At 41.8% G+C, this 144,179-nt stretch overlaps 5 protein-coding genes across 5 annotated transcripts in view; 2 read left to right on the forward strand and 3 right to left on the reverse strand.

The window, feature by feature from the left end:
• lman2lb (lectin, mannose-binding 2-like b) overlaps positions 1–9,554 on the reverse strand; it is a 16,266-nt gene extending 6,712 nt beyond the window's left edge. The window contains exons 1-4 of the mRNA XM_072433657.1: positions 9,323–9,554; positions 8,544–8,662; positions 3,133–3,250; positions 1,720–1,802 (exon numbers count right to left, since the gene is read on the reverse strand). Coding sequence (XP_072289758.1) covers positions 1,720–1,802; positions 3,133–3,250; positions 8,544–8,662; positions 9,323–9,518 — 516 coding nt within the window. The 5' untranslated portion in view covers positions 9,519–9,554. The remainder of the gene's footprint in view (positions 1–1,719; positions 1,803–3,132; positions 3,251–8,543; positions 8,663–9,322) is intronic.
• A 15,604-nt stretch (positions 9,555–25,158) lies between these two features.
• Positions 25,159–34,676, forward strand: LOC140347373 (uncharacterized). Its single transcript, XM_072433799.1, has 7 exons — positions 25,159–25,468; positions 26,386–26,653; positions 27,990–28,136; positions 29,391–29,467; positions 29,744–29,841; positions 32,911–33,215; positions 34,176–34,676. The coding sequence occupies exons 1-7, from the start codon at positions 25,194–25,196 to the stop codon at positions 34,509–34,511; spliced, it is 1,506 nt and encodes a 501-aa protein (XP_072289900.1). The 5' UTR covers positions 25,159–25,193; the 3' UTR covers positions 34,512–34,676.
• A 1,556-nt stretch (positions 34,677–36,232) lies between these two features.
• tm2d2 (TM2 domain containing 2) lies at positions 36,233–39,769 on the forward strand. The gene is made up of 4 exons (XM_072433304.1): positions 36,233–36,647; positions 38,148–38,235; positions 38,335–38,450; positions 39,091–39,769. Exons 1-4 carry the CDS (start codon positions 36,361–36,363, stop codon positions 39,302–39,304), a joined length of 705 nt encoding a protein of 234 aa, XP_072289405.1. The 5' UTR covers positions 36,233–36,360; the 3' UTR covers positions 39,305–39,769.
• An 11,253-nt stretch (positions 39,770–51,022) lies between these two features.
• On the reverse strand, positions 51,023–62,861 carry LOC140347470 (myosin heavy chain, fast skeletal muscle-like). Its single transcript, XM_072433908.1, has 41 exons — positions 62,803–62,861; positions 62,593–62,638; positions 62,280–62,505; positions 61,761–61,904; positions 61,527–61,683; positions 61,428–61,455; positions 61,223–61,334; positions 61,049–61,141; positions 60,888–60,951; positions 60,546–60,644; positions 59,819–59,922; positions 59,592–59,730; positions 59,404–59,522; positions 58,802–58,951; positions 58,556–58,726; positions 58,173–58,479; positions 58,006–58,076; positions 57,852–57,939; positions 57,665–57,782; positions 57,460–57,583; positions 57,237–57,373; positions 56,905–57,160; positions 56,599–56,841; positions 56,339–56,515; positions 56,124–56,269; positions 55,951–56,041; positions 55,482–55,871; positions 55,276–55,402; positions 55,096–55,214; positions 54,839–55,035; positions 54,564–54,747; positions 54,321–54,486; positions 54,082–54,206; positions 53,518–53,826; positions 53,239–53,442; positions 53,040–53,165; positions 52,797–52,967; positions 52,628–52,732; positions 52,329–52,424; positions 51,143–51,279; positions 51,023–51,062 (listed from the first exon to the last, which is right to left on the reverse strand). Exons 1-41 carry the CDS (start codon positions 62,825–62,827, stop codon positions 51,023–51,025), a joined length of 5,931 nt encoding a protein of 1,976 aa, XP_072290009.1. The 5' UTR covers positions 62,828–62,861.
• A 17,411-nt stretch (positions 62,862–80,272) lies between these two features.
• Positions 80,273–112,208, reverse strand: htra4 (HtrA serine peptidase 4). Its single transcript, XM_072433848.1, has 9 exons — positions 111,761–112,208; positions 97,871–97,970; positions 97,184–97,388; positions 89,553–89,747; positions 88,134–88,166; positions 86,245–86,359; positions 86,117–86,174; positions 85,945–86,040; positions 80,273–80,909 (listed from the first exon to the last, which is right to left on the reverse strand). Exons 1-9 carry the CDS (start codon positions 112,164–112,166, stop codon positions 80,744–80,746), a joined length of 1,374 nt encoding a protein of 457 aa, XP_072289949.1. The 5' UTR covers positions 112,167–112,208; the 3' UTR covers positions 80,273–80,743.
• Between the last annotated feature and the right edge of the window lie 31,971 nt (positions 112,209–144,179).

The raw sequence follows: 144,179 nt of genomic DNA on the forward strand, positions 1-144,179 counted from the left end.
AACAATGGATTTGTCAACGTATTTTTAGAGCAACAGCAGTATTTGGAAGGCTAAGTGCAATGAATTTGAATATGACTCGTTCAATCTTTAACATCTTCTCTTTCTTTCATTAGTTTGTCTTTTTTTGCATCATTTTCCTTGTCAAAACCTGCAACAATCAGGCCGTATCAAATCAATCTTTTGTGAATGAAAAAGTACAGATATTGTGACATAAAAAGCCGGATATAAAAAAGCACTTAATATGCTTTGATGATGTAATATTTAGGGGCCAAAATGAATAGAAGTTACAGACATTCTTTTAATTGAAATGCTCTTTCAATGTGTATTCAATGTGTTCTTTCGCTTTTATTTAGGCCTCGTTCTTGTCTGTGAAGCTGTTGTTTCCCTCAAACAATTGCGTAACCTTTTTTTTTCCAGCTAAATTGAAATTGAAACTTGGCTCAGTTTGTTTGGTAACAGTTAATTTCCTCAACACGACTGGGGATGTCAAGATCATTCGGTTAATCGATGACCTATAATTCAGGTCACAATATAAATCGTAAGAAGCAAAAAATAATAATAATTGTGACAATTTAGAAGCAAAATTAAGTCTGTTTAGTTCAATCTATTGTCCAAAAATAGACTTAAAAGGAAAGAACTGTTTTTAAATGGTAATTTTAACTTGGAAGTTGACTTTATTTGTCTTTCAGAGAGTTCAGTTTGGTGACAAGTTTGAGGAATGGTAACATCTCAGACCACGAGAACGAAGGAAAATTAAAGATGTCACTGGTGTTTGTTCAGTGTCAATAATCGTGAATAATCGTGAATAATCATCAAATCAGAATCTTTATTTGCACAATAATCGCAACACTAACATTTGATATGATGACATCCCTACATGACTCAGAAACATATTTAAGCAGAGAAAGGTAAAAGTCTGCAGTGTTCCTGTTCATCTGCTTTCTACAACTGTTTACTCGAGTTTCTTCTTCTAAATATTTCAAAGAGTTGAAGAACTTTACATTTGTAACTAGGCAGTAGCAGCTCTTTCACATTTTAGCTCTGCTTTGAGCTTTGAGATTTAATTGCATTTTCCCCCCAGAATGCTGTGATCATCTGCATAAACTCTACTAGAACTGAAAAAGTGACATTTCAGCTCAAACGGGACAGTTTACAATGGAAACAAGTTGGAAAAAAATGCTCTAGACCACGCATAATATGTCTACTTAAATGGCATGCTTATTGTGCAACTGTTACCGACACATGAAGATGGAAAACAAAGGTGAGGCACATTTGGGTTGAATCTGCCACTTTTTTTTTGAAATGCAGAAAGTGAAATGCAGGTGAAAAAATTAAAATAAAATTATTATTTAAAAAAAATATATAGAAAAGCAGGCAACATTTTTTAATTAAATTAAAATCATTATCCAAAAAGAAAGAAAAAAAGATAAGAAAAGCAGGTGAAAAAAAATATTTAAAATTATGATTTAAAAAAGGAAATAGAAAAAAAAGGAAAAAAAATAAAAGAAAAGCAGGTGAAAACGATGAGATAAACACAAGACACTGGACATGCGCCATGACCATCCATGTAGTAGTGATTCTACCTGAGCTCCGATCTGAAGTTTCTGCTCAAAAATCACGATGCAGTAAAGAATAACAACAACAGAAGTTTCCAAAAAAAGTATTTCAACACTCTTAATCCAACGAAATATTTTCTGATCGTACTCGGACTGTACTCACGTCGTGTTGCTTCTCCGCGTTGGGGTAGGTGTCCACAAAAATGGCCAGTCCTGTGAACTGGTTAATGTTTCCAAATACAGGACCTAAAAATATTAAAGACGGTAGAATTACAAATCTAAGAAAATGTATCGTGATGATTACTATATTGACATATATTGTTTGATAAAATAACCGCTGCGACGCCATTTTCTGGATCTCGACAGCTTTCCGCTTTCCACAGGTTCAGTTTTGTGATTGTAGTTCTTCATTAAACCAGTAGGAGTGCAGGCTACACATGGTTACGTACTTTAAATGTTGTGGTGGAAAGTGAAAGTACTGCAATGAAGTAACATGTCACATGTTTAAAGGTGGTATGGACAATTTTTTTCAGCAATTTTTTTGTCATATTTCCTCGTGGCGTGGATAAATCATTAGTCCTGCCACGTATCAATCATAAAACGCACCTACCGCTCACGTGCAGCCGCGTGCGGTTCGTCCCCACGTTTCCTCGTGCCTAAGTGCATGGATCTATCATAATATAGTTCCCTCAGTGTACGGGGCAAAATGAAGACAGAGAAAGACAGTTCGAGCTGACGCAGAAGTGGACAGAAATCTACGGGAGACGAGAGATGCGATGCGCTCCGTTGTGCTAATAAACAAACGCACGTGTGTGTTGTATCAGTCCGCACGATGCGTTCTCAAATCGCCGAAAAATCGTCCATTGCGCCTTTAACTGGACTGAAAAGTAAAAAAAAAAGTGTGTTCTATATCAGACAAATTTGACAGACTTTGGACCTATTCCTGTGCCTTAAGTTTTATTTTGAAGCCTTGATGTGTTTTTCTTTAGACTTTTTCTCTCTGGTCCTGTTCTGTGTTCTTGTATTTGTCAAGTGTTCGAAAAGAAACAAAAAAAAGAAAAGAAAATTAAGATTGTTTTAGGTTTGACATTGTGTATACCCACCACACCTTTGGGGACATTCATTTAAGGTCTGTTTGCCAATATTTCTGTAAAAACTACAACTTTTGGTATTCATTGGTCCAATTCTGCTCAACATGGTTCTATACGGTTTATTTTTTTAGCACATCCACGGTGACATCTTTCCTAAAGCTTGAGTTCAAGTCGTAACTCTTTTGCTGCTGTATTTGTACTTTTACTCAAGTCACTGGAGTGCTTCTCACACTTAAGACGTGTGGTTAAGCTGTTGCTCTGGATTGTGGCTTTTCTACCCTCTACTTCCTGTGAACCTGCTAAAACCTACACCAAATGCCTTTGATTCCAACGCAGCAATGATAAGAATGCATAACTGACATATTCTGAGGGCCTTAATCCTTAAGTTTGTCATTTTGTGCCATATTCAACACAAAGTTATGGATAATGTGTATATTGCATGTTTAATGATGGTCCAACAGCTTATCCTGGTTAGTTTAACCTACCAATTTGCATTCGCTCCTTCGTCAACCAAATGGCAAGACCGTCGCCGTTGAAATTCTTCTTTCCTTGTCCGTGGACTTTAAAATGCACCTTTAATTCCCAGTCCCTCAGGTAAAACGGCTGCAAGATGAAAACAATTGGTTATTTACGTGAAAACAAAGGGGTAAAAAGATCTCCCTGAAGTTAACTCCCTGAAGCAAATATTTCAGTTATTTAGGGTATGTAGCTTATATTTGTGACTGAACTTGTCACTTCAGAGCTTCACAAGTTCAGATATTGCCTTTAAGTGAAGCAGTTTCCTGATTCTAGAAGTATAACACGTATATTCTCCGAGCATATGTCAGTTCTTTTTCAAAAAAAGGTGATAAACAAAACAAAAAGTGACAGTGTGTAGGGTAATATACTTTGCTTATGCATCCTCGCACGGGCTGCACCAGTATATGTAGCATATATTCTTACAAGGTTCTGAATGTCCTCCCACTTGTGAAAGAGCATTCAAGATTGATATTGATTAAAGAATTGTTCAAGAATTCAACATGACCCACTGCATAAGTGTGGGTATGATATCATATTTTAAGAGTAAATTGGGGCACCAGCCGTATATTCAGCATTTAACAACTCTATAATCAACATCTTAATTAATTAATTAAAAATGTATTTGTTCATTGATCTGAAGGTTTGTGAGAACGTAACAGTGACATTGACCCGTTTTCTGGACATGAATGAACCAAATGTGGTATATGAAGATTTAATGACTAAATAATTGAACAGATATATGAATTAGGAATATGCAAATGAGTCGATAACAGACGGAAACACTAGACATGATTGTTCTAGATCTATCTAGTTGTGTGTTAGAGTTAATTCTAAGATGATACTATCAGCCAGCCTGTGAAGTGCATTATACGAATGGAACCAGAAGCTGTGAGGAGATGGGCGGGTGTGGAGTCCAAGAGCCTGCGTGTCCTTGGCTCTGAGACGATCCTCAGAAAAAGGGCCGTTGCGCTGATTCACTAATGAGGCTGGTCTGAAAAGACTGTCCTGGACTTGAAAAGATGCAAAAAGGTCCTTTGCTCGAGTTTGCATGATGTGGTCTCAATCACGTTTAAAAACGGGCACAGAATTCTTAGTTCTGGGGAAGAAAGTTAGCTTCTGCGGGCATGTCTCTTGGAAAGTCTTTGTCCCGTAGCTTAGCTTAGCCTAGCTAGGCCAGAGGCCCTCATTCTCCCGAGATCCGATCTCATGGATCTCCTCAGATGGAACTCCCATGGAGCGCCAGATGGAAACCTGAATGGAACTGAATGGAATCTCCAACTCTTTTCCTTTGCCTGCCTCTCACTTCCCCTTGCGCCAATCAGCATGCAGTCAGAACTTGATAAGGTAAGAGATCTGGAGTAATGTAGACCTTTTGTTTAGCATTAACCTTGGGCAACAATAGTTACAAGTTATAAAACATTTAAATGAACATTTAGAACACAATAACGTCATGTACAGTAAAGTCATCTGATGGACAAATTCTGCAATCTGATGATTGTCTACTAAAACCGCATTGTCTTTTTAGCGTTTTAACTTTTGTCTTGGAGAAAAAATGACTCTCCGAGTTCCTTTTAATTGAAGAAGTCATTCGATGAGAAAGTTATTTCCAACGTTCAAAGTTTCTCTGCTCCTGCAGAGATCATAAATCTCCACATGGGGGTTTGTTAGCTGATGACACCGTAGCCCGCATTCCTGTCACCATGGCAACATGAAGAGGTCATCTGCATATCCTACAAGTGTATAAAGGTGATATTTGAAATACGGTGATCCCTCGCTATAACGCGGTTCACTTTTCGCGGTCTCACTGCTTTGCGGATTTGCATCATGCATTGTGTTCTGCATTCTGATTGGCTAAACAGTCTCTCCACGTCTTCTCTACCTGTGTGTCAATAACGTTATGGATTAATATGCACACGTACGTAAAACCGCTTGCCAAATTGAAGTTTGAGAGGCCGGTGAGAGCGCGCGTGTGAGCTGCGGAAAACGCCGATGAGTGCGGGTTCGTGCTGGAACGTAACCCCTGCGATAAACGAGGGTTCACTGTAGTTTAAAGTACGTTCACTTTTTGTTTGATATTGAACTACAACTCACAGGAACATTTAGCACTTTTTCTGATGGATTGCAAAAAATAATTAATAATAATTAATAATGGATTATGCCAATGTACTCTGATGCATGTTGTATCTAAGGGAAGTGTTTCTTTGCACTTTTACCCACCCACAAACATGGTGCACAACTGTAGTAAACGATAGTCAGGCAGCAGAGATGTCAATGTCAATGGATTTCACAGCTTTACCCAGAGAATAATTTCAAGCCAAACTTTGTAAGCTCAAAATCTAATAAAAAATGTAATTCATATTGACTATTACCACACAAACACATGGACAGTTTCAGTCATTCAGTCAATTATGTTTGACTTGTATGCACACCACTATTTCTCTGACAGGTCGGACGACTCATCCAACTAAAATGCACTTAAGATAAATATATTTACATTTTTTCAAATCATTATTTTTTTAGGTTTATAATTTTGCTTCCTGTTTGTAATTGATGACATCACACTAGGAAATTACCCAGCAACCACTGGGCAAAAACTCATCTAATGTCAGAGTTTTCTTTCATTTGACATACAAAAATACATGAGAGCGACTCTCTAAACTTCATGTTTAGAGAGTCAAAGAATTGTTACTTTGTGTTAATTCTGCGTAAGCATATCCCTAAATCTTATCCGTAGTGTGATGTCACTTCCTGTCATTTTCTACAGATTTTTCAAAGTTTTTCTCACATGTACCTGCTTGATTGGTGTAAAACTACAATTTAAATGTACAACAGGTATAAATACATCGAATAAAGTCAAAATTAGAAAATTGTACAAACCTGTCATAGGCTCTTAAATAATAAACTGTTAAACTGCCAGTATAAAGTGTTAAGATTCTGCTGTACAATACTCCTAATAATAATAATCAAATCAAATTTATTTATAGAGCACAATTCGTACAAAGCGCAATCAAAGTGCTTTACAATGTTAAAACACATTTAAAAAAATAAAAATACACTACAATTTATAAAAATATAAAACAATGTACGACAAACTAAATAAAATAAAATTAATGTGGTATTTAAAATCTTAAAAACCAGGTAAAAGTATTTCAGTCATAGGCGCGGCTAAACAAAACAGTCTTTAGCTTAGATTTTAAACACCGCAGAGGCGTGGGCCTGTCTCACAACCTCAGGAAGGCCATTCCAGACCTTTGTCCCAGAACGTTCCAGAACTGGAACGCAGATTCTCCGTGGCTGGTCTTGACTCCCTGAGGTCCTGAGAGTCTGAGATGGTTCATATGGCACACAAAAGTCTGAGATGTACTTTGGTGCTAGGCCACAGAGAGACTTGTACACGAGCAGAGCTGCTTTAAAGTCTCTTCTCTGAGCCACAGGAGCCAGTGCAGAGACCTGAGAACAGGACTAATGTGATGGTACTTCCATTCACGTGCGGTGACGCCCACCAGGTAGTGGACAGCGTAGAGCATGTTGTTTGTGAGGAGACGGGTTCCAAGTCTATTCGGGTGCAGACCATCCACACGGTAGTGAGAGGGACGATCCCAAAACAGGTTAAAATTGTGAATAAAATTGATGAAGTGGAGCCTACAAACGGAGTCAAGCCAGGCGTTCAAATACAGAGTTCTACTGAATCTGTCAGCACCGCAATTCAGTGTGGGAATGGGTCCGGAGACAAATACAGACATGTCCTGAATGATCCACGGTTTCAGGACATTAAAAAGCTCCACGAAGACCCTTTTCGTAGTCTCTGACTGTCTATATGATATGACGTTTGTCCCGATGTGAACAATAATCCTGTGAACTGTTGAGGGAATGGACTGGCGCAGATCAGGAAGTCTCCACATAATCCGTGAGACCGTGGCTCCTGGGATACAGTGCTTTATGGCGTTAATGAAACGAACGTGTCTGATGATAAGAGTCACCGATGATGACTGTTGTGGGAGAGAAGAGTGGCTGAGGCCGATCCGTGGGTGGATTACGGTGCTGTGAACCATCGCTGGCTGTGGTGGTGGGAGATGTGAACCATCGCTGGCTGTAGTGGTGGGAGATGTGAACCATCGCTGCTGTGAGCGCTCAAGCTGAGATGCTCCAGGCCAGACGCGGCTGTGGACTCGGACCCTTAAGTAGTGGGTCCCTGCTGCAGAGGCGCGTTCTCGGGCACAAACAGCAGTCGTGCCACGGCTTGTTGTGGCCGTGGCTCCACTGGTGACTGCGGGGCCATCGGCTGTGGGACCGTGACACCCCCGATGGCGGCGAGGGTGAACGCAGTGCTGGGAAAGCGGCAAGACTGGAGCCGAGGCCCGAACACCACTACTGGATCATCTCAGGACTGCCTCTCTGATCACATTCAGTCTGGCCGAGGACCTTGTGTGCCGTTTAGAAGTCTTAAACCCGATGGCCGCCCCGGGACGCACCGAAGCCCGTGGCGGGTCCTCGGTCTGCATGGACAGGTGACTCGGGACACTATCCTGGAGCGCCGAGAAATCAACAGACAAATTCAATCTGGAAAGCGTCTAAACTGGAGCGGCTGGAACAGGTGAGTCATTTGCCAGTGCAACAAAACGGTTAGTGAGGCTTAAAGTGGGGACAATTGTAGCTCCAAGTGTGCGTCTGCGTTGTTTCTTTTGTATTGTTGAATTATTTCTGGCAAACCTGGAGCGAGGAGTTGAGCAGGAGGGCTGAGGGGAACCATGTGGGTCCCACACCACTGTGTCTATGAGGGCGCTGTTGAGTGATGTAATTTGTGTGTGCTGTCCGGTGGCAATGTCCATAAGTTTGGATATCAGTTCTTCTTTAATTTTAAGTTTGTTGGATGTTGATTGATCTCTTCTTCCAGATGTTGATGATGAGATTTGAATGGAGACTTTGTTTCTCCAGGTGGCATGGCTGGCAGTGTACGCCACCCCGGGCCTATGTTCAAGTGGGGCAATAAAAACCTCTAAAAATTATAAAAAATGATGAGCACTGTAGCATAAAATAATATAAAAAGTGCTCAGTAGTTAAAAATGCCCCATGGAGATTTTGACAGATTAGTTTAAAATGACTAGTTTAAAAATAATAATCTGAAATTTGAGCAATTTATGCATATTTCCTTTAGAGTTTACATTAGCTGCAAGATACAACATGACGACGGGGGAAGTATTTGTCACATTATTGGCAAAAAACATGGAGCAAAACACAAATGCACACTAAAAGGTTTTTTTTCATCAATATTGCCGCCTGTCAAATTGTAAATGCTTATAAGATTTAGCTGTACAAACACAAAGTGGAGAGATCATTTTAACTTATGCTTTGACTTTTGGATTCACACAGAACGTACGATTCGGCTCCACACGGCGCCCTGCCTGCTCTGGGAGTCGGGGGTCAGTCGGATATAGTCGGGCGTGATCACGGCGGTCCCCATCAGATCCCACTGAGACGAGCTGGAGAAACCTAAACCTGCAGAACGACAACACACGACAGTTAGAACATGAACTGACAATGACTCGCTTGTTTTTTTAACGTGAGTCAGCGGAGTAAGAGGATCGTTTTGGGAGTGAACAGGTCGGTTAATCTTATCTGAACATGTTTTGAGTGAACATTTTGAGATGGTGACATAAGAGTGTTGAAAAGCAAAAACATGTGATTATAGAAGGTGTACGAGCCTGAAAAACCGACAGTTTATGCAGGCACTTATTGTATGTTGTGCCTGGGGGTCATTTAAGTACAATAAGGCCATTTCTGAAGATGTTGCAAATTATTTCTTCAAAAATGTATCTCACTATAATATAGTGAGATACATTTTTATGTTTTAGGTGATCCTGGTGACAATGTTTAGACAATATTATGGAAAATGTGGTAAAACAAGCTACTTATCAATGCTATAACTAAAAAAAATTAAAATAAAATCAAAAAATTTAACTGCAGCCAATTTTCACATATCTGAATATGACAGGAGCTTTTATTTCTCGTATTGTGAAATGAAAGGAAGGCACACATTTCTGCGTGGTTAATTATGATAAACGTTAATGTAACTATACGATGTTCTCAGACGATGATCGCGTTGTATTTCTGATGTTAAAAGTGTGCTAATTACACAAGTGCATTACAGGTACTTACCTCGATAAGGCTTGATCAGAGAATATTCCCGTTTCAAAAACTCCTCCGGCTCGTATTCGTCCGCTCGCGATGTTCTCGTCATAAAACACACGATAATAAACAAATATGTGCATTTTCGGAGGGTTTTCATACACGACATGCTGATTAAAGGCTGTAAACTTCTGTTCCGATTCATACTGGAGACGGCGGCGTCCATCTTTACGTCTGTTACGTCAAACTCATCACGTGACGCAAGGCAACGGTGATACTTCCGGTAGAGTGATTCAAAATAAAATGTTCAAAGTGAAACTGAAGCGAAACGTCCACTCACTCTCTAGTGACCCAAAAGATCTATTCAATTGAGAACGGAGATATCGTTTGAAGTGAATAATTTTAAAATAATTTTAAAATTAAAATTGATGGTCTGCATGCAAATAACCAAGTCTGCATGCAAATAACCAGAGCTATATTTAGGGCATCATGACATTTACATATGCTTTAGTTGATTTCTACTGTAATTTGTAAGGATTATATAGATACAACAAATGCTTCCGTTCATTTTTAAATGTATAACTAAGATTTTTCATGATTATTCAATATAATTATTTTTGTACAATCTGTCAAAATATATATATACTTTTGCTCTAAGAAAACGCCCTTTGAAGTTACAATGTCTCATATGGATTCAGGTTTATTAAACTGAATTGGACTGTTTTGTTTCCAGGTTTCCATGTTGAAAGAGCAATTTGACCAGGAAAACTAAAAATGTTAAAACATAAAGAAAAAATAAATCAAACGTCAAACACATGATATTGTTTGTTTTTGTACTTTGTGTTTTTACTTTTAAAATATTGCCATGATCACTCATATTTGACTTAACTTAACTTCATCAAATTAGTTAGAAATTACGTTGTAAAATTAGGTTGTACTTTTATTTTGGAAGATCATGGGATGTACTTCTATTCTTACCGAAATGAAAGTAACTTTCTGACCCTTCACTTGTTGTCAGTCTCTGATTGGTGGAAAGAGGTTACCAGATTTATCAGTATTCATTAGTTAACTGCAGCTACCAAGAAGCACTTTTCCAGAAATCCAAGGTCAAAAACATACAGGACATCGCACTGTCCCCTGAAGACAAATGTGTATCCTCCATCATCTATTCACATTACTATTCACTGTAGCAGACTTTATTTAGCTCATTTTAGTTCATTCATTATACTTCTGTGATAAGCTTTTTCGTTACTTATTTATTGAAATTTCCCCATGTGGGACAATAAATGAATATCTTATCTTATCTTATATTTGCAACATTTACAATATATATATATATATATATATATATATATATATATATATATATATATATATATATATATATATATGCACATTTGATAACATATTATTTTTTAAATTTTGGCATCTATTTTTTTTTTTTTTTAGTTTTGCATGAACTTACAGAACTTAAAATATGGCATTGCTATAAGAAAGAACATGCCTTTTAACCACTCTAAGTGAATAGTGTGACTAAACTGTAACTCTAGTGTACTTGCGGGACCAGACAAGAGCAAACAGAATGGCATTTATGAGGACCTAGAGACCTCTTTTACTCATTTATTTGCCCCCTGAGAAACATATCATTCACTTACACTCAGAAAACGACAAATTTGATCTGAAACTCGAACCGTCTGGTCCCTCTCCGCCCGCGTGTTTCCAAACGTCGCCCGTTGTGCAGCAGTAAATTTGTCCCCGGCTCAAGGCACATCGACGGGGCAGGGCAGACCCCCTCCCCGCTGGGACAGACAAGTGGCGTAATCCTTGTTTGCAAGGTCACGGGATATTTTTTTTTTAATGTCCCGTTCGATGGTCGTGGGTGTGTAAAGCCGTCCGCACCTGTTTTAGTGTAAACAAGTGTAGAAGTCCTCTGCCTCCCGGGGGTAACAGAAGGTCCACAATGCAGCGCACAGAATAAAACACATCAAAAATAAACCAGCACTGTATAAAAGATTAAAGTGCCTATGACAAGTTGGACTTCTTATTATACTAAAATAGGGTTAAGATAAATATAAATAACACTTGGCTAAAAAATATAAAAATTGTATCCCAAAATAGCACATTTTGCGGTTTATAATTGTACTTCCTGTTTGTAATTGATGACGTCACACTAGGAAATTAGCTTGCAACCACTGGGCCAAAACTATTGTAAAATGTTTGAGAGCACCTTTTATTTTGTAAAATTTTGTTCAGGGGTAAAAAAAAATAAATAATTTGTGTAAATTAATTTTATTTTTTTTCTCTCTCTCTATTTCTTATTAATAATATGAGAGGTTCTGTCTATTGGAGTTTTGTTTATAAGTGTTTTTTAAAACTTTCTATAAGTTATCTGTTCTTTTCTTTTCTATCTACTTGCGTTGCAACACCCAAATTTCCCCATTGTGTGGACAAATAAAGGCATATCTTATCTTATCTTAAATTCTGCATAAACTTTGGATTGAATGAGTGTGATGTCAGTTCCTGTTATTTTCTACAGATTTTACACACTTTTCTCCACAAATAGCTACTTGATTGATGGAGAGTGTTCCAAGCTGTGGGAGCAGCATAGCTAAAGAAGTTCGAACCAGGGAGACAGACAAGTAGTAAACATTATGTCAGAGTCAGAATCAGAATAAAGGTTTATTTCCATTGTCAGTGAACAACATTCCCCAAACAGGAACTTGTTTCGGCGTTAAGGTGCAACATAAAACATACCGGTACACAAATTAATCATAATAATAATAGCAAAGTATATCAAATCAAATAAGGCAAGCATAAATTAAGAATGTATTAATAAGATGAAAATAAAGTTGGTCTCAGTATGTACACAACGTTTACAGATGGTCGTGAGAGCTGGACATAGTGATAATAATAGTGTTAATGATTATATTACATTATATTTATACAAACCATATTAACACCAAGAATACTTAGCACAGCATAAACACAATAAGGGATCATCTCAAAATGGGTTGAAGCTGAAAAGACGTAATATTTTTCGTCTTGGGTTGGGGGGGGGGACATTTAGTCTTTTTGTTGCTTTGAAGCTTCAATACATCGTTGTGGCAGTAATTGTTTTGAAATGCTAAAAAACTCTCTCCGCAACGAGCATTAGGCCAACATTAGGCGACAGGTGCGGCGCGGAGCACGGCGAGTGCGTACGGGGGAGCACGGCGCACCGCGGCATGGTGCGTTGTGATCACGGCGCGCAGTGGCCCGTGTGAGAGAGCACCCGCCCCGCTCCCCGCGCTGGCCACGGCGCGCCGTGGACCATGTGGATTGAGTAAACAAACATGCGCGACAGGTGACATTATTTGGAGAATTCATAACTTCTACTGATAAACACATCAAAGAATGTTCAAGGACTAAAGGTGAGCAGGGTCTATCAAGCTACTATCGTTTTATCAACGCGTTAATATTTTATGTGAAGCCAGTCTTTCGTCTTTTGAGGGGGGGAGGGGGTCCAGAGAGAGATGAAAAAAATTACATCTTTTCAGCTTCAACCCATTTTGAGAAGATCCCTAAAAACAACTTCTTATGTATGTATGAAGTATTATGCATTTGTCTGCTGTTATAAGCTGTGACATTTGTTATGCATTTAATCAGCACTTTGCTGACTCTGGGAATATCTTTGATGCTGCTGCTCCATCTGCAGCTGTTTCCCCCAATAAATGAGAATAGACCTAATGATGAAGTATTCTCCCTTAAGCCTTTTACACAGTATGAAGTATTAGATATTTTGCTCTCTATAGATCCTAAAAAGTCCACTGGAGCTGACACCTTCGAACCCAAGTTACTTTTGTGATCAGTCCACTAATAGTAAATTGTATAACTCTTGCTTTTAATCTCACTATTTAAACTGAAAGTGTCACATTACTATATTATTATGGAAAACTGATTTTGTTCTCCCTTTGCACAAAGGAGGCCAGAAAAATTATATGAACATTTCCGTCCAATCTCAAAACTATCCTGCCAAGCAAAACTCTTGGAGAAGCTGATAAGTACCAGGTGTGAGCTTTCTCAACCAAATATTACATTTTAAATAGCGACAGTCTGGATTTAGACCAGGGCATAGCATTATCACAGCTGCTGCCAAAGTTATAAATGATATTGTTATTGCATTGGATAATCATGAAGAATGTGCTGCTGTTTTTGTTGATCTATCACAGGCTACTGTGGATCACTGTATTCACTTGGATCAACTGGATGTATTTAAGTTCGATACAAATCTAAAAAATGGTTTGCAGATTACCTCACAAATAGAGCTCAAGCTGTTTCTGTTGGTGGCTTTCAATCTGAATTTCTTATCTTAACAAAGGTGTTCCTCAAGGGTCTGTCCTTGGACCACTGTTATTTACAATTTATATAAACTCAGTTGGGCACAATCTAAAACACAGTAGCCTCCACTTGCAGATGATGCCATTCTTATGCACAAGTGATTCAAAATATTCAAAATTGTTTTCACTCCATCCAAAAAATTCTGTGTTAATTTAAAATGATCAATGAATTCATATAAAAAATGTATGCTATTCTCCAAAAGACACTCTAGTGACCCAAAACATATATATTTATTCTTGCCCTTAATGGTAATATGATTGAACAAGTACTCTATTACAAATACTTGGGCAAGAGCTGACAAATCATCTTAAATCCAGATTGTCATTATTCTTTAGAAATAGAACGTGTAGAAAACGTTTCTCTCAGTTCTAGATGATGGTATTATAAATGTGCATTCTACAGCAGCAGTGTTACAACCTCTGAACTCAGTTTATCATCCAGCTCTAAGGTTCAGCTCTAAGGCTCAGCTCTAAGGTTCAGCTCTAAGGTTGAACTCTAAGGTTCAGCTCTAAGGTTGAACTCTAAGGTTCAGCTCTAAGGTTGAACTCTAAGGTTCAGCTCTAAGGTTCAACTCTAAGGTTCAGCTCTAAGGCTCAGCTCCAAGGTTCAACTCTAAGGTTCAGCTCTAAGGTTCAGCTCTGAGGTTCAGTTCTAAGGTTCAGCTCTAAGGTTCAGCTCTGAGATACAGCTCTAAGGTTCAGCTCTAAGGTTCAGCTCTAAGGTTCAGCTCTGAGGTTCAGCTCTAAGGTTCAGCTCTAAGGTTCAGCTCTGAGGTTCAGCTCTAAGGTTCAGCTCTAAGATACAGATCTAAGGTTCAGCTCTAAGGTCATTACAGGAGAAGGAGACAGAACTCACCACTTATATTCTAGAGTAGAATGTGATCATTGGATGCAAGACGAGAACAGCTCTGCCTTTTGTTTGTGTTTAAGGCTCTAATTTGCATTTTGCCAGATTATTATCCAGTTTATTGCACTTCAGGTCAAGTTTTCACCGTCTGAGGTTTCAGGACATTTTTATCTTACAATCCCATCGTGTCGACTCAGAGAGAGGAAGAAAGGCTTTTGACAACTTTGCTCCTGTGAAAATGTTTAAATATTTTTTTTGCCTTTTAATGATTTTAAAGAACTGGTCAAGGCAGATGCACTTGTTTTATATAATTGTATCTCATATTGTAAGATCTTTTTTATTAAATGTTTATTTGTGTTTTAGGATCCTGTGTTTGTTTGTGGTTTATTCTGTGTTTTAACAGGGACAAATGAAAAAGAGAACTTCTCATTGGGTTATCCCAGTTTAAATAAATAAAATGAACAAATTAATGACACTCAAGGATTATTTTACATTTCCGACATTTTACATCACAATATTTACATGAAACAACTTGATAAAAGAAACAAGTCAAATTCAAAAACTCACGGATTTCCAAAATTTGCCCTAAACATAATCACAACAAAAGTCGGACCAGTTAAATTTATTTAATTTTATTTACACATAACCGCACTTATACAAAAACTCCTTCAGTAGAACACTTGCTTCACAGTCGCTTGTTCTCCACGACAGAAATGAAACAAAGCGAAGCGTGGGTGAGCGTCCCCTCTGAGCGCGTGAAAGTGTTTGAATAATGTCTGCGTCTAATGCTTCCTCTGCGGGACAGGTCTGTAGACAGCACTTCAAGCAGCTCGTAAATGTCTTTGGGATCGAGAGGAGCGCACATAAATATTCAAACTGTTAAACTCAGTGGCAGTGAGAGAATACGACCAGGGTGGTAAAGTACTGTCAGCGATGGTTAGACGCACCGCTTTAACGGGCTCTTTACCTGTTTGTGCTGACGGGAGGGAAAGGAACGTGACGTGAGGCGGAATAAAGCGCTTTAACCACTTTTCACACAAAGACAGTTGATTAAAGCTTGTAGAGGTTTTAATGCGGCGCGGTGTAAGAGTGGATGTCATTTTGCCGTCTGCGATTCAGTTTGTGTTCTGGGTGGAAGTGTTCTCTCGTGTCTATCAGGAGTTTCTTCAGGCACTTCCATGTTTTTAGGTTCCTGTATCGACTTAAAACAGGCGCAGACTCATCCAACCGGGTTTTCCAGATCAGCCCCGATCAGATTTCTCGATGCAGACAATAATAACGCATCCAAAATGATCAGATATCTGTTAAGAATGTCAATTGAGGGATCAGTTTTTTTTAATAACAGACATGAATTGATGCAAAATGCTCTCCCTGCTCATTGGTCACTTGTTACGTCACATGAGCTACAACAGTTCAGGAATGAAAGGTGAAGCCAGTTTGCATATTAGAGATTATAATATGTATAATTCAGGTTATTTATCATTTATCCGGTTTCCTCACCAGGGACATGTAAGAGGATCAGAAATATCAGCTTAAAGTTAGGTAACCTTTAGCTCAGATGCCACTCTTATGCGCAAATTATGATCTGAAATGAGACCCATTCTGGAATATTCACAGTGATGTTTGAGGCTGTTGCAAACAACGATATGAAAAGGGACTGTCTTTACGAGCGCATAATAGAATGAGCACCGAACGCCGCGTCGACTCATTTATACGTCCATAAGTTTGATGAGGTGTGCGCGGTCTGAAAGTGTGTGTGTGTGTGTGTGTGTGTGTGTGTGTGTGTGTGTGTGTGTGTGTGTGTGTGTGTGTGTGTGTGTGTGTGTGTGTGTGTGTGTGTGTGTGTGTGTGTGTGTATGTATGTATGTATGTATGTATGTATATATATGTATGTATGCGTATGTATTTAACCAGGTGAGAAGCCACTTGAGACCGAACCTCTTTCAAGGGAGACCTGGGTCAAATGCTCTTATCGTGTGCTGTCGTGTTTTTCCCTTTGAGCCAAGTCACCCTTGAAAAAGAGGTCTCTGGTTAAATAAATCAGATTAATCACACTTTTAATTAAATATGATTGATTAAAATATAATCATTTAAATGTCTATTTTGAAGTATTTGCACACATTTTCTTTATCAAATTAAATAATGTCGGCTGATTATTTCACAAATCTAAATAAATGATTTAAAGTATGATTAACTAGAGTTTAAGTCTAGACACGGTATTTCATGTTGAATCTGTGTGGTCACATGTTAGTGAAGGACGATTCAACAGATCTTTTAATATGATTCGATACCAAACACCATCGCAAACATAGATTTTACACTGATACCAATGTGTTTTGTATTAAAATGCATTGAAACTCCTCAACTATGAACAATTTTACGTTGGTTATCATTATTTTCTTTCACCTCAGCTTGAACTAATGTGAAAAGTGTAGTATATGTGCAAGGGCCAAAATCCATATAAATTACATAGTAGTTATAACAAATACTACCAGTAATATGTGAACACCTTTATTTTTGTCAGTTACTTGTAAATTGCTTTTATGAACTTTTCGTGTACTTTTTTTTCTTTTTCTTTACAAACTGTAATTTGACGGATGTAAAACTCATCCCAACAAACTATGTAATCATTTGAAAAACCTGTCTTGCACTTTAACCCATAATAACCTTTACCATGGAGCCTGTAGGTATTTAAGTTGGTCAATCTGAATGATTATACAATATGAAACAGACATGTAAATACATCAGGCTTCAGTCACAAAGGGTTAAATATATGATTATTAACGTGTTGAAACATAGAGAGATTTACGCTGATGAACTGGCCAAAAAACAGTCAACAATTTTCTAAAGATGGACTTTATTTCCTAAAAATATTGACTTAGTGCGGTGAAAAAGTACTTGAGAAAATGAGGTACCTGTGCCAGCCTCAGTAAATTAGCTGTAAAGTGCTGTGTGCGGTTTGGGCTGACTGCAGGCGGATCTGAGCTTAGAGAACAGACATCCATCCATCACCTTCACACTTGAAACAGGCACAGACACGGTTCAACTGTTTGTCACTGGGAAAACCATTCTGACGTTATCTAATGTTATCTAATGTTTGTCACACTTTTAAACTTAACAGCACAAAGTGTGAAATATGAAGTTCATTAAACAGGCCTGTGTAAAAGTGTTCAAAGGTTTTTCATTGACATTGTTTCGTTCACTCAAGAGGTTTTCTCTTGACAAAAGCCTCAAAAGAAGCTTCTGATTAAGGAAGTAATGAAATGTTTCCATTTTGTGCATCAACTATATTTTACAGAATTGCATTGTTTACAAACAAGACACATTACGCTTTTCTTTTTCTGAGTTTCATGTTGAAATCTTAGAGCTGAATTTAGCAAAAAACTAAAGCTATGGTATGTTTTCATTGCATTAACAGAGGGAATATAAATAATAATTATATAATTATATATATACAGTGGTTTTCACACAAATGATAAAAACATTTACACAATTGAGAGAGACATTTAAGAATAAATAAAAACAGAGCAGATTATAAGATTATGTTTTATAGGATTCTCACTTTTTTTTAAATAGCTTGAAAACCCTTAAGACCAACCTTAAGTCCACTTGAAAGGAGTTCCAAGCAGCAGCAGCAGCATAGACGCTCTCTTTCCCAGTCGGTCCTTACATGAGACATGGACATGCTGTAGACATCACGTGTACTGCCCTCCACTCTGTGAGGAACACGCACAGGTGGGTGCACATTTACATACTACTTATACACTAAAAACCTCTCATGTGTGACCTCCTGGCACCCAAAGAAGGCCCTCCAGCCTTGGCACAGGTGGTGAGCCTGGCACAACCTGTTGTGAATCTCAAAGCTCAGGAATAAACAGTCTCCAAGGATTTTTGCATCGCCATAATCCAATAGAGGCATTAATGTGGCCGATACCAGATGTTAACGAGCTTCAAGAAAAAAACACAAGCTTTACCTTCAATTTATGAGTCATTTTTTGTTGTTATCTTTAAAAGACAGCTCTTTTATTTGTATATTTTATAATCATAATACAATCAATTACTGTACAATTCAGCCAACTTTTACAGCAAACTATTTTCTGTGTCAGTCTATGTTGCTCTCAGATTGAACTGAAACTGTGGGACTTCCACTGTTAAAAAACCTTTCCCTAAAGACCACACGCTTTAAATATCAAATAAAACACAAAAAACACCACCGTGTCAGTGTATGAAAGTGTGTGTGTGATTGGTCAGTAAAGTCAGAGAAGCATCGGTAAATCAGAAATATTTTTTATGAAAGAACAAATGCATTAATTTTAGTGTATTTGAGCTAAAAGTATCTGGAAAAGTAGCAGTGAGATTCCATTTTCACAAAGTTCTTCCTGGCTACAAAGTTTACACGTGTTGTGGCCCAAGCAGGGACAGTAACCTGCACACGCAAACTGAACCGGTCGTCCTCTGGCTGATGGGAAAGCACTCAATCGGCTGCACCAGTGCTGCCCTATAAAGTGTAAAAGCCTAACACACCATTAATGTGAGCATCTGTTGGATTGTATGAGAACAAATGAGCGCCACATTAAAGTGCATCTCCTGCTCCGTCCATCGGTCTCCTCCTCTCAATATCCAATACTTCTAATGTGTCACCATTGATTTCCACATCCTACAGCGTGCGCTCTGCCATCCCTCGCTCCAGTCACCTGCACATCCTCCTGACTTATGCTTTTACTGGGACTGGGAAATCCATTCTTCTTTGTTGTATAAAGCTTTGTTTTCCCGCTCCTTGTGCTGTGTGAGCGAAACAAGCTGCACAAAGCTGAGAGTAAAAAGCTGACACCAGGATGAGACTGTTGTAAGTGTATTTCATCAAAATTGGAGTGAGTAGCCAAAACAACTCAATTAAGCGTTTGTGGAAAACTCCTCAAGTAAGAGAAAGTGTAAGAGTATCATCTGACAGGCCTCTGTATTTACTGTCATTCACAGTTTATGGAGTTGGAAGGACAAAAACAAAACATGAAGAAAAGGTATTATTAACATATAACTGAGTACTGTGTATCTGAGTAGCTTTCATATTACATCATACTATTACTCTAACTTGAGTAATATTTAGTTTCTCTTACTTGAGTAAAACATTTTGGTTCCTCTTCCCACTGTGAGTAAATGTACTAGTGACAAAGTGCTAAGTTGGCAATATTAAATGATTTTTTTTATGGTTCTTGTACCGCTTCTTCGGATATTACTTCGAAAATGCATGATTATGTTCTGACTATTACATACGATCAGACAGATTCGCATAAATGTGTCAGAACATTGCGGAATCGGCTCTGTTCACACTTAAAGTCCATATGAAGCAACTCCTGTTTTTCTAATTATTTTGGCGGGATCAAACATGTGGTAAATATTTATCGTAGTTTTACTTCCATTAAGGAGCAATTTGTGAAGAAATTTGAACAAAGTTTAAAATGACAGGCAGAAGGGCTGAGTTCTAAAACAGAATCCTTCTGTGATGTCATCGATGTGCGACAAACCCTTGAAAACACAGAGACTGACACATTTTTCTGAAAGTTTAAACCATCATTCAACAAAATGAAGGTTTTTTTATCGTAGATCATCAATTATTGTGGATTTTAGCTCTTATTTACAGTCTGGTTGCTAGGTAACAGTTGTGGAATTACCTCTACCTATGTCATATTTGTGCTCGTGAGGTTACAATGCCAGCCAGGAAGTACAGGCACCATAATAAACTGAATACAAATGGGCAAAATGTTTAGTCAAATCTGAAATAGATGTTTTAGTTAAATGTGTGATCTAACCCGTCATAGAGACTTTAACCTGACTAATAGGTAAAGACGACATACCACTGTAGACGGAGGACCCCACTGGCCACCTGGAGCATTCACAATTGATGCAGTTTAAATGAGGCGAACACAAATAGCCAAGAAAACTTTGCAAACCGCATCATGTCGTCTGCTTGCTTTTTCAACGTTGACCACCTTTCAATTAAAACACTGCAGCTCTGATTTTCTTCTCCACCATTTGGACCGTTCTGACCCGCCGTCAGCTCATGTAACTGCCCTCCATTCCGTGTCATGTGCCCCTCCTTTTACCGTCTAAAATTATGAACTGGCCCAATCTCAAACCATGAAAGCCTCCAGACCCTTCGCTATCTTCTCGCTTCTGCTGCTGCTGCTGTGGCACGTTTGAAGTCGATCCCGAGCGTGACAGCATTTTGCATTTCTCCCGCCACATTGTTCTGGGAGCGTCACGCGGCGGGGGCTTAAGTTTCAAGGAGGATCGTGCTGTGAAATCGGTAAATACTTCGCACCAAGGCCCTTTGTTGGAGCTGTCTGATCAGAGGCCTAAGTAAGCAGGCGTGTTTGGAGAGGTCGCAGGAGAAATGGCGTGGATGACCCAATGTTTTCTGGCAGAGGACGTGCGGCTAACCCTCCCAAAGCTTCAAAGAGGACAGTAATCTGAAACAGTGGACAGCGGTGGCAAACAAGACGCCGGGCGGGTATTTGTGGTCTGGACAGAGCTGTTGTCGGACAGCCACAAAATGTCAACTTCACTGGACAGAGCTGGACAACATAATCGAGTCGCCTTCTTTTTGCTTTGTATCGATGGAGAATTTTAGCTATTTCCTTGTCAAATTAGGACAAGGCGATCTGAGTCCTGGGACGTTTTTGGGGAGTAATTGTCACAATAAGATGAATTTGTTTCTGTTTAATGCAGCTGTATTCCCCTCATTCAATTGGTCAGCCTCTTGTCATGCTCTGAGTGCGTTCAGACAGTGCGTGAATAAAGTATTAAAGTACCTGTAATAAATGTGCTTTTAAAGTATTTCAGACAGATCTTAAAGACTAAAGCCTCAAAATTGTGCTGATTTTTGTTCAACGGCAACAACTGAATCGATTTCCAAATTTTTCAGCTTTTATTTGTGTATTTTAGTTTGCTCTGAGTTGGGTCGTCGGCTCAAATTATGAATGTGCTAAAACTAACTTCTCAGCCATTTCAGGTGGTAAAGAAAGGTAAAGAAAATTACTTTTTAATTTAAATAGTAATGGAGTAGAAAGTAAGTAAAAGGTTTCAACACCCAGTTATGGGCTTAAACTGTTTTTTTTTTTTTTTCACTTTTCTGAATGCAAATTTTGGTGATATGTGTATTTTTATGAGTCAACGCAACAGATAACATTAACTTGTACGGAGGTATTCAAATCATCTCTAAGATTTCTTTATTGAGTCAGAATGAATGGACCCTTAATCCAACTAATCAGTCAGTCCAGTGAAGCTACGATTTAGCCTCAGGAGTACTGATCGTTTGAGGCAGATGTTTTTTTTGTTTTTCAGCCCAGAATGTGTGATCAGAACACTTTCACACTGACCATTAAACATTTAAACTCCTCAAAAACCTCACAGCACACTGACTGTATAGGACGCAAATCGGCCTCAAGCGCTTCGTTGTATTGGTCGAAGGGACGCAAAGGAGCAAGGACTTTATTGCGTAAGCTCACATTTCTCAATCGTGTCTCAAACAGCTCGACTAATTATCCCATACAGCCTCCAACTCCGCACGTCCAGTTCATTTCGCACAAGTCTATTCAAAGTCTATCCAAAGTCTTTTCCAAACGTTTGTGTGAAGCCGGGGTCATTGGTGCTGTGTCTCCCTCACACCTCCGGGACGTGATGGATGAGCCAGTGGTAACAGGCCGGTGTCAAAGAACATATTTGGCTTCTGGAGGTGGGAGGAATGTAGTTTAGCTCACCAAACGCTGCAGAGGTGCTAATATTGAAAAGGTCTGTTCAAAACGCTTGGACTCGTTAGAGGTAATCAAACAATGTGGTGAAAGTGTGTTCTCGGCGAGTTTTCCCATCCCGAAGGTTGTTTGTGTGTCTTCTGATCGATGGGAGACTCCAGACTCCAGCCCCACCTCGCCCAGTCGGTCGGGAAACGTTTCAACTGGCACCCAGATGTCAATTTCAATCTGAAGGTACCGGTCAGAGATGCTGTAATGTTACTGCCCTGAGCTACATGACTTGTGGAAGGCCGTCGAAAGATCTCAAATTCATGAATGTGCAGATGACTACCTTTGAAACCTTTTCTACCACAAACCATTCTTGGACGAATTAGGGATTACGCCAAAGTTTTTTGCTTGATGTCCTTTTGAGGCTGGCACCGGGTGGAATGTAATCTCCAACAACTAACTAACTAACTAACACTGACAACCCACTTGACCACACATAAGTAACATCAGGGCCTTGGTCAAAAGAATGACTGTGTGTAGCAGCGCTTATGGACATTTATTGACACTGCGATCAGCACCAAAATTCACATTCACACGGCCAGCACATAGTGACATGTTGCACACACAGAGAACGCAGAATGAAAACCAAAGAGTCTAACCTCCATCTCCATTTTCTAAAGGACTTGTTGCCTACTTAATGAAATAAAACTATTGGCAAACTGTGGTGGCCCAGCAATATTAGATAAAGCAAATGTTAATTATGCTTTAGGGTGGGCAAAAGGAGGCAGTTTGGCCAGACATCGGCCGACCAATGAACTAGAATCAGACCTGGTTGGTTTGAACCAATGCAGAATTCAGAGTTTCCTATCCCTCAGTCACATGTCCTAAAGCTGTCGCCGACACTGAATCTTCCCCTGACACTATGGGATTTTCAGCCATAAAACAGGACTGTAACCAAAGCCAGAGCCTATAATCCCAATGGGACAATGGCTGGCAGGACGGGCTCAGGCTGCAGACTGTCCCGGGACGGGGGCTCGCCCACGGCACCACAGGAGGGGTTCACCAGCACCTCGCTCTAAAGAGCCGTGTTACACTGTTAAAGAGACACCCTCCACACCAACAGGGATGACCTCTCTGCTTCTGCGGGATGGAAAAGATCATTTGTTCGAAAAGAATTTAGCGCCTAAAGCACCTGCTACAGGAAAATACTCACACATGAATAATAATTCATATTATGCTCATGTTTTAATGGTTACATTCTTACTGTTATAAATGTAAATGTTTTGTCTTATTTGGTTGGGAGAGTAGATGTTAATGGACAAACAGCTGGATTGAATGGGCAAATGCATTCACTATCCCAAACAGTCTCATACTGCACTGCAAAAACACACTGGAGGCAAATATGATGAAGTGCCTTGCCCAAGAACACAACAACAGTAAACTGGATTTGTGATAAAAGCTGGAGTAAAGTCAAAACTATACAATGCGGAAAGCTACATGTGAAAGAGACATTTAAACTTCAGACTGAACAACAAGAAAAGAAGTCCAAGCTCTTTACTGAGGTGAAGTTAAACTGCTGAACAGTGTGAAGGTAAAGCTCAGCACACACGAGGCACAGGACACTACAGGACAGAACGATATAACACCTGTCTCAGTGTGGAGGCTTTGGCTTCATTAAAGGACACTAAAATACCTGTACCTGTGGTCAGCAGCTGCTGCTATCGATGTGTGAGGCTGGTGTAGAGCAGGGCCAGTGTTGACCTGTTGTATTGACCTGGTCTGGAGGACTGTTATTCTTCAGGACTCTGTAGAATACCTCATTCGTCTGTAATAGTTCTTTTTAAATCCCTATGCATATTGCGCTTGAGACTTGACCCTGATAAACACCAAAATTAGGACAATTCTGGACAATATGTTGGTCAGCTGCAAAAGGCTGCTTCACTGAGAGACACAGACACATTGCTGCTGTTGCCATCAAACTGAACTGTGCTGTAAAATGCTCTTTGTAAAGTTATTGTGCAATACTCAGTTCACTTGTAAACATGTACAGGAAATGATGTGAGGATATAGCCTGCAGTTAAATTCAGATTTAGTTTGATTAAGTTTTTTTTTTTTTTACAGGAGTTTGGCTTTAAAAGACAGATTTATAATATGTTATTCTGACATTTAATTTAAGTTTCTTTATTTGATATGTATTCTGAATGTCTCTAACAAAAAATAAAACTCTGCTTGGGGATGAATAAAAGTTATTCTGATTCTGAATGACCTGAAATTCAATGCAAACTCAGATTAAGATCACATACAAAGTCAATTATAAAATCCAGTCTTTTAGTTCTGGTGTAGGAGCCGGTTAAGACCTGGTTCAGCCTCAGTCCCAACAGTCTTATAATAGCTGTTGGACATTGGGTGAATGAACTGAACAAGACAATCAACACGCCGCGGACAGATCCCGCCCACTGCTGGCTGTCAGTGCGAAGAGCCAAGTGTCAAAAGAGCAAGTGACCGCCACACCGCGCGCACCGCACCGCGCACCGCACCGCGCACCGCACCGCGCACCGCACCGCACCGCACCGCGCAACGCACCGCACCGCACCGCACCACGCACCGCACCGCACCGCACCACGCACCGCACCGCACCGCACCACGCACCGCACCGCACCACGCACCGCACCACGCCCCGCACTAGGCACATCGCGCACCACACAGCGCACCGCGCACGCACCAGGCACATCGCGCACCACACAGCGCACCGCACCGCGCACGCACCAGGCGCACACCGCACCACGCGCACCGCACCGCGTCACACTTCAGGACACGGGACTTCAGCGCGATGCGGACGCGTAAACTCTCCGAGAACTTCCAAGCGCCTCGACAAACTTTGTGAAAAAATAAAAAAACGAAAAACGCTTGAAAACTCGTGCGTAAAAGCGCTTGGAGACGCCATGCACTTGTCTGAACCGGGCCACGCAGCTGTTGTACCGGAGCCTTTGCAAAGCAGAGGCGATAAAGCCCGACATGGACCGGGTCAGACCGGTGGCTCCTCTTCGCCGTTTCCCGTTGGACCGGACCGGGGCTCGGGCGGCGGGTCGGTGACCGCGGCGCGCAGCTTGACGCCGCCGGGAGACGAGGACGAGCCGCACGTTCAGCTGGAGGCCGGGGACTTGTGGAGGCAGTTTCACAAATGTGGGACGGAAATGGTTATCACGAAATCAGGAAGGTAAATGAACACACAAACCTCAAAGACAACATCTTTCTGTTGATTTTGCGTTTGAAATTTGACTCAGATGAACTTCTTTTACTTTGAAGGAGACACTGGAGGCAAAAAGTGTCAAATTGGCTCCTAAACATGTTTTGTTATTTAATTTAACGAACTTTTGGACATTTTGTACTTTTATATAGTCATACATAGTCAGATAACTAGACTAATCGGATAACACAATGATTAGATCTGAGTGTTGGTGCGTGTTTACGTGCAAAAGAGAAATCTGATCATCAAAAACAGAAAACGGATTACTCACATTTCTCAGAAGCATGCACAGAACTTTCCAGTCGTACTGAAATATTTATTGAGATTGAATATTGAAGTTTTATTTTCAAACAAATGATTCAAATGATTTCAGTGAGCATTTTCAGCACAAAAAAATAGAACTTTCTTTATTAAACATTGTGGTCTCAATCTAATTCTGATGAAGCTCACTGTAATATTAAAACCGTTCAGGAAAGGTCAAATTATTTTATTGCTATTGAGATGTTTTTAAGTATTGATACACGTTCATCTAGTTTTGGTACTATTTTTTGTATTGAATATTGTCTGATTTTCAATAAACTCCAAGGTAATAAATATGATATCCAAAATATATTTTAAGGGAAACATTAACGTTATAGGCAACAGGCTGAGTGCGCTTTAATCTGTCAAAAATAAATAAATAAGTTAAAATAATAAATAATCTCAAATAGTCTTAGCTCCAGAAGTCTAAATTGCATACATTTTCATAAACATTTCTTAACATTCTTCACGAGTCAATTTCAAATCTTGTCTCTTAATGTTACATTTTCACCACACCATATTCCATATTATGAATCCGTGTTTTGTATTAGATAAGAGTCTATATAATACTGAATGTGTCTCTTCAGGCGCATGTTCCCTCCGCTCAGGCTGCAGTGCTCGGGGCTGGAGCCAAAGTCCAACTACATGGTTCTGCTGGACATAGTGGCAGCCGACGAGAGCCGCTATAAGTTCCATCAGGGGCGCTGGACGGTGGCGGGGCAGGCCGATCCGGAGCTGCCCAAACGCATGTACATCCACCCGGACAGCCCCTCCACAGGGCAGCAGTGGATGAACAAAGTCGTCAACTTCCACAAGCTCAAACTCACCAACAACATCTCCGACAAGCACGGATTTGTGAGTCACTTTTGTTTTGTGGAGTAAAGGATGAATAATAGTAAGCTACAGAAAAAAAAATAATAATAAAGGATGATCAAAGACTTTATTCATGAACAAATGGTTAATTAAGAATGATTTATGATGATAGTTTAATAACTATTTAATCATTACCCCAGCAGAAGAAAGTAGACTTGTCAAATACAAATACGATAAAAGTCAGTATCACAATAGAATCAAATAAAATACTTTTTTTAATCAACTAAACCCCCGTTATAAAGAAAATACATTTATATTTCTCTTATAAGGTATACAAATAAAATAAAATAAGATTCCCTCACATATTCATAAGAAACTATTTGCTCATTGTGAATTGGGTATTAAGGCTCATTAAAGTGTATATTTTTGTATCAGTGTTTTTATTCTATTTAAATTTAATAATTTATCTGGTATTGATATCATATTTTTTCTGGTAAAACAATTTGGGAAAAATAAATATAGTATATTTCAAACGTCTTTCTTTACTAGCAACATGATTGTGATAAGATGTTTTGCTTAAATCCAAATTCCAAAAACAGGGCACATTTTTGAAACACATCGAGGAGCTGGAAACAGCCAAACTACATGTTTTTGAAAACATGTTTGCAATAGTTAGATAATATTGTTTTGAAGACATACACTGCTGCACAAATAGCAGATATATAATGAAATAAGAAAAAACACATGTTGAAAACTAGTAAATAACAGATATAAAGGGACATTTCTGAGGTTAATTTTACAGTAATTTTACATCTGTCTAACAATCCACTAAAGCATTTAAAGCATTAAAATGTTCAACACACACAAACTTTCTGTTGGACTCGGAATATTGTATGTTAAATATAATTATATTATAGTATTAGTATTAATATTATTATTATTATTATGAAGGTTTCCTAGTCAATAATGTAAAGATGAACAATTTTGTAAATACATTTTCTTCTGACTTGCATTGTGATTGCAAACAGATTTTGTCTAAGTTGTTCTGTTCAAAGTTCAGGGGCATTGACACTGGAGAGAAGAGGGAATCTGCTAAACAAATAATAAGAATCCTATACATTTCAGAACGTGTTTGTAGAGGTCCAGTGAGCAGTGAGTAGAGTGAGCAGGTTTGTTTGTTAAAAAAATACTTAAATAATTGTGTGTTTTTTTTCAATTTCCTAATTTGGTCCATTCAAATTCAAATTGACCTCGCAGCCCTAAAATACAGTTAACTTCAAGTCTGTATGATTCAGTTATTGAAAGATTGCACTTTATACCTTTTTACTTACAAAACAGCAGAACAAAAGGCACAGAAAGCTCTCTTTTCTTCTGGCAGACCATACTGAACTCCATGCACAAGTACCAGCCCAGGTTCCACATCGTGAAGGCCAACGACGTCCTGAAGCTCCCCTGCAGCACCTTCAGGACCTACGTGTTCACGGAGACACAGTTCATCGCCGTCACCGCCTACCAGAACGACAAGGTGAGAAACGTCAGCGTACACGCACGGAGACGGATGTGTGGCAGAAGGATTCAGCTAAAGTGTTATTTGGAATGTGTAAATAACAAACGTAATCGAGTATTTACCTGGGATTGAACTAAACCAGGTCTACAAGCGGACCAAACTCAATATCATGATTTACAGAACTTATATCCATTTTTATGCCTTAACACTCTTATCAAGAACAATGAGACACTTTTGGCAGTACCTTAAACACAATGCTCAACTATTTGAACAAATTGTAGCTCTCTCTTTGCATGTATTACAGTCGGTTCATCTAAAACGGACACAACAGAACACACAAAACAGCATTTTAAGTATACTGTAAATGTAAAAGGCTTCTGTTTATAAAATGTCGGATCCACCAATGCAAGTTAAAGATTGAAAACAATATTTTTTGGGTTACATTAATGAAATGTATTATATGATATACATATTTGCAGCAAATATATATTTAGGTCTCTAACTGCTTCACCAAACATGTCTGAAAGTGTTGTAGCATTCTCTGGAGTCTTGAGGATTAGGCTAGATAAGTTTATCTGATGATTGTGTTTATATTTTAATCACAAATGATCATTTTTACAAGCAGGTTCTGAATTTTTTTGTGACTTAAAGGACACATATTATGCAATATGTTCTATCAATGATATTATTCATATCTGGAGTTTAATTTATCTTCTTCATCAGGAGTCGGCAGACTAGTTTAGAATGTTTCGTTTTTTGTAATTCCCTCTGCAGCCAGTAGATGGAGCCAAAGCTCAGTTACACTTACGTTGATATTGTTTTTTGTAAAAAAAAACAATGAAAAAACATGAAATGCAACAAACATGTAAAGTAAAGGCACTGAAGAGCATTCTTAAGCGCCAATCACAAGACAAATAATGCCTCATGTTAGTTTGGCAAAATGTGCAAAATGTGTGACAGATTTTAGTAAATATTCCATGCCTTCATCAAAGTTCAATAAGTACTTACTTTATAAACAATCCATGTCAAATAAATGTGTTAAGACATTCTGTCATGATTATCTGAAGCCCATATTTTCCATTCAAATCATATTATGCTCCAGTTCCATCAGGAAAATGCTCATATTATTATGGAAACAGGACTGTAATCTATATCTATTCCTTGTTTGTTCCATGTGTCATACTATTACCATGTTATTACTGTGCTGTATGTAATGTAGTTCAAAGCCAGTGCATATTAATACTGCACAATTTATTCATATTGTGTCCATAGATAACGCAGCTGAAAATAGACAATAATCCATTCGCCAAGGGATTCCGAGACACAGGCAATGGCAGACGAGAGAAGAGGTGAGACTTAAATGTATTTATAACTATATTCAGTAATTAAATGCTTAAGTACTTTATAAAAGTACTTAATAAAGTTTTCTCATTTTAAACATCTCAAATAAGAAAGCTCCTCCCACTATACAAGCGACATCTTTAGGCTTCACACTCCACTTTGTGCTTTTATTTTCCCCCTCTCTCGTTGCCATAGCAAGTATAGTTCATGTTGTTGGCTTTTCCATAAATCAGTTTCTGAGAAGTGATTGTGAGTGGATAGTTTTCCCTTCTTGTGTTTAACAGGAAACTGCCACATGCCTCAGAGCAGCGCAAGGAGCTGAGGACGAGCGACAGCCAGGACCCGAGGACTCTGCTGCACTCCGACAGCTCCAAGTCGTCAGGTACAAAGGCTGAGCAAAACACGGCAGAGCTTCACTTTACTTGTAGATGAGGTGCTTGTACGGCAGTGCTTGGTTTGGGTTTTAAAGAAGCTGAGAAAGTTGTGAAACTGTGGTCAAATAAAGGCATTTATGAACAGAACAACAGCTCAAAACCAGCAGCGTGAATAGACAAGTGTTGTTAAGTTATTTCAAGTTCCTATAACCAGGTTGGACGGCTCATTGAACTAAAATGTATATCATATATTTTGAATTTTGCTAAAAAAATATTTTAAAAAAGATTACAGAATAGCACATTTTTGGGGTTTATAATTTAACTTCCTGTTTGTAATTGATGACATCACATAAGGAAATTACCCAGAAAACAGTTTTTTTTTTGACAAATATAAATATATGCAAGCGACTTGATTTTGTTTATTTGGTGTAATTTATGTATAAACTTTGACTGGAATGAGTGTACCTAGTGTGATGTCACTTCCTGTCATTTTCTACAGATTTCTTAAAGTTTTCTCCACAAATACATACTTGATTGGTGTAAAACTATAATTTATATGCACACCAAATAAGTAAAAATGTGAAAATCGTAAAAAGCTGTCATAAGCACTTTAAAGTAATTTATAACAAATAAAAGTGTTCAGGAGAGGCACTTTACCAATAATTTCACTTGAAAGCCCTAGTACGTGCCTATCTGTCTGTGAGGGGACTTTCATCTCCACAAACCTGACTCGTACTTGGCGTGGAGGAGCTGTCTCCTGCTTGTTTCCATGTAAAATGTTGTTCGTTTGGCTCTAATATTCCACAGCATGGAATAAAAGGTATCTAATGTTCAAAAGAATGGTTTTAACTTTTTGATTTCCATAAAATCATGCAGGGGACAGAGCCAAATCTAGAAAGTTACTGTTACTTAAGTGTTTGCCGAGACTTGATTTCAACTGATGGCACGACAGAGACTGAAAACAGCATTGAAATGCACAGTAATTAGATCCAACAGTTGTTCATCATCTAAGTAACTACAGAAAAGCTTTAGAATGTATCACATAAAGTTTTAAACATTATGAGCTGTAAAAAGGTGGTTATGTTTAGTTGTCTATTATGTAACTGTCTGTGCCTTTTAGGGTGCATTCACACTTAAAATACAACATTAAAATAAGGATTAAACAGAGATCAAACCCTAAACTAAACCTAGATTAGACCGGGATTTAAACCTGGACTAGAACAGAACCAAATCAGATCAGATCAGGATAATCCGGGCTCAAACCAGGACCAAACCCCTTAAATCGGTGGTCCCCAAACTATGGCCTTTCAATCCGGCCCGCCAAGCTTGTCCAAGTTATATTAAAAAATAATTTAAATTTTTTATTTATTTTTTTTGTTGTTTTTTTTTGCAAATGTCGGAGTCAAACTCATGATACTGTGGCTGGCCGTTCACTTTACCTTTCGCGTGTAATGCCCACATTTCCTCAAGAGATGACACTGTTCTCTCTATAAGATCTATGGCGAGCAGAAAATAAAATTCACCACTAACGGCCACTGGGGCCCATCAAGCAGGAAGCACAAGTGTTTGACATACTGTAGATCTTATGGACAGTAGAAGCACTGTCCAGGGGACACGTCGTGTTCTCTATATTTTTAGTTTCAAAACGCTGCGTGTTTTATTACAATCAGAATCATATTCACTGAGAAATTAGTCTTATTAGTCCCGCAGCGCAGAGCGGACCGCGGCCCGGGGCGCAGCTCGGGCACGTTCAATAGACACTGGCGTGTCACTATTGTGTAAATGAGACTTTCTTGGCCAGACCTGACTCACGAGTCAAAAGACACATGTGCATCATTATCTGGACCATTTTCTGTGTAAATATCTCATGTCTCAGTAAAACTCACTCGATGAGTACGCGCTCAGGAGCAGATGATCCTGATGTGAAGACACAGGTAAATCAGCCACACAGAGTCTTCAAGGACAGAGGGGACACTAGAGACAGCTGTGATTTGTTCTAAAGCGGGTCTAAAGCAGGACTAAAGCAGGACTAAAGCGGACCGCGGGGTGCGCCGCGTGTGCCACGAGGCCCCGGTTTAAAAGACGCATAAAAACTGTGTTTATTTCTGTGTAAATATCTCATGTTACAACGTGGGCACCTGCGGTTTATGACCCTGTTAGTTTATGAATAATATCATCCAGAAATGGTCATGAAGTGGCACATTTTGGAGCAGTTGATGAGCATAAAGTCAAAGCAAGAAGCAAAAGAAGCATCAACCTGGACAAAGTGTCCAACCACTGGAGACGTGAGAAGGACAGAAGTGCAAAAATGTAACATTCAAGTCAAAATATTTGCATATTCTGGTGACATTTATTAAGATTTTTTATTAATGGATATTAATCATTCCATGCTCTTACTACTAGAACATTTATGGGTAGAAGAAATGCTGATAAAAAAAACGGTCCAACACTCTTAACTTAACGACTTTTGTGCTTCACTGAACGAAACAAAACCTCCGGAGGACGTACAGAAGATGCTGGTCTTGTTCTGCTCGACCTGCTCATGTGAGACATTCAGTGTCATGAACATGAACAAAGCCCGTCACAGATCCAGCTTCACTGACCAACACCAAAGGATCGATCCTGAGAATTGCCACAACAAAACTTACACCAGACTTTGATGCAAAACAGGGAGATCAACAACACTGTTCCCACTGAAACAGAGGGTCAGTTTTCCTGCTGTGTTTATTCAACTGAAATGTAATTCAATTAATCATTATTTAATGCATTTGGAAAACAATGTACATTGAGCCTTGCATTTGTTTGCTTTGTTACAATTTACAGGTCAAATCTTGCGTGTAATTTATAGTAATTCATTCGTTCACACAAACACACCATATTTTCCTGGCCCGGCCAAATTTTAGAACCCAATGTGGCCCTCGAGTCAAAAAGTTTGGGGACCACTGCCTTAAATGAATAAATAAAGTGAAGGAAATTAATTGCAAATATGCTCTATCTTCTGTAACTAATCATGTTTACGATGTTTCATTTTATAATTCTGTTAAAAGGAACATTGATCTGATTTGCTCTGATTGCAGATGCCCGTGAAAGTGACAGTGACAACAACGTGGAGGAAAGTTCTGAGTCCCAAATCCAAACCGAGTTCAAGGATTTCACTCCAGCTTGTGCAAATGAAAATATCTCAAATGAAGCAGAAAGAGGTGGACTGCCCCGCTCTCTGTACCCAGTGTCAGACCCCCACCGACACACCCAGGAGCAGGGCTGCGTGCCTCAGTCTGGGGGCCCGTGGTTGGGATGTCCGGCTCTGGATGGGCCCTGTGCACTGAGGACACTGGGGGGCTATCCCTTTCCCATCAGCCACCAGCAGCATGTGTTTGTGCAGGTACGTCACTCAGTAGAGATAGTAAGAGTTTAAGGGATTTGTCTTCCACATGGTTGTTTCACTCGCTGCATCAGTCGGGTTTAAATACCATTTTGCAGCTGAAAGATCATCATCTGCAGCAGTTTTCCAGACAGAGGCTCGTAGTTACTGTATTCGCTTTTATTCGGATGGTGACATTTATTTATTTTTTGTGAGTTAGGGATCATCTCTAAATGGGAATAAATTGAAGCTGAAAAGACGTAATATTTTTTTTTGTTGCTTTGAAGCTTCAATACATCGTTGTGGCAGTAATAGGTTTGAAATGCTAAAAAACTCTCGTGCGGATGCGTGCGGGGGATCACGGCACGCGGCGCCGAGCGGCGCCGTGGCCCGTGCGGGGCTGGTGCAGAAAAGTTGGAAAAGCTTTTATGCGGCATGACGCGGCGCAGCAAATGATCAAGAGATTACCCTCTAGTAACGTGCTACGCACTGACCGGAAGAAGGAAACAAAAACAAACCCGCATGAGGTTTCGGCCAATCACAGAAGACGTGAGATTCTCACTGAGACAAAAGCACGTGTACTGCTTCTGTCATTCTGACATGTCTAAGGTCTAAACTCAGTAAACAAACATGTGCGACAGGTGACATTATTTGGAGAGTTCATAACTTCTAAATATAAACTTACCAAAGGATGTTCAGGGATGTTCACTAGAGGTGAGCAGGTCTATCAAGCTACTATCGTTTTATCAACGCGTAAAATTGTATGTGAAGCCAGACAAAGTCTTTTTGGGGGGGAGGGGGTCCAGAGAGAGACAAAACAAATTAAGTCTTTTCAGCTTCAACCCATTTTGAGATGATCCCTTAGGCAGTGTATTTGCACTCGATCGCCCCACTGAAGCGCTTGTCTTTCTCATATTGTTGTACATATGCAGTTATTCATTGTAAAAACGTTGAACTGTTGTTTGTTTGCATCTCTTATAGGACCTGCTGAACCTGTCCCACTTCGGCAGCTTCGTGTTTTACCCCTACCCCGGCGTTTGTGCAGCCCCCGCTCACTACCTCCTCCCTCCCCTGAGATCCGCCTTGGATTTAAAGGGCGATCCAAGCGTTCGTGGCTGGGATTACTGCTCTTCTTTCCGCTCTGCATCTCCGTCGGGCTCTTCTGTAACGTCTGCCACTTGCGATGTCGCTAACGGTGCCTTCAAATACCTGTCTTCAGATCTGTTAACGTCCCATCCCTGTAAAACACGAGAGAGCGAGACAGCGGAGAAGGAATCGGGGACGGACTGTGAACAAAAGAATATTCACAGTGATTAAATCAATGGGAAATGTTATTTATTAACAATGCGGGAGGAAACTTAAAGGTGCACCACGTAAAAAAATGAACAAGACACCAACAATCCCACTTTTGAACACCAGAGGGCATATTTTTGTGCATCTTTACTCCGGGGTGCAGACTTGTGAGACTCAGAGAATGGACACAGGAAGCTGATGTGGACATAATAAAAGACAATAGTGAATCTGAAACTATATTTTACAAACAAAAATAAAACAGCGTCCTTATCCAAATATTGCAATTATCTAAATCAATCCATAATCAAAAATAGAAATAAACCATCAGTAATTTTCATCATACTTCCTGAATATTGTTTATTCTTCACAGCTACAGTATATTGTCCGACTATAAAATACATTGCATTGTCATGTAGGTGCAGTACTGGGAAGTGAATACAATGGTCCTACTGGAAATACATGTTTAGAATTCTAATTACGAGTTCCTGTTTCATCTAGTGGTGGCAGAATACAGTTACTTTTATGAAATCAAAGGAATGCGTGTGGTATTTGATCAGGAAATTGACTAACTGGGCTCAAACTGGGCTCAAACTGGGCTCAAACTGGGCTCAAACTATGGTCTTGTTTATGTAAGTATAAGGTATAATGTAAAATGATACAGCCTACAATGTGTTTTAATACAAAATAAAGAGAAAAGTGGATTGATTCCAGCAATTAAAACATATTTTTAATCATTTTTTCACAAATGTATTATTCAGATGGAAATTCAATTAAAAGCTAAGTCAAGAGGATAGTTAAAACCATACCTGTGAATATGCTGATAGGAATGGATGGAATGAGGGGATTTGATCTCATTAGTGCTAAAAAGAAGCAAATACAAATAAGACAAATCTATACAATACAAAACCAAGGCAGTTTAAGAGGGTACACAGTTCATGGACCAGCAGGCACAAAACAGGCTTAAAGTTAGTCAGATTATTTGCAGATTTTGAGAATATGAAATAAATCAGTGTCTCCCATTGATTTTGAGATTAATGTTTTTAGATGTTGTATAAGGAAGACAAATACAATTAATTATAAAACAACTCTCTCAATATTTAACAAGTTCATTTTAATGTGTGAAGCATGTTGTATTTTTTTGCATGATTTTTCTTTTGTGCTTATTTTTTCAAACTTGCACATGCTGAAGTGCACTTGCCTTTTCTGATCGTGTACCTGATCCGGACATCTCGGACCACTCGACTTCTCCAGATGAACCTTGAAGTGCATATAACAGGTTTTTACAATTTGTATTTATACCTGTTCATGTCTTCATATACATTATAGTTTTACACCAATCAAGTATGTAATGTATTTGCGGAGAAAACAGAAAAATCTATAGAAAATCACACTAAGGACACTCATTCCAGTCAAAATGTTTGCAGAATTTACACAAAGAAACTACTTTTTGTCTCTCCAAACTACTACTCTATTTGCATTTGTCAAATTAACTAGTTAGTATTTGCCCAGTGTTTGCTGGGTAATTTCCTAGTGTTATATCATCATTTACAAACAGGAAGTGAAATTATAATCCTACAAAAATTGCTATAATCTATGATAACGTTTTATATGTATTTTTTTTTTTTTTTTTTAGCAAAATTCAATATATGTAGTTCAACGAAACTTTAATACAAAAATAGAAACGTTCACTAGATGGCAGTAAACGTGAAGCTGTGTAATCATGGACGCATGCCAATTGCGTCATAAACGTGAGCCCAGTCGCACCAAAATAAGCCACTTTTTCCTCATCTTACAGCCATGATCGGCTCTTTATTCCGTGGATCTATTAGTTCCACGCTTTATTCATCCAAACTGCTGTGATTTACGACTAAAAATGATCTCCCTGAACTACATCCTTCTGGGTGGACAGTTTATTTTGCTCCTGACCGTCATTTTGTTACAATGTCTGGGAGGAATTCACTCCCAAAACTCGAGCACCACCACAGCTGCAGAGCCCCAGAGCTCCACGTCCACCGCGGGGCACACGGCCACGATGCCCCCGATGTTCAGCGAGCAGCCCTCCGAGGTGATCCGGTACGAGGTCCCCGCGGCGGAGAACAACACGAGCGCGGCGGAGAACGAGTACAAGCCGCCGTCTCCCGTGGTCCTCTGCAGCTACCTGTGAGTGCTAACGCAGCTTTAGCATTAGCATCAACACCTTATAGACCCTTAAATACTATGTTGTCTGACTGTTTACACAGATTGGACTACTCACTAAACTAAAATGCAGACAAGATAAATATATTTAAAATTTGGCTGAAAAAATATATCTGTATACATATTTTTATCCCAGAATATCAAATGTTTTAGTTTTGATTGAAGACGTCACACTAGGAAATAAAATAAGATAAGATAAGATATTCCTTTATTGTCACACATGGGGAAATTTCATTGTTGCAACGCAGGTAGATCCAGAGGTAGATACAGAGGAAAAGAACAGATCACTTATAGGAAGTTTGAAAAACACTCTCAGTAGAAGATCTCTTATAAACAAAAACTCCCATAGACAAAACCTCCCATTTCCCAACAAGGGATGGAGGGGAAAAATAATAAAGATAAAAAATAATAAATCAACCACTGAGCCAAAACTCATCTAATATTAGAGTTTAAAAAAAAAAAAATGACAAATAGAAATATATTTATTTTTCTGAATTCATGTTTAGAAAAAGTAGGGAGCAGCAGGTGTATTAAATGAACCAAGGATTATCTTCTCTTATCTTATCTTAATATGTTGTGATAGTCTGTGATTCAGTTTCTTCATTTTAATCACATTAGACTCTGTTCCACTTCTGCCTCGAGCGTGCCATTCTAGAATTTAGAATGTATTTGTTTACAGACCTTTAATGGATTTATTAATTAGACCATACACTTTAAGTGTTCATCTTTTAGTTAAATCATTTGATAGTTGTACAATAACAAATGGAACATCAACAATGTATTTTATTATTATTATTATTTTAGTTTGGCTAATCAGACATAAGGTCCACACACTGAAGTCACATTTGCAATTATAATGAGTTTTGTCCTGTAAGAGCTCTTTCCTTCCTGCTGCTTTCAAACAAACACTGTTAGCCCTGAACATGTGTCATTCAGCTTTAATAATAGCTTTATAATTCATGTGCAGTAAAACTGTTATACTCATGTACAATAATGTGACATAATGTCAATCAACCTGGTGCAATACTTTCTGTCCATATAACAGCTGTAAATAAGTCATCTGTTTTTACTATTATACTTCTTTATGTTATACTTCTGTGCCTAATTTGTGATGCAACAATGGAATTTCCTCATTCTGTGACAAATAAAGCTTATCTTATCTTATAGAGGGTATTTCAGAATCGGAATCAGATTCTGATTGAACTGGTCACTCCATTTAACAAAAAACGAAGGGGAATGAGAATCCTACAAAATGTTCTGAGCTTTTAAAATGTAGGGTCCGTTTGATTTTTTCTTAAATATCTCTTTTAAAAGTGTAAATGTTTTTAGGATTCGTGTGCTGCTACATTTTCACTTTGCCCCAGGTCACTCTTGAAAAAGTGGTCTCTATCTCAGTGGGTTAATGAAATATATCAAATAACATAATTACTCACATGTAACAGTTTCCATCTTCTCATATCTTAGTCCTGAGGAGTTCATCTACTGTCAGGACCCAGTGGACCACGCAGGGAACTACACGGCTCGAGAGGAACTGGGCCACGGCTGTGTCGGGGTAACGTTCTACTCGTCTCGACTCTGCCTTTATCCTTTTGAATGACCCTTTCGGACCTTCCTGAACTCTCTGAAGTTAAATGTCTGTGTTCTCCTCCAGTGGGGAGGTCAGACTCAGAAGGAGGTGAACCACACGCCTGTGATCTGCACAGCTCTGGACGAGATCGAGTGTGCCGGCCCCAGGGAGTTCCTCCGAGGAAATGTCCCCTGCATCAAGTAAGACATGGAGCGATACATGTTTAAGGCAGGGCAGTGATTAACAATTGTAATTCCAGTTAATAACTGTTTTAATTGCATGTCATTAGGGATGGGTCGATATTGACATTCTTTTTTTGCAATAATTATATTTAGACAATGCATCAGGAATGGGCTGAAAAGTGCCTGTAAATGTTCTGCTTGTGGTTGAAATATCGCACTAAACATGAACAGACCAGAAAATAAAGTGTATAAATATCACTTTTTACCCTTGACATTTCTGTCTCTCTTTGTGCTCATTTTATTTACTCATTTATACATTTATCTTTAGCTTGTCTCTCAAACAATAATGGCGATATCATCCCTTTTTTAAGCTATCTCCCACCTCTACATGTTGAACACTTCTCTTTCCATTTGCTAACAAAGAAGAGAAATACATTTTGATTTGTATTAGATTCCCCCACCTTCCTACTGTCACCAACAGGGGGCAGTGTTTGCTCATGTAAGGAGCGTTGCCAGATCCAGCCAAACTGCCCATTTTTGCCCTAGGTTATTTCAATGGAATATAAGTTTTGGTTCTTTGTTTATTTCTAACGCCTTAACACGTCAGTCCTCTGTAGTTCCAGAATGAGCTCTGTAAGGTGTGCGTTGTCATTGGCAGGTACACGGGCCACTACTTCATCACCACGCTGCTGTACTCCTTCTTCCTGGGCTGCTTCGGCGTGGACCGCTTCTGCCTGGGCCACACCGGCACTGCCGTGGGGAAGCTGCTGACTCTGGGAGGCCTGGGCATCTGGTGGTTTGTGGACCTGATCCTGCTCATCACCGGAGGACTCATGCCCAGCGACTACAGCAACTGGTGCACCTACTACTGAACCCGCTGAGCACCCCGAACATGACGTTTGTACTGTAACCATGGTAACTGTTGGAAGGACGCTTTATTACGGACTGTCTAAAGCTCTAAAAGCCAAGGGACATGTTGAAGATGTATATGTAAGATCGTTGTAACGTAATATAATTGGACTGTAATATACTGTACGTGTTCTTGTTGACTGGCTTGGGACATGGAATCTGATGTTAATTCAATGGTTAAACTAAAAATGGTAGAATAATTCCAAAATGCACATTAAATAACCCAAACTGGATTTTATTTTATTATTATTATTTTTCATTTCTTTTCTTTTTATACGGTTTGATCCATTTTTGTCTTGCTCCAAAAGATGCCAAACGTTCTGTGTGAATATTTTTTACCTTCAGACAAAAATGTAATATATTAAATGTCATTGCCTTGCCTTGAATGTTTCGTAGTTTGGCATTAAACTCATTTTCTTGTTCTTGTGTTTTTGTTGTCTTCAAATCCATTGATAAATTATTATTATTATTATTATTATTTTTCTCTCTTCCCCTCTGTCAGCGAGGGTGTCCTGTCCACAGATCCGACCTATAACTTGGCCTGCTTGTTTCCATGGAGATAGATTGAATACCATACAGTGAGATATTCCAGGAAAAGTATTAATATCTTGATACAGCCTGCACCTTTAAAAGTCAATCTGTCAGTATACTGGTATATTTAACGCGCCGCTGTCAAGAAATACTGTAATGAATAAGAACTCGTGTAGTTGGTCTCCTAAAAAGTATGATGGTGTATTTTGATTATATTTCTTAAACCTGTATTTAACCTGGAACGTTAAATTGAGCTTACTGGCCAAGAGCAGCTGCACAGATCAGCCAAAACATCGTATATAACATATAACACCTTTAGAAAATCACAAAAATATGTTCCCTAAAAACAGTTACATTACATTTAACTGACTTTGTTGAATATACATATGGACGATACTCTTTGTAAATAAACAAAGGTTGGTTTAACACAGGCGCGTCCAAATGTAACGGGTCAAAGAATTCTGTTTTTTATAGAGATGAATGTTTAAACTTTGACTGCCTTTTAAATTATGAATAATGAACTCCTCATTTTCACATGCAACACTGAAATAAATAAAAAACTGATTGCACAATTCTGTTTGAGTTTGGCTTGAGGCGGATAACTGGAGCAGAACAACACATTTATAGAAGTTGAAGTCAGCCATTAATCTGCACAGTTTAGAGCGGCTCCGCGCAGAGAGGAGTCAGGGAACCTCCAGGGAACCTCCAGGGGCCTCTGCAGGGGCGGAGCTAGGTTCAGTTATCAAATGAAATTTCCCCAGCTTGAAAATACAAATAGAAACAATCAAAAGCCCATTAAGTTGCCGAGCGAGCTGGTAACGGTGTGATGGTTTGTCATGGATTAATCCTCTTTCTTCCAGCAAAATGCGACATGTGAGTTTGTGCGTTTACATTTTTTGGTAATATTTTGTTTTTGTTTTCTTACATGAATTAAAAAAAAACATTGTTATTAAAGAGTGTGAAATGTACTGAAGATGAAGTGAAATTAGTTTGTGTTTTCATCCACAGGGAATATCTAATGTATACAAAATGGCAGACTAAGTATATTGAAGATTTAGTTTGGTTTAGACACAGTTTGCATTACTCAAAGATGGAGTCAATTTAATTCAGACCAAAACAGTAAATAATTAACACTGTACCAAATTAAGTACTATTAAGAAATGAATAAATAAAGCACATTCTATATAGTTTTACCAGATAAATAAAAATCAAGCAATGCATGTTCTCCCCTCACTGACAGCACACACATGCAATAGCCAAACCATTGAAGAGCGCGAGAGAGGGGGATGCTGGGTAAAGATGTTAATGCTGTGAGGGGCCCCGCGGAAATGAACAGGATTTCATAGCAGCTAGCTCAGATTTCTAATGTTGACGCTGAAACCTGCGCAGACTATTAGTTCTGTCAACGTCTTCGCTGCCCTCCACACGTTTCATTTACATGCGGGAGAAGCCACGTGTTCAATGGCAAGGCAAGTTTATTTGTAGAGCACAATTCAGACCATTCAAAGTGCTTCACTCAACGGGAAAATAATGCATTAAAATCACAAAGATATGACAGAAATCACGGAACAGTTTGAGATCTAAAAGAGAAGAGTGCAAAGAAAAATCCTTTCAGTCACATGCACAGCTAAATAAAACTGTTTTAGCTTAGATTTGAACATTGTCAGAGTAGTAGTCTGTCTCACATCTTCAGGAAGAATGTTCCAGATTTTAGCTGCATAAAACTGAAACGAAGATTCCCCATGTTTAGTCCTGACTCTGGCACCAGCAGGAGGCCGGTCCATGTTTAGTCCTGACTCTGGCACCAGCAGGAGGCCGGTCCATGTTTAGTCCTGACTCTGGCACCAGCAGGAGGCCGGTCCATGTTTAGTCCTGACTCTGGCACCAGCAGGAGGCTGGTCCATGTTTAGTCCTGACTCTGGCACCAGCAGGAGGCCGGTCCATGTTTAGTCCTGACTCTGGCACCAGCAGGAGGCCGGTCCATGTTTTGTCCTGACTCTGGCACCAGTAGGAGGCTGGTCCCTGAGGTCCTCAGAGTCTGAGATGGTTCATACGGCACTAACATATCCAAGATGTACTTTGGTGCTAGGCCATGGAGAGACTTGTACACAAGCAGAGCTGCTTTAAAGTCTATTCTCTGAGCCACAGGAGCCAGTGCAGAGACCTGAGAACAGGATTAATGTGATCATACTTCCTGGTTCTGGTCAGGACCCGAGCAGCAGCGTTCTGGATGTACTGCAGCTGTTTTACAGCTCGTTTGGAGAGGCTAGTGAGCAGGCCGTTACAGTAGTCTAATCTACTGGAGACAAACACATGGATAAGTCTCACCAAATCTGGTTTAGACACAATATTTTTGACTTTGGCAATGTTTTTTAGATGGTAAAACGCTGCTGATGTTGTTGATTTGATGTGGCTATTAAAGTTCAAGTCTGAGTCCATTATTACCCCTAGATTTCTAACTTGGTTTGTAGGTTTTAGAGCGAGACTCTGGAGGTGACCGCTAACACTTTCTCTTTCTTTCTGTGGCCAAAGACGATGATTTCAGTCTTGTCTGAGTTCAGCGGGAGAAAGTTGTTTTGCATCCACAAACTGATCTGTTGGATGCAGTGACAGAGTGAATCTACTGGTCCATAGTCACCTGCCGACAGTGAAACATAGATCTGAGTGTCGTCTGCATAATTGTGATAGGACACATTTTCGCTGTGTATTAACTGACCTAACGGCCGCATGTAGAGGTTGAACAGAAGGGGCCCGCATGTAGAGGTTGAACAAAAGGGGCCCCAGGACTGACCCTTGGGGCACACCACAGGTCAGGGGCATGTAAAACAAAGTACTTCCTGTCTTCGAGCCATTGATGCCCACCCAGTCCTCTAGTCTCTGTAAGAGGATCCCATGATCGACAGTGTCAAAAGCAGCACTCAGATCTAACAGAATTAAGACTGAGGCTTTGCCCGTGTCAGTGTTCAGGCGGATGTCATTTGTCACCTTGACAAGAGCAGTCTCAGTGCTGTGATGAAGTCTAAAACCTGACTGAAAAACATCAAATGAGTTGTTTATTAAGAGGAAATCTGTGAGCTGTTGGTAAACAACCTTTTCAAGGACTTTGCCCCAAAATGGCAGATTAGAGATGGGCCGGTAATTACTCAGTACTGCGGCATCAAGACTGCTCTTCTTTAGGAGAGGCTTTATGACCGCAGTTTTCAAAGACATTGGGAATGTTCCAGATTGAAGCGACATGTTAACTATGTGAGTGTTGCTAACAAACTGTTCAGCACAGACTTTAGAAATCTGGTGGGTAACACATCAAGGCAGCATGTAGATGAACTCAGACTGGTGATGATCTCATGGACAGTTTTGTCAGTTACTGGTGCAAAGTGAGTTAGCTCTAAGTGTCTTGGTGGTTTTAGGGTAATTTTGTGGGATTTATAGCATTTTTAATGCCCTGAACTTTGTCATTAAAGAATAATGCAAACTCATTACACTTGGATGTGGAAATGAGTTCTAACGGCAGCTGAGCTGGAAGGTTTGTTCATCTGTTTACTATTTTTGTTTTGATGAACATATTTATTGTATTATTACAATGTCTTCACTGTCTCTTTTACCACTTTGAGTGATACTTTTAATTTTCTTCAAATAAGGTCATTCAATTTTTAGATGACCTAATTTTGAGTAAGCCATTATTTTTAATAAGTTAGACTTTTTCTTTTTTGAATAGTCCTAAATTACTACTACTACTACTACTACTACTACTACTACTAACTAGAAAATCTGCAATGGCTTAAGCCATTGCTGGAGTGTCTGCATCTCCCCCTCCCCCTCCCCCTTTATTCTTTAGACTTTATTCCTGTAGTCTCACTCCATTTTTGTAGGCCAAGAATAAATTCTCTTTATTTATAATCATGAATAAACGTGATTATTTTACATAATCACGTTCAGTATACAATTATATAATTAGAGTATATATATATTGCATCGATGTATATAAAACACAAGATAATCTAACCTGTTGATGACAGAGATCCCAAACTACTAAAGAATAAAGCCTAAAGAATAAAGTCTACCTCCCCCCCTCTCTCCTTCCCTCCCTCTCTCTCTCCCTCTCTCCCCCCATCTCCCCCCCTCTCTCTCTCTCTCTCTCTCTCTCTCTCGCTCGACTGGCTCCGTCCCAAAATTCTAAAGAATAAAGCCTAAAGAATAAAGCCTAAAGAATAAAGTCTAAAGAATTCCGCAGACACTCAATGCCCAAATTCATTTAAATGGGGAAAACTAATACTTTTGCAAATTCTTGCAAATTCTGTAAAGTTTCTCAAATGTCAAAAGTAATAGCACACATACTACTGTGAAAGCGATCGTAATGAGGTATAACATGTTGAAATTGGTTGAAGCGTTAAGGAGTTGAAACTGGCTAAATGGAAAATCATGGAAAATATAATAATAAATTAAAGCCGCAAGCGGCATCCAACGGCCCTCGCGGGCCGCCGGCCTTCCGACTCTGCGCTTTCGACTTGATAAAGATGGCGCCCTTATTGTGTGTTGAATAAAAAAAGAACTTGACAGACGGCGACACATTGGACATGGCCAATCCAGTGCAAATGAACACAAGTGTCAGTCAAATTTGCTGCGCCGCCGCACAGAGACCGTAGCACTTGGAATAAAAATATGGATAACTTTTGATGCCGCGCTTGTGTAGATAATTTTTCCCAAAGTAAAGCTTGATCGAGCTATTGCCCACGGAGGAGTTTGTTAAAGTGTGAAGCGTAAATGTGAACATTTCAAGGATTTGGCGTTTTTCCCATTTGTGACAGTATATTTGCAGCTCCACGGCACAGAGACCGTACCACTTAAAATCAAAATATGGATAACTTTTGATGCCCCGTTTGTGTAGATGATTTTCCCCAAATATGAGCTTGATCGGGCAATCGGCCTAGGAGGAGTTCGTTAAAGTGTGAAGCGTAAAAATGTGGTGATTTTAGAGATTTCGCTGTTTTCCCATTTCTGACATATATTTGCGGGTCCGCCACACAGAGACCGTAGCACTTAGAATCAAAATATGGGTAAGTTTTGATACCCCGCTTGTGTAGATGATATTCTCCAAATATGAACTTGATCGGACAATCGCCCTAGGAGGAGTTTGTTAAAGTGTGAAGCGTAAAAATGTGGTGATTTGAGCGATTCTACGATTTTCCCATAAGGATAACATGGGATGTTTCTGTCAACGCTACGGTTACGCCGTACAAAATATGACTTTGGCTCTCATACTTGTATGATCAGGATGGCAAATTAGAATTTCGTTCAAAATATCATGTCATTTGGAAAAACTCTATTGTTTATAGGCCACTCTGAAGGCCAAATAGTCAGAATTCTGGGAAACGTTTGCGGCTCCGTCGCACAAAGACCGTAAAAGTTATCCTTAAAATTTGGATAACTTTAGATACACCACTTGTCTAGAGGACGTACACCGATTTTGAGGTTGGTGGGCAAAACGCACTAGGAGGACTTCGTTAAAGTGTAAAACATAAAAATGTGGTAATTTGAGAGATTTTGTGGTTTTCCCATAGGGATAACATGGGAGGTTTCTGTCATCGCTACGACTACGGCGTAAAAATTTAGGCATTTTTGTGATTGGCTTTTGTGATCGGGACGGCAAAATAGAATTTTGGGTAAAGTTTAGACAATTTTGGTAAAACTAATTTTTGACCTTCAATGTTAATTTAAAGGTCACTCTGTAGGGGGCGCTATCACTGCCATTTCAATTTTGTCAGCCTAAACTGGTCCAAACTAGAAAGTTTAACAACTGATTCAAATTTGGTCCTAATCGGACTGGTTTTGATCAAATGGGAGCAATTTTTAGACCTGCAATATTCCAAAATAAGTTGTCCAACTTTGCGGCTGCGCCGCACACAGACCGTAAAAGGTATCTCAAAAAATTGAATAACTTTAGATGCCCCACTTGTCCAGAGGACGTACGCCGATTTTGAAGTCGGTGGGCAAAACGCCCTAGGAGGAGTTCGTCAAAGTTTGACGTAAACAAAATGGCTAACTCAGCTTGTTTTCATTTTCAAAGGAAGATGGCGGCCATAGGGTAAGTTTGGGGGCGTGGCCACAATGATTTTTTTTGTTTATCCTCACGAGAGGAATGCGTGTCCCGAATTTCGTAGCTTTACGCCAAAGTTGACCTCGGGGCGTCTCCCATAGGCGCAATGTATTTTGACTTTTGTCGGTGGCGCTGTCGCGCCATTTTTTAACGAAAAAAAAAATGGCCCAGAAAAAATAAAATTTTTCGCCGATTCTGAATTTTGGGCAAAGTTTGGTGAGTTTTTGAGCATGTTCAGGGGGTCAAATTAGAGATCAAAGCGCTGAAGAAGAACAAGAAAAATTAAAGCCGCAAGCGGCATCCAACGGCCCTCGCGGGCCGCCGGCCTTCCGACTCTGCGCTTTCGACTTGATAAAGATGGCGCCCTTATTGTGTGTTGAATAAAAAAAGAACTTGACAGACGGCGACACATTGGACATGGCCAATCCAGTGCAAATGAACACAAGTGTCAGTCAAATTTGCTGCGCCGCCGCACAGAGACCGTAGCACTTGGAATAAAAATATGGATAACTTTTGATGCCGCGCTTGTGTAGATAATTTTTCCCAAAGTAAAGCTTGATCGAGCTATTGCCCACGGAGGAGTTTGTTAAAGTGTGAAGCGTAAATGTGAACATTTCAAGGATTTGGCGTTTTTCCCATTTGTGACAGTATATTTGCAGCTCCACGGCACAGAGACCGTACCACTTAAAATCAAAATATGGATAACTTTTGATGCCCCGTTTGTGTAGATGATTTTCCCCAAATATGAGCTTGATCGGGCAATCGGCCTAGGAGGAGTTCGTTAAAGTGTGAAGCGTAAAAATGTGGTGATTTTAGAGATTTCGCTGTTTTCCCATTTCTGACATATATTTGCGGGTCCGCCACACAGAGACCGTAGCACTTAGAATCAAAATATGGGTAAGTTTTGATGCCCCGCTTGTGTAGATGATATTCTCCAAATATGAACTTGATCGGACAATCGCCCTAGGAGGAGTTTGTTAAAGTGTGAAGCGTAAAAATGTGGTGATTTGAGCGATTCTACGATTTTCCCATAAGGATAACATGGGATGTTTCTGTCAACGCTACGGTTACGCCGTACAAAATATGACTTTGGCTCTCATACTTGTATGATCAGGATGGCAAATTAGAATTTCGTTCAAAATATCATGTCATTTGGAAAAACTCTATTGTTTATAGGCCACTCTGAAGGCCAAATAGTCAGAATTCTGGGAAACGTTTGCGGCTCCGTCGCACAAAGACCGTAAAAGTTATCCTTAAAATTTGGATAACTTTAGATACACCACTTGTCTAGAGGACGTACACCGATTTTGAGGTTGGTGGGCAAAACGCACTAGGAGGACTTCGTTAAAGTGTAAAACATAAAAATGTGGTAATTTGAGAGATTTTGTGGTTTTCCCATAGGGATAACATGGGAGGTTTCTGTCATCGCTACGACTACGGCGTAAAAATTTAGGCATTTTTGTGTTTGGCTTTTGTGATCGGGACGGCAAAATAGAATTTTGGGTAAAGTTTAGACAATTTTGGTAAAACTAATTTTTGACCTTCAATGTTAATTTAAAGGTCACTCTGTAGGGGGCGCTATCACTGCCATTTCAATTTTGTCAGCCTAAACTGGTCCAAACTAGAAAGTTTAACAACTGATTCAAATTTGGTCCTAATCGGACTGGTTTTGATCAAATGGGAGCAATTTTTAGACCTGCAATATTCCAAAATAAGTTGTCCAACTTTGCGGCTGCGCCGCACACAGACCGTAAAAGGTATCTCAAAAAATTGAATAACTTTAGATGCCCCACTTGTCCAGAGGACGTACGCCGATTTTGAAGTCGGTGGGCAAAACGCCCTAGGAGGAGTTCGTCAAAGTTTGACGTAAACAAAATGGCTAACTCAGCTTGTTTTCATTTTCAAAGGAAGATGGCGGCCATAGGGTAAGTTTGGGGGCGTGGCCACAATGATTTTTTTTGTTTATCCTCACGAGAGGAATGCGTGTCCCGAATTTCGTAGCTTTACGCCAAAGTTGACCTCGGGGCGTCTCCCATAGGCGCAATGTATTTTGACTTTTGTCGGTGGCGCTGTCGCGCCATTTTTTTACGAAAAAAAAAATGGCCCAGAAAAAATAAAATTTTTCGCCGATTCTGAATTTTGGGCAAAGTTTGGTGAGTTTTTGAGCATGTTCAGGGGGTCAAATTAGAGATCAAAGCGCTGAAGAAGAACAAGAAAAATTAAAGCCGCAAGCGGCATCCAACGGCCCTCGCGGGCCGCCGGCCTTCCGACTCTGCGCTTTCGACTTGATAAAGATGGCGCCCTTATTGTGTGTTGAATAAAAAAAGAACTTGACAGACGGCGACACATTGGACATGGCCAATCCAGTGCAAATGAACACAAGTGTCAGTCAAATTTGCTGCGCCGCCGCACAGAGACCGTAGCACTTGGAATAAAAATATGGATAACTTTTGATGCCGCGCTTGTGTAGATAATTTTTCCCAAAGTAAAGCTTGATCGAGCTATTGCCCACGGAGGAGTTTGTTAAAGTGTGAAGCGTAAATGTGAACATTTCAAGGATTTGGCGTTTTTCCCATTTGTGACAGTATATTTGCAGCTCCACGGCACAGAGACCGTACCACTTAAAATCAAAATATGGATAACTTTTGATGCCCCGTTTGTGTAGATGATTTTCCCCAAATATGAGCTTGATCGGGCAATCGGCCTAGGAGGAGTTCGTTAAAGTGTGAAGCGTAAAAATGTGGTGATTTTAGAGATTTCGCTGTTTTCCCATTTCTGACATATATTTGCGGGTCCGCCACACAGAGACCGTAGCACTTAGAATCAAAATATGGGTAAGTTTTGATACCCCGCTTGTGTAGATGATATTCTCCAAATATGAACTTGATCGGACAATCGCCCTAGGAGGAGTTTGTTAAAGTGTGAAGCGTAAAAATGTGGTGATTTGAGCGATTCTACGATTTTCCCATAAGGATAACATGGGATGTTTCTGTCAACGCTACGGTTACGCCGTACAAAATATGACTTTGGCTCTCATACTTGTATGATCAGGATGGCAAATTAGAATTTCGTTCAAAATATCATGTCATTTGGAAAAACTCTATTGTTTATAGGCCACTCTGAAGGCCAAATAGTCAGAATTCTGGGAAACGTTTGCGGCTCCGTCGCACAAAGACCGTAAAAGTTATCCTTAAAATTTGGATAACTTTAGATACACCACTTGTCTAGAGGACGTACACCGATTTTGAGGTTGGTGGGCAAAACGCACTAGGAGGACTTCGTTAAAGTGTAAAACATAAAAATGTGGTAATTTGAGAGATTTTGTGGTTTTCCCATAGGGATAACATGGGAGGTTTCTGTCATCGCTACGACTACGGCGTAAAAATTTAGGCATTTTTGTGATTGGCTTTTGTGATCGGGACGGCAAAATAGAATTTTGGGTAAAGTTTAGACAATTTTGGTAAAACTAATTTTTGACCTTCAATGTTAATTTAAAGGTCACTCTGTAGGGGGCGCTATCACTGCCATTTCAATTTTGTCAGCCTAAACTGGTCCAAACTAGAAAGTTTAACAACTGATTCAAATTTGGTCCTAATCGGACTGGTTTTGATCAAATGGGAGCAATTTTTAGACCTGCAATATTCCAAAATAAGTTGTCCAACTTTGCGGCTGCGCCGCACACAGACCGTAAAAGGTATCTCAAAAAATTGAATAACTTTAGATGCCCCACTTGTCCAGAGGACGTACGCCGATTTTGAAGTCGGTGGGCAAAACGCCCTAGGAGGAGTTCGTCAAAGTTTGACATAAACAAAATGGCTAACTCAGCTTGTTTTCATTTTCAAAGGAAGATGGCGGCCATAGGGTAAGTTTGGGGGCGTGGCCACAATGATTTTTTTTGTTTATCCTCACGAGAGGAATGCGTGTCCCGAATTTCGTAGCTTTACGCCAAAGTTGACCTCGGGGCGTCTCCCATAGGCGCAATGTATTTTGACTTTTGTCGGTGGCGCTGTCGCGCCATTTTTTAACGAAAAAAAAAATGGCCCAGAAAAAATAAAATTTTTCGCCGATTCTGAATTTTGGGCAAAGTTTGGTGAGTTTTTGAGCATGTTCAGGGGGTCAAATTAGAGATCAAAGCGCTGAAGAAGAACAAGAAAAATAATAATAATAATAATAATAATAATATTTTTAGCAAAAACAATATAGCCGTTTTTACTATAACAACAAATGATACATCGTTTGAAAGCTCTAAGCCTTCCCGATGCCGCCATGGGGTGGAATCATCATTACTAGCGCTTACGCGCTCGTCACTCCCTTTTCCGTCGGGATGCCCCGCCCACTCCCCATAGACTTCCATTGATTTGAGCAGATACAAGCATGGCCCATGCCTGCGGCATGGATTCTCGCGTACGGGACGATGCCAGGAGGGTTTTTGGAGGAATGCAGCGCTTCGCGCTGCTGTTGTCAACAATTAGTGAATGGGCTACGCCCATTCACTAATTGTTGACTATTTCTGTCATAGCAGGAGTAAGTATGCATGATCCATGCCTTCGGCATGGGCTAGTTCACTGTACTTGCCAGGGGCGACGGGGTACCAAACATGCGGGCTGCGCCCGCATGTTTGGTCAGACAGTTGCAACGCTGCCTTCGGCAGCGTTGCGGGAGCAATAGGCCCTCCCCCTGCTGGGGCTCGGGCCTAAAAATACGTGAAATACAAGAACATATAGTGTCTGCGTGACATCACGCAGACACTCAATAATAATAATACTAGATAAATAGAACTTCAGTTATGTCCAATATTAACATTTAATAGGTTTGGAGGTCAACCCTTTAACACATTTAAAGGGTTGAGAATGAATATTTAGATCTGTTATTTTCCAGGTCATTATAATGTCGCCTGGAGAGTAGTTATTCCTTTATAATATAAGAAACTGTGATGTTGGTGTTTTATTTTATAATCTTGTGTGATTTTGAAGTAAGATGCGATGGATAAATACACTGAAGTCAATTGGATTTTTTAAAATTGATTATTCATTGTTATAATCTCATAACCTCAAGGTCATATTTTATGACCTCGGTTTGGGGGAGGATCCGTCTTACTCGCCCTCCGTCTGTAGAATACAAAGTGTTTGTTTAGAGAACAAAATCTAACCAGATAAAACGGCCCTGTACTAGATACTTTACCTTCACGATCTCACGGCTCTTTGCTCGGAGCTTATTGACCTGAGATTCAGATATATCAGCACGCTCCTGATGCTCCTCAAGTTCATGCTGGGTCTTCCTGAGCCTGGACATGTGGTTGTTGGCCTGCTCCTCCTGTTAATGTAAATCACGTTGGTTATGAGGTCAATATAACATGTACTTTCAGCGTCTTTGGGTCACTGAAAAGCGCTATATAAATAAAAGTTATTATTATTATTATTACTTTTCATCATCTACTGTTTTGTGCTTCACAGAGACGTGGTCTCCAAGCACTGCTCTCCTGCTCTGGAATATCTTTTCATGAACTGCAGACCATTCTACTCTCCACGTGAGTTCGCCTCATTCATTCTGGCCGCTGTTTACATTCTACTGAGCGCGCTCTGTGCCTCCTGCAGGTTCACGGACCAGGTTCTGAGTGTGGAGCAAACCTTCCCAGACTCCTTGTGTATTATCCTGGGTGATTTTAACAAGGGGAATCTCAGCCATGAACTACCAAAGTACAGACAGTTTATTAAAGTCCCGAAGAGAAGGTCATTGGCTGCAGACTTCCATCTCTGCAGGACCTGTACGCCTCCAGGGCTCTGGGACGAGCAGGTCGGATCACAGCCGACCCTTGTCACCCTGAACAGGGACTATTTGAGCCACTCTCCTCAGCAGGAGGCCACTCCTCTCAGGCAGGAGGTCACGCCCCTCAGACAGGAGGCCACTCCCCTCAGCAGGAGGCCACGCCCCTCAGGCAGGAGGCTACGGTGCATCCGGACCAGAACCTCCCACCACATAATAGTTTCTTTCCCTTTGCCGTTGGACTCATCAACACTTAACACCTGCCACTTTAACAATTATTCAACCAAAACTAATCACGCACTGTTCACTTTCTGTGCTATTTCCGACCATCTATATATTTTTGTGTAAATATCAGTGTAAATAATTTCTATGCCTGCTGTATTTAACTAGTATAGACATTGCTATATTTATTATTATTATTATTATTATTATTATTATTATTATTATTATTATTATATTATTCATTATTTCATGGTGCCCTTTAAGCCGAGACAGGTTCCTATGTTTTCGAACTGTGTTTGATGACAAAGGCAATAAACCTTTTCTGATCCTGATTCTGATTTGAATATTTTTTATAATTACTGCATATTTTTACTTACAGCGTCCTCAGCCTGTCTCTTGTAAGACTTGACTTTGAGCTGAAGTTTGTCCACCAGATCCTGAAGTCTGCTCACAATTTTCTTGTCCTCCTCAGTCTGGAAGTAGAACAAGTAGGATGGCAGTGAAAGTTATGATCATTTCGGCTTGATACTAATACTTCTACTAATACAACTACTACTACCACTGCTACTATTTCTGCATATCAGACTCTTTTGCACAGTTTATTCTTGCATCATGCAATTCAAGCCTTCAAAGCCACATTTCCATTTCAATTTACATGGAGAAGTACAGAAATTACCTGGTAGCTCAGCTCCTTCACTCTGCGCTCATATTTGCGGACTCCTTTAACAGCTTCAGCTCCTCGTCTCTGCTCAGCTTCAACTTCTCCCTCAAGCTCACGGACCTTTTGAAAATGAAGTTATTATCTTTGTTACACACAATTTCAATACACATTTCTGTAGACACACCCTGGACTCCAGTTTCTGGAGCTGCTTCTTGCCGCCCTTCATAGCCAGATTCTCAGCCTCATCCAGACGGTGCTGCAGGTCCTTGACAGTGACCTCTAGGTTCTTCTTCATTCTCTCCAGATGAGAACTGGTGTCCTGCTCCTTCTTCAGCTCCTCGGCCATCATGGCAGCCTGAAATGTTGGTCATTGTACATTTGTTTTGGCATAAATATGTTTCTTTCCAGTTTAAATCATTGAGCTCACATCAGTGATGGCCTTTTTGGCTTTCTCTTCAGCATTTCTTGCTTCTTGAACAGAATCCTCCACTTCTCCCTGAATCTGGGCCAGATCAGACTCCAGTTTCTTCTTTGTGTTTATAAGACTTGTGTTCTGTTGGATAGAGAAATTCATACTTTGTCTTTTCTGTTCTGCACTGTAAACTTAACTCATTCAAGACCCAAACCTGAGAGTGAAGCAGTCCAACGCGCTCACTAGCATCCACCAACTCCTGCTCAGCCACTTTACGTGCTCTCTCCGTCTGCTCCAGAGCAGCTCTCAGCTCCTCAATCTCAGCCAGCATCAGGCCATTTCTGCGCTCCACCATGGCCAGCTGCTCCTTCATATCTTCATGTCCTCTTAAGGCATCATCAAGGTGCAGCTGAGCATCCTGGAAACAGAAAAGGTTTGTGGAGGTCATTTTCAATTTTCAATAGAATAATTGAACTTGTGTGACTTGTCTTACCTTGAGCTGGCCCTGGACGTTCCTGAGCTGTTTCTGGGCTTCAGCCGCCTGTCTGTTGGCATGGCTCAGTTGAATTTCCATATCATTCAGATCTCCCTCCATCTTCTTCTTGATTCTTAGGGCATCATTCCTGCTCCTGATCTCAGAATCAAGACTGGACTGCATGGAGTCCATGATTCTCTGGCTATTTCTCTTGATTTGCTCCATCTCCTCGTCCTTTTCTGCCAGTTTCCTGTCAACCTCACCTTTGATCTGGTTGAGCTCCAGCTGAACACGGAGAATCTTGGCCTCCTCATGCTCTAGAGTGCCCTTTTGAAAAAAATATCAAAATTAAATCAGATGTCACGCCACACCAAATACGTTTTAGATTGGAGTCATATGTATAGTCTTTGCATCATGGAGAACCCCATGTGATCGCTCAAGCAAAATAATATCATTCAAATTCAAATGCAAACATTGGTAGACTAATTGGTGATTAGCATTTCCACGTCCCATGACATCAGCACTAGTATTTGCTCCAAACAATTTCAGTGGGCCCTAATTAACAGTACACTGTATCTGTACCTCGGCTTCTTCCAGGGCAGTCTGGATCTCAGATTTCTCTGTCTCGACAGACTTCTTGGCCTTCTCTAGCTCATGGATGGTCTTTCCTGTCTCTCCAATATGCTCAGTCAAATCGGAAATCTCATCTGAGGGAAAAACACTTTATACAACTTTCTAATCTAGGTGCGATAAATAAGCATAACATGTCCACAGTGAGTTTTGTCTTATTATATTATGTTAAATGAGTGGAGTATACATACGCTGCAGGTTCTTGTTCTCTCTCTTTAAAGTCTCCAGCTGATCCAGGACCTCCTCATAAGAGTTCTTCATCTTGAAGAGTTCAGTGCTCTGGGAGCGAACCTCCTTCTGGGCTCCCTCCAGTTCAGCTTGGGCCTCCTCATACTTCTGTTTCCACTCTGCCAGGACCTGGAAATATTTGACTTGAGTAAGAATGTAGTAAAAAGAAAAGATTAGCATTATATTCATTCATGATGATTGTTCACTTTGTCAAAGTTCCTCTGCTTCTTGTCCAGATTGGCAGCCAGAGAATTAGCTCTTTCCACATCAATCATGAGGTCCTCCACCTCACCATGCAGCCTCTGCTTCGTCTTTTCCAAAGAGGCACACTTTGAGTTCACAGCCTCAATGGATTCCTCAGCATCCTGCAGACGCTGGGCCAGTTTTTTCCTGTGATAAAAGGAATTGAAATACACAAGATACAAGACTCAGATATAACATACACATCTCAGATCTCTGGATACTTAAAAGATTGCCATACTTGGCCTCCTCCAGTTCCTCAGTGCGCTGAATAGCATCAGTCTCATATTTGGATCTCCACTGAGCCACTTCACTGTTGGCCTTGGACATTCCTCTTTGCAGCTCACTCTTTGCCTCCTGCTCCTCCTCAAACTGCTCTCTGAGCAGGTCAACATCATGACGGGCAGACTGGAGACCATGAGCCAGGGCGTTCTTGGCCTGTAGAAATTTATATTTAGTGCAGTGTTATTTATTTTTTTTACAGTACATTATTCATACCTTTACTTCTTCCTCAACGTGTCTCTTCATCTCCTCAACCTGCTGTGTGAAAGCCTGTTTACTTCTGCTCAGTTGGGAAACAAGAGCTTCCTTCTCCTCAAGCTGACGAGACATTTCGCCTGTAATTAAAGCATTGTTTAGATTTTAAACACTGAAATAAAAAAAGGTGTACAGCCGTACCATTTTCTGTTTGAAGTCTAGCTCTCTGAGCATTAATATCATTCAGTTGGCGGACATTCTCATCATTCTTGGTCTTGAGTTCACTCAGCTGATCTTCCAGTGTCCTGCACATTTTTTCCATGTTTCCCTGTCATGATAGAGGTTTAGGCTTTTATTTCCTGGTGCAAACTTTAGCTATGCCCTTTTAGGTTCACAGTAGAAGTTACCTTTGATTTAACCACATTCTCCATGTTGCTAGAGAGGTCATCAATCTCCATTTTGTACTCGCTCTTCTCTTTCTCCAGCTTCTGCTTGACACGCTGGAGGTTGTCGATCTGCTCTCCCAGCTCGGCCACACTGTCAGCCTGCTTCTTGCGAAGGGCAGCGGCTGTCGACTCATGCTGCAGTGTGGATTCTTCAAGATCACGACGCAGCTTCTGGAGCTCAGCCTCACGCTTCTTATTCAACTCAATTTGAGCAGATGTGGCTCCACCAGCTTCCTCCAGTCTCTCACTGATCTCCTCAAGCTCCCTGGAGAGGTCAGCTCTCTGCTTCTCCACCTTTGCACGTGCTGCTCTCTCAGCCTCAACCTCCTCTTCCAACTCCTCAATACGAGCCTACATTTGATCATAGCATTAGAAAGGCATTTTAACTAAAACACTTAAAGACACACACGAGAAGTAGTCCCAGTTATACCTGAAGCTCCTTGATCTTCTTCTGAAGTTGAGTCCCAAGAGACTGCTCATCCTCAATCTTGCTCAGAAGTTGGCTGATCTCAAAGTCCTTCCTAAAATAGTTGAATTCATGAATGCATTTTTGAATTAGGTGATCAATTCATGATTTGGGTTATTTATTTATAAACAGTATACTTTTTGATCTTCTCATCAGATTGCTGCTTGTCATTTTCGAGGTCCATGACAGATTCCTGGGTCAGTTTCAGGTCTCCTTCCAACTTCCTCTTTGCTCTCTCAAGGTCCATACGGAGCTTCTTCTCTTGTTCCAGAGACCCTTCAAGCTAACAAACAACAATATCTAATTCATGAAAAGCTACTTCTTTATCAACAATGCAACAATATTTTCTCACATCATCAACTTGCTGTTCCAGTTTGGTCTTGGCCTTAGTCAGAGAGTTGACTTTGTCTTCCTCTGCCTGGAGGTCATCCAGAGTCTGCTGGTGGGACTCTTGGAGGGCTTTCTTTTCTTTGGTCAACTTGGCAATGGACTCATCTTGGGACGTCATCTCCTCTGTCAAGTTTTTCACCTGTTTGCAATTAAGTTGTATTTTTTATTGGCTCATTTGAATCCCAGCATAATAGTATCACTTAAGTTTTAAATTGTTTTAACCTTGTTTTCAGTGGCATGTTTCTCTTTCTCCACTTTAGCCAAGGTGAGCTCTAAGTCATCAATGTCTTTCTTCAGCTCAGAACATTCATCCTCCAGCTTCCTCTTCTTTGCAGTCAGCTCAGCATTGATTTCCTCCTCATCCTCCAGTCTCTCAGCTGTCTCTTTGAGTTTAGCTTCAAGTTGGATTTTGCTTTTGATAAGTCCCTCACACCTCTCCTCTGCATCGCTGAGGCCGTCCACTTCCTATTTTACATTGCAGTTATATTTGATTTATTTTGCACATATGAATACCCACTTGTTACTTACAGCTGCCATTTGTAGCTGAAGGTCATTCTTCTCCTGCAACAGGGAGACCATTTTCTCTTCCAGCTCTTTCTTCTTGGCTAGAGCAGTTGCCAGATCAATCTTCATCTTCTCATAGTTTTCTTTCATTGACTGAAGCTCTTTCTCAGTCTCAGCGCTCTTCAGGAGGGGCTTGATCTTGAAAAACAGCGCCATCCATGGCCAATTTTTCACATTCATGAAGGAGCGGATGTTGTACTGGATGGCGAAGATAGATTCTCTATAAATGGAAATAATAATGTATTAATATTTCTTAAAAATGCCAGTGTGGAAGTTCTTGGTGTAAAAAGATGTACCTTCTCTCCATCATCTTGATAAACACTCTCCTCATAAGAAATCCTCTACAGAGAGCCTGAGTCATGGTCACCAGAGTAGCTAGTTTCTCATCCCTCATCTCCTCAAGCTGCCCCAGCAGGCCAGCTTTGAAGAACACCTATTTTACAATGAAATACAGATATGTTTGTTTGTAATCTATTATGATAGGACATAAAATTAAACTGGTGTTGGATAAACCAGCACCTTAGTGTGTCCCAACATGTACTGCGTATGATCCACATCGATGGAGCCAAGCAGCTTCTCTGAAGCTTTCTTGTTATCCATGAATTGTCCCTCAGGGATGACACTGGCATTCAATACTTTGTATCTGTGGGAATTTATTTTTGTGAATGACGTTTGTTTTTTACTTTGACCCTTTTTTGACCATGTATAAAAACATGAAGCTAACCTCTGCTTGAAGTCACCGTAGAGGATTCTGCTGGGAAATCCCTTTCTGCAGATTCTGATGCCCTCCAGCACACCATTACACCTCAGCTGGTGGATGACCAGGAAGTTCTCCATGAGACCTGAAGCAGAATGTGTTATATTTTGATTATTTATTTGATTTATATTGGAATAAAGTTGAATCTACTTACCTGGGGTCTTAGATTCATTAGGAATCAAGCAACGCACAAAGTGAGGGTGAGTGCTCCTCAAGTTGGTCATCAGCTTACCCAAGTTTTCCTGTTGATAATAAGACATGAAACAATTGCACCTCATACAGAGCTCCATGCCAAAGGCAAGACTTACTCTAAAAAGGGCAGATACAGTTTGGAACGAACCGCCCTTTTGCTTTTTGCCGCCACCCTTCTTTGCCTCAGCTTTAAAATAAGTATTATTTCATTAATTTTACTAATTAAACTTGTTGAAATACCTTGATAAATAACAAACTAGTTTAAAAGTTTAACACATGTTACCCTCAGCTCCGGGATGGGCTGCATAGAGGAAGCTCATCAGTTTGTTTCCAGACTTCTGGTAGAGCTGAACAACTGAGTCGTTCAGTGGGTCCTTGTTCTTGTCCAGCCAGCCAGAGACATTGTAGTCTACTGTCCCGGCGTAGTGGACCAGAGAGAAGTGAGCCTCTGCCTTGCCTTTGCCTGGCTTTGGTTTCTCAAAGGCTTTGGTCTTGCCCAGATGTTGGTCATACAGCTTGTTCTTAAAGGTTATGTCAGATGCCTTGGGAAACATGCACTCCTCTTCAAGGATGGAGAAGATGCCCATTGGCTGCCAAATAAAAATTAATTTAGCAGTACCCAAAAATATTTTCAATTGTTATTTGTTTATTCATTACAAAATGTACCTTCTCAATAAGCTCAATGCAGGCTGCCAAGTCCATACCAAAGTCAATAAACTCCCACACAATGCCCTCTTTCTTGTACTCTTCTTGCTCCAGGACAAACATGTGGTGATTGAAAAACTGTTGCAGTTTCTCATTGGTGAAGTTGATGCAGAGCTGCTCCAGACTATTGTACTACAAATGGATGATCAAATCTCAAAGTCATATTTTAGTCATAATGCTTTTGTTACATATAAGTATTTAACCTACGTCAAAGATTTCAAATCCGGCAATATCCAAGACTCCGATGTAGTAGGATCGTGCCTGCTTGGTGTCCAGCATCTCATTGATACGAATGACCATCCACAGGAACATTTTCTCATAGATAGATTTACACAGAGCACTCACAGCATTGTTGACCTGTACATTAAGACAAAACGTTGTTTTGTTGATGTTAACACATTTTGATAGAGCTCTGGTTTACAGTCGAGGTGGGTGTGTCAGCTTTTTATTATAGAACGTGTTCAAATGCAGATACTTTGACAAGGTCAATGTTTGAAAATGAGTAAATCTACATGAAACAAAAACAGGCACAAAGTGCAATCTTTTCTCTGTAAGCACAAATACATTTACTTCACTGTAAGTAGGTGGGGGGTTTGGTGAAATGTGTGTGTTTTTTTTTTTTAGTACAGTGTAAAAGAGATGATTCATGAGTTTGTGCTGCAAGTTTCGAAAATACAACAGATTCAACATTTGTGATATTTTTTATCTACGAACACTGCAGAATTCTAGCTGCCTTTCTTGCCATCTATGATTTTGGGCTCACCACAATCTAGTGCAACATACAGTTGTACAATATCAGATTACATTACCTGTGGGACGGTTTGACCTTTGGTTACCATCTCATTTCCAACTTTGACTCTTGGGTAGCACAGAAATTTCAGCAACTCAGCCGAGTTCAGACCCAAGAGGTAGGAGATTTTATCAGCAACTAAAAGAACACAACATTTATTTGATTGTTCCCCTAAAAGCATGTTTAATACACTGTGAATCCGCTTACCCTCATTGCCATCAGGCTCAGCCTGCTCCTCACGCTGCTTCTGCTTGAATTTCATGTTGCCATGATGCACCACAGCTCCAGTCAGCCTGTAGATGTTAATCTTCTCCTCTGCAGTGAAGCCCAAGATATCAATAGCTGTCTGTGAAATGATACACCAACATTGACATTAAGTATTTGTTTTTTGTTTTGTTTTTGCTTTTTTAAATAGTATTAGTTGTTTCCTTTACATCAGTTGCAACGAACTCCTCCACATCATCAATGCTCTTGACAGTGATTTCACCCTGACTGATCATTGGGTAATCATAAGGGTTGGTTGTGATCAGAAGAGCCTCTGGAAGATAGAAAAGATATGCATGTTGATATTATTTTGGATATTCCTATATTAAAGGTTGAATGGACGATTTTTTTGGCACAAATCTGAGTCTTATTTCCTCGTGGCGTGGACGGCCGATTAGTCCTGCCACGTATCAATCATAAAAGGCACCTACCGCTCACCTGCAGCCGCGTGCGGCTCGTCCTCACGTTTCCGCGTGCCTAAGCGCATGGATCCATCATAATATAGTTCCCTCAGTGTACGGGACAAAATGAAGACGGAGAAAGACAGTTCGAGCTGACGCAGAAGTGGACAGAAATCTACGAGAGACGAGCGATGTGATGCGATCCGTCGCGCTAATAAACAAACGCACGTGTGTGTTGTATCAGTCCACACGGGGGAGTGCGCATGCGCACTTCCACCTGCGTTCTCAAATCGCCGTAAAATCGTCCATTGCTCCTTTAAGGTGGTACACTTTAGCTGAATAAGAGAAACAGACTGAAATGACAAATTCCCATATAAACCTACGGGTGGAGGTTGATGCAGTGAATATTTAAACAACTTTAGACATTTAGAACAGTGTTTGTGAAGCTTATGTTAAGAGAGCAGAGGGCCTTAAGGTTTGTTGTGACGTAACTCACCCAGCAGCTCAGGCTTGTGGCCCGTCATGAGCTGGTAGAAGATGTGGTAGCTTCTCTCAGCAGACAACTGGAAGGTCACACGGGACTTCTCCAGCAGATCTGCAAGAGCAAATTTAATCTGATCTAGTATTACAATAGTTTATATTTGTCTTTGTATTAACATTCAAATACAAATATTGCCCAAAGAATAAACATCATTGCAAAATAGCTTTTTTATAACATATTACACCATATTCTTTAAAATTTTACTTTTCTTGCGTTTAAAATTGTTTTAACTTTTTCATGTTTATTTTGACTTGTTTGAAGCTTTTGCTGGACGTTGTTTGAAGAATGATTACTTACATGTTTCAATATCAGCTGAAGAAAGTTTTCCAGTGGCACCAAAATGAATTCTGATAAATTTACCCTGAAATGGAAGAGTGTTTGAAATGATTTCCTCCAATGATGTACATATATGTGTATATATGTGATGTATGATGTACATATTCTGAGTGAATACTCACAAAGCGAGAGGAGTTGTCATTCCTCACAGTCTTGGCGTTACCGTAAGCCTCCAGCAGAGGGTTGGCAGCAACAATTTGGTCCTCCAGAGACCCCTGTTTTACCACATTTGTCATTTATATGATTTGCTTTTAAATCAAATATATGTTCTGTTTATTTTTTTCTTTTTAATTTACCCCCATTTTGTTTGCAGAAGCCTCAACCTTTTTAGCTCCAATTGCTGCAATTGTTGCAAAGTATTGGATGACACGTTTGGTGTTGACAGTCTTTCCAGCTCCGGATTCTCCACTGGTTTTGGACGAGATGTTGTTTTGACATTTAGGTTTACTATTTACTATTTACTATTTAACATATTATGTTAAAAGCTCTTTCTATACTTACGTAATCAGAATAGACTGGTTCTCACGATCTAAAATGATGTACAAAAAATAATATTAGAAATTCTGACGTCTTTATTAGAAAAAACACATTAAATCTCACCCGTGTGCATGAACTGATAGGCATTGTCAGAGATGGAGAAGATGTGGGGCGGGGCCTCAATCCTCTTCTTGCCTCTATAGGCTGTTACACAGATCGCATCGTACACTGGAAGCCACTTGTAGGGGTTCACCACCACGCAGAACAAACCAGAGTAGGTCTGGAACAGATTTGTGACGTGCATAAGTAAATGTTTTTTCAAAGTTAGCAGTGTAGAAGTAGAAAGTGAGAACTCACGTAGATCATCCATGATGCATAACGCTCTTTGAGGTTATACAAAACACAAGGCTCATTGAGGTGGGTCATCATGACCATGTCCTCAATTTTATCATACTTGGGAGGATTCCTTGGGTGAATGTCATCCTCTTTGACTGTTACAGTCTAAATAGATAAAATAAAATAATATTAAGTCTATATTACAGTATAATATTCAGTGTGGCACAACTTGGTTTGAGTAAACTCTAAATAATGTTTTAATTATTCACAATCCTCTCTACCATTGTTAAAATAGAAAGAAGACAGAGAAGTAAACTGCATTGCAGCAATGTAAGCTCCACTGTCATCAGGAGACGACAAGACAAGTGCTTAAGTGCTGTATTCTTCATCCAGAACCTGCTTTGCCTTTATATTCCACACTCAGGTCATCAGGCTTGAATGGCTTTGGGGCTCGACGCCTCTCAACTGAGGAGTGTCTTTGAAAGACTAGGCTAATTATATATAAAACCTGAAACATAATCAAATAATAAATCAACATGCCTTTGAAGGATTTTCAGTCTCACACGTGGCTTTACCACCCTCTCTCTTGACAACTTTACATTTGAGATACATCTCAGCTGGATCTACGACAAAGCAAGCTGTCTTGGCGTCAAAAGGAGCAGCTTGGGCTGAAATCCTCTCCTTCTCTGACTTCCGGAGGTAAATGGCTGCGGCGCCATAGGCCTCCATCTCAGCGTCTGTGCTCATGGTGCCACTGTAGGGGTAGCTACAAGAGAATGCATTCAACTTAAATGAATAAGTAGAGAAATAAGCAAATTGTAATCACAATTGTATCAGAGTCATTTTTATTTACCTTGCTTCCCTATAAGTTTTGTCCTGTTGAAGATGACTAGGAGATGCTAAAAAATAGGACTTTGGTTACAGCCTGCACAAGTCATATTTGTTTGCATTTTCTCATCCACGTGTTAAGTTAATGTTAAGTTAATGTGCATGCATTTTTCCATAACAACAATAATTCTAGACTAGGTAGAGAAGAGAGCAGCCAGAGGTTCAGTGCACTCACCTGTACCCGGAGCTGACCTGGTCATGCACGAGTCCAGAGCTGCCTCTTATAGTGGCTGGAAAGCTGGGTCAGCACTGCCCGTTTCTCTGTTTGGTCATGAACTCTCATCATTCAGCTGCTGTTGTTTTGTATTGTATAGGCCTATTTTTAGACTCTCAAAACTCACACGATTATCCAAATCATAAATATGACATTTCTTGTCATATTTTCTTCACTTAAATATACATATATTGTGTGTGTGTGCTACTTTTTTTATTCATAATTATTATTTTAGATAACAATGTAAGATGCAACCAGGGCTTCAGTTACAGAGCACGACTTGTTGTAATAAGAGATGTGGCAGCATCCATATAACTTACATAGCCTGTTCCAAAAGCCCGTAGATAGGCATGAGAAGTGCTGGAAAGTGCTATATATATATATATATATATATATATATATATATATATATACCCTATATATATATATATATAGGGTATATTTATATATAAATAATATAATAATAATAATATTAATATATTAATATATATTATATATATATATAATTGTGTGGGTGGGTGAAATATATATATATATATATGATATATTATATATATTATATATATATATTATTACATATATTTATATGGTGATATAGTATAATTGTATATATATATATATATATTTGTATATATATATATATATATATATATATATATATATATATATATATATATATATATATGTATAATTATATATATATATATATTTGTATATATATATATATATATATATATATATATATATATATATATATATATATATATATATATATATATGTATGTATGTATATATTAGGGCTGGGCAACGAATAAAATCACGATTAATCACATTTTTACGTGCAAAATTCTAAATGAATTCAAAAGAGGTGTAAAGTGCATCAGCATTTTTATTCAGTAGCAGTTAAATAAAATATTAAGTATTCACTTGCCACAAAATCCTGAGCCACAATCATTAAAGATGAACAGGCCACTTCAGAGGTAACGTCAGAAACATTGTAATCTCATTAAACATTAGACACTCAAAACACATTTTAGGAGCAGCAGAACCAGTCTAGGACCAAATGTCCCTAAACCAGAAAACACTTCAGTACAGTTTGTACATTCTTAGAACTTGACACTAAAGCGCCATAACATTAGTTGTGCAAACAAACACTTAACCAGTTAAATACAAATAAATAAATAATTGTGTACATTTTAACTTAAACAATGTTATCAAACACAAAACTAAAGCTTATTGCCACTGCCAGGGCATTGAAAAGAACCAGAAAAGTTTGTAGATCCGTTAAAATAATTGATCGCGTTAAATAAGTGATGAGTTAACGCGATAATAACGTGTTAACTTGCCCAGCCTAAATATATATATATATATATATATTGACACACACAAATACATGTATACATGGGGGGGTGTTTTTTGTTTTTCAGTTTTTCTTTCATAGCGTTAACAAACCAAGAACATTACACAGAGGGAGAACAAACAAACAGGTTGGACATAGCCTGGAATAATCCCTCAATTTTCAAATATAGTGTGAATTATTGTCCATTTTATGAATCTACCTTGTTTTTTCCATTGAGCTACATACTTGGATCACACCTACAAAGCTCTGTTTTTTAAAGCAAGTACTCTATCCACACTTTTTCAGTTCAATTTATTTTTGCAGGGCCCTAAATCACAATAGCAGTTGACTCGAAGGGCGACACATGTCCCAGGGTCCCCTGTCCTTAGACCCTCCTTCTCAGCTAGGAAAAACTATAAAAACCTCTTTGGGAAAAAGTAAAACCTTGAGGAGTTCCACAGTGAAGGAGCAAGTGGACGTGCAACAATTTGCAGATAGACAGTGGAGCTGGAACCTCTCAGGAGGAGAACCAGTGCTTCGGCAGATAAAGAACCGTTCATCTGGAGTAGAGACTGTTTCTCCAGGCAGTTTCCACAGTTCACTTCATGTGCCTGAAAGAGAACCCCTCCCCAATGGGGAATGGAATACTGTTGATAAGGAAAGTACCGGTAGTCAGAGGCAGAGGATAGTGCTCAAGCTGCCATACTTCCCCCAGCATAGTTGCCCCTAGGGCAGCGGAGCTTAAACTATATGTTTTTATTTCTCTTCCTAACTGGTCTGACCATAAGCGATTTCAAGGAGACTCTTCACTTAGAGACTCTTGGGGCCACCAGAAGGCCAGCATTTTGAGAGTGAAGAGCTCTGTTTGGATGATATGGTCTTGTGGTAAGACAGTGATTGGAGCCTGTGCCGAAAGTGCGTTAGCTCCTGGCGGCGTGGGCTCGTGGGCTTTATAAGCACTCCCTTTCTCTTTGCTCCCCCTTTTCCGCCCACACACATTTCCGGGTCTTGGTGTTGGACGCTCGTCCTCGCGCTCCAGTGCCATCGTCCAGCTACTTGCTCGGCACCAACCTGTTAATTTGCCGATCGCTCAGCGCTTGCTTGTGCGCCTCAGCTGACGGGTCTCTCTGGCGTCTCAGTTGCGCTGTTCGGGCAGTAGATGGCTCCCGTGAGCCATATACGAGGTGGTCCATTCATACGAATTAGAAAAGCTTGTTCTCAGTTGAATCAAACAGCCTGAGCAGTGCGGGTTGGTTGTTCCTGGTCATTTCTAGGTCCGTCTGAACGCCGCCTTTTGATTGGCCTCACGCCGTGGACTACAAATAGAACTTCCTCAAAATTGGTGTCCGTGGTCACTGGGCACAACGCTGTTTGCTCCGATGTTGTTTCTCTGTTGTTTTTACACTGTCGCTCTTCTATGTCGCTACTGTAAGATTATATGTTTGTTCAAATTTGGATGGAACTATTTATGGGGCGGAAGGATATGGCTCTCGGGTGGTCACGTGAGCAGGTAGAGAGGAGTAGTCTATTCTCAAGGTGTTGAGACGGGTTGCCTGTAAAGTTGGGGGCTGATAATAAAAGCTGTCCCGAGGAGCTGTCCTTCTCCTGGTATTATTTCTGTACCCACGATAAACGTACACCCGCACAGAAGACGTGTTACACTACTTTTACTATTGTTCTAGTTGTTGCTTTGTTTCTCTGTTTCTACTAGGCTGTGCTTTTACGCTGTCGCTCTTTACATTGCTGTCTACGTTGTTGCTTTTACGGCTGTTTTCCGCTGCTTTTACTGTTTTTTGACTGTTGTTGCCGCTTTTCCCCTTAACTGCTCTTCACTGTTCTTGTTTCTTCTGTTTGTGAGTGCTGTTTTCTGACCCCGTTTAGTTGTTGGGTTTGCCTTGGCCTTACGTTGGCCCCTCCGTTACCTGGCTTGTTGCATGGCGTCCTGCACCTAGTCCAGCCGGAAGGAGTGGCTCACCTAGCATTTTAACCCTCAAAGTCATTGTTAATTAAATGTGTAGTGTTTTAAAAGTGTCAAAGTAAAATAAATACTCTGTGTGCCTTGGGAATTCCATTTAATAGTATTCTCCCGGTGAATACTATTCACCTTTTAATTTACAATCCATTTTACCGCAGAAGTACTACAGTACAATAGCATATTTGAGGTAGGATGAGGCAATTTTAATTTAATTTTAATGTAATTTTGCTGCTGCATTCTGCGCTTTTCTTTTGATAATTGCAAGATTTTGGTCAAAACGATTTTTTTTTTAATCATTTCAATCATTTGATTTAAGCTCAAAGTATTTCTTTAGAGTGGTATAATGGAGTATAATGGGCATGTAAATTCCTCATGAACCCCCGCCTAAGGCCCAAAGTCACTGGGATAGGCTCCAGTCACCCGCGACCCCGGAAAGGAACAAGCGGTAGAAAATGGATGGATGTAATAGTTTCTGGGTTGCAGTTTGAGTGGGTATTTTGGGGCATCAAAAGAGGTCAGTCAGTCAGAGTTATTTCAGTCGGCTCTGTTGCAGTCATCCATCAGAGTCAAGTGACCATTTTAATACTCGACGTCGGACTATTGTAAAGAGACCACGTATTATTCATTTATAAATTGTCTATTTGGAATTTATCCAGCACTTTAAATGAATAAGGCCAACTAACAAAATCAAACTATTTCTTTCTTTGTTTGGCCGTTTTTGCATATGATTCATGATGTGTAAAGATCGCCTTATGTTGTCTCGTGTTTGTCGTCTCTTAATCATTCCTGTTTGATTGTTAGGAATTATATTTGAAAGTTTATTGAGGTGTTTATAAGATATAAGATAGGCCACATTCAGGATTGAGATTGGTCTATATGAGGCACACTCAAGTCGGGCTTTCAATTATCTCGATATTAAAGGCTTTTTTCCAAGAAATCTGAGCTATTCTGAATGCTCAAACATTTTTCTACCTTTGTATGTCACCAACAGAATGGCTGTAAAAGCAATTCCATGTCGAAGGCTCCTCGTCTAGAGCTCCTCTCAAACGTGATGAAACTCTGTCCGCTGATGACGAATCCCCTCTGCCAGCTCTGGAGAAAAAGGAAATGCAGTGAATTTCTAGTTTGACCATTGGAATCAGCATCACTTCTTTTTTCGCTCCATCTCTTTTGCAAAGGTGACCAGCTTAACCTGAGTCCTCCACAAAACGTTGGAGATGATGCGTTCCAGAAAATCCTCCCTGTCTTCTCCTTCCTTGTCTTCGGCCAATCCCACAAGTCTCAAAATGTTCCAGCGCGATCCAGATTCCAGGTGGAGGAGTTTACTTGTCATGGTTTTGTTTTCTGTCCGTGAAGTCTTCACCGTCGCTCTCAGTTCTTTCACTCTTCTGTCTTGTCTTTGGGATTTTAACACATTTTGTTCCTGTTGTGTGAGACACTTTGAATTGCCTTGTGTACGAATTGTGCTCTACAAATAAACTCGCCTTTCCTTGGCATCTGTGTTGTCTGGAATGTGCTGTTCTGTCTCGGGACCGTGCAGCTCACATCAACCCAGATTCTCTCTCAGGACTCTCATGTCCATCTCCCTTTTGTCAAATCTTGCGTTGAATTAAAAAAAGAACAGAAATAAGGCCCTTAGTTAAGGGAAGTAGAAAGATGAGATTTGAGCTGGAGAGGGTCGACTGCAGAATGAGCTGATTAAAAAGAAAGAAGAAGAAAACATCTACACCTACTAACAAGGGTATTAAGTGATAGATTTCTGCACTTACTTGGGCAAAGCAAGTTTATTTGTAGAGCACAATTTGCACAAAGAAATTCAAAGTGCTTCACACAACAGGAAAATATGCTTTAAAATCTCAATACAAACAAATAAAAACATCAATATTCATTACACAATTACTTTAGAAGAGTGCAGATAAAATCCTTTTGAACCTTGTCAGAGCAGAGGCCTGACTCACATCTGACTGTCCCAGATTTGAACTAAACTGAAACTTTGATAGCAGAAGACATGAACAAGCTGCAGTTACAAGTTTTTATATTTGCACTTTACAAACACTGGCCCCTAGTGACTTAAACCAAGAATATGAGATCAAACAACACCAACAACTGCCTCCTCCTGGTTTGGCCAACCAATCAGTGGGTGTAAGTTATATAAAGGACCAAAGGAAGAGCCATTCAGATCGAAACATTGCCGATTAAATACAGTCTTGGAGTAAGGGATCATCTCAAAATGGGTTGACGCTGAAAAGACGTAATATTTTTCGTCTTGGGGGGGAGCGGCGCGTGCGGCGCGTTGCACGGCATCCGTGCGCGCACCGCGGCGCCCATGCGCGCATCGCGGCGCCCGTGCGGCCCGTCCGCGCACCGCGGCCCATGCGCACGGTCCGTTGTGATCACGGCGCGCAGTGGCCCGTGTGAGGAAGCACCCGCCCCGCTCCCCGCGCTGGCCACGGCGCGCCGTGGACCATGTGGATTGAGTAAACAAACATGCGCAACAGGTGACATTATTTGGAGAATTCATAACTTCTACTGATAAACACATCAAAGGATGTTCAGGGACTAAAGGTGAGCAGGGTCTATCAAGCTACTATCGTTTTATCAACGTGTTAATATTTTATGTGAAGCCAGTTTTTTGAGGGGGGGAGGGGGTCCAGAGAGAGACGAAAAAAATTAGGTCTTTTCAGCTTCAACCCATTTTGAGAAGATCCCTAAGTGTGCTAAGTGTGTTTACTGCAGTAGCCTGGCACCTACAGTGATGTGCAAATACCTATATCATCCTAAAGTACAACGACTATGACATAAACAATAGAATCCTTAAATACTGGACTACAAACTGGTTTAATGGGGAGTTTAGTCATGGTTTGTGCTTCCTGTATTTTCTGGTCGGCTCAGACACAATATTGCCCTCTGCTGGAGTTTAACAGACAATACGTAAAAACTTGCAAATATCTGCCAACCAATTTAACGGTCCATCTATAATAAACAGCTACAGATAATACCAGCTATAACAACAAAACTAACGATCCTGTTTTGAGTAAAGAGTACACATTAAAATGGCCTTCATTAAAAATATAACCAGGAGATTCTTTGGCTCTGAGTCTCAGAAAACACTTGGTTTCAAATTTCCCAGTCTTATGACATCATAGGCAGAGCTTCAAAATCTGTTTTTAACCCATAAATCATCACCAGACTCTCTTAAACTGGAGAGCGATGCGGTTTTGCTCCGTGCGGTAAAACAAACTAAACCGAACAGAGATCTCGAGTGGAACGCCGTGTGCTCCGTGAGGACATTAAACGTTGCGTGTGAGCTCCAAAACAAATATGGGCCAAATATGCCACCAAACTATGACAGAACACCGGTAAATGCCACATCTGTCACCAAAAAGCCAGTTTTACACCTGCAAGTGGCGATGAAGGGCCTAGAACTCCACTAAACCTGTTGTTTGGTCATGTAAATTTACTTATAACACAACCACACAGATTGATTATAAAATAGACTTCAATTATAGCCTTTTCAACAGTAATAATGAAAAAAAAAAGAATCTTAAAGAAAATGTGCAAAAATACTTCAAATTAGAAAGTTTTATGTAATGTTTAAAAAATGTGCAATTAATAGTGTTAAGTCCAATTTTAAAAGTGTGATTAATCTGTTTTTAATTAAAAAAAAAATTGTATTGATTGACAGCTCTAGTTCATCTAATACTGCATTTTGAGGGCCCGATGACTCGCTATAATAATATATCGGAATCATGTACGCTACATTACGGCCAAGCTGCTCAGGTGGAGAGAAGGCTAATATCACACAGTTTAAAGCTGACGCAACCTGAAATGACCCAGCCGGTGGTACAAAAGGTCGCTCACTCTTAAAACAATGCTGGGCCCGGTGCGAGCTGGGTGGCCCGCTCATTAGGCAACCGACGGTCAGAATGACACCGACACCGCGGGGAAAGGGCGCCCAGTCACTCCAATCAATAAGTGTCTTTTTGTAAGCGAGCACAAGGCCACCGCCGTCCTGCGTCCGCTGCGGCAATTAGTTTCTGGACAAGAGCTGCTGTCGGACCCCGGGACAGACTGAAGGGCCGCTGTGCTCATGTGCCACACTCGCTGTAAAGTTAAGCGTACGCTGAGTTTTAAATTATGGACTTGGACTTTCGAGAGTGAAAAGTTTGCACACTAAATATTTAAAATAATCTGACTATGGGTTAAGTACACAACACATTTACCATTAGAATAGCTTTGTTGAGTATAATGATGATTGTATGAAACGGATTTCTATGCACATTTGACAGAATTTCCCTTGTGGGGCAAATTATTGCACGGGTATAAGCTAAATTAGAACTGAATTTAAACTGAGTTGGCTGCGTTGTTTGTGTCTAATATTACTGTAGTTTTTTTTTTTTTTTTTATCACAAACCCAGAGCCAAAGAGAGCAAAAGAGCCAAAATCTGTACTAGGACGTCTGAGAAAAGCTGTTCTAAAGCCCATGCACGCCCAAAAGTGAAATGCATATGGATATATTTAATGTACGGCGCGGTTTGTGAGCGATAGATTATGTATTTATACCTAAATTGGCCTTGTTTGGGCTCTTTGAAAGTGCTGGATCTCAAGTGACTTCCACACATTTTTGTTTAATTCATTTATATTGTTATATTTAATTTAGACAAGGGAATATTGTTCATGACACATTCAAAGTAGTTCTTAAATAATGCAAAAACAAAACCTTTTTATAATGAATATGTTTGGCATATGAACAGCAAACCATTCAATTCTTCTGCAGCTAAAATTTGCATGTGAAATGTTAATATAAACTATTATTGAACCCGTATCTGTCCACCCTCTACCAAAGAAAATAAATCATTTTGCATAGCATGTGATTCATCCACATTTGGGCTGTCTCCACCAGGGGGCAGTGTGTGCTCACATGTAGGAGCCACACTAATTCCAGCAGAACTGACCATTGGTGTCACTTGGCTTCTCCAAAGCTCACAAGGTTAATCTGAAATGAAAACGCAAAGGTGAGAGACAGGGCCCAGAGGGACATTAGAAATGTGGCACATGAAAAAGAGAGGGTTCAAGACAGTTAGGGGGTAAATGTTACCTTTGTGAAGCTTGTAGGAAATCAATGTAGTAGTTTTTAAATGCAACAAAATTACCTGATTTACCTTAAGAGAGAAGGACAACCCACTCATTTGACAAGACACAAACAATGGGTTGAACAAAGTATATAACAGTTCAGTACATATACATTTACCCATCAAATAAAAACTACAAAGTCCACACAAGGTACAGACCGACAAGGGGCGTGTGGTCAGGGCAAGCAGGGATTAACCAATAACAGCTAAATGACCAAGTGTCACAAATAGTTGCTAAATAACCCTGTTTTCCCCTCACTTCTGCTGCTGAAGCTTTGCTGGACGTCACGGTGTCTTTTAGTGGCCTCTGCAGGTTGCTGAGCAGTACTGCAGGAAACTTAGTTCTTCTTCTCCCGCCCCATTTAATTTTGTGGCAGTGTTTAGAGGCTCGTTCATGCTCCGCTCTCTAACACGAGCCTTTAGAACCAGAGCGGACAGCAGCTTGTTTTAGAGGCCTGCACATGTGCTCTGAGGACAAACCACGCTGAATAAAGGTGTGTGGGAATCTTGTGCCGAACTGAGCATGTGCAGAGGAGAAGCAAAGCAAGTGACTTAAAATGTAAACATTCTACCTTCAACAATATGAAATATTATATGTTATTTAATGTTCCACAGTATTGCAATAACGAATCCATCTTGTGCGTGTATGTTTTTATTGCCTACAAATTCCTTGATAGACATGAATTCTTGTCTGTCAGTAGTGTCGCCTCTCCATAGATCTGACATGTAACTCGGCCTGGGGCGACACCTGAGTGTCTCCATGGAGATAGATAACTAAATGCCATACTTTTAGAACATTCTTGGTAAAATTTGATGACGATGAGTGGATGGTGGACCAGAAAAGTTACATAGTGCACCTTTAAAAGTCGATTTATTGTAGCTTATTTCTATATTTAAAAAAAATAATATTCTGTATGACTGAAGCTGGCAATGACAACATAGAGGTCAGAGGTCAGGAGTCTACAAATACTGTTAGGACTGACTCAAGTAGTTGGCTCCCTCAAAGTTATGTTTAATCCCAGAAGCCAAGGCCCACAGACGACGGCTTGAGACACTAAAGTTAGTTCTGTATTATGATACGATGGGATGTTATGAGGTCACAGACTTACATTTGCTGTAAAAAGTACTGCTTATAATCATTTCAGCCAATTCAGCGTGAGGCCTAAGGATCAACAAAACTGGCCACGTTTGGTTGTGATATCACTTTTTTCACATAGTTTGGACGTCCCAGGTTTCACATTTGTCTAACTTCACATACAGTAAAGGGGGACTATCGTACATGATCCTGAGCTCTTAACAAGTCTCTCTTCTTTTCGGTTCAGAACAACACATTTGTGAAAGTTGGGAACAGTTTAAAGTTAACAGTGATTGCTATAACGTACCTCAGTCTATACCTGCTTATCAGTCAGAAAGCATAGGATCTCTGGGACCACTGCAGCCTCTCTCAGCCATTAATCTGCACAGTTTAGAGCGGCTCGGCGCAGAGAGGAGCTGGGGAACCTCCAGGGGCCTCTGCAGGGACTGAGCTGGTTTCAGTTAATCACATGAAATTTCCCCAGTTTGAACATGAGAATAGAAACAGTCAAAAGCCCATTAACTTGCCGAGCGAGTTGGTAACGGTGTGATGGTTTGTCACGGGTTAATCCTCTTTCTTCCAGCAAAATGTGACAGTTTGTGCATTAATACTGAAAGTGACTGCGAATATATATATATATATATATATATATATATATATATATATATATATATATATATATATATATATATATATTTGCAGTTTTGTCTAACAAAACATGTAGACAAAAGTGGAGTAAAGCTAAATGTACAGAATGTGAACTGTACAACGACTAAAACTGTAAAAATTTGAAATTCTATCCAAACACATAAACACAACAGATTCATGAAAAAGTCTAATATTCAGTTAAAAAACAAAGTTATTAAATATTTTTTGACACATTTTGCATTACTCTAAACTAGACCAAAACTGAAAAATAATTATTTGCTAAATTCTTGATTAAACTGAATTTTTGTAAAATGAGTAAGATTCAGCTAAGACTAAAACTAATTTTTTTTTTTTAGCTGCAACATATAAATAAAATAAATAAAAAACAAGTGACTAATATTCTAAACACGCACCCAATCACAATCTTTCAAGCTAAAATCCTACGCTAAGGCTTTCTTTTGAGCTTTTATCAACCAATAGTTAATTAAGTCAATTTTAAAGTGAAATCATCATACATTTTTATACTTCATGCCATTAACTTGTTTTTTGTAGATTATCGCTCCAAATCCTAAAGCTGATACCTGTTCTTTTGGGTTTTGTTTTTTTACGGAAGGAAATAGGATTGAAATTCGAGCAAGCATTAAAAAAACCGCATCAATCAGATCTTTATCAAACGATTCAATGACAAATTTTAATTACAAAGACATTGAGACGTTCTCGGAAAGTTTTAGCGATAAGAACGGAACAAAGACTCTACACGTATTACTTCTTTATCGTGGAATTTTCTCATTTTCTCGTTGACATTTTGGCAACATTTCATTTGTCCTCTAATTATACGTTTTAGAAGTAGAAGAAATGTTCAAGGGCAAAGATTTGAGGGAGTTAGTATGTAAATTGCAAACTGTCAGAATGAAACCCTTTGGAATAGACAGCCGCCTGTAGGAAACGCATGGCCCGACAGATGCTCGAAAACGCATTCCAACGTTCCAGTAACACATCTAGAGAAATGTGTGTCTAGTGTGAGGACGGGAAAATGTACTTATGAGCGACGCAGTTCCCAACACGTCTGATCGATCAAACGCTCAACTTAAATTAGGTGTTGTATGTGTATGTTTTAGTGCGAATGCCAAATTACTAAATATCCTAAACGTCTCTCAGCCTCGTTCGCACTTTTAGTGGTCTGTGCATGTTAATGTGACTGACAGCAACCGTTTCTACCTTTCCACTGTTTAATTCGACGGCATTTGTGCGCAAACTTAACGGTGCCAACAACTTCCCACATCCAGCTAGTGCTACTTTCAAAAGAGAAAACCCAAATACTTCAGGGGAATGGAATACGAGCCAGTATGAAGCTAAGTCAGTCGTCTTTAGCTCTGCAGCGGTTCCCAGTATCTGCGTAGAGTGAAGTTGGCCGTTTATTTCTGTTGTAAATTTGCCCCGTAGCACCTGACCTGCCCCAAAACGTGAGAAGTTAGTTAAAGAGTACTTCAGCAACATTTGTTTTTCCGCACAAGCTGTGATGAGTCATAATTTGCGTTTTTTGCAGGCTAACGCTAACGGCTATATGAAAAAGCACAGATACCAGATAGCTGAGTTGCTAAGTGATCACTAGCATGAGCATTGAATGGCATGTCTACTTATTTATACAGCTGTGGTTAGCATGCTAGTTGTTGTTAGCTTAAAGTGACATATGTTAGGTTTTAACGATTTTCAAATTTTGACTTTGTTTGGTGTATTTATACCGGTTGTACACATTAGTTATATTTTTACACCAATCAAGGAGGAATTTGTGGAGAAAAGTTGAAAAATCTGTAAAAAATATAACAGGAAGTGAAATCACACAAGGGACACTCGTTGCAGTCAAAATGTATGCATCATTTACACAAAAAAAACATTTTTGAATCTCTAAACATTAATTCAACAAAATAAAGTTGCTCTCATATATTTTTATTTGTAAAATAAAACAAAGTTGTGACATTAGATGAGTTGTTTGCTGGGTAATTTCCTAGTGTGATGTCATCAATTACAAACATGAAGTGAAACTATAAACCTAACAAATGTGCTATTCTTAAGATAAGATAAGATATTCCTTTATCGTCCCACATGGTTGGCTAATTTTTAGTCAAATTCAAAAATATATTTATCTTAACTGCATTTTAGTTCAACGAGTTCTCCAACTTGTCAGAGGCACTTTAACCATGACGGCAAAACGGTCATAAACTCATCTCAGTGAATAATTAGGATGCAAAAAGTGAGGAATTTCTTTGGACTGCAGTAAACAGTTTAAATGTTAAAATATTTTTCAGTTCGTTCCTCTATCGCGTTCATTCACTAGTAAGGACCACGCCATAACGATGGAATACGATTTTTTTTTTACAGTGAACCCTCGTTTATCGCAGGGGTTACGTTCCAAAACGAACGAGCGATAGGCGAAATCCGCGAAGTAGAAACCTTTATTTTTTTACAGTTATTATACAACCGGCCTCGCAAACTTCAATTTGGCAAGCGGTTTTACGTACGTGTGCATATTAATCCATAACGTTATTGACACACAGGTAGAGAAGACGCGGAGAGACTGTTTAGCCAATCAGAATGCAGACACACTGCATGTTGCAAATCCGTGAAGCAGCGAGACCGCGAAAAGTGAATCGCGTTATAGCGAGGGATCACGGTATATTGAGAATAGTGATGATGGATAGATGATGGAGCGATGATGGAGCGGTGATGGAGCGATGATGGATAGATGATGGAGCGATGATGGAGTGATGATGGATGGATGATGGAGCGATGATGGATAGATGATGGAGTGATGATGGATAGATGATGGAGTGATGATGGATAGATGATGGAGCGATGATGGAGTGATGATGGAGTGATGATGGAGCGGTGATGGAGCGATGATGGAGCAATGATGGAGCGATGATGGAGCGATGATGGAGCGATGATGGATAGATGATGGAGTGATGATGGATAGATGATGGAGCGATGATGGAGTGATGATGGAGTGATGATGGAGCGATGATGGATAGAAGATGGAGTGATGATGGAGCGGTGATGGAGTGATGATGGAGCGATGATGGATAGATGATGGAGTGATGATGGAGCGATGATGGAGCGGTGATGGATAGATGATGGAGTGATGATGGATAGATGATGGATAGATGATGGAGTGATGATGGAGCGGTGATGGAGTGATGATGGAGCGATGATGGAGCGATGATGGATAGATGATGAAGTGATGATGGAGCGGTGATGGATAGATGATGGAGCGATGATGGATAGATGATGGAGCGATGATGGAGCGATGATGGAGTGATGATGGAGCGGTGATGGATAGATGATGGAGCGATGATGGATAGATGATGGAGCGATGATGGAGCGATGATGGAGTGGTGATGGATAGATGATGGAGCGATGATGGAGCGATGATGGAATGGAGCGATGAGGTGAAGATGATATAGAGACAGGGGGTGGGAGGGTGGGGTCGAGAGAGCAGAGACAACAAGAGATGCTGGGATTGGCCTGTGTATTTATAGGCCTCCTGGGTAATTAGAGGCGTGGTTAAAGAGTGGAGGTGTGGTTGCTGGAGAAGTAAGAGGTTGAGGCGTGGTCCTGCTACACTTCAGATAAAAAAGTGTTTTTATTGCCTTGAAAAACACACATTCTCGGGGTCGCCTCTCCACAGACCTGACTACTCCTGGTGGCGCCGCCGCCTGCTTGTCTCCATGGAAATAGACACGTTTAATGCCTAACATTCCAGGCAAAGCAAAAACATCTTAACCACGACGTAAAAGTTCCACACAGCGCCCTGACCTAACAACGACCTTTCACTGGCCCCTTCAGTCATCGCTCACAATCTTTTACTAAAAGATAAAACCCAACACAAACTGTCACATATTTTGATTTAGTGGTAGATTTAGTTTAGATATTTTCAACAGTAAATTCCTCCAACCCAAAAGCCTCCGCGCGTACCAGATCTTTTGCCTTTTACATTTATGCATCGGACAGGGCCTCATTTGTTCAGCTAAAGCATATTTTGATTCGGCATTACGGCGAGCGACTTTTGCAGATGTCGAAAAGGGTCGTGTATTAAATATTCAAGCCCTCGCCGGCAGAGCCACGATGCCAGAACTCGATGTGCTCTTTTCAAAGACCGGGCAGGGATCATTACCTAAAGATGAATAAAAGGCTTGAGGACATTGGCGTAAAGATGGCGGAGAAGACCTCGTTGTCGAAATGTACTGTTCTGCAGATTTGTATTGTTTTATAACAGACTTTTTTTTTTTTTCATGCAGGGAAACAAACTCATGAGTAAAAACTTTCGTGAGTACCCTGTTGAATACAAAAAACACACAGAACAAGTAGTAATAGAGGGCAGGAAATAAGGCCGTAACAGAGAGGTGGATGACTCAAACATCACCAGCGATCAAAGACTGGACTGGCAAAGTGACGGGCATCAGACAATGACATTCTGACTTAATTTGGAAATGGAAAAATGTGGCCGAATAACGCGATTTAGTTTGTATTTATGCTTGGTTGATGTCTACTTGTGTTTTATTTTGGATTTGTACTCCCTGGTTGTTTTGTGTTTTGTTTTATTTATGTTCTGTTCTATTTGTTTGCCCTAAAAAATGTGAAAAAATGGAAAGTCTGGCTAAATCGTCAATAAGACAATCAGTAAAACAAATTGATAAATAACAAACACAATATGGAATAAAATCATGCAAAGCAAAAGCACTGGCATTGTGGGTCTTTAACCAGTGCTTGTAATGCATTAAAAGGCCCACAATTAGGCTTCTACACCTATTTATTGAAAAGGTTCAGTATATTATTGCGTTGTTGTTTTGGACAAAATGCAAAATTTGAATATTGAGTGTAATGTCTATTTAAAAAAAAAAAGACAACAAAAAGAGCTGATTAAAAACAAATACATTCATTATAAAATACTGTCTGAAAATACTGTTGTGAAATATAGTGAATAAATGATTGCGATATTCATTATGTCAATACTGCCTTATATTATGGTCAAATCTGACTTAACTCTGCCTTGTGGTGCCGCCTGTTTGTTTCCATGACGATAAGCTTAATGCCATTCCATTTAGTAGTCAAGAGTAATTAAAGTGTATTATTTGTGGAAAATTAAATTGTTTATTCTTATTATTTTTGGCGTTTTAACATAATGATCCCACTGTCTTTGTTATATAGTATTTGTTTAGCTTCAGAGTCTGTATAGGCCATGTGATGATTTCGATGATCAAAATACAACTGAAAATGATTTACTTTTATATATATATTTTTAAATCTCGCTTAATTTTCACAGCCCCACGTTCTAGACAAAGTAAGAACTTAGGGTGAACTAACCCTGACAAACGCTGTACTTAAAGTGCCTCTGACAGGTTGGACCACTCATAAAATATATTTTACATTTGACTTATCACAGAATAGCACATTTTTGAGGTTTATAATTTAACTTCCTGTTTGTAATTGATGATTTTTGTAAGGCCCAAAATCACAACAACAGTTGCCTCTGAGGGCCACAGGGAGAAATTAATGTCCCAGAGTGCTCTGTCCTTAGACTCTCCTTCTCGGCCAGGAAAAACTACAAAAAACCTCTTTGGGAAAAAAGCGTAGAAACCTGGAGGAGTTCCAGTGAAGGAGAGATCCGACTCTCACAGACGGACAGACGGACACGAGGGAGACTGGAGCTGGACCCACTCTTCAGGCAGATGAGGGACCGACATCACACTAGGAAACACTGGGTGAAAACTCATCTAATGACAAATATATGAAAGCTCCTTTATTTTGTTGAATTAATCTTTATAATGTCAAAAAAGTTGTTTTTTGTGTAAATTATGCATAAACTGTAACTGGAATGAAAGTCCTAGTGTGATGTCACTTCCTGTCATTTTCTTTTTCGACAAATAGCAACTTGAAAACTATAATTTGTACGTGCATCAGGTCAAAATACACCAAACAAAGTCCAAATTAGAAAATCTTAAAAACCTGTCATACGTCACTTTAAAGTGTACATGTGTTCATAAAGTCTGAATCCTATCCCCATAGTAACAACTGGTGCCATTCATAAAGAATCTGGGTTTCTTTCTGTATTTAAACTTGATCTGTTCAGTGTTCATTGATTTTCAAAACACTACTCAAACAGAATAATTTACCCTTCAGTCTCCAGGCATCTTTATTGTAAAAATAATGCAATATTGATCTGGCAGAAACTTCACGGTTGTAAGTTGTATCTTAAATTATTTACTTTGCTTTATCTGTTTGTGTTGAGCGAGTGGAGAGCACCTTTTTTTTACAATTTCAGCTGCACGTTGTGGAATGATTGGACTCCTGAGCCGCATGAATAATTGAGCATTAAAAGCCGTATTTGAAATTAAAACAATAAATTATTAAATGTCTGGTACAGTCCAAATATATGGCGTCTGAGTTTATTTTGTATTTTGTCGATATTCTGCACTTAAAACATATTGAAGCAAGTTACTGAATATGTATTTCTGTGGGATTGATGTGCAGTAAGTTGTTAAGGGAGTTTTTAATGGTAAGAAATAATAGCAATGATCATAATAATGCATTAAATAAACCTAAATTCTGTCAACTGAACACAACTTTTAGCTGTTTTTAATATTTTTTTTAATTAAAGAGTCAATACAAACTCATCTATGCAGCTTGTTTAACCAAAGTTTCCCGGTGGGTGTTTCTGAACAGACATTACATTACATCCCGGGCTATTTCACACTTAAAGACAAAAAATGGTGCACCAAAAGCACAAACCGCCGAATGACCAACAAAAGTAATGTGGTCTAGTCTAGAGTGGGTGTAGCTGGGAGATACTACACAGACCTGGGGGGAGTGTAGCAGCTTCGGCTCAGGACCCCAGTTATTAAATGGACTTAACTAACAGCAAATACAGATATTCGTGTCTCAGGAAGAGTGGGAGGAAGTGTGTGGGCCGCCCTGCTCAGACTGCTGCCTCCGCCACCCGGACAAGCAGAAGTAAATGGACAGACACTCCTGACTTTGTGTTCGTTTCAGTGCATTTAGCTTCTCCCTTCAGACTGTGACTCAACAGACCCCTTTTGTCCAGTTGACAGAATTACATTTTCTTTACGGAACCTGGACGACGGAGGGATTGAAGACACATTTTAAGGCACAAAAAAAAACAGGACAATTTTTCCATTTAATGACAATACTTTTCCCTAACAGCTTTATTATGAACTAACTATATTGAAAAGATAAAACAGTGGATAGGTAGAAACGCACACATTTTGTACAAAAAACACAAACACAAGTTAAACATTACTGGCCAGTGAGTTGAAAATGCCCTCATTCAAATATATAAAGTCACATTTACACAGATATAAACAAGCTATTTCCACATTGATTGATTCGTTTATTTCGAGCTTATTGCATAGTGTAGGACACCTATGGTTTACAATGATTACGTGTTTGCATACTCCTACCAACACACAGGCGCACACACATGTTCATATGAAATTGCATATATTAATTTGAATGTCCACCAGGTGTCCAAGATTCAAGTCAGTGAGAAAAATACTAATAAAAGACAATAACAAATCGATTTCTTCCATCAAAAAGAAACAGAAATAGTGTAATTTGTATTATTTTGCCCAAACTTTATGAATAAATATGATTATTTCCTTTGGCCAAATCATCCAATGTATCCAAATATTGAAGTAAATGTAGTCTGTATGTTGTATTCAGTCCGTTTGTTCTGGTACTATGTTGAGTGTGATGTGCTCGTCTTTTCTTCTGATGGTGAGAGACAGAGCGGGCGCGTTCTGGACCTTCTCCGTCATGTCCTGTGTGCGGTGGACCTCCTGACCGTTTATGGACACGATCACGTCCTGGTTCAGGACCCCAGCCCTGGACAACAGGGAGCAGAAAGGACCAGGTATGATTTTACGTGGGTGAAGATTACGGCGAGTTTATGATTGCAGTGAGTTACATCATAAAGATTAAAGGCTATTCAATTCTACATTACTTTCATCCACACTACCAGATAATAAACTGCAGCGCGTGTTCAGCTCTATTAAAACAAAAATGTATTTATTTTTGTGTGTGGAGTCGTGCTCAATATACAGTATTATGCTTATCTACTTTGCTTGGATTTGACACTAAATTAATAAAAAGGAGAGAAGCACTTATGTCCTTTAAACAGCAACAACATTATATATATCAACCTTTTACAGTGTAAAAGGTTGATATATATAATGTTGTTGCTTTTTTTTGTCTTTTACAGATTTTGTTTGTGTAAAATTGACACAAAAAAAATCTGTAAAAGACAAAAAAAGTTCTTTCTTGAGTAAATACACAAAATGAATATGTTTGCCCACTTTGGCTACGTAACTTAAAAGAGGGTTTTACATACATACATACATAAAATTCAGGAAGTACAAAAATTATGCATTATTTGTATTGTTCTAGTCTTCAAACACGCTCTTTGTGTTGGCATCTCATGTTTTAGAAGTTAAGATGATGTGTGTTCTAAAACCACACGTCATTTGGGCTTTTCCCACATCAGAAATTGAGTGGGGGCTCCATCTACTGGCAGCAGAGAGAGTTACAAAGGGGAGCCAATTTGGGACCAAGGTCATTTTGAGGCTCAGAGGGAGAGGATTATTGAATGAAGCTAAACACAATTCCATGTAGATTTTTTGATGGTGAAACAATGATATGACATGGTTAAAAGCTAAAAAACACACACACACACACAAAAAAAAAAATACATTTTACTATCTATAATGCACTCATTATAAAATCAATTCCTACACATTTGCGATCCATCATTCACAGCAGAATGTCAAACTGCAGCACAAACACCGGTGAACTTTCCTCAGGTTTGTTCACGTCAGAAGGCTGCAGGTACAAATCCCGCGGGACGTGCTAACGCGGCTAACATTTACACAGCAGACTTATGGGGCTCAACATAAAACAAAAGCGTTATTATTTTTGCATTGTTTCTTTTTTATTTTATTTTTTGGGGGGATTCTTCTGGGGCTGAGTTTCTAAACACCAACCACTCCAGGAAGCAGGCGCATTCATTTGTCAAAACAGCGTCATCAAGATCGTACCTGCCTTCACTAATTCTTCTTTTCCATCTTTCATTCCCGTATAAATTTAAACATTCTGAATCTTAAGGAGCGGTTTGATCCGCCTGGTGCCACATCTGTGTGTTCCGAAGACATTAGCGTCCCAGCGTGACTTACTGAAACATTTTATGGTTGTGTTGATCAAATGACATTCCCCCAAAGCTGTGATCAACCCGTCTGCTCCGTTTTTGTAACACGTGGGTGGTTTTGAGTCAGGGTAAAAAATTTAAACTGAAAATAAAATGTCTTGAGCAATTTTTATGTCACAATCTTTTGACGTGCAATACCACAAATATCCTCTAGTCGAGTCACACCAACACGCCCATAACTAACTTCACTTCTGCACCACATATTCACTCCCTCCTCTGCACAATGTTCATTTTAATCTCTTCATGATGATAATAATCTACCGTGAGAAAGGTAAGAACTACACTGTACACAACTATGAACAGTGATTTATACCCATGCAACAGGTTTTTAAACTCTTGTTGCTTGGAAACAGTGACATTTCACAGATGGCATTCTGGGTAATCTCCTCCTCCAAATATCTTCTGATGCAAGAGATACGCAAGGAAATGTGTAGTGAAAGTACGTTCAAAGTCAAATAGAATTTAAAGACAGAACATTGATCAGATTTAGCAATGAAAACACAATAAATACGTGTAAGCTGTCTCTTTGGAACATTCCAAGGAACCTCTTGCCAGAAAAGTTTCCAAGTGCAACTTTAATGGTATTGACACCGTTTCAAGTGAAGTTTCATCCAAAATTACATTAAAAAGAGGCAATATTTGATTCTTTTGCACTAAAGCTACGTACAGACCGCCGCGGCCTAATCGCGCCCGACGCAGAATTTGAGCGTGTGTACATTTGAAAGGTTTACGCACCGGACGCGCGCTCTGGACGCCCCGGCCACTGTACACAGGCGCGCGTATGGAGCACTCGAGCTCTCTGCGCACATGCGCAGTAGAGGTGTTGTCGCATGAGCAGTGGAGTTGTTGTCGGTGTGGCCTTTCATTGTGTAAAATTGCAGATATTGAGAGTGTTGTTTTCGCATTTTTGTTTTTTTTCTGTCTCTGTATTCCACCGTGAATACATCGTACAGCTCTCTACACAGCTGTTTCTCCCACAAACAGCCACAATCAGTCTTTCGTCTGCCATTGTTGACGAGCAAGGAAAAAGTGGCTCTTCTTGGGGAATTCCACGGGGAATATCGAAAATGCGAGGGGCAATACGTACGTACGTACGTCACTGGAGAGTCAGCTCTGATTGGCTGCTGCGGCGGCTGCGGCGCATCTGCTGCAGAGACCTACCTACCCATACGCACGCTCAAAGCGTCAAGAGCGTAAGAAAACGCACCAATCGCGCCGCAAAAACTAAGAAATCCCGCCGCGGATAACGGACTACGCGCTCGACGCGCGTTTACTATAGACTTTGAATGTAAACTGGACGCTTCGGCCGCGACGGTGTGTAACCCCCTTCAAAGTGCATGTGACACTAAAGCAAAGTGAACATGATTGTATTGAAGATTTTACGGAAAATTACATTTAAAAAAGTACCTAGACGTGTCCAGTTTGCAGACGTGGCATACTAACTGTTACCGAGCAACCATATTGTAAACAAAGGGCCAAAATCCATTAAATTACACAAATTTAAAAATACCTGATAACACCTGTATTCGGTTAAATGGTCTTAACATTGTAACAGTTGTGTGTGAATTGTCAGTTGCAGATTGAGGACATGCAGTAAATTACGACTTTCTGTCAATTTCAACTTTCAAAACTTCACTCGTGCAAAACTATGACAAAGAACTATCCCGCCAAAGAAATCCTTTCCAAAATGTGAAAACCTGTCATATGCACTTCCTAAACCTAACACCTAACCGTAAATGTATTGTCAAGTCAAATATACACATTTGCTAACATAGCCTCTGATGCAAAGTGGCGGTTTTGTTGGGGGAGAAATGAAAGTTCCTCCTACAGGTCAGACAACTCGCTGAACTAAAATCCAGTTTACATACATTTATTTTGAATTTTGATAAACATTTTTTTTGTTTTTTATATTTCAGAATAGCAATCTTTTTAGGTTTATAATGTCACTTCCTGTTTGTAATTGATGACATCACACTAAGAAATTACCCAACAAACACTGGGCAAAAATCTAAAGTCACAATTTGACAAATAAAAATACATGAAAGTGACTTTATTTTGTTGAATTAATGTTTAAAGAGTGAAAAAAGTAGTTTCTTTGTGTAAATTATGGATAAACTTTAACTGGAATGCATGTCCCTAGTGCGTAGTATTTGCGCAACATAGCCAAAATCAGAAGAATCCTGCCTAAAAGTGATGCCGAAAAACTTATCCATGCATTTGTAACGACTAGATTAGACTACTGTAACTCCCTGCTTGCAGCGTGTCCTAAAAGCTCCATAAAAAGCTTTCAACTGGTTCAAAATGCAGCAGCAAGATTACTAACAGGAACAAAAAGAAGAGAGCACATTACGCCAGTGCTGAAGTCTCTTCACTGGCTCCCCGTCGAGTTTAGAATCAAATTCAAAATTCTACTCTTGACCTACAAAGCCATAAATGACATGGCCCCATCCTACCTCAAAGATGCTATAGAACCATATCATCCAAACAGAGCTCTTCGCTCTCAGAATGCCGGCCTTCTGGTGGTGCCAAGAGTCTCTAAAAGTACTGTAGGAGGTAGAGCGTTTAGCTACCAAGCCCCTGTGTTATGGAATCAGCTCCCGACCCATGTTAAATATGCTGACACAGTCTCTTCATTTAAGTCCAGGCTTAAAACGTTCCTCTTCGAAATCGCTTATGGTCAGACTAGTTAGGAACAGAAACATAAACCCACAGCTTCAGCTACGCCGCCCTAGGAGTAACTATGCTGGGGGAAGTATGACAGCTTGAGCACTATCCTCTTCTTCTTCTGACTACTTATGCTATCAAACAATATTTATTTTTTGATTCCACTTGCAAACTGTTCACCACCTTCTTTTCTTTCTCTCACTCCTGAGGACCTGTGGACCCAGATGCCCCTCCCCTGGTGAAGTGGTCCCTGTCCTGTGTGGACGGTCCCTCATCTGCCTGAGGAGTGGATCCAGCTCGCCTCAGACGGTCCCTCATCTGCCTGAAGAGTGGGTCCAGCTCGCCTCCGACGGTCCCTCATCTGCCTGAAGAGTGGGTCCAGCTCGACTCAGACGGTCCCTCTTCTGCCTGAAGAGTGGGTCCAGCTCCAGTCTCCTCGTGTCCGTCTGTCCGTCTGTGAGAGTCGGATCTCTCCTTCACTGGAACTCCTCCAGGTTTCTACGCTTTTTTCCCAAAGAGGTTTTTTTTTGTAGTTTTTCCTGGCCGAGAAGGAGAGTCTAAGGACAGAGGACCCTGGGACATCGTCCCTCGCCACCACAGACATTGTTGATTCATTTCTCCCTGTGGCCCTCAGAGGCAACTGTTGTTGTGATTTTGGGCCTTACAAAAATAAATTGATTTGATTTGATTTGATTTAGTGTAATGTCACTTCCTGTCATTTTATACATATTTTTCAACGCTTTCTCCACAAATACCTACTCGATTTGTGTAAAACTATAATGTATGTGTACATATATTGTTTTTCTGGTTTGAATACACCAAATAAAGTCAAAATTAGAACATTGCATAAACCTGTCATCAGCACTTTAAGCATCTCTATCTTTAAAATCAAACCTGTCCAAACTGACACAAAATAGAGCAGAAAATGAACAAAAGAACCCACGTCGCCGACTGAAAATAGATAATAAGAAGCACATATTAAACAGCCAGACACACCTTGCAGCCGCTGTGCCTGGTATCACTTCATAAACGAACACTCCTGAGTCGACATTTGGAAACGAAGCGTCCCTCTTCTTTAGGTCATCAGCCAGACTGGAAAAAAACACCCAACATTCAGTGATTACGCTGAAAATAACGATAAATGATGTTTGTGTTTTCCTTTGCTTACTACGGGGTGAGCGTCAGCATCCGGACACCGATAAACTTCTTTTTTGAGGGAGCTTTTCCTATGATTACATGAACATAAATTAGCAAAGTCAAAGCATAGGTTTATGCAGTAAAGTTTTTGTCACTCGCCACTGCGTTGCCTGTTGTGCGACTCGGTGAGGAACTGTCGTATCCTGTCTGCTGGGATGGCGAAGGAGATTCCTGCTGCTACTTTCAGCGTGTTCACTCCAATCACGTCTCCATCCTGTCACACACAAACAAAGAAAACGACAAAATTAGGCCAAGGAACGGATGTCTTTTGCTGTTATGTGAAAACGTACGTGGCGTGTTGACTGAGTTTTGGACGAAAGCCGAAGGAGAAGCGCCTTAACAAACCAAAAACACATCGGCGCTGATAGACGTACCTGTGTAACTCTTGTAGTAGAAATACTGGCTATTTTGTTTCTGAAAAAACATGGATAAAGAAGTGCTTTGTGCATTTGCGGAGGGTGTGTGTGCTTTTCTCCCAACTGTATTCAACAAACGTTTGATTTCTCGGTTGTTGTGACGCTTTTGACCAATCCGTTTCAAAAGTTTGTCATGATGTTCTCCCTTTTCTTGCATGTTTGAAAGCGGTTCCAGATTGATAAATGTGTAGAACTTGTATCAGAGTGCTGCTCGTATGAATCTGGAGACGTTCACTGCACTCTGCACTGCTCCTGACGAGTTCTCCAGGTCCACAAGGATGGGTCAAATGCAGAGGAGGAATAGTACCTTCTCCCTTACTTATTGGTGAGTCTTTATTGTCAGAACTGCACATTTGCCCAATATAATATTCAACATTCTGCTGTTTATAACAAAAGCTTTAAAATAAAAAAAATAAAATCATTGTCGCAAAGGAGACTATACTTAGTGTATATCATTTAGACCAGGCATGTCCAAACTAGGGCCCGGGGGCCAAATGCGGCCCTCAAACCAATTTTTTTGGCCCTCCAGCTTCCTGCTATGTTGGCCCAAACTACAAAAAGTTTTACTGTGAAATTGGGAAAATTCAGGCTTGTTGTGGCCCTCTGCCCCGATTAAGTTTCAAAATGCGGCCCTTGGTGAAAAAAGTTTGGAGACCCCTGATTTAGACCAAATGTAAAATAAAACCAGAAGTGATCTATTCTTTGCCCCTTCCCCATGGAACTCTCTCTCCGGTGACATTAGACAGTTTAATTGTCCTTTGACTTTGAAGAAGCTTTTGAAAATATTTCAATTTAAATATTCCTTTTAATTGTGGTTTAGTTTGTCCATTTAATCTAATTGAATTCTTTCGAAACTGTGTTTTAATTCTTTTATTCTCAAAATTCTAAAAGGTCCCCCTTGTAAATTCTCAGGTGGAGAGGTTATTTATTTACCACTGTTGATTTTCTCCATGGTAGAAAGCCACATGAAGCTTACCGTATTTTTGCACCTTTTTTCATAATTTTGGCCTTATATACTCCAGAGCTACTTATATGTGATGCTATTTTCACACTTGCAACCGTATTTCAAACTCCAGTGCAACTTATATATGTTTTTTTCTTCTCTATTATAGTCCGGAAAATACGGTCATCGAATACATTTTAAACTTTAATGCCATACTGTGGAGCTGTCCAGGTAATGCCCTGCTCGTATCTACAGGCACGCTGAATCGCTCTGTAATTGTACTTTAATGCCGCTGTTGTGTTGAACTCTGCCCCTCTGCTGTGGCCAAAGCCCCTGCACCGAGGGACAACGCACCAAACTCACCTTGAGCGCGCCGCGTGTTGTGAAGAAGACACTCAAGGCTACAACCTTGATAAATAAATGTGCAGTGAGGATAATTCAACATTACAGCCGCTATGCAAACGGCCTTTCTAATCAACGGCGAGAAATGCTAGCGGAGAGATTCAAACTGACAAGAAACACGACCTTAGCGTTCGCCGCCATTAATAAAACAAGCAGCGCTGTCGAGCCGCTGCCCAAATGCAAATGAATGGTATTATCCCGCTGACATGCGACATAAATCCTCTTACCAAATTGACAAGCGGGCCGCCGGAGTTGCCATACTGTGAAGACAGAAGACGAGAATTAGGGAGGTTGGGTGTGAATGTTTTGTGAGTTTGTTTGTGACCAGGATGTGACATTAAGGTCTAATATTGTAAATTATTCAGGGTTTTGGAACAACTTTGGGGCATGTTGATGTTGGTATTCCACATTTGAGTGCTTGAAAATAGTTTGTCTTGACATATATTTTGCACAAACAAAAAGTTGTTCCCCACTGCATGTTGACTGAGGAGTGAAGCAGTGCGAATGAGGCTAAAACAACAGCTGCGATCCTCAAAGCTGCATCTTTGGGTAAGCAATTAAGACAGCCGAAATTGCTAAATGAGCCTGAATGACTTCAAATGAATATGATGGGTTAGACGACTTATTTCACAAAAACGTGGCTAGCATAATCGTATATTTAAGATTCAGCTACAAATCGTGCTTGTTTTTTGCCTTGCCTAGTCAATCCGACTCTTATATCGTTCAGAGCAAATCTTTTTTTTAGCTCAGATTTACAGAGTTTGGCACTTTGTTGATTCTGCATTGTTCGGAAGCTGAAGACCAAGAACGTCTTTGCAAAGAACGTTAAGGTTGTTTGGCATACTTTTCCCTAATTTGAATTAGTAGCTGAATTTTAAATACACCATTATGCTAAGTTATAATTTTAACTCCTGTTGGACATTATTTTGTGCTAAAGTAATGTCATAAAATCATGTTCCTTGCGTGTTATGTATTGATGACATAGCAGAAGGGATTCTTTTTTTAGAACTTCCGGTACATTTAAACTTTTGTACATAAATATCTTGATATGCTGATGTAAAATTATGCTAATGATTTACCACAGGGACTGTACCACCAAACAAAGTCATTCACTCATAACATACTTCACACAGTTTGAGTTTTTGGACGTGAGACAGACTAAATTAGCAGGATTACAAATTCTGAATGAAGCGCCACATCCCTAGGCACAATTCTGTTGAAGAAATGACATAACATGGTAAGAAGATATATATATATATATATATATATATATATATATATATATATATATATATATATATATATATATATATATATATATAGATCGCCAGATGTTGAATTTCTCCACTGTGAGACCAACAAACTTTTTGTATTTTGTATTTTTCACGTACTTTATGCATGTTTTCTTTTTCTTTGCGGCCTTAAAAGCAAAAAAAAAAAAACAGCAGAAAGTTGTCAAAAAGACACAAAAATGAGGAATGAACTGGACCATAGCCACTAATCTTTTCATTTTTTAGTAATTTGTTCACATTTATGATTTTTGTTCATATTATCTATATCTGTCAACTGGCATTATGGTATTAACAGAAAATAAACAAGAAAAACGTGAATAAAACAGCCTGAATAATGCTTGATATGAGACTCACGTTGATGATGGCGTCGGTCTGGATGTAGTCCAGGTCCGAATCCTTGAAGCCCAGCTCTTGTCCGGTCCTCTGCGCCGTGCTGATGATGCCTGTGGTCACCGTGTTCTGGAGGGAGAAGGGGGAGCCCACGGCCACCACAAACTCCCCAGGACGGAGGTCTGAGGACTGGCCCAGACGCAGCACGGCCAGGGGGCTCTGCGGGGGGAACGAGGGAAGGTCATCATGGTGCAACTGCTCACGACCAATGTTGTAATGAAAGAATGAAGAGAGAGGGTTGATTCTGCAGTGGAGGAGCAGCAGATCTAATCAAAGATTAAGTACAAACAGGGCCAGAGAATTTATGGATTCGAAAGTTGACTTTAACATGAAATGGTTTATTTGTATTTGTTTATTTGAGAGGTTTCCCTGTCTTAAAAACTTATGTTCACCCTAAAAACAGTTTGGTCTGTATGAACAGACTTTGGATTGTATGTATTGTATGTATGGTCAACAATGTTGAAGTTTTTAAAATGTCTTTATTGAGTGTAAATTTTTGTTTGTTTCACACCTATTACTATAAGAGATTGTATACCTAAAATACCTATGTTTTTACTCATTTTTTTCTTGTTACTTTTGTAAAACATGTGCATTCGATAAAGAAAAAATGTAAAAAAGCAGAATTGTAATGAAAAAAGTCTGGCTTCCTATTTCCCCACCACAACATGGAGCTGGAGATGATAGAAAATCCTCGAATGCCTGTCCACAATACTGTACTAAATCAGGATCAGGACTATTCAACCAAAGGCCCGGGGGCCAGATCAGGCCCGCCAAAAAATCTGATTCAGCCCGTGACCCGTCTTCCAAATATAAAAAACAAAGAAATGTCTTTCTTGTTTTCTGGTTTAATTCTGGGATAATACTAGTTTGAACTTGGTGGGTGCTGTCTTAGTTGTTGTTTAATTATGCTTTAAACCTTGTTTGGATTTGCTTTAAATCTGGTTTGGACCTGCTTTTTTCCTGGTTTGATACTGGATTAGTCTTGGTTCAGCCCTGGTTAGTAGCGTTGGTTAGTTCTGCTTCAGTATTGAAATGGCTAAATAATGTGCAGAGCAATATTTAAATTATTTTCAACTTATTTTTTCACAAAAATCTAAAATAATATTTTTTGCGACCCAAAATGTGTTATTAGTGGGACATGTCCTATCCAGCCATGAGTCAGCCAGTGATGGGACGATGCCTGTTAGAAACAGTCAGACATGTGGCATTGACTTACTGTGATTATGTAAGAATGCTGCGTTATGTAATAATCCAACATGTGATACTAATGTAATAAACCCATCATTTGTGATATTTGCTGTATCATGTAAGGTTACAGAAGTCTATGTTTTGACACAAATCATCAAAAAATGTGGGCAGTAATATTCCCCAGCACAAAAAGTAATAATATGTGATAATTAACCAAAATCGCATTTACAAATGCTGTAAAGATTTTATTTATTACACATTACGTGTTTAAACATAAACAACATAAATACATAACCCTGGAATTTATATTAAACAATGAAGTGACAATTTTAATACACCATAATTCCCATTAAATGATAACGTGATCCGACAGAAAACGTAGGTCTAATGAGAATCCCCTAGAAACAAGGAGCTGTTAACACAAAGCACAAAACTCTTCAACAGTTCAAAGATCTAACAGTCAATTGCTGTTCCAGACACCTAACTTGTTATTTCCACCAAAACGCAATTATCAGCTCTAAGATTAGACATCAACTTCATGGCTTGTTTTTCCAAAGTCTTCTTGAATGAGAGGAATGCATTTCTTCTTGGCGATCTGTTACGTTGGTAGATTTAACACTGGGTAGTTAGTCCAAGTGATCCAAGTAGAAAATTCAAAACGACTACAATCACAACTGAAATTTAGCACGTTTTTTTCCCTTCTCAGTTCATGTTCGGCTCTTTCTCCTCCAGAATCCCTTCCCTGACCTGCAGATGCTAAACCAGAGTCATGACCGGTGCAGGAGCTGGACTTTAGTGACCGTTCAGAACAGAGAGACAACGCGACCAATGAGAGACTCGTGTGAGGCTCATTCTGCTTTCTGATTGGATACTTGTCTGGAGAACCAACATACAAATGAAAAACATAAACAAGTTCAGGTTCGAGTATCACAAAAAACATGAATCGACCATAAAATCAACCACAACAGTGCAGAAATACTGCTTCATATCCTTGTTTGAGATGTTTTTGTCTGTTCAAATAATAGACAATACACTTGATAATCTAATTTTGTAAAACAACGACTGCATTATTATCCATTTTTCGATACATCTCCCGCCAACATCGTCTTTACTTACGTATATCTTGAACATGCCAAGTCTTATAAATGTGTCTAGAAAGTGCAGTAGAACTAAAATAAGCCTCAACAGGCTCTCGCCCGTTTGTTATCGTAATCAGGTTTAATACAGGATTTATGGCCGCCCCATGTCCACGGGTGAAGCGCTGCGTCCAGAGCGCTTATCGTCCAGGAATGTGCCACTTAAAAGATACCACAACATTCTGTATCTGTCAGATTTGTGATTATGGACACATAATAAGTTGGACTAAAAGTGAGGTTCTCAAGCTGTGGTGTGTGTGTGTGTGATATATCAATATGTGGGACTTGGGATAGAGAAACTGGATTATGTTTGGGGTTGAACTGCTTTAGCCACAATGCAAGGCACATACAAACCACACTCCTCCTTGAATAAATAAATCACTAAAAAAACAATAAAGATAGAAGCAAAGTTTTGAGTAAAGCTTTTCCCGATCACACTTACTCGTATGCTAGGTCAGTGAGTTGGTGTCAGTTGGAGGTGTTAGTTGGTAGTGTCAGTTGGTGGTGTCAGTTGGTAGTGTCAGTTGGTGGTGTCAGTTGGTAGTGTCAGTTGGTGGTGTCAGTTGGTAGTGTCAGTTGGAGGTGTTAGTTGGTAGTGTCAGTTGGTGGTGTCAGTTGGTAGTGTCAGTTGGAGGTGTTAGTTGGTAGTGTCAGTTGGTGGTGTCAGTTGGTAGTGTCAGTTGGTGGTGTCAGTTGGTAGTGTCAGTTGGAGGTGTCAGATGGGGTCTCAGATGGGGGTGTCAGATGGAGGTGTCAGTTGGAGGTGTCAGTTGGGGATGTCAGTTGGTGGTGTCAGTTGCAGGTGTCAGTTGGTAGTGTCAGTTGGTGGTGTCAGTTGGTAGTGTCAGTTGGAGGTGTCAGTTGGAGGTGTCAGTTGGTAGTGTCAGTTGGTGGTGTCAGTTGGTAGTGTCAGTTGGTGGTGTCAGTTGGGGATGTCAGTTGGTGGTGTCAGTTACAGGTGTCAGTTGGTAGTGTCAGTTGGTGGTGTCAGTTGGAGGTGTCAGTTGGTAGTGTCAGTTGTTGGTGTCAGTTGGTAGTGTCAGATGGAGGTGTCAGTTGGAGGTGTCAGTTGGGGGTGTCAGTTGGTAGTGTCAGTTGGTGGTGTCAGTTGGTGGTGTCAGTTGGTGGTGTCAGTTGGTGGTGTCAGATGGAGGTGTCAGTTGGAGGTGTCAGTTGGGGGTGTCAGTTGGTAGTGTCAGATGGAGGTGTCAGTTGGAGGTGTCAGTTAGTGGTGTCAGTTGGAGGTGTCAGTTGGAGGTGTCAGTTGGAGGTGTCAGTTGGTAGTGTCAGTTGGTGGTGTCAGTTGGAGGTGTCAGTTGGGGATGTCAGTTGGTGGTGTCAGTTGCAGGTGTCAGTTGGTAGTGTCAGTTGGTAGTGTCAGTTGGTGGTGTCAGTTGGTAGTGTCAGTTGGTGGTGTCAGTTGGTAGTGTCAGTTGGTGGTGTCAGTTGGGGATGTCAGTTGGTGGTGTCAGTTGCAGGTGTCAGTTGGTAGTGTCAGTTGGTGGTGTCAGTTGGAGGTGTAAGTTGGTAGTGTCAGTTGGTGGTGTCAGTTGGTAGTGTCAGATGGAGGTGTCAGTTGGAGGTGTCAGTTGGGGGTGTCAGTTGGTAGTGTCAGTTGGTGGTGTCAGTTGGTGGTGTCAGTTGGTGGTGTCAGTTGGTAGTGTCAGATGGAGGTGTCAGTTGGAGGTGTCAGTTGGGGGTGTCAGTTGGTAGTGTCAGATGGAGGTGTCAGTTGGAGGTGTCAGTTAGTGGTGTCAGTTGGAGGTGTCAGTTGGAGGTGTCAGTTGGTAGTGTCAGTTGGTGGTGTCAGTTGGGGATGTCAGTTGGTGGTGTCAGTTGCAGGTGTCAGTTGGTAGTGTCAGTTGGTAGTGTCAGTTGGTAGTGTCAGTTGGTGGTGTCAGTTGGTAGTGTCAGGTGGTAGTGTCAGTTGGTAGTGTCAGTTGGTAGTGTCAGTTGGTGGTGTCAGTTGGGGATGTCAGTTGGTGGTGTCAGTTGCAGGTGTCAGTTGGTGGTGTCAGTTGGAGGTGTCAGTTGGTAGTGTCAGTTGGTGGTGTCAGTTGGTAGTGTCAGATGGAGGTGTCAGTTGGAGGTGTCAGTTGGTAGTGTCAGTTGGTGGTGTCAGATGGTGGTGTCAGTTGGTGGTGTCAGTTGGTGGTGTCAGTTGGTGGTGTCAGTTGGTGGTGTCAGTTGGTGGTGTCAGTTGGTGGTGTCAGATGGAGGTGTCAGTTAGAGGTGTCAGTTGGGGGTGTCAGTTGGTAGTGTCAGATGGAGGTGTCAGTTGGAGGTGTCAGTTAGTGGTGTCAGTTGGAGGTGTCAGTTGGAGGTGTCAGTTGGTAGTGTCAGTTGGTGGTGTCAGTTGGTGGTGTCAGTTGGTGGTGTCAGTTGGTGGTGTCAGATGGAGGTGTCAGTTAGAGGTGTCAGTTGGGGGTGTCAGTTGGTAGTGTCAGATGGAGGTGTCAGTTGGAGGTGTCAGTTAGTGGTGTCAGTTGGAGGTGTCAGTTGGAGGTGTCAGTTGGTAGTGTCAGTTGGTGGTGTCAGTTGGAGGTGTCAGTTGGGGATGTCAGTTGGTGGTGTCAGTTGCAGGTGTCAGTTGGTAGTGTCAGTTGGTAGTGTCAGTTGGTGGTGTCAGTTGGTAGTGTCAGTTGGTGGTGTCAGTTGGTAGTGTCAGTTGGTAGTGTCAGATGGAGGTGTCAGTTGGTGGTGTCAGTTGGGGATGTCAGTTGGTGGTGTCAGTTGCAGGTGTCAGTTGGTAGTGTCAGTTGGTGGTGTCAGTTGGAGGTGTCAGTTGGTAGTGTCAGTTGGTGGTGTCAGTTGGTAGTGTCAGATGGAGGTGTCAGTTGGAGGTATCAGTTGGGGGTGTCAGTTGGTAGTGTCAGTTGGTGGTGTCAGTTGGTGGTGTCAGTTGGTGGTGTCAGTTGGTAGTGTCAGATGGAGGTGTCAGTTGGAGGTGTCAGTTGGGGGTGTCAGTTGGTAGTGTCAGATGGAGGTGTCAGTTGGAGGTGTCAGTTAGTGGTGTCAGTTGGGGGTGTCAGTTGGAGGTGTCAGTTGGTAGTGTCAGTTGGTGGTGTCAGTTGGGGATGTCAGTTGGTGGTGTCAGTTGCAGGTGTCAGTTGGTAGTGTCAGTTGGTAGTGTCAGTTGGTGGTGTCAGTTGGTAGTGTCAGTTGGTGGTGTCAGTTGGTAGTGTCAGTTGGTAGTGTCAGATGGAGGTGTCAGTTGGTGGTGTCAGTTGGTGGTGTCAGTTGGTAGTGTCAGTTGGTGGTGTCAGTTGGTAGTGTCAGATGGAGGTATCAGTTGGAGGTGTCAGTTGGTAGTGTCAGTTGGTGGTGTCAGTTGGTAGTGTCAGATGGAGGTGTCAGTAAGTGGTGTCAGTTGGAGGTGTCAGTTGGAGGTGTCAGTTGGTAGTGTCAGTTGGTGGTGTCAGTTGATGGTTTCAGTTGGTGGTGTCAGTTGGTGGTGTCAGTTGGTGATGTCAGTTGGTAGTGTCAGTTGGTGGTGTCAGTTGGTGGTGTCAGTTGGTGGTGTCAGTTGGTGATGTCAGTTGGTAGTGTCAGTTGGTGGTGTCAGTTGGTGGTGTCAGTTGGGGGTGTCAGATGGGGGTGTCAGATGGTGGTGTCAGTTGGAGGTGTCAGTTGGTGGTGTTAGATGGGGGTGTCAGTTGGAGGTGTCAGTTGGTGGTGTCAGTTGGTGGTGTCAGTTGGTGATGTCAGTTGGTAGTGTCAGTTGGTGGTGTCAGTTGGTGGTGTCAGTTGGGGGTGTCAGATGGGGGTGTCAGATGGTGGTGTCAGTTGGAGGTGTCAGTTGGTGGTGTCAGTTGGTGGTGTCAGTTGGGGGTGTCGGATGGGGGTGTCAGTTGGTGGTGTCAGTTGGAGGTGTCAGTTGGTGGTGTCAGTTGGAGGTGTCAGTTGGTGGTGTCAGTTGGTGGTGTCAGTTGGTGGTGTCAGTTGGTAGTGTCAGATGGAGGTGTCAGTTGGTGATGTCAGTTGGAGGTGTCAGTTGGTGGTGTCAGTTGGAGGTGTCAGTTGGTAGTGTCAGTTGGTGGTGTCAGTTGGGGGTGTCAGTTGGAAGTGTCAGTTGGTTGTGTCAGTTGGGGGTGTCAGTTGGAAGTGTCAGATGGGGGTGTCAGTTGGGGGTGTCAGTTGGAAGTGTCAGATGGTGGTGTCAGTTGGGGGTGTCAGTTGGAAGTGTCAGATGGTGGTGTATATATGACATTATAGGTAAAAATCCGGAAGTCTCCTGTTTTTAAATCCAAAAATCTTCTTTGTCAGACTTGTTCTAAGCATTTCTGACGTGAAATCGCATTTATTACAAATGCATGCTTATATTAGCATGTCAGGGGAAAGCTAGCTTTTGTTTTACTCCCAATGGTAATTTTACTTTCCTGGAGGGTGGAGCACTAATACAAATCCTGATGAGGGATTGCCAGTCTGACACACAGACAGAAAAGTCATTTTCAATGTTCACACTATTTGAAGTCCTATAACATGAAATGCCAAAAAAGAAGCATGTTTTAAGGCCAATAACGATATAAATAATGCATATGCGTCCTTTAACACTAACACATTTAAAACTAGTTTTCAAAGTCTGAATTCTGCTCCAAACCACATGCTTTTACTGACAGAGGATTGGCTGTTGACCTCTCAAATAAGAAGACTCATTCTGATCATTGACAATTAGAAATGACTGAATGACTGATGAATCTGATCTAAATTGGATTAAATACGAATGGACATTAGCCCTTGAGCTACACCTGGTACAATGCATCTCTCCTGTTACGGCTAATGTATATAGTGCACTGTCCCTGTCTCAATAAATACATAGATTAAATAAGTCCCATAAAATAGAAAGTGGCTTGACTTTTAGTGAAGAACCAGGGCAGATACACTGAATTGTGCAGTGTGCCTCTGAGCGGTGCAAATTGTTGAGCACAAACATCTGGTTAATGTTGGAACATCACCGAGTTCTTGAGTCATCCCAGAAAATTAAATGCCAAACATGTTAGGAGCCATCTGGCACCAATCACCAAACCTGCGGCTTAGTGAGGCAAACATGTCAGCTGGATTACCGGAGAACTAACTAAATTCTAATATTTCTGTGATATTTTACAGAAGTGTTAAGATCCACATCTCGTCTCAGAGCAAGAAGGGTTTCAAGTTCAATTCTTAAATGGCGTGAAGAAGTGTAGACAGTAGATAATGGCCTATAGTGACCCTCTTTTTCAGACTATTTGGGGTTGCCATATCAAAAACACAAATACACCACATTCGTCTCACCTCTGGCTCTATCTTGATGAGTGCAATGTCGATCCTCTGGTCCACATCTTTGACCGTGGCGTCGTACTGCAGGCCGCTCTTCAGCTCCACTTTCACCCGGTGTTTGTTGGAGAGGACGTGAGCGTTGGTGACGATCCAGCCGTCCTCGGATACAATGAAGCCCGAGCCGCTGGACACACGGACTTCGTCTGTGGAGAAGGGATGCCTGGAAGGACACGACGTTAGAGAGATCACTGCATATATCAATGCACTGTATTGAACATCAGCTACATCAGATCAAAAGATGACAATGTGGACTTAAAAACAGAACAGAAGATCTCAGAGCTCCACTTGTGACATTACAGATCTGGTAGATTCAGAATGGAGTGTTTTTGACGCTCGGAGGGAGAGGACTTTCTAACCAGGATTCATCAAACAAGCGTGGATGAAGCTAAATGCAATTTCACATATGTTTTGATGATGGAACAATGTTATAACACGGTTTGAAGCACAAAAAAAGTAAATTTTCACATTTCAGTATGTGTCCTTTAACATTAGCAGTCTTTCTATGGCTCCTGCTTATAAATTGATGGAAAAACAGGCTTTCAACTGAGATTATTAACAGCATTATATAATATTACAATTGCTGCTATGTGGAGGTGGATGGGTATAAAGTGCATTACGGTGAGGGTGATGACTGTTGTTTACCTCTGAAACAGCTCGAGATGAACTACAGCTGGGACGATCTTATCCACCACGTCAGCGATGAAGTTGAACTTGTAGCGCATGCTCAGAGGATGCTGTAAACCTGTACAAGAACACAAGGGAAATGACCTCAGCAGACTCAAATATGCAAAGTAAAGTCCCTTCCGACTCTAGAAGCTTCCTCAATCCGTGAATATAATATTGTTATTGTACATTCAAAACTGGTGTCGCGAAATGGAAAATAAAGTGATGTGAGAACCAACCAAAGCCACTCTCCAAATGTATATATTTTGATTTGTTTAAAAAAGACAAACTGATGAAATATGATTTGAATTACCGGTATTTAATGATTTATTTATTTATCATTTATGTATTTTTTAAAATTTGAATCATACATATTTTTGATACATATGTTATATTTGAGTTTATTTGCACACATGACTGTTTAGATCAGTTTACAGCTTGATGGCCGGACAGTTTCGCGCCGGCCTCACCGCGAGAGGGTCCCCAGTTGAATTACCAAAACCTTCTTCCTGTTCCATGCATGTGAGTTGGCGTGTCTTTCCAAGTTGTCTAACAAACTTTCCACTTCTACTTCTCTCTTTAAAGTGAAAAGATGACAGACCCTTTTCTCTTTGGAAATGTAACAATATATCATTTTAGAGTGTCGACTGAAACCTCATTCACACGTTTTAAAATGACAAGCGGATATGGCTGTTTGAGAATCACCTTCTTTGTCTCCTTTCTACATTATTAATAAGCTCGACTTTTAAGTGGCACATTTTAGGTCAAATACACGTCTTTCTGGTGAGACGATGTTAAAAGCCTTAATGGGCAGCTTAAAGTCGGCAAGGTTATATATTACGTGCCAAAATGTCATAATTGCTATTGACCTGTTTTAGCTGAAATGACAACATAATGGACAGGCCGCCAATTTTGTCTCTTTTACATCTATGTCTAGACTTTGTGTGTCCATGAAGTCCATTTTCCTTAAGAGCATGGGCTGTCGCCGCCTGGGCTTAATGACACTCTTACAAAGAATCGAAGTCAAACCAGGGCCCTTAAAGAAAACCATTAATTGGCCCCTGGCTCGAACCTCCAGTTTCTATAGAGATGAGATCGTCGGACTGAGAATGTTTTTGCTCTTTACGCAGCGCGGACCACATAATATCAGATGACATTTGTGATTGCTGTGACGTGAAGAAGATTTTTAAGGTGAAAAAAAAGAAGAAAAAAATATGATTTTAGTTAATTATGTTATCAAGTTGAGTCGCACTGGGCAATAGTAAAAAACAATTATTTTAAGTATTTTTTTTTTTTAATTTGTGCACGATTATTTCTATAAAGTAAGATTTGTATAACTCATATTAAGGCGATTAAAGTACATCAGTGATAAAAATCTGTGTTTATTCTCTTTTACCATTTTGATTTACCAATGCTGCTGTGTTTTAGCGTATGCACAGTGCACATGACTATTAATAAAATAGTGGATTAGTCACAATAATACCAAATAATTGTTGTAAAACTTTAAATCCGCACTGTATTTTAAACATTTCCAGGAATATTAACATTTGAACTGTTGAAATAGAATCACATACTTTCAGAAGATGTTTGTAAAGGTCTGAAATGACTGAATTACTGAATGGAAATGGGAAATTATCTCTGCAGATGACACTTTATTACCCAGTTGTAGCTATAATTGTAGCGTCATGACTTAGTATTGACAGTGCAGTTTATATAGAATGCAATAAACTTTATAGCCCTTGACTGTTGACAATTATATCTTGCTTTATCTAGACAAACAAGACAGTTTGAACTCTTGAGAATGTAATCTGCAGGATGACTCAAATGTCAAATGTAAACGCTTCTTCTCACAAGCCGTCACAAGCCCGAGCAATGCACTTGAACTATTAGGATCTAGCACTTCTTCTTTAAAATCACGTTCACAGTGTTTTTCAAGGTACTTTCAGTGTGTTGTAACTTATGTCCATTGTTTGTTTGTGTGGTTGTTTTTGATGTCTTTGTCGTGCGGCTTTGGCCCTTTATTGCACACGTCTTTCCAATGTTTTTTAAATGCAAATGAAAAATAAACTACCGTATTTTTTCGGATTATAAATTGCACCTTTTTTACGTAGTTTTGGCCGGGGTGCGACTTTACACTCTGGAGCGACTTATAACCCGGAAAATACGTCAAAAATTGAAAACAAAACAAAAAAACACAAAAATCATACAGTATGATGAGGAAACCATATCTTTAAATTAAAAGTCGATTTAGCCAAAGATGCCCTTTAATATGATACAGATGATGAACTGATACAAAAAAGGCAAGTTTCGAAGAGCTAAAGACTTGTAAACTTCTTCTTTGGTTTTGAAGCCAAAGCAGGAAACGACTGTAATTGTTGTCGATTATTAAATGTTCTGTAGAATGTCTGTTGACCTTTTGCACTGGACGCCTCGTGGACCATGGAGGATTTGATAAATAAAAACTCTCAGTGACAAAGTGGGTGAAATCTTCTACAAAAAGAGCATTGGCATTTTAAAATCTCTGTTGATCTCTTGATTTTTGATTGTAAAGGATCAGGAACAGAATTTGGTCGACTCAGCAACAATCTGAGAAGTTAAAATGTATTACGTAAGTATTATGGGAGGGATCCGGCGACTGTTTTGCCCTGTTCCCCCAAATGTAAAGTCCTGACTATTGGTTTATTATTAGACTACCTGGAAATGTGATCGGGCGTGTCGACACGATCTCCAAATGTATTGATGAATTGATCGGCTTTAAACGCACCTGTAGTTTATCATGTGACCTGCAACAGCTCATTCCCATTAGTCGAATTCACCTTTGGCACACACGCAGCTGCTGCCATAGCGACTCCAGCCCCCAAAGTCAATTGAAAGTAGATGAGCGGGCTTTGATCAAATATTGCATTTTTTTGTAATCCATTTTTTCCTTGGTAATTCCTCTGAAATCACCGCTTCTCTCTGACTGATGTCGTGTTTACTAAGCTGAACAAATAAACTTGTCTCTGCAGCGACGGCTTTAAATGCAAATGATGTGTGGGTACTGCCAGGGGCTATTGGCAGAAACCCAAGCTTTTGATTCCTTTTTCCTTCTCTGAAAGCACTACTGACAAATCAAGAATGCTCTCCTTCCAGGCAGCCGCCCCTGTGGAGTGCACCGTACACCTTCTCACTTTCTGTTTTTTAAAGACAGGCCAAGCCTCACGACTGCAGGAGGAGGCGGGGACACCACATGAGAACTGCACTTAAAGGTACACTACGAGACTCCTGTGGGGGGTCCGCCACCTGCCTTTGCCCAGGGAGATGTTGCTGTGCTCGGAATGTTCCATTAAACATATTCATCTCTATGGAAACCAGCCGGTGACACCACTAGGCAACGTTATGGGTCAGATCTGTGGAGAGGCGACTCCCGCTCACAGTAAAGGCTCATTTATGCTATGTTCCGTGAAATTACCACCAGAGGGCGCTCAAAGTCAGTTAGAGAAAAGACCGAAATGGAAGAAAAAGTGCAACTAGAAATGAAAACATGGACATTTCCTCTTTTTTTACCGTAACTCACATTTGTTGGAAAAGAAAATGATGCATTTAGTCTCATTTTCAAAAGTTGAGCTTCCGCTGAGTTCACTACTGTCCTCAGCGGTCAGCACATGTGCAGCTCCGTTACTACGCAGCCCTAAGATGAGAGCAAACAAATCACAAATGGATCAAATGATGGACAACACAAAGCAGAGGAGCAGATGAGCCTCAGGGAAACATGTTTTTCATTTTTAAGCACCTGTAGTAGATTTAATTCACAATGCAATAGTTTAATGCCATACTGTGTAGCATTTCACCACCACAAAATGTACATAGTGTGTCTTCTTATAAGATGTCTCTGTAATCTCTGAGTCCCAGTACCACCTAAGATAAAATGTGGCTTTCCGAGTACCACCAGATAAACCTAACGTGGCTGGCCTGATCTGTCTCACTCTGAGTTCTTCACATGAATCAATCTGGGAAGGCTCTTTCTCTCCTTCACTGTGGTTCTCCCCGTGGTTTGTACTTTTTCCCACTGTTTTTTTTTGTAGTTTCCCCTCACCGATAAGCAGGTTCTAACTACAAGGACATTTCTCAATTTCAACATTGTTTAACCTGCTAATTACTGTTTGATTCTCTGCCTTTCTGTTTGTTCAATCAACAATTCTAGAAGGCCCATCAAGGCAACTGCAAATCGAATTATGTCACCAGTCTGCTTCTATCTATATTTGGAGGAAGTAATCAGACGATTAGCAGCTGAGCTATTATAGGTTGGAGTTCAAAAATCTACCAAACTTCAACAATCTACTTTTCCATTGGGCATACCTGCTTGCCGATGCCTGATCCCATCAGTTCTCAGAAGCTGAGCGGGTCAGGGCCTGGTCGGTATGGGAGACCTCTAGAACACCAGGTGCCACAATGAACCTGAGCTGGTTTCAATGTGGGGAGGACAGTTGAGCTCCACACCTTTTTACTCATCCTTGTATGAAACTCAAGCAAAGTAGGGCGAAGCTCACGTGGACATGGAAGTTGCAGCCAAAACTGTAACAATCCAATATCTGTTGGAGTTTTCGAACCAAACGAACCAAAACCAGATCAAAGTATTGGAAAAACGACGAAATCTTATAAATCCTCCGGTGAAAAAAGGACTAAAAACCTGGTAAAGAAAGTATGTGATTGCAGCCACAATAGCCCAGACATGGTCGATCAGCCTTGTCTGCACAATCCGTCCCTTCATGCAAGCAATAAAACATGAGTCAACATTTGAGTCAACATTTGAGTTGCTGTGAGGTTGTTTCAAATGCAATGAGAAATATGAAACTGACTTTTGATTCTCGATTTCCTACGCAATATGAAACCTTGTGCCACAAACACGTGTCTCTGAAATAATTACCAAACAACCAAGCAATCAGTCATAGCACAACCTGCACGAGCCGCAATGGGCCGACACCATGGATCGTCGATGTGAGTAACGATCTCGTAATTAAGAAGTCAAACTCAAACCTAGCGTGCAATCTGATGCATTTACTTCTATGTGAAACGAACAAGTTCATTAATCATCTCACATTTGGAACCAAATGAAACTTCTCTCACCTCAGATTAACAGCGCTGTTTTTTTCTTTTGAGCAGACATATTTGTTTTGAGAATGACTGACCTTGCATCTCTCTGATTGGCTAATCCACCTGTCAATCGTGCTCATCTGAACTCGCAGAGTGACCAGACTGATGTTTTCCATATTTAGAGATTTTCCAGGTAAATTATTTTCTTGTAACATGCATGACCTTTCAGTTTGAATACTAATTATGTAGTAACTTTTGTTTAATGTAATGTTGATGAGAAAAGATTGAGAGTATAATATAATCTGAATTTATATTCCATTAACAAAACAAAACTTGGTCTGTGCATTTTAATTATACCTTCATTTTTAGCATACTAACTAAATGTTGTTCATATTTTATTTGGTTTGATTTGAATGAAAATAATGATTAAAAAAATTCTGTTATCATTTCCAAGTGTCTCCAGAAGGTGAACGTAGGCGCACAAAAGCCTATAAAGTAATTTGACATCACAAGGTTTTAACCCTACTGAATATGGAGTGCTTATTCAAAGTGCTGTTTACAAGGCTATGCAGTTCAGAGAATCAACTAATGTCTTTTAAATATTCAAGGACTTTCTGGATGGAAGGACAAACAGTGAACACAATGGAAAGTTCAGAACACAGTGTTTTGAGTTGAGCCGTCTCCCACACAAAAAAGTAAGACTAAGCGACAGTCACCTTTCCCTCTCTTAGTTTATTGTTTGGTCGATACATCTCCAGAAGCTTGTCATTGACATGGTTTTCACAAATCTGCAGGGGAAAGGTAACAAAGCTTACTTCTACTGGTCCTGAGTAAGGGTCAGACAAATTTTGTCTGACCCTTACTCAGGACCAGTAGAAGGCAGTATTGCTCCTTTGAGCAGGTTGCACACATATATAGCATATTTAACAACACAAAGTCTCCACAGAATATTTGATCTATTTCACAAGTAAAATAGAGAAAACAAATATAATAATACATTTATGAATAGGCAAAGATCAAATTAAAAACATAAAAATAAAATTATATAAAACATTAAAACAAATGCCAGTTAAATGCCAGTGAGTAAAAGCATCAACTGAAGGCACAATCTTACAAAAGAACGTTCCAAAGTTTGAGGCCGGCTCCAGAAAAGGCCCGGCGAGCGCAGGAGTGTAGGGAACAATGAGGTCTGAAATGCACGCGGGGCGGGGCCAGTCTGTGAAGCGCTTTAAAAACAAACTAATAACATTTTAAAATCAACTCTAAAATGAATTAGGAGCCAGTGCAGTGAGGATAAAACAGATGTAATTATGTTCTCTACGATGTGAGGAATTTTGAACTAACTGTAAGCGTGACAGGTTAGCTTGGTGATACCAGTGTACAGTCCATTACAGAAGTCAAGACGTGTAGAGATAAAAGCACAGATCGCCCGCTCCAGGTCACTAAAAGATAAAACTGCGAGGCTCAACGGCTGCACAGGAGCAGTTTCACTAAAGGAAGTACTAACAGTATCATAACATGGATATCCAGCTTTATCCAAACTTAGGGCACTGCCATGTTGGTTTGTCTAAACTCCGGGTTCTGAAATGTTGCCTCAGTGGCCATTTCTAGATATGAGGTTCCAGTGTGTTTGTCAGAACTCGTCCTCCGAGGACTGGACCAGAGCTTTATAGATGTTCATCCACTAAATGTTCCCTCCTTGTTGTGTACATGGCAATTCACCCTACTAAGCTTAAATAAAGGTAACTTTAAGGTATTTATGGCTTTCAGCTTCATGTTATACGCCACATTTTGAGGACTTTTGAAATTGTTTAATTGCCATGGCAACCATCCTAATGTTACATAATTGTGAAACCCATGGATACTTTATTATTCCCTCAGGAGACAAATTCTCTGCATTTGACACATTTTTGCTCAAAGTCTATAAAAATACTACATGTCAGGTCAGGACCACCAAGACTTTTAAGAAGAAAACCAGAGTGTACGAGGAAAACCGTCCGGACACAGGGAGAAAGATGAAAAAACCTGAGTCAAACTCAGAAGCTCCTTGCTGTACATTGGCAGAATCAATATGATTTTTTATTATCAAATTGATTCAGCCAATTATTTATGAACAAAAGCAACGCAGAAGATCTCAAAGCTTTGTCTATGACATCACAGATTTGGAAAATTCAGAATGGAGTGTTTTTGACGCTCAAAGGGGAGAGGACTTTCTAAACAGGGTTAATTCATTACAGTGAAGGAAGTTAAATGCAACTCCAGGTATGTTGATGAGGGAACACTCTTATGAAATGGTTAAAAACTCAATATAGTTAATTTAGCATATTGTGTCCGTTATTGTACTGCCGTATCTCACAAACACATCATATTAGACGTGAGCTGGTGTTGGCTGTCTCCCGGTGAGAGCGTTCAGAGCAGCAGGGGGAGCTGATGTAACACACTGACAGTTCTGACACCTCCACATGATCACAGTCACGGGGCGCCCTCATTTTACCCACAATGCACAGCACGCGGGGTGAGAGAGAGAGGAGGCAGGGGGGTGGCGGGGGTACATGCTGCTGCGGAGGTCAGGGTGAGAGCAGATCAGCCCCGTACCTGTCGACTCAAGCAGAGAAAGGGAATCTGCTGAAATAATCAAGTGCAATCATAATAAAAAATGTCTGCGAGTGGAGATTAGGACAATGTGGGTTAGTTAATGCAATACATGCTTTTGTTCAGGGCTATACAAGACTGCTCTAGGCTGTTTTACAAAGCCCTTTAGCTTTAGCCAAATTCATTCCAAGCCGCATCTCCTAACTTTGGGTTTTGAAAAAATATTTTACTGTTTTGACTGTATGTTTAAGTGTTCCTTTCTACTATTGACAATAGGGGTACAATAAACTAATAATAACTGACCAATAATCCTTAATAATCTCTGACAATGAAAACCAGCTGTGTAATCATTATAACCTTCATTAGCTACAACCAAAACAGCATTTGCCCTAAAGTTGTACCAAATTGTGAAATTATCGATTTAACTTAACAAATGCTGTGTTGTGTTAAAAGGTCATTCAAATTAAGTGTGTTGTACCCGATTTATTTTACACTTTTACAAACATTAAAATAAATAAAAAGTTATGGAACACGTTATTGTCTTCTGCATTTGACCCTGGCGCTCACTGAACAGCGCTAATTTCATGTGTGTTCTGAGTGTATAAAAAGAGACAAATGTGCTCCTTGTGGCTACAGTAACAACGAAAAAGCTGCATATGGAAAGTGAAATTAAAAAGCACACAGTTTTCTTTGCTGTCTTCTGCCCGTTGTGCCAGATGTGCATCGCCGCGTGACTCGGACGTGAACGACAGTGTACAAATAAATCCACATCAATGGCTAACATTCCCAACAAAACTTGAATATTAGCGAAACGGCCTAATATTTTTCTAATAAAAAAAAAAAATCCATTATCAAGTCAATGCGATCGGTATCAGCTGATGAGCAATTCTTATTGGGGCACCACTAATAAAACAATAGTCTTAATTCATATTAGAACATCATTTTCAACACAAAATAACAGTTTTGGATTTGGTAAAAACTGTGGCAAAAGATCAACGCTGTTCTAAAACTATACCAAAAATGTTGAGTTTTTGTGATTTCCAGTATCGATACTTCGTCAAATGAGTATCTGGTTATGATGCTGGTTTTAGTGTCAATTAATATTTAATTATACCTTTTTTCCACAACAACAACACGCCCCAAAAAGCACCGTGCACTGAGTTAACCTCGTCCTCACGCTTTGCAATGAAAGCATCATCTATAGACTTCTCGTATTGGATCTGGTGGCACGGTAAAGTTTTAGTGTGCCTTAAACGACATGACAACCGCAGCATGCAGCTCCTAAAAGGGATTTTCCATTTCCATTTTATTCCTCCTCTTTTATATTTGATGCGGCGTGGTGATTGTGTGCACCTGCCGTCTACTATGGATTTGTTCCTGTGTGTGGGAGGACACGACGAGAAGTGAAAATGCATTATAAAAACAGATGGAGATAGACGAGAGAAAAGGATGGACTGAGCAGGAGAAAGGGACAAAAAGCACTGTATGTTTTGTATTGTAATATTAAATATGTTTGGACAATAATACTTTGGAATTGAGGGTTGTCAGGGATTTATGCAAATGTCTCAGGACTGACTTCCATATAATTATTATTTCTGCGGTGTCAGTTATTGAAGATTTTAATAAAACAAATACAATAGATTAAAAAAATACATGAAAATAAATACATTATTACATTAAATTAAAAATTAAGTAAAAATATAATAATGTATTTCATTTACAAAGCAAAATTGAAAACAACAGGCAATATGACAACAATATAATAAGTATGAAAGGCAAAGTAGTACATTAAGAGTAGGCCGGCCTCCTGCTGGTGCCAGAGTAAGGACTAAACATGGACCGGCCTCCTGCTGGTGCCAGAGTCAGGACTAAACATGGACCGGCCTCCTGCTGGTGCCAGAGTCAGGACTAAACATGGACCGGCCTCCTGCTGGTGCCAGAGTCAGGACTAAACATGGACCGGCCTCCTGCTGGTGCCAGAGTCAGGACTAAACATGGACCGGCCTCCTGCTGGTGCCAGAGTCAGGACTAAACATGGACCGGCCTCCTGCTGGTGCCAGAGTCAGGACTCAACATGGACCGGCCTCCTGCTGGTGCCAGAGTCAGGACTAAACATGGACCGGCCTCCTGCTGGTGCCAGAGTCAGGACTAAACATGGACCGGCCTCCTGCTGGTGCCAGAGTCAGGACTAAACATGGACCGGCCTCTTGCTGGTGCCAGAGTCAGGACTAAACATGGACCGGCCTCCTGCTGGTGCCAGAGTCAGGACTAAACATGGACCGGCCTCCTGCTGGTGCCAGAGTCAGGACTCAACATGGACCGGCCTCCTGCTGGTGCCAGAGTCAGGACTAAACATGGACCGGCCTCCTGCTGGTGCCAGAGTCAGGACTAAACATGGACCGGCCTCCTGCTGGTGCCCAGAGTCAGGACTAAACATGGACCGGCCTCCTGCTGGTGCCAAAGTCAGGGCTAAACATGGACCGGCCTCCTGCAGGTGCCCAGAGTCAGGACTCAACATGGACCGGCCTCCTGCTGGTGCCAGAGTCAGGACTAAACATGGACCGGCCTCCTGCTGGTGTCAGAGTCAGGGCTAAACATGGACCGGCCTCCTGCTGGTGTCCAGAGTCAGGACTAAACATGGACCGGCCTCCTGCTGGTGCCAGAGTCAGGACTAAACATGGACCGGCCTCCTGCTGGTGCCAGAGTCAGGAGTAAACATGGACCGGCCTCCTGCTGGTGCAAGAGTCAGGACTAAACATGGACCGGCCTCCTGCTGGTGCAAGAGTCAGGACTAAACATGGACCGGCCTCCTGCTGGTGCCAGAGTCAGGACTAAACATGGACCGGCCTCCTGCTGGTGCCAGAGTCAGGACTAAACATGGACCGGCCTCCTGCTGGTGCCAGAGTCAGGACTAAACATTGACCGGCCTCCTGCTGGTGCCAGAGTCAGGACTAAACATTGACCGGCCTCCTGCTGGTGCCAGAGTCAGGACTCAACATGGACCGGCCTCCTGCTGGTGCCAGAGTCAGGACTAAACATGGACCGGCCTCCTGCTGGTGCCAGTCAGGACTAAACATGGACCGGCCTCCTGCTGGTGCCAGAGTCAGGGCTAAACATGGACCGGCCTCCTGCTGGTGTCCAGAGTCAGGACTAAACATGGACCGGCCTCCTGCTGATGCCAGAGTCAGGACTAAACATGGACCGGCCTCCTGCTGGTGTCCAGAGTCAGGACTAAACATGGACCGGCCTCCTGCTGGTGTCAGAGTCAGGGCTAAACATGGACCGGCCTCCTGCTGGTGCCCAGAGTCAGGACTAAACATGGGGAATCTGTGTTTCAGTTTTATGCAGCTAAAATCTGGAACATTCCTGAAGATGTGAGACAGTCTTCTACTCTGACAATGTTCAACTCTAAGCTTAAAACTGTTTTGTTTAGCTGTGCATATGATTGAAAGGATTTTCATTGCACTCTTCTCTTTTATTTCTTAAACTGTTTTGTGATTTCTGTAATTTCTTTGTGTTGTAATGCAGTTTTCCTGCTGTGTGAAACACTTTGAATTGCCTTGTGTATGAAATGTGCTCCACAAATAAACTTGCCTTGCCTAGGCTTTCCTCATCCAAAAAGTCTTAAGGTAAAGCCCTGAAGAGCCTTTCCGTGGATGCTCTGGTAGGTCAGCGGGCAGAGTTTATATTCAAGGAGGGTTATCAGGAGCAAGCATGAGTTTGGCTACGTTTCACAGATGAAGATGTGCAGTTTTGGAAAGATGTTGGACATCCGAACGAATTTGACTTCCAGGATATCGGCACAAAGGGAAGGAGTGATGGTGTAGCCAGAGAAACATATGATTTACAGATAGATAAGATAAGATAAGATATTCCTTTATTGTCCCACCTGGGGAAATTTCATTGGTGCAACGCAGGTAGATACAGAAAATTACAGGTAGATACAGGTAGATATAGAAAAAATAATAAAGATTAAAATAAATAAATACATAAGAAAAAGATAGGGAACGGAGCTTGTGAGGGGTCCAAATTTGGAGGACCTCTGTTTTGTGCCGTTTAGCTGGAGAACATTATGGAACATTCACATTTATCACCTCCAGACAGGAGATGAGAGCATGTCGGGTCCAGTCTCACATAGCTGAATGCGATGCTTGCAGATGATTCAAAGCATATCATGTTTTAAGCAAAATACCCATAAAACATGAAAACTCTGACATTCAGCAAATGCCCACAATGCAGCAGTGGAAGCAACCACCCATAAATTAACCTCACAAGGGATTAATACAGTTTAGTTTAAAGCCCAACTCTGGCGATAGAGCTCCCCCTGCAGCTCCCTTGTGAAATAACGTAGAGCTTTTTTTCTTTTTTCTTTTTTTTCTGTCTTTCTTTATCATAATAAGTCAGTATAATCACATGCAATAAACATTTTACATTGCCAAATATAAAAAAAGAGCCAGGGTTTCTCAGGAGAGTTGTCTTCTGTTGCTGATTTACCGCCCTGAGACAGCAGGGGGCGACGACAGACACAGCAACTCCCCCAAAAAAGATATATATTCAACCGTCACACTTACAAAGACGTTTAATATGGTGAAAATGTGACTTAATTTTGCTTGGACATGTGCAGCACCCTAAACCACTGCACCACCGCTGAGCACAGGGCAATTAGATTCCAATTTCACACCACGAATACAAAAAACAAATAAACATTTTCTAATTTACTTATTGACCTTTAAAATAGCTGTTCTTTGTTAGATTTGCACCAGCTTATATGAGTCTGCAGTATAATACCAATATATTTGATTCTGGCGTTGGTGTATATTCAGATCAAAATGAAAAGTTGAACCAGAGTTAATATATTCTGTGACCTTTTACCATTTAAATATTTTATGTTGAAAAAGCAAGATAATACCAGATAATACACAAAACAGGTAAAATAACATATAAAATAAGGTGACATAATTCATTTATTTTAGAACAACATGTCATTTTGTGTGTGTAAATTACTGAATATAACCAACTGAATATATTTCTACAATGATTAATCTATAGTCATCTCCTGATACTCTAACTTTGCTGCTAAAACTCAAGGACAAACTCTTATCTTGCCTTTCGCTGACAGACGCCAGAGTAACCAGATATTATCAGTGTCATTAACATTAACTGTGATGACGTACATTTGGGACATTTATTACTTCCTTTCTTTCTTTTTTTCAAGATGTTGTTGCCCGTAGGCTTTATTGACAGTAAAGTACAGAGTGAAATGGGGGTGAGAGGGAGGACATGCAGTAAATTGTTGGAGTCGGCAGTCAGACTCTGCACTTGGAGTGTTACAAAAACGTATTTGCTTGAGTCAGCTTGCAAGTAAGTATACTTTTTGTTGGCTTCTATTGTCCACATGTATAAGTCTTTGTAAAACTGCTATCAAGAACAAACCAATTTTATCTGCACTTCTTAAATTGCACTTTCAGTCAGCCAGATTATTACCAATCGACAATTATATCTGTTGTAATTTACGAATAAAACTCACAAACTCTTATGTTCAGACTTCTACAAACATGTTCTGAAATACATGTGATTCTTGTATTTGCACTCAAATTATACTCCTTCTGGATCATCTGAAAACGCAGAGCACACGTAATCTCGATCAGAAAAATAAATTGTAACTAATATCAACTAAGCATGACAAGCCGACTATAAGAAAAATAATCGTAGTTGTATTTTGATCATCATAAATACTCTTTAAAACTCCTAAGAAAATACCTTTTATTATAACGGCTGTTGCATTTTAAAGCAACATTTCCAAAAGAAAATACAATGACTAATTTACATGAATAATACTCTTTTATTCGTAAATAATTTCTATCTGTAAGCCTTCTGTCACCATATTTAAATGGTTTAATTAGTTGAACATGTATTTAATAAGTCTCAATGTGCATAAAGTAGTCAAATAATAAAAAAAAAGCTAATTGCTGATTAAAAAATGTTGGTCTCAGCTCTAGTAACTGTCAGATCAAATGCAATTAGATATTTGACAACATTTGTCAGTGTTAAAGGTACACATTGTAACTTTTCACAGTATGAAATTAAAAGTATTTATCTCAGATTTGCGGCGTGGCGACCTCACTCGCCGTAAGAATGCACGTATTTCAAGCCATTTCAAACAATAAAACAAGTGTAATACAAATGACTTGAACTGCAGCTCACCTGACGCATGACACTCTCCTCTTTGCACCACAGTCACCGGCGGCACGTTTTCCACCTCCGCCCTCTTGGTCTCCGCCCGGAGTCTGCAAATGCTCGGGTATGTCCGTCCATCGCTTCCACAGATGACCCCGTTGGATTCACAAACGCACACTCGGACCCCCGGCCTCTCCTGGCTCCGTCGCTCGCACCTGAGTCCAGCTCCGCAGGCCAAACCGCTGCAGTCTTCCCCTTCTCCGGCGGCACAAACAACGCAACATCCGCAGAAGTCCTTGACGCGTCCATGGTAACACGCGTGAGGTGGGACTGGACATTGAGTAGAGTCGCACATCTGCTGGCACGTTTCTTTTTTTCGCAGCAACCCGGCGCGCACAAGTGTCAGCAACGCAAGATAAGCTGTTAACTTCATTGTTGCTGAAAGTTGTTCCAGCAGGATCTCCTATGGCCTGGCGCTAAATGAAGGCTCCCCGAGGGTTTCTCTCTAAATGTCACAAAAGCTTTCCGTCTCTTCCCTTTTAGAAGCTATAGGTTGGCTAGTCGCAGCATGTTCTAGAGCCAAGAGCAAAGAGGAGGAATGCAGCTCGATTATTTTTTATGGTTTAATTTTTTTTTTTCTTTAGTTAAAATGCCCCAAGATAGATGGATGCATAGACCTGGCCAAGTTTTGATTACGGGTGTGATAAGATTAGTACAGAGCCTAAGGAGAGCACAAAAATAATGTTTTTTGTGTTAAAAAAAAAATATTAATTGTGATGTGAAGTTGATCAATTACTAACATATTGTACAAATATATTGATAGATACACAAAGACAAACAGTAGCGTAATCTCCTGGTTTAGTTTAGGATGGACTGATGTATGAAGCGTGTTTACAGCGTGGCTCACTGTAAACACACTGCACCGAGGCCCAGATGGAAACTGCACATATTCGTTATGAAATTAGGTTATTGGCCAAAAGTGTTGTTATAATAAAAGGTCTCACACAAACCGTCTAAGGGATGACCCACCATCTTTGAACATATTTGAATCAGATGTGTCTGTCCAGATTCTGCTGTGACTGAGAGCCAGCTGTACCATTAGTATTACAGTACTGCTGTGTGGTGCAGTACTAGAGTACTGCTGTGTGGTGCAGTACTACAGTACTGCTGTGTGGGGCAGTACTACAGTACAGCTGTGTGGGGCAGTAATATAGTACTACAGTACTGCTGTGTGGGGCAGTACTACAGTACTGCTGTGTGGTGCAGTACTACAGTACTGCTGTGTGGGGCAGTACTACAGTACAGCTGTGTGGGGCAGTACTACAGTACTGCTGTGTGGTGCAGTAATATAGTACTACAGTACTGCTGTGTGGGGCAGTACTACAGTACTGCTGTGTGGTGCAGTACTACAGTACTGCTGTGTGGTGCAGTACTACAGTACTGCTGTGTGGGGCAGTACTACAGTACTGCTGTGTGGGGCAGTACTACAGTACAGCTGTGTGGGGCAGTACTACAGTAATACAGTACTGCTGTGTGGTGCAGTAATATAGTACTACAGTACTGCTGTGTGGTGCAGTACTACAGTACTGCTGTGTGGGGCAGTACTACAGTACTGCTGTGTGGGGCAGTACTACAGTACAGCTGTGTGGGGCAGTACTACAGTACTGCTGTGTGGTGCAGTAATATAGTACTACAGTACTGCTGTGTGGGCCAGTACTACAGTACTGCTGTGTGGTGCAGTAATATAGTACTACAGTACTGCTGTGTGGTGCAGTACTACAGTACAGCTGTGTGGGACAGTACTACAGTACTGCTGTGTGGTGCAGTAATATAGTACTACAGTACTGCTGTGTGGTGCAGTAATATAGTACTACAGTACTGCTGTGTGGTGCAGTACTACAGTACTGCTGTGTGGGGCAGTACTACAGTACTGCTGTGTGGGGCAGTACTACAGTACAGCTGTGTGGGGCAGTACTACAGTACTGCTGTGTGGTGCAGTAATATAGTACTACAGTACTGCTGTGTGGGCCAGTACTACAGTACTGCTGTGTGGTGCAGTAATATAGTACTACAGTACTGCTGTGTGGTGCAGTACTACAGTACAGCTGTGTGGGGCAGTACTACAGTACTGCTGTGTGGTGCAGTAATATAGTACTACAGTACTGCTGTGTGGTGCAGTACTACAGTACTACTGTGTGGGGCAGTACTACAGTACTGCTGTGTGGGGCAGTACTACAGTACAGCTGTGTGGTGCAGTACTACAGTACTACAGTACAGCTGTGTGGTGCAGTAATATAGTACTACAGTACTGCTGTGTGGTGCAGTACTACAGTACTACAGTACTGCTGTATGGTGCAGTACTACAGCACTACAGTACTGCTGTGTGGGGCAGTACTACAGTACTGCTGTATGGTGCAGTACTACAGTACTACAGTACTGCTGTGTGGGGCAGTACTACAGTACTGCTGTATGGTGCAGTACTACAGTACTGCTGTGTGGGGCAGTACTACAGCACTACAGTACTGCTGTGTGGGGCAGTACTACAGTACTGCTGTGTGGGGCAGTACTACAACACTGCTGTGTGGTGCAGTACTACAGTACTGCTGTGTGGGGCAGTACTATAGTACAGCTGTGTGGGGCAGTACTACAGTACTGCTGTGTGGGGCAGTACTATAGTACAGCTGTGTGGGGCAGTACTACAGTACTGCTGTGTGGGGCAGTACTATAGTACAGCTGTGTGGGGCAGTACTACAGTACTGCTGTGTGGTGCAGTAATATAGTACTACAGTACTGCTGTGTGGGGCAGTACTACAGTACTGCTGTGTGGTGCATTAATATAGTACTACAGTACTGCTGTGTGGTGCAGTACTACAGTACAGCTGTGTGGGGCAGTACTACAGTACTGCTGTGTGGTGCAGTAATATAGTACTACCGTACTGCTGTGTGGTGCAGTACTACAGTACTACTGTGTGGGGCAGTACTACAGTACAGCTGTGTGGTGCAGTACTACAGTACTACAGTACAGCTGTGTGGTGCAGTAATATAGTACTACAGTACTGCTGTGTGGGGCAGTACTACAGTACAGCTGTGTGGTGCAGTACTACAGTACTACAGTACAGCTGTGTGGTGCAGTAATATAGTACTACAGTACTGCTGTGTGGTGCAGTACTACAGTACTACAGTACTGCTGTATGGTGCAGTACTACAGCACTACAGTACTGCTGTGTGGGGCAGTACTACAGTACTGCTGTATGGTGCAGTACTACAGTACTAAAGTACTGCTGTGTGGGGCAGTACTACAGTACTGCTGTATGGTGCAGTACTACAGTACTGCTGTGTGGGGCAGTACTACAGTACTGCTGTGTGGGGCAGTACTACAGTACTGCTGTGTGGTGCAGTACTACAGCACTGCTGTGTGGGGCAGTACTATAGTACAGCTGTGTGGGGCAGTACTACAGTACTGCTGTTTGGGGCAGTACTATAGTACAGCTGTGTGGGGCAGTACTATAGTACAGCTGTGTGGGGCAGTACTACAGTACAGCTGTGTGGGGCAGTACTACAGTACAGCTGTGTGGGGCAGTACTACAGTACTGCTGTGTGGTGCAGTAATATAGTACTACAGTACTGCTGTGTGGTGCAGTACTACAGTACTACTGTGTGGGGCAGTACTACAGTACTGCTGTGTGGGGCAGTACTATAGTACAGCTGTGTGGTGCAGTACTACTGTACTACAGTACAGCTGTGTGGTGCAGTAATATAGTACTACAGTACTGCTGTGTGGGGCAGTACTACAGTACAGCTGTGTGGTGCAGTACTACAGTACTACAGTACAGCTGTGTGGTGCAGTAATATAGTACTACAGTACTGCTGTGTGGTGCAGTACTACAGTACTACAGTACTGCTGTATGGTGCAGTACTACAGCACTACAGTACTGCTGTGTGGGGCAGTACTACAGTACTGCTGTATGGTGCAGTACTACAGTACTAAAGTACTGCTGTGTGGGGCAGTACTACAGTACTGCTGTGTGGAGCAGTACTACAGTACAGCTGTGTGGTGCAGTACTACAGTACAGCTGCGTGGTGCAGTAATATAGTACTACAGTACTGCTGTGTGGTGCAGTACTACAGTACTACAGTACTGCTGTATGGTGCAGTACTACAGCACTACAGTACTGCTGTGTGGGGCAGTACTACAGTACTGCTGTATGGTGCAGTACTACAGTACAACAGTACTGCTGTGTGCGGCAGTACTACAGCAATACAGAACTGCTGTGTGGGGCAGTACTACAGTACTGCTGTATGGTGCAGTATTACAGTACTACAGTACTGCTGTGTGGGGTAGTACTACAGTACTGCTGTGTGGGGCAGTACTACAGCACTACAGTACTGCTGTGTGGGGCAGTACTATAGTACAGCTGTGTGGGGCAGTACTATAGTACAGCTGTGTGGGGCAGTACTACAGTACAGCTGTGTGGGGCAGTACTACAGTACAGCTGTGTGGGGCAGTACTACAGTACTGCTGTGTGGTGCAGTAATATAGTACTACAGTACTGCTGTGTGGTGCAGTACTACAGTACTACTGTGTGGGGCAGTACTACAGTACTGCTGTGTGGAGCAGTACTACAGTACAGCTCTGTGGTGCAGTACTACAGTACAGCTGTGTGGTGCAGTAATATAGTACTACAGTACTGCTGTGTGGTTCAGTACTACAGTACTGCAGTACTGCTGTATGGTGCAGTACTACAGCACTACAGTACTGCTGTGTGGGGCAGTACTACAGTACTCCTGTATGGTGCAGTACTACAGTACTACAGTACTGCTGTGTGCGGCAGTACTACAGCAATACAGTACTGCTGTGTGGGGCAGTACTACAGTACTGCTGTATGGTGCAGTACTACAGTACTACAGTACTGCTGTGTGGGGCAGTACTACAGTATTACAGTACTGCTGTGTGGGGCAGTACTACAGCACTACAGTACTGCTGTGTGGGGCAGTACTACAGTACTGCTGTGTGGGGCAGTACTACAGTACTGCTGTGTGATGCAGTACTACAGTACTGCTGTGTGGTGCAGTACTATAGTACAGTACTATAGTACTACAGTACTGCTGTGTGGTGCAGTACTATAGTACTACAGTACTGCTGTGTGGTGCAGTACTATAGTACTACAGTACTGCTGTGTGGTGCCGTACTATAGTACTAAAGTACTGCTGTGTGGTGCAGTACTATAGTACTACAGTACTGCTGTGTGGTGCAGTACTATAGTACTACAGTACTGCTATATGGTGCAGTACCACAGTACTACAGTACTGCTGTGTGGTGCAGTACTATAGTACTACAGTACTGCTGTGTGGTGCAGTACTACAGTACTACAGTACTGCTGTGTGGTGCAGTACTACAGTACTACAGTACTGCGGTATGGTGCAGTACTACAGCACTACAGTACTACTGTGTGGGGCAGTACTACAGTACTGCTGTGTGGGGCAGTACTACAGTACAGCTGTGTGGTGCAGTACTACAGTACTACAGTACAGCTGTGTGGTGCAGTAATATAGTACTACAATACTGCTGTGTGGTGCAGTACTACAGTACTACAGTACTGCTGTATGGTGTAGTACTACAGCACTACAGTACTGCTGTGTGGGGCAGTACTACAGTACTGCTGTATGGTGCAGTACTACAGTACTAAAGTACTGCTGTGTGGGGCAGTACTACAGTACTGCTGTATGGTGCAGTACTACAGTACTGCTGTGTGGGGCAGTACTACAGTACTGCTGTGTGGGGCAGTACTACAGTACTGCTGTGTGGTGCAGTACTACAGTACTGCTGTGTGGGGCAGTACTATAGTACAGCTGTGTGGGGCAGTACTACAGTACTGCTGTGTGGGGCAGTACTATAGTACAGCTGTGTGGGGCAGTACTATAGTACAGCTGTGTGGGGCAGTACTACAGTACAGCTGTGTGGGGCAGTACTACAGTACAGCTGTGTGGGGCAGTACTACAGTACTGCTGTGTGGTGCAGTAATATAGTACTACAGTACTGCTGTGTGGTGCAGTACTACAGTACTACTGTGTGGGGCAGTACTACAGTACTGCTGTGTGGGGCAGTACTATAGTACAGCTGTGTGGTGCAGTACTACAGTACAGCTGTGTGGTGCAGTAATATAGTACTACAGTACTGCTGTGTGGTGCAGTACTACAGTACTACAGTACTGCTGTATGGTGCAGTACTACAGCACTACAGTACTGCTGTGTGGGGCAGTACTACAGTACTGCTGTATGGTGCAGTACTACAGTACTACAGTACTGCTGTGTGCGGCAGTACTACAGCAATACAGTACTGCTGTGTGGGGCAGTACTACAGTACTGCTGTATGGTGCAGTACTACAGTACTACAGTACTGCTGTGTGGGGCAGTACTACAGTACTGCTGTGTGGGGCAGTACTATAGTACAGTACTATAGTACTACAGTACTGCTGTGTGGTACAGTACTATAGTACTACAGTACTGCTGTGTGGTGCAGTACTATAGTACTACAGTACTGCTGTGTGGTGCCGTACTATAGTACTAAAGTACTGCTGTGTGGTGCAGTACTATAGTACTACAGTACTGCTGTGTGGTGCAGTACTATAGTACTACAGTAATGCTATATGGTGCAGTACCACAGTACTACAGTACTGCTGTGTGGTGCAGTACTATAGTACTACAGTACTGCTGTGTGGTGCAGTACTACAGTACTACAGTACTGCTGTGTGGTGCAGTACTATAGTACTACAGTACTGCTATATGGTGCAGTACCACAGTACTACAGTACTGCTCTGTGGTGCAGTACTATAGTACTACAGTACTGCTGTGTGGTGCAGTACTGTAGTACAGTACTATAGCTCTACAGTACTGCTGTGTGGTGCAGTACTATAGTACTACAGTACTGCTGTGTGGTGCAGTACTATAGTACAGCACTATAGTACTACAGTACAGCTGTGTGGTGCAGTACTATAGTCCTACAGTACTGCTGTGTGGTGCAGTACTATAGTACTACAGTACTGCTGTGTGGTGCAGTACTACAGTACTGCTGTGTAGTGCAGTACTACAGTACTGCTGTGTGGGGCAGTACTACAGTACAGCTGTGTGGGGCAGTACTACAGTACTGCTGTGTGGAGCAGTACTACAATACAGCTGTGTGGTGCAGTACTACAGTACAGCTGTGTGGTGCAGTAATATAGTACTACAGTACTGCTGTGTGGTGCAGTACTACAGTACTACAGTACTGCTGTATGGTGCAGTACTACAGCACTACAGTACTGCTGTGTGGGGCAGTACTACAGTACTGCTGTATGGTGCAGTACTACAGTACAACAGTACTGCTGTGTGCGGCAGTACTACAGCAATACAGAACTGCTGTGTGGGGCAGTACTACAGTACTGCTGTATGGTGCAGTATTACAGTACTACAGTACTGCTGTGTGGGGCAGTACTACAGTACTGCTGTGTGGGGCAGTACTACAGCACTACAGTACTGCTGTGTGGTGCAGTACTATAGTACTACAGTACTGCTGTGTGGTGCAGTACTACAGTACTACAGTACTGCTGTGTGGTGCAGTACTACAGTACTACAGTACTGCGGTATGGTGCAGTACTACAGCACTACAGTACTACTGTGTGGGGCAGTACTACAGTACTGCTGTGTGGGGCAGTACTACAGTACAGCTGTGTGGTGCAGTACTACAGTACTACAGTACAGCTGTGTGGTGCAGTAATATAGTACTACAGTACTGCTGTGTGGTGCAGTACTACAGTACTACAGTACAGCTGTGTGGTGCAGTAATATAGTACTACAGTACTGCTGTGTGGGGCAGTACTACAGTACTGCTGTATGGTGCAGTACTACAGTACTAAAGTACTGCTGTGTGGGGCAGTACTACAGTACTGCTGTATGGTGCAGTACTACAGTACAGCTGTGTGGTGCAGTACTACAGTACAGCTGCGTGGTGCAGTAATATAGTACTACAGTACTGCTGTGTGGTGCAGTACTACAGTACTACAGTACTGCTGTATGGTGCAGTACTACAGCACTACAGTACTGCTGTGTGGGGCAGTACTACAGTACTGCTGTATGGTGCAGTACTACAGTACAACAGTACTGCTGTGTGCGGCAGTACTACAGCAATACAGAACTGCTGTGTGGGGCAGTACTACAGTACTGCTGTATGGTGCAGTATTACAGTACTACAGTACTGCTGTGTGGGGCAGTACTACAGTACTGCTGTGTGGGGCAGTACTACAGCACTACAGTACTGCTGTGTGGTGCAGTACTACAGTACTGCTGTGTGGTGCAGTACTACAGTACTACAGTACTGCGGTATGGTGCAGTACTACAGCACTACAGTACTACTGTGTGGGGCAGTACTACAGTACTGCTGTGTGGGGCAGTACTACAGTACAGCTGTGTGGTGCAGTACTACAGTACTACAGTACAGCTGTGTGGTGCAGTAATATAGTACTACAGTACTGCTGTGTGGTGCAGTACTACAGTACTACAGTACTGCTGTATGGTGCAGTACTACAGCACTACAGTACTGCTGTGTGGGGCAGTACTACAGTACTGCTGTATGGTGCAGTACTACAGTACTACTGTACTGCTGTGTGGGGCAGTACTACAGTACTGCTGTATGGTGCAGTACTACAGTACTGCTGTGTGGGGCAGTACTACAGTACTGCTGTGTGGGGCAGTACTACAGTACTGCTGTGTGGTGCAGTACTACAGTACTGCTGTGTGGGGCAGTACTATAGTACAGCTGTGTGGGGCAGTACTACAGTACTGCTGTGTGGGGCAGTACTATAGTACAGCTGTGTGGGGCAGTACTATAGTACAGCTGTGTGGGGCAGTACTACAGTACAGCTGTGTGGGGCAGTACTACAGTACAGCTGTGTGGGGCAGTACTACAGTACTGCTGTGTGGTGCAGTAATATAGTACTACAGTACTGCTGTGTGGTGCAGTACTACAGTACTACTGTGTGGGGCAGTACTACAGTACTGCTGTGTGGGGCAGTACTATAGTACAGCTGTGTGGTGCAGTACTACAGTACAGCTGTGTGGTGCAGTAATATAGTACTACAGTACTGCTGTGTGGTGCAGTACTACAGTACTACAGTACTGCTGTATGGTGCAGTACTACAGCACTACAGTACTGCTGTGTGGGGCAGTACTACAGTACTGCTGTATGGTGCAGTACTACAGTACTACAGTACTGCTGTGTGCGGCAGTACTACAGCAATACAGTACTGCTGTGTGGGGCAGTACTACAGTACTGCTGTATGGTGCAGTACTACAGTACTACAGTACTGCTGTGTGGGGCAGTACTACAGTACTGCTGTGTGGGGCAGTACTATAGTACAGTACTATAGTACTACAGTACTGCTGTGTGGTGCAGTACTATAGTACAGCTGTGTGGGGCAGTACTACAGTACTACTGTGTGGTACAGTAATATAGTACTACAGTACTGCTGTGTGGGGCAGTACTACAGTACTGCTGTGTGGTGCATTAATATAGTACTACAGTACTGCTGTGTGGTGCAGTACTACAGTACAGCTGTGTGGGGCAGTACTACAGTACTGCTGTGTGGTGCAGTAATATAGTACTACCGTACTGCTGTGTGGTGCAGTACTACAGTACTACTGTGTGGGGCAGTACTACAGTACTGCTGTGTGGGGCAGTACTACAGTACAGCTGTGTGGTGCAGTACTACAGTACTACAGTACAGCTGTGTGGTGCAGTAATATAGTACTACAGTACTGCTGTGTGGTGCAGTACTACAGTACTACAGTACTGCTGTATGGTGCAGTACTACAGCACTACAGTACTGATGTGTGGGGCAGTACTACAGTAATGCTGTATGGTGCAGTACTACAGTACTACAGTACTGCTGTGTGGGGCAGTACTACAGTACTGCTGTATGGTGCAGTACTACAGTACTGCTGTGTGGGGCAGTACTACAGTACTGCTGTGTGGGGCAGTACTACATTACTGCTGTGTGGTGCAGTACTACAGTACTGCTGTGTGGGGCAGTACTATAGTACAGCTGTGTGGGGCAGTACTACAGTACTGCTGTGTGGGGCAGTACTATAGTACAGCTGTGTGGGGCAGTACTATAGTACAGCTGTGTGGGGCAGTACTACAGTACAGCTGTGTGGGGCAGTACTACAGTACAGCTGTGTGGGGCAGTACTACAGTACTGCTGTGTGGTGCAGTAATATAGTACTACAGTACTGCTGTGTGGTGCAGTACTACAGTACTACTGTGTGGGGCAGTACTACAGTACTGCTGTGTGGGGCAATACTATAGTACAGCTGTGTGGTGCAGTACTACAGTACAGCTGTGTGGTGCAGTAATATAGTACTACAGTACTGCTGTGTGGTGCAGTACTACAGTACTACAGTACTGCTGTATGGTGCAGTACTACAGCACTACAGTACTGCTGTGTGGGGCAGTACTACAGTACTGCTGTATGGTGCAGTACTACAGTACTACAGTACTGCTGTGTGCGGCAGTACTACAGCAATACAGTACTGCTGTGTGGGGCAGTACTACAGTACTGCTGTATGGTGCAGTACTACAGTACTACAGTACTGCTGTGTGGGGCAGTACTACAGTACTGCTGTGTGGGGCAGTACTATAGTACAGTACTATAGTACTACAGTACTGCTGTGTGGTGCAGTACTATAGTACTACAGTACTGCTGTGTGGTGCAGTACTATAGTACTACAGTACTGCTGTGTGGTGCCGTACTATAGTACTAAAGTACTGCTGTGTGGTGCAGTACTATAGTACTACAGTACTGCTGTGTGGTGCAGTACTATAGTACTACAGTAATGCTATATGGTGCAGTACCACAGTACTACAGTACTGCTGTGTGGTGCAGTACTATAGTACCACAGTACTGCTGTGTGGTGCAGTACTACAGTACTACAGTACTGCTGTGTGGTGCAGTACTATAGTACTACAGTACTGCTATATGGTGCAGTACCACAGTACTACAGTACTGCTCTGTGGTGCAGTACTATAGTACTACAGTACTGCTGTGTGGTGCAGTACTGTAGTACAGTACTATAGTACTACAGTACTGCTGTGTGGTGCAGTACTATAGTACTACAGTACTGCTGTGTGGTGCAGTACTATAGTACAGCACTATAGTACTACAGTACTGCTGTGTGGTACAGTACTATAGTACTACAGTACTGCTGTGTGGTGCAGTACTATAGTACAGTACTATAGTACTATAGTACTACAGTACTGCTGTGTGGTGCAGAACTATAGTACTACAGTACTGCTGTGTGGTGCAGTACTATAGTATTACAGTACTGCTGTGTGGTGCAGTACTATAGTACAGTACTATAGTACTATAGTACAGCTGTGTGGTGCAGTACTATAGTCCTAAAGTACTGCTGTGTGGTGCAGTACTACAGTACTACAGTACTGCTGTATGGTGCAGTACTACAGCACTACAGTACTGCTGTGTGGGGCAGTACTACAGTACTGCTGTATGGTGCAGTACTACAGTACTACAGTACTGCTGTGTGCGGCAGTACTACAGCAATACAGTACTGCTGTGTGGGGCAGTACTACAGTACTGCTGTATGGTGCAGTACTACAGTACTACAATACTGCTGTGTGGGGCAGTACTACAGTACTGCTGTGTGGGGCAGTACTATAGTACAGTACTCTAGTACTACAGTACTGCTGTGTGGTGCAGTACTATAGTACTACAGTACTGCTGTGTGGTGCCGTACTATAGTACTAAAGTACTGCTGTGTGGTGCAGTACTATAGTACTACAGTACTGCTGTGTGGTGCAGTACTATAGTACTACAGTAATGCTATATGGTGCAGTACCACAGTACTACAGTACTGCTGTGTGGTGCAGTACTATAGTACCACAGTACTGCTGTGTGGTGCAGTACTACAGTACTACAGTACTGCTGTGTGGTGCAGTACTATAGTACTACAGTACTGCTATATGGTGCAGTACCACAGTACTACAGTACTGCTCTGTGGTGCAGTACTATAGTACTACAGTACTGCTGTGTGGTGCAGTACTGTAGTACAGTACTATAGTACTACAGTACTGCTGTGTGGTGCAGTACTATAGTACTACAGTACTGCTGTGTGGTGCAGTACTATAGTACAGCACTATAGTACTACAGTACTGCTGTGTGGTACAGTACTATAGTACTACAGTACTGCTGTGTGGTGCAGTACTATAGTACCACAGTACTGCTGTGTGGTGCAGTACTACAGTACTACAGTACTGCTGTGTGGTGCAGTACTATAGTACTACAGTACTGCTATATGGTGCAGTACTATAGTACTGTACTATAGTACTATAGTACAGTACTATAGTACTACAGTACTGCTGTGTGGTGCAGAACTATAGTACTACAGTACTGCTGTGTGGTGCAGTACTATAGTATTACAGTACTGCTGTGTGGTGCAGTACTATAGTACAGTACTATAGTACTATAGTACAGCTGTGTGGTGCAGTACTATAGTCCTACAGTACTGCTGTGTGGTGCAGTACTATAGTACTACAGTACTGCTGTGTGGTGCAGTACTACAGTACTGCTGTGTAGTGCAGTACTACAGTACTGCTGTGTGGGGCAGTACTACAGTACAGCTGTGTGTGGCAGTACTACAGTACTGCTGTGTGGTGCAGTAATATAGTACTACAGTACTGCTGTGTGGTGCAGTACTACAGTACTACTGTGTGGGGCCGTACTACAGTACTGCTGTGTGGAGCAGTACTACAGTACAGCTGTGTGGTGCAGTACTACAGTACAGCTGCGTGGTGCAGTAATATAGTACTACAGTACTGCTGTGTGGTGCAGTACTACAGTACTACAGTACTGCTGTATGGTGCAGTACTACAGCACTACAGTACTGCTGTGTGGGGCAGTACTACAGTACTGCTGTATGGTGCAGTACTACAGTACAACAGTACTGCTGTGTGCGGCAGTACTACAGCAATACAGAACTGCTGTGTGGGGCAGTACTACAGTACTGCTGTATGGTGCAGTACTACAGTACTGCTGTGTGGGGCAGTACTACAGTACTGCTGTGTGGGGCAGTACTACAGCACTACAGTACTGCTGTGTGGGGCAGTACTACAGTACTGCTGTGTGGGGCAGTACTACAGTACTGCTGTGTGGTGCAGTACTACAGTACTGCTGTGTGGGGCAGTACTATAGTACAGCTGTGTGGGGCGGTACTACAGTACTGCTGTGTGGGGCAGTACTATAGTACAGCTGTGTGGGGCAGTACTATAGTACAGCTGTGTGGGGCAGTACTACAGTACAGCTGTGTGGGGCAGTACTACAGTACAGCTGTGTGGGGCAGTACTACAGTACAGCTGTGTGGGGCAGTACTACAGTACTGCTGTGTGGTGCAGTAATATAGTACTACAGTACTGCTGTGTGGTGCAGTACTACAGTACTACTGTGTGGGGCAGTACTACAGTACTGCTGTGTGGAGCAGTACTACAGTACAGCTCTGTGGTGCAGTACTACAGTACAGCTGTGTGGTGCAGTAATATAGTACTACAGTACTGCTGTGTGGTTCAGTACTACAGTACTGCAGTACTGCTGTATGGTGCAGTACTACAGCACTACAGTACTGCTGTGTGGGGCAGTACTGCTGTATGGTGCAGTACTACAGTACTACAGTACTGCTGTGTGGGGCAGTACTACAGTACTGCTGTATGGTGCAGTACTACAGTACTACAGTACTGCTGTGTGGGGCAGTACTACAGTACTGCTGTGTGGGGCAGTACTACAGTACTACAGTACTGCTGTGTGGGGCAGTACTACAGCACTACAGTACTGCTGTGTGGGGCAGTACTACAGTACTGCTGTGTGGGGCAGTACTACAGTACTGCTGTGTGATGCAGTACTACAGTACTACATTACTGCTGTGTGGTGCAGTACTATAGTACTACAGTACTGCTGTGTGGGGCAGTACTACAGTACTACAGTACTGCTGTGTGGGGCAGTACTACAGCACTACAGTACTGCTGTGTGGGGCAGTACTACAGTACTGCTGTGTGGGGCAGTACTACAGTACTGCTGTGTGATGCAGTACTACAGTACTACAGTACTGCTGTGTGGTGCAGTACTATAGTACTACATTACTGCTGTGTGGTGCAGTACTATAGTACAGTACTACAGTACTACAGTACTGCTGTGTGGGGCAGTACTACAGTACTACAGTACTGCTGTGTGGGGCAGTACTACAGCACTACAGTACTGCTGTGTGGGGCAGTACTACAGTACTGCTGTGTGGGGCAGTACTACAGTACTGCTGTGTGATGCAGTACTACAGTACTACAGTACTGCTGTGTGGTGCAGTACTATAGTACTACAGTACTGCTGTGTGGTGCAGTACTATAGTACAGTACTATAGTACTACAGTACTGCTGTGTGGTGCAGTACTATAGTACTACAGTACTGCTGTGTGGTGCAGTACTATAGTACTACAGTACTGCTGTGTGGTGCCGTACTATAGTACTAAAGTACTGCTGTGTGGGGCAGTACTACAGTACTGCTGTATGGTGCAGTACTACAGTACTACAGTACTGCTGTGTGCGGCAGTACTACAGCAATACAGTACTGCTGTGTGGGGCAGTACTACAGTACTGCTGTATGGTGCAGTACTACAGTACGACAGTACTGCTGTGTGGGGCAGTACTACAGTACTGCTGTATGGTGCAGTACTACAGTACTACAGTACTGCTGTGTGGGGCAGTACTACAGTACTACAGTACTGCTGTGTGGGGCAGTACTACAGCACTACAGTACTGCTGTGTGGGGCAGTACTACAGTACTTCTGTATGGTGCAGTACTACAGTACTACAGTACTGCTGTATGGTGCAGTACTACAGTACTACAGTACTGCTGTGTGGGGCAGTACTACAGTACTACAGTACTGCTGTGTGGGGCAGTACTACAGCACTACAGTACTGCTGTGTGGGGCAGTACTACAGTACTGCTGTGTGGGGCAGTACTACAGTACTGCTGTGTGATGCAGTACTAGAGTACTACAGTACTGCTGTGTGGTGCAGTACTATAGTACTACAGTACTGCTGTGTGGTGCAGTACTATAGTACAGTACTATAGTACTACAGTACTGCTGTGTGGTGCAGTACTATAGTATTACAGTACTGCTGTGTGGTGCAGTACTATAGTACAGTACTATAGTACTACAGTACTGCTGTGTGGTGCAGTACTATAGTATTACAGTACTGCTGTGTGGTGCAGTACTATAGTACTACAGTACTGCTGTGTGGTGCCGTACTATAGTACTAAAGTACTGCTGTGTGGTGCAGTACTATAGTACTACAGTACTGCTGTGTGGTGCAGTACTATAGTACTACAGTACTGCTATATGGTGCAGTACCACAGTACTACAGTACTGCTGTGTGGTGCAGTACTATAGTACTACAGTACTGCTGTGTGGTGCAGTACTACAGTACTACAGTACTGCTGTGTGGTGCAGTACTATAGTACTACAGTACTGCTATATGGTGCAGTACCACAGTACTACAGTACTGCTCTGTGGTGCAGTACTATAGTACTACAGTACTGCTGTGTGGTGCAGTACTATAGTACAGTACTATAGTACTACAGTACTGCTGTATGGTGCAGTACTACAGCACTACAGTACTGCTGTGTGGGGCAGTACTACAGTACTGCTGTATGGTGCAGTACTACAGTACAACAGTACTGCTGTGTGCGGCAGTACTACAGCAATACAGAACTGCTGTGTGGGGCAGTACTACAGTACTGCTGTATGGTGCAGTACTACAGTACTGCTGTGTGGGGCAGTACTACAGTACTGCTGTGTGGGGCAGTACTACAGCACTACAGTACTGCTGTGTGGGGCAGTACTACAGTACTGCTGTGTGGGGCAGTACTACAGTACTGCTGTGTGGTGCAGTACTACAGTACTGCTGTGTGGGGCAGTACTATAGTACAGCTGTGTGGGGCGGTACTACAGTACTGCTGTGTGGGGCAGTACTATAGTACAGCTGTGTGGGGCAGTACTATAGTACAGCTGTGTGGGGCAGTACTACAGTACAGCTGTGTGGGGCAGTACTACAGTACAGCTGTGTGGGGCAGTACTACAGTACAGCTGTGTGGGGCAGTACTACAGTACTGCTGTGTGGTGCAGTAATATAGTACTACAGTACTGCTGTGTGGTGCAGTACTACAGTACTACTGTGTGGGGCAGTACTACAGTACTGCTGTGTGGAGCAGTACTACAGTACAGCTCTGTGGTGCAGTACTACAGTACAGCTGTGTGGTGCAGTAATATAGTACTACAGTACTGCTGTGTGGTTCAGTACTACAGTACTGCAGTACTGCTGTATGGTGCAGTACTACAGCACTACAGTACTGCTGTGTGGGGCAGTACTGCTGTATGGTGCAGTACTACAGTACTACAGTACTGCTGTGTGGGGCAGTACTACAGTACTGCTGTATGGTGCAGTACTACAGTACTACAGTACTGCTGTGTGGGGCAGTACTACAGTACTGCTGTGTGGGGCAGTACTACAGTACTACAGTACTGCTGTGTGGGGCAGTACTACAGCACTACAGTACTGCTGTGTGGGGCAGTACTACAGTACTGCTGTGTGGGGCAGTACTACAGTACTGCTGTGTGATGCAGTACTACAGTACTACAGTACTGCTGTGTGGTGCAGTACTATAGTACTACAGTACTGCTGTGTGGGGCAGTACTACAGTACTACAGTACTGCTGTGTGGGGCAGTACTACAGCACTACAGTACTGCTGTGTGGGGCAGTACTACAGTACTGCTGTGTGGGGCAGTACTACAGTACTGCTGTGTGATGCAGTACTACAGTACTACAGTACTGCTGTGTGGTGCAGTACTATAGTACTACATTACTGCTGTGTGGTGCAGTACTATAGTACAGTACTACAGTACTACAGTACTGCTGTGTGGGGCAGTACTACAGTACTACAGTACTGCTGTGTGGGGCAGTACTACAGCACTACAGTACTGCTGTGTGGGGCAGTACTACAGTACTGCTGTGTGGGGCAGTACTACAGTACTGCTGTGTGATGCAGTACTACAGTACTACAGTACTGCTGTGTGGTGCAGTACTATAGTACTACAGTACTGCTGTGTGGTGCAGTACTATAGTACAGTACTATAGTACTACAGTACTGCTGTGTGGTGCAGTACTATAGTACTACAGTACTGCTGTGTGGTGCAGTACTATAGTACTACAGTACTGCTGTGTGGTGCCGTACTATAGTACTAAAGTACTGCTGTGTGGGGCAGTACTACAGTACTGCTGTATGGTGCAGTACTACAGTACTACAGTACTGCTGTGTGCGGCAGTACTACAGCAATACAGTACTGCTGTGTGGGGCAGTACTACAGTACTGCTGTATGGTGCAGTACTACAGTACGACAGTACTGCTGTGTGGGGCAGTACTACAGTACTGCTGTATGGTGCAGTACTACAGTACTACAGTACTGCTGTGTGGGGCAGTACTACAGTACTACAGTACTGCTGTGTGGGGCAGTACTACAGCACTACAGTACTGCTGTGTGGGGCAGTACTACAGTACTTCTGTATGGTGCAGTACTACAGTACTACAGTACTGCTGTATGGTGCAGTACTACAGTACTACAGTACTGCTGTGTGGGGCAGTACTACAGTACTACAGTACTGCTGTGTGGGGCAGTACTACAGCACTACAGTACTGCTGTGTGGGGCAGTACTACAGTACTGCTGTGTGGGGCAGTACTACAGTACTGCTGTGTGATGCAGTACTAGAGTACTACAGTACTGCTGTGTGGTGCAGTACTATAGTACTACAGTACTGCTGTGTGGTGCAGTACTATAGTACAGTACTATAGTACTACAGTACTGCTGTGTGGTGCAGTACTATAGTATTACAGTACTGCTGTGTGGTGCAGTACTATAGTACTACAGTACTGCTGTGTGGTGCCGTACTATAGTACTAAAGTACTGCTGTGTGGTGCAGTACTATAGTACTACAGTACTGCTTGTGGTGCAGTACTATAGTACTACAGTACTGCTATATGGTGCAGTACCACAGTACTACAGTACTGCTGTGTGGTGCAGTACTATAGTACTACAGTACTGCTGTGTGGTGCAGTACTACAGTACTACAGTACTGCTGTGTGGTGCAGTACTATAGTACTACAGTACTGCTATATGGTGCAGTACCACAGTACTACAGTACTGCTCTGTGGTGCAGTACTATAGTACTACAGTACTGCTGTGTGGTGCAGTACTATAGTACAGTACTATAGTACTACAGTACTGCTGTGTGGTGCAGTACTATAGTACTACAGTACTGCTGTGTGGTGCAGTACTATAGTACTACAGTAATGCTGTGTGGTGCAGTACTATTGTACTACAGTACTGCTGTGTGGTGCAGTACTATAGTACAGTACTATAGTACTATAGTACAGCTGTGTGGTGCAGTACTATAGTCCTACAGTACTGCTGTGTGGTGCAGTACTATAGTACTACAGTACTGCTGTGTGGTGCAGTACTACAGTACTGCTGTGTAGTGCAGTACTACAGTACTGCTGTGTGGGGCAGTACTACAGTACTGCTGTGTGGGGCAGTACTACAGTACAGCTGTGTGGGGCAATACTACAGTACTACAGTACTGCTGTGTGGTGCAGTAATATAGTACTACAGTACTGCTGTGTGGTGCAGTACTACAGTACTGCTATATGGGGCAGTACTACAATACTGCTGTGTGGGGCAGTACTACAGCACAGCTGTGTGGGGCTGTACTACAGTACTACAGTACTGCTGTGTGGGGCAGTAATATAGTACTACAGTACTGCTGTGTGGGGCAGTACTACAGCACAGCTGTGTGGGGCAGTACTACAGTACTACAGTACTGCTGTGTGGTGCAGTAATATAGTACTACAGTACTGCTGTGTGGGGCAGTACTACAGTACTGCTGTGTGGTGCAGTAATATAGTACTACAGTACTGCTGTGTGGTGCAGTACTACAGTACAGCTGTGTGGGGCAGTACTACAGTACTGCTGTGTGGTGCAGTAATATAGTACTACAGTACTGCTGTGTGGTGCAGTACTACAGTGCTACTGTGTGGGGCGGTACTACAGTACTGCTGTGAGGGGCAGTACTACAGTACTGCTGTGTGGGGCAGTACTACAGTACAGCTGTGTGGTGCAGTACTACAGTACTACAGTACAGCTGTGTGGTGCAGTAATATAGTACTACAGTACTGATGTGTGGTGCAGTACTACAGTACTACAGTACTGCTGTGTGGTGCAGTACTATAGTACAGTACTATAGTACTACAGTACTGCTGTGTGGTGCAGTTCTATAGTACTACAGTACTGCTGTGTGGTGCAGTACTATAGTACAGCACTATAGTACTACAGTACTGCTGTGTGGTACAGTACTATAGTACTACAGTACTGCTGTGTGATGCAGTACTATTGTACTACAGTACTGCTGTGTGGTGCAGTACTATAGTACAGTACTATAGTACTATAGTACTATAGTACAGTACTATAGTACTACAGTACTGCTGTGTTGTGCAGAACTATAGTACTACAGTACTGCTGTGTGGTGCAGTACTATAGCACTACAGTACTGCTGTGTGGTGCAGTACTATAGTCCTACAGTACTGCTGTGTGGTGCAGTACTATAGTACTACAGTACTGCTGTGTGGTGCAGTACTACAGTACTGCTGTGTAGTGCAGTACTACAGTACTGCTGTGTGGTGCAGTACTATAGTACTACAGTACAGCTGTGTGGTGCAGTACTATAGTCCTACAGTACTGCTGTGTGGTGCAGTACTATAGTACTACAGTACTGCTGTGTGGTGCAGTACTACAGTACTGCTGTGTAGTGCAGTACTACAGTACTGCTGTGTGGGGCAGTACAACAGTACTGCTGTGTGGGCTAGTACTACAGTACAGCTGTGTGGGGCAGTACTACAGTACTACAGTACTGCTGTGTGGTGCAGTAATATAGTACTACAGTACTGCTGTGTGGGGCAGTACTACAGTACTGCTGTGTGGGGCAGTACTACAGTACAGCTGTGTGGGGCAGTACTACAGTACAGCTGTGTGGGGCAGTACTACAGTACTACAGTACTGCTGTGTGGTGCAGTAATATAGTACTACAGTACTGCTGTGTGGGGCAGTACTACAGTACTGCTGTGTGGTGCAGTAATATAGTACTACAGTACTGCTGTGGGGCAGTACTACAGTACTGCTGTGTGGTGCAGTAATATAGTACTACAGTACTTCTGTGTGGTGCAGTACTACAGTACAGCTGTGTGGGGCAGTACTACAGTACTGCTGTGTGGTGCAGTAATATAGTACTACAGTACTGCTGTGTGGTGCAGTACTACAGTGCTACTGTGTGGGGCGGTACTACAGTACTGCTGTGTGGGGCAGTACTACAGTACTGCTGAGTGGGGCAGTACTACAGTACAGCTGTGGTGCAGTACTACAGTACTACAGTACAGCTGTGTGGTGCAGTAATATAGTACTACAGTACTGCTGTGTGGTGCGGTACTACAGTACTACAGTACTGCTGTGTGGTGCAGTACTACAGCACTACAGTACTGCTGTGTGGGGCAGTACTACAGTACTGCTGTATGGTGCAGTACTACGGTACTACAGTACTGCTGTGTAGGGCAGTACTACAGTACTGCTGTGTGGGGCAGTACTACAGCACTACAGTACTGCTGTGTGTGGCAGTACTACAGTACTGCTGTGTGGGGCAGTACTACAGTACTGCTGTGTGGTGCAGTACTACAGTACTGCTGTGTGGGGCAGTACTATAGTACAGCTGTGTGGGGCAGTACTACAGTACTGCTGTGTGGGGCAGTACTACAGTACTGCTGTGTGGTGCAGTACTACAGTACTGCTGTGTGGGGCAGTACTATAGTACAGCTGTGTGGGGCAGTATTACAGTACTGCTGTGTGGGGAAGTACTATAGTACAGCTGTGTGGGGCAGTACTATAGTACAGCTGTGTGGGGAAGTACTATAGTCCTACAGTACTGCTGTATGGTGCAGTAATATAGTACTACAGTACTGCTGTGTGGTGTGGTACTACAGTACTACTGTGTGGGGCAGTACTACAGTACTGCTGTGTGGAGCAGTACTACAGTACAGCTGTGTGGTGCAGTAATATAGTACTACAGTACTGCTGTGTGGTGCAGTACTACAGTACTACAGTACTGCTGTATGGTGCAGTACTACAGCTCTACAGTACTGCTGTGTGAGGCAGTACTACAGTACTGCTGTATGGTGCAGTACTACAGTACTACAGTACTGCTGTGTGCGGCAGTACTACAGCAATACAGTACTGCTGTGTGGGGCAGTACTACAGTACTGCTGTATGGTGCAGTACTACAGTACTACAGTACTGCTGTGTGGGGCAGTACTACAGTACTGATGTATGTTGCAGTACTACAGTACTACAGTACTGCTGTGTGGGGCAGTACTACAGCACTACAGTACTGCTGTGTGGGGCAGTACTACAGCACTACAGTACTGCTGTGTGGGGCAGTACTACAGTACTGCTGTGTGGTGCAGTACTACAGTACTACAGTACTGCTGTGTGGTGCAGTACTATAGTACTACAGTACTGCTGTGTGGTGCCGTACTATAGTACTACAGTACTGCTGTGTGGTGCAGTACTATAGTACTACAGTACTGCTGTGTGGTGCCGTACTATAGTACTACAGTACTGCTGTGTGGTGCAGTACTATAGTACTACAGTACTGCTGTGTGGTGCAGTACTGTAGTACTACAGTACTGCTGTGTGGTGCAGTACTACAGTACTACAGTACTGCTGTGTGGTGCAGTACTATAGTACTACAGTACTGCTGTGTGGTGCAGTACTATAGTACTACAGTACTGCTATATGGTGCAGTACCACAGTACTACAGTACTGCTGTGTGATGCAGTACTATAGTACTACAGTACTGCTGTGTGGTGCAGTACTACAGTACTACAGTACTGCTGTGTGGTGCAGTACTATAGTACTACAGTACTGCTATATGGTGCAGTACCACAGTACTACAGTACTGCTGTGTGGTGCAGTACTATAGTACTACAGTTCTGCTGTGTGGTGCAGTACTATAGTACAGCACTATAGTACTACAGTACTGCTGTGTGGTACAGTACTATAGTACTACAGTACTGCTGTGTGGTGCAGTACTATTGTACTACAGTACTGCTGTGTGGTGCAGTACTATAGTACAGTACTATAGTACTATAGTACAGTACTATAGTACTACAGTACTGCTGTGTGGTGCAGAACTATAGTACTACAGTACTGCTGTGTGGTGCAGTACTATAGTACTACAGTACTGCTGTGTGGTGCAGTACTATAGTCCTACAGTACTGCTGTGTGGTGCAGTACTATAGTACTACAGTACTGCTGTGTGGTGCAGTACTACAGTACTGCTGTGTATTGCAGTACTACAGTACTGCTGTTTGGTGCAGTACTATAGTACTACAGTACAGCTGTGTGGTGCAGAACTATAGTCCTACAGTACTGCTGTGTGGTGCAGTACTATAGTACTACAGTACTGCTGTGTGGTGCAGTACTACAGTACTGCTGTGTAGTGCAGTACTACAGTACTGCTGTGTGGGGCAGTACTACAGTACTGCTGTGTGGGGCAGTACTACAGTACAGCTGTGTGGGGCAGTACTACAGTACTACAGTACTGCTGTGTGGTGCAGTAATATAGTACTACAGTACTGCTGTGTGGTGCAGTACTACAGTACTGCTGTGTGGGGCAGTACTACAGTACAGCTGTGTGGGGCAGTACTACAGTACTACAGTACTGCTGTGTGGTGCAGTAATATAGTACTACAGTACTGCTGTGTGGGGCAGTACTACAGTACTGCTGTGTGGTGCAGTAATATAGTACTACAGTACTGCTGTGTGGTGCAGTACTACAGTACAGCTGTGTGGGGCAGTACTACAGTACTGCTGTGTGGTGCAGTAATATAGTACTACAGTACTGCTGTGTGGTGCAGTACTACAGTGCTACTGTGTGGGGCGGTACTACAGTACTGCTGTGTGGGGCAGTACTACAGTACTGCTGTGTGGGGCAGTACTACAGTACAGCTGTGGTGCAGTACTACAGTACTACATTACAGCTGTGTGGTGCAGTAATATAGTACTACAGTACTGCTGTGTGGTGCGGTACTACAGTACTACAGTACTGCTGTGTGGTGCAGTACTACAGCACTACAGTACTGCTGTGTGGGGCAGTACTACAGTACTGCTGTATGGTGCAGTACTACGGTACTACAGTACTGCTGTGTGGGGCAGTACTACAGTACTGCTGTGTGGGGCAGTACTACAGCACTACAGTACTGCTGTGTGGGGCAGTACTATAGTACAGCTGTGTGGGGCAGTACTACAGTACTGCTGTGTGGGGCAGTACCATAGTACAGCTGTGTGGGGCAGTACTATAGTACAGCTGTGTGGGGAAGTATTATAGTCCTACAGTACTGCTGTGTGGTGCAGTAATATAGTACTACAGTACTGCTGTGTGGTGCAGTACTACAGTACTACTGTGTGGGGCAGTACTACAGTACTGCTGTGTGGAGCAGTACTACAGTACAGCTGTGTGGTGCAGTACTACAGTACAGCTGTGTGGTGCAGTAATATAATACTACAGTACTGCTGTGTGGTGCAGTACTACAGTACTACAGTACTGCTGTATGGTGCAGTACTACAGCTCTACAGTACTGCTGTGTGAGGCAGTACTACAGTACTGCTGTATGGTGCAGTACTACAGTACTACAGTACTGCTGTGTGCGGCAGTACTACAGCAATACAGTACTGCTGTGTGGGGCAGTACTACAGTACTGCTGTATGGTGCAGTACTACAGTACTACAGTACTGCTGTGTGGGGCAGTACTACAGTACTGATGTGTGTTGCAGTACTACAGTACTACAGTACTGCTGTGTGGGGCAGTACTACAGTACTACAGTACTGCTCTGTGGGGCAGTACTAGAGCACTACAGTACTGCTGTGTGGGGCAGTACTACAGTACTGCTGTGTGGTACAGTACTACAGTACTACAGTACTGCTGTGTGGTGCAGTACTATAGTACTACAGTACTGCTGTGTGGTGCCGTACTATAGTACTACAGTACTGCTGTGTGGTGCAGTACTATTGTACTACAGTACTGCTGTGTGGTGCAGTACTATAGTACAGTACTATAGTACTATAGTACAGTACTATAGTACTACAGTACTGCTGTGTGGTGCAGTACTATAGTACTACAGTACTGCTGTGTGGTGCAGTACTATAGTACTACAGTACTGCTGTGTGGTGCAGTACTACAGTACTGCTGTGTATTGCAGTACTACAGTACTGCTGTTTGGTGCAGTACTATAGTACTACAGTACAGCTGTGTGGTGCAGTACTATAGTCCTACAGTACTGCTGTGTGGTGCAGTACTATAGTACTACAGTACTGCTGTGTTGCAGTACTATAGTACTACAGTACCGCTGTGTGGTGCAGTACTATAGTACTACAGTACTGCTGTGTGGTGCAGTACTATAGTACTACAGTACTGCTGTGTGGTGCAGTACTACAGTACTGCTGTGTATTGCAGTACTACAGTACTGCTGTTTGGTGCAGTACTATAGTACTACAGTACAGCTGTGTGGTGCAGTACTATAGTCCTACAGTACTGCTGTGTGGTGCAGTACTATAGTACTACAGTACTGCTGTGTGGTGCAGTACTACAGTACTGCTGTGTAGTGCAGTACTACAGTACTGCTGTGTGGGGCAGTACTACAGTACTGCTGTGTGGGGCAGTACTACAGTACTGCTGTGTGGGGCAGTACTACAGTACAGCTGTGTGGGGCAGTACTACAGTACTACAGTACTGCTGTGTGGTGCAGTAATATAGTACTACAGTACTGCTGTGTGGTGCAGTACTACAGTACTGCTGTGTGGGGCAGTACTACAGTACTGCTGTGTGGGGCAGTACTACAGTACAGCTGTGTGGGGCAGTACTACAGTACTACAGTACTGCTGTGTGGTGCAGTAATATAGTACTACAGTACTGCTGTGTGGGGCAGTACTACAGTACTGCTGTGTGGTGCAGTAATATAGTACTACAGTACTGCTGTGTGGTGCAGTACTACAGTACAGCTGTGTGGGGCAGTACTACAGTACTGCTGTGTGGTGCAGTAATATAGTACTACAGTACTGCTGTGTGGTGCAGTACTACAGTGCTACTGTGTGGGGCGGTACTACAGTACTGCTGTGTGGGGCAGTACTACAGTACTGCTGTGTGGGGCAGTACTACAGTACAGCTGTGGTGCAGTACTACAGTACTACAGTACAGCTGTGTGGTGCAGTAATATAGTACTACAGTACTGCTGTGTGGTGCGGTACTACAGTACTACAGTACTGCTGTGTGGTGCAGTACTACAGCACTACAGTACTGCTGTGTGGGGCAGTACTACAGTACTGCTGTATGGTGCAGTACTACGGTACTACAGTACTGCTGTGTGGGGCAGTACTACAGTACTGCTGTGTGGGGCAGTACTACAGCACTACAGTACTGCTGTGTGGGGCAGTACTACAGTACTGCTGTGTGGGGCAGTACTACAGTACTGTTGTGTGGTGCAGTACTACAGTACTGCTGTGTGGGGCAGTACTATAGTACAGCTGTGTGGGGCAGTACTACAGTACTGCTGTGTGGGGCAGTACTATAGTACAGCTGTGTGGGGCAGTACTATAGTACAGCTGTGTGGGGAAGTACTATAGTCCTACAGTACTGCTGTGTGGTGCAGTAATATAGTACTACAGTACTGCTGTGTGGTGCAGTACTACAGTACTACTGTGTGGGGCAGTACTACAGTACTGCTGTGTGGAGCAGTACTACAGTACAACTGTGTGGTGCAGTACTACAGTACAGCTGTGTGGTGCAGTAATATAATACTACAGTACTGCTGTGTGGTGCAGTACTACAGTACTACAGTACTGCTGTATGGTGCAGTACTACAGCTCTACAGTACTGCTGTGTGAGGCAGTACTACAGTACTGCTGTATGGTGCAGTACTACAGTACTACAGTACTGCTGTGTGCGGCAGTACTACAGCAATACAGTACTGCTGTGTGGGGCAGTACTACAGTACTGCTGTGTGGGGCAGTACTACAGTACTGATGTATGTTGCAGTACTACAGTACTACAGTACTGCTGTGTGGGGCAGTACTACAGTACTACAGTACTGCTGTGTGGGGCAGTACTAGAGCACTACAGTACTGCTGTGTGGGGCAGTACTACAGTACTGCTGTGTGGTACAGTACTACAGTACTACAGTACTGCTGTGTGGTGCAGTACTATAGTACTACAGTATGGTGCAGTACTATAGTACTACAGTACTGCTGTGTGGTGCAGTACTGTAGTACTACAGTACTGCTGTGTGGTGCAGTACTACAGTACTACAGTACTGCTGTGTGGTGCAGTACTATAGTACTACAGTACTGCCATATGGTGCAGTACCACAGTACTACAGTACTGCTGTGTGATGCAGTACTATAGTACTACAGTACTGCTGTGTGGTGCAGTACTACAGTACTACAGTACTGCTGTGTGGTGCAGTACTATAGTACTACAGTACTGCTATATGGTGCAGTACCACAGTACTACAGTACTGCTGTGTGGTGCAGTACTATAGTACTACAGTACTGCTGTGTGGTGCAGTACTATAGTACAGTACTATAGTACTACAGTACTGCTGTGTGGTGCAGTACTATAGTACTACAGTACTGCTATGTGGTGCAGTACTATAGTACTACAGTACTGCTGTGTGGTGCAGTACTATAGTACAGTACTATAGTACTACAGTACTGCTGTGTGGTGCAGTACTATAGTACTACAGTACTGCTGTGTGGTGCAGTACTATAGTACTACAGTACTGCTGTGTGGTGCAGTACTACAGTACTGCTGTGTAGTGCAGTACTACAGTACTGCTGTGTGGTGCAGTACTATAGTACTACAGTACAGCTGTGTGGTGCAGTACTATAGTCCTACAGTACTGCTGTGTGGTGCAGTACTATAGTACTACATTACTGCTGTGTGGTGCAGTACTACAGTACTGCTGTGTAGTGCAGTACTACAGTACTGCTGTGTGGGGCAGTACTACAGTACTGCTGTGTGGGGCAGTACTACAGTACAGCTCTGTGGGGCAGTACTACAGTACTACAGTACTGCTGTGTGGTGCAGTAATATAGTACTACAGTACTGCTGTGTGGTGCAGTACTACAGTACTGCTGTGTGGGGCAGTACTACAGGACTGCTGTGTGGGGCAGTACTACAGTACTACAGTACTGCTGTGTGGTGCAGTAATATAGTTCTACAGTACTGCTGTGTGGGGCAGTACTACAGTACTGCTGTGTGGTGCAGTAATATAGTACTACAGTACTGCTGTGTGGTGCAGTACTACAGTACAGCTGTGTGGGGCAGTACTACAGTACTGCTGTGTGGTGCAGTAATATAGTACTACAGTACTGCTGTGTGGTGCAGTACTACAGTGCTACTGTGTGGGGCGGTACTACAGTACTGCTGTGTGGGGCAGTACTACAGTACTGCTGTGTGGGGCAGTACTACAGTACAGCTGTGGTGCAGTACTACAGTACTACAGTACAGCTGTGTGGTGCAGTAATATAGTACTACAGTACTGCTGTGTGGTGCGGTACTACAGTACTACAGTACTGCTGTGTGGTGCAGTACTACAGCACTACAGTACTGCTGTGTGGGGCAGTACTACAGTACTGCTGTATGGTGCAGAACTACGGTACTACAGTACTGCTGTGTGGGGCAGTACTACAGTACTGCTGTGTGGGGCAGTACTACAGCATTACAGTACTGCTGTGTGGGGCAGTGCTACAGTACTGCTGTGTGGGGCAGTACTACAGTACTGCTGTGTGGTGCAGTACTACAGTACTGCTGTGTGGGGCAGTACTATAGTACAGCTGTGTGGGGCAGTACTACAGTACTGCTGTGTGGGGCAGTACTATAGTACAGCTGTTTGGGGCAGTACTATAGTACAGCTGTGTGGGGAAGTACTATAGTCCTACAGTACTGCTGTGTGGTGCAGTAATATAGTACTACAGTACTGCTGTGTGGTGCAGTACTACAGTACTACTGTGTGGGGCAGTACTACAGTACTGCTGTGTGGAGCAGTACTACAGTACAGCTGTGTGGTGCAGTACTACAGTACAGCTGTGTGGTGCAGTAATATAGTACTACAGTACTGCTGTGTGGTGCAGTACTACAGTACTACAGTACTGCTGTATGGTGCAGTACTACAGCTCTACAGTACTGCTGTGTGAGGCAGTACTACAGTACTGCTGTATGGTGCAGTACTACAGTACTACAGTACTGCTGTGTGGGGCAGTACTACAGTACTGATGTATGTTGCAGTACTACAGTACTACAGTACTGCTGTGTGGGGCAGTACTACAGTACTACAGTACTGCTGTGTGGGGCAGTACTACAGCACTACAGTACTGCTGTGTGGGGCAGTACTACAGTACTGCTGTGTGGAGCAGTACTACAGTACAGCTGTGTGGTGCAGTACTACAGTACAGCTGTGTGGTGCAGTAATATAGTACTACAGTACTGCTGTGTGGTGCAGTACTACAGTACTACAGTACTGCTGTATGGTGCAGTACTACAGCTCTACAGTACTGCTGTGTGAGGCAGTACTACAGTACTGCTGTATGGTGCAGTACTACAGTACTACAGTACTGCTGTGTGGGGCAGTACTACAGCACTACAGTACTGCTGTGTGGGGCAGTACTACAGTACTACAGTACTGCTGTGTGGTGCAGTACTATAGTACTACAGTACTGCTGTGTGGTGCAGTACTATAGTACTACAGTACTGCTGTGTGGTGCCGTACTATAGTACTACAGTACTGCTGTGTGGTGCAGTACTATAGTACTACAGTACTGCTGTGTGGTGCAGTACAGTAGTACTACAGTACTGCTGTGTGGTGCAGTACTACAGTACTACAGTACTGCTGTGTGGTGCAGTACTATAGTACTACAGTACTGCTGTGTGGTGCAGTACTATAGTACAGCTGTGTGGGGCAGTACTACAGTACAGCTGTGTGGGGCAGTACTACAGTACTGCTGTGTGGTGCAGTAATATAGTACTACAGTACTGCTGTGTGGTGCAGTACTACAGTACTACTGTGTGGGGCAGTACTACAGTACTGCTGTGTGGGGCAGTACTATAGTACAGCTGTGTGGTGCAGTACTACAGTACAGCTGTGTGGTGCAGTAATATAGTACTACAGTACTGCTGTGTGGTGCAGTACTACAGTACTACAGTACTGCTGTATGGTGCAGTACTACAGCACTACAGTACTGCTGTGTGGGGCAGTACTACAGTACTGCTGTATGGTGCAGTACTACAGTACTACAGTACTGCTGTGTGCGGCAGTACTACAGCAATACAGTACTGCTGTGTGGGGCAGTACTACAGTACTGCTGTATGGTGCAGTACTACAGTACTACAGTACTGCTGTGTGGGGCAGTACTACAGTACTGCTGTGTGGGGCAGTACTATAGTACAGTACTATAGTACTACAGTACTGCTGTGTGGTGCAGTACTATAGTACAGCTGTTTGGGGCAGTACTACAGTACTGCTGTGTGGTACAGTAATATAGTACTACACTACTGCTGTGTGGGGCAGTACTACAGTACTGCTGTGTGGTGCATTAATATAGTACTACAGTACTGCTGTGTGGTGCAGTACTACAGTACAGCTGTGTGGGGCAGTACTACAGTACTGCTGTGTGGTGCAGTAATATAGTACTACCGTACTGCTGTGTGGTGCAGTACTACAGTACTACTGTGTGGGGCAGTACTACAGTACTGCTGTGTGGGGCAGTACTACAGTACAGCTGTGTGGTGCAGTACTACAGTACTACAGTACAGCTGTGTGGTGCAGTAATATAGTACTACAGTACTGCTGTGTGGTGCAGTACTACAGTACTACAGTACTGCTGTATGGTGCAGTACTACAGCACTACAGTACTGCTGTGTGGGGCAGTACTACAGTACTGCTGTATGGTGCAGTACTACAGTACTACAGTACTGCTGTGTGGGGCAGTACTACAGTACTGCTGTATGGTGCAGTACTACAGTACTGCTGTGTGGGGCAGTACTACATTACTGCTGTGTGGTGCAGTACTACAGTACTGCTGTGTGGGGCAGTACTATAGTACAGCTGTGTGGGGCAGTACTACAGTACTGCTGTGTGGGGCAGTACTATAGTACAGCTGTGTGGGGCAGTACTATAGTACAGCTGTGTGGGGCAGTACTACAGTACAGCTGTGTGGGGCAGTACTACAGTACAGCTGTGTGGGGCAGTAATACAGTACTGCTGTGTGGTGCAGTAATATAGTACTACAGTACTGCTGTGTGGTGCAGTACTACAGTACTACTGTGTGGGGCAGTACTACAGTACTGCTGTGTGGGGCAGTACTATAGTACAGCTGTGTGGTGCAGTACTACAGTACAGCTGTGTGGTGCAGTAATATAGTACTACAGTACTGCTGTGTGGTGCAGTACTACAGTACTACAGTACTGCTGTATGGTGCAGTACTACAGCACTACAGTACTGCTGTGTGGGGCAGTACTACAGTACTGCTGTATGGTGCAGTACTACAGTACTACAGTACTGCTGTGTGCGGCAGTACTACAGCAATACAGTACTGCTTTGTGGGGCAGTACTACAGTACTGCTGTATGGTGCAGTACTACAGTACTACAGTACTGCTGTGTGGGGCAGTACTATAGTACAGTACTATAGTACTACAGTACTGCTGTGTGGTGCAGTACTATAGTACTACAGTACTGCTGTGTGGTGCAGTACTATAGTACTACAGTACTGCTGTGTGGTGCCGTACTATAGTACTAAAGTACTGCTGTGTGGTGCAGTACTATAGTACTACAGTACTGCTGTGTGGTGCAGTACTATAGTACTACAGTAATGCTATATGGTGCAGTACCACAGTACTACAGTACTGCTGTGTGGTGCAGTACTATAGTACCACAGTACTGCTGTGTGGTGCAGTACTACAGTACTACAGTACTGCTGTGTGGTGCAGTACTATAGTACTACAGTACTGCTATATGGTGCAGTACCACAGTACTACAGTACTGCTCTGTGGTGCAGTACTATAGTACTACAGTACTGCTGTGTGGTGCAGTACTGTAGTACAGTACTATAGTACTACAGTACTGCTGTGTGGTGCAGTACTATAGTACTACAGTACTGCTGTGTGGTGCAGTACTATAGTACAGCACTATAGTACTACAGTACTGCTGTGTGGTACAGTACTATAGTACTACAGTACTGCTGTGTGGTGCAGTACTATAGTACAGTACTATAGTACTATAGTACTACAGTACTGCTGTGTGGTGCAGAACTATAGTACTACAGTACTGCTGTGTGGTGCAGTACTATAGTATTACAGTACTGCTGTGTGGTGCAGTACTATAGTACAGTACTATAGTACTATAGTACAGCTGTGTGGTGCAGTACTATAGTCCTACAGTACTGCTGTGTGGTGCAGTACTACAGTACTACAGTACTGCTGTATGGTGCAGTACTACAGCACTACAGTACTGCTGTGTGGGGCAGTACTACAGTACTGCTGTATGGTGCAGTACTACAGTACTACAGTACTGCTGTGTGCGGCAGTACTACAGCAATACAGTACTGCTGTGTGGGGCAGTACTACAGTACTGCTGTATGGTGCAGTACTACAGTACTACAATACTGCTGTGTGGGGCAGTACTACAGTACTGCTGTGTGGGGCAGTACTATAGTACAGTACTATAGTACTACAGTACTGCTGTGTGGTGCAGTACTATAGTACTACAGTACTGCTGTGTGGTGCAGTACTATAGTACTACAGTACTGCTGTGTGGTGCCGTACTATAGTACTAAAGTACTGCTGTGTGGTGCAGTACTATAGTACTACAGTACTGCTGTGTGGTGCAGTACTATAGTACTACAGTAATGCTATATGGTGCAGTACCACAGTACTACAGTACTGCTGTGTGGTGCAGTACTATAGTACCACAGTACTGCTGTGTGGTGCAGTACTACAGTACTACAGTACTGCTGTGTGGTGCAGTACTATAGTACTACAGTACTGCTATATGGTGCAGTACCACAGTACTACAGTACTGCTCTGTGGTGCAGTACTATAGTACTACAGTACTGCTGTGTGGTGCAGTACTGTAGTACAGTACTATAGTACTACAGTACTGCTGTGTGGTGCAGTACTATAGTACTACAGTACTGCTGTGTGGTGCAGTA

The sequence above is a fragment of the Eucyclogobius newberryi genome, unplaced genomic scaffold, assembly GCF_026437365.1.
Source record: "Eucyclogobius newberryi isolate DKJ021-1_F unplaced genomic scaffold, fEucNew1.0.hap1 SCAF_6, whole genome shotgun sequence".
Classification (NCBI taxonomy): domain Eukaryota; kingdom Metazoa; phylum Chordata; class Actinopteri; order Gobiiformes; family Gobiidae; genus Eucyclogobius; species Eucyclogobius newberryi.

What these genes read in the sequence shown, in the direction of transcription:
- tm2d2 (XM_072433304.1), top strand. Translation starts at nt 36,361, where the DNA reads ATGATCTCCCTGAACTACATCCTTCTGGGTGGACAGTTTATTTTGCTC. An exon ending in GTGGTCCTCTGCAGCTACCT is followed by an intron (nt 36,648 to 38,147) that starts GTGAGTGCTAAC and finishes CTCATATCTTAG; the next exon opens with TCCTGAGGAGTTCATCTACT. An exon ending in GGAAATGTCCCCTGCATCAA is followed by an intron (nt 38,451 to 39,090) that starts GTAAGACATGGA and finishes TGTCATTGGCAG; the next exon opens with GTACACGGGCCACTACTTCA.
- LOC140347470 (XM_072433908.1), bottom strand. Translation starts at nt 62,827, where the DNA reads ATGACCAGGTCAGCTCCGGGTACAG. An exon ending in TGGAACAGCAAGTTGATGAT is followed by an intron (nt 56,270 to 56,338) that starts GTGAGAAAATAT and finishes GTTGTTTGTTAG; the next exon opens with CTTGAAGGGTCTCTGGAACA. An exon ending in AGAGACAGGCTGAGGACGCT is followed by an intron (nt 51,280 to 52,328) that starts GTAAGTAAAAAT and finishes TTACATTAACAG; the next exon opens with GAGGAGCAGGCCAACAACCA.
- LOC140347373 (XM_072433799.1), top strand. Translation starts at nt 25,194, where the DNA reads ATGCACTTGTCTGAACCGGGCCACGCAGCTGTTGTACCGGAGCCTTTG. An exon ending in CCGCCTACCAGAACGACAAG is followed by an intron (nt 28,137 to 29,390) that starts GTGAGAAACGTC and finishes TTGTGTCCATAG; the next exon opens with ATAACGCAGCTGAAAATAGA. An exon ending in CGACAGCTCCAAGTCGTCAG is followed by an intron (nt 29,842 to 32,910) that starts GTACAAAGGCTG and finishes CTCTGATTGCAG; the next exon opens with ATGCCCGTGAAAGTGACAGT.
- htra4 (XM_072433848.1), bottom strand. Translation starts at nt 112,166, where the DNA reads ATGAAGTTAACAGCTTATCTTGCGTTGCTGACACTTGTGCGCGCCGGG. An exon ending in TCATCAAGATAGAGCCAGAG is followed by an intron (nt 89,748 to 97,183) that starts GTGAGACGAATG and finishes TTCCCCCCGCAG; the next exon opens with AGCCCCCTGGCCGTGCTGCG. An exon ending in ATGCTGACGCTCACCCCGTA is followed by an intron (nt 86,041 to 86,116) that starts GTAAGCAAAGGA and finishes GTTTTTTTCCAG; the next exon opens with TCTGGCTGATGACCTAAAGA.